The sequence below is a fragment of the Physella acuta genome, unplaced genomic scaffold, assembly GCF_028476545.2.
Source record: "Physella acuta isolate Inbredline_101_S28 unplaced genomic scaffold, ASM2847654v3 ptg000464l, whole genome shotgun sequence".
NCBI classification, from domain to species: domain Eukaryota; kingdom Metazoa; phylum Mollusca; class Gastropoda; family Physidae; genus Physella; species Physella acuta.
The window spans coordinates 968,557-1,087,298 of record NW_026731983.1 but is presented as its reverse complement, the minus strand read 5'-3'; the positions used below and the strand labels follow the sequence as shown (position 1 = coordinate 1,087,298).

General features: G+C 35.8%; 5 protein-coding genes across 6 annotated transcripts; 1 reads left to right on the top strand and 4 right to left on the bottom strand.

Annotated features, from left to right (window-relative positions):
• The first annotated feature begins 23,867 nt into the window (after window positions 1-23,867).
• On the top strand, window positions 23,868-31,432 carry LOC131943696 (uncharacterized). The gene is made up of 7 exons (XM_059303910.1): window positions 23,868-24,002; window positions 24,597-24,758; window positions 27,033-27,143; window positions 27,787-27,913; window positions 28,046-28,341; window positions 28,924-29,143; window positions 29,978-31,432. The coding sequence occupies exons 2-7, from the start codon at window positions 24,606-24,608 to the stop codon at window positions 31,354-31,356; spliced, it is 2,286 nt and encodes a 761-aa protein (XP_059159893.1). The 5' UTR covers window positions 23,868-24,002; window positions 24,597-24,605; the 3' UTR covers window positions 31,357-31,432.
• An 11,445-nt stretch (window positions 31,433-42,877) lies between these two features.
• LOC131943699 (uncharacterized) lies at window positions 42,878-57,138 on the bottom strand. The gene is made up of 5 exons (XM_059303912.1): window positions 56,923-57,138; window positions 55,437-55,641; window positions 52,723-52,869; window positions 44,170-44,369; window positions 42,878-44,039 (listed from the first exon to the last, which is right to left on the bottom strand). The coding sequence occupies exons 2-4, from the start codon at window positions 55,636-55,638 to the stop codon at window positions 44,200-44,202; spliced, it is 519 nt and encodes a 172-aa protein (XP_059159895.1). The 5' UTR covers window positions 55,639-55,641; window positions 56,923-57,138; the 3' UTR covers window positions 42,878-44,039; window positions 44,170-44,199.
• Window positions 57,139-74,899: 17,761 nt separating this feature from the next.
• Window positions 74,900-111,124, bottom strand: LOC131943667 (golgin subfamily A member 6-like protein 22). The gene is made up of 4 exons (XM_059303875.1): window positions 111,018-111,124; window positions 81,067-81,385; window positions 80,491-80,700; window positions 74,900-77,002 (listed from the first exon to the last, which is right to left on the bottom strand). Exons 2-4 carry the CDS (start codon window positions 81,370-81,372, stop codon window positions 75,005-75,007), a joined length of 2,514 nt encoding a protein of 837 aa, XP_059159858.1. The 5' UTR covers window positions 81,373-81,385; window positions 111,018-111,124; the 3' UTR covers window positions 74,900-75,004.
• On the bottom strand, window positions 89,487-92,611 carry LOC131943695 (uncharacterized). The gene is made up of 4 exons (XM_059303908.1): window positions 92,595-92,611; window positions 90,895-91,419; window positions 90,288-90,300; window positions 89,487-89,523 (listed from the first exon to the last, which is right to left on the bottom strand). Exons 1-4 carry the CDS (start codon window positions 92,608-92,610, stop codon window positions 89,487-89,489), a joined length of 591 nt encoding a protein of 196 aa, XP_059159891.1. The 5' UTR covers window position 92,611.
• Window positions 109,690-115,814, bottom strand: LOC131943668 (trichohyalin-like). 2 transcript variants are annotated; one of them, XM_059303876.1, is made up of 3 exons: window positions 115,669-115,814; window positions 115,098-115,416; window positions 109,690-113,017 (listed from the first exon to the last, which is right to left on the bottom strand). In XM_059303876.1, the coding sequence occupies exons 2-3, from the start codon at window positions 115,368-115,370 to the stop codon at window positions 111,023-111,025; spliced, it is 2,268 nt and encodes a 755-aa protein (XP_059159859.1). In that variant the 5' UTR covers window positions 115,371-115,416; window positions 115,669-115,814; the 3' UTR covers window positions 109,690-111,022. The 2 variants fall into 2 exon arrangements, with proteins under 2 accessions (XP_059159859.1, XP_059159860.1); XM_059303877.1 differs by having other exon boundaries at window positions 115,098-115,413.
• Window positions 115,815-118,742: the final 2,928 nt, after the last annotated feature.

The following is a 118,742-nucleotide window of genomic DNA, read 5'->3' as shown; positions in this document are numbered from 1 at the left end:
CTAGCGTATCACCTGTACATTGTGTTCTAGCGTATCACCTGTACATTGTGTTCTAGCGTATCACCTGTACATTGTGTTCTAGCGTATCACCTGTACATTGTGTTCTAGCGTATCACCTGTACATTGTGTTCTAGCGTATCACCTGTACATTGTGTTCTAGCGTATCACCTGTACGCAATTTGGACATTTTTCTCCTCTTGGCTGACAAATCTGATGTACCCCCTGGATGTCAGGTAACTGTCACAGTCGGAAACAGTTGTGGGGTAGCTCGACATAAGGGGCCTAGAGGATTTGGTCTGTTCCATGTACTGGGAATAGATGTTAAACTTTTATAGAGAAGATATTGAGTAAGAATTGTAAATACATTAAAATGTGGAAAATTTTAAAAAGTAAATTAGTATGAGAATAATCACATACGGAACGATTTTGAAAAAAAGATTTAATTTACCTCTAATGTGTACGATATTTCATTTTCGTCTCCGTTTATAATTGAATGACAGTTTGGTTGCCTTGGTGATATACTGAGACTCCTTCGATTGCTTACACTATGTTTCTTGTATCTGCAAAAGAATATGATATCAGAAATCATTTAAAGTTAAGTTATAGAGACGGCGTGTTCTTGCCATAACAAACTCTTCTTCACGTATACAAATTGTATTACAATTCACCTTCCTATCTAAAGGGCGTTGCTTGAGCGGCAATAACAGCACACTCGGTACAGAGGTAAGTTATAGGACAAAAATAGTTTAAACACTGGGCAGAGCTGGGATGTGTGGTTGTCGCAGACAGGCGAATAAGATCAACTAAAATAATGTGAAGTTTTTTTCTTTCAAAGAAGCTTCCAAACTGTATAAACATTTTTAACTAAGCCGTGTACTAAATAACAGTTTAGTTATTCTAAATGGTGTTCCAATTCCACACGTACAGTGACAGTGTCGGAGCAATGTATTCTTAACAGTTTTGTTAACCAACAGAAAATTGATAATCAATCTAAACAATCAACATAAAATGTAGACAGTTACGAGTGAAATGAACTTCGGAAAAGTCCTTTGTCCACACACAACATGCTTAAAAAGAGAAGAGAATACTCGAAACGCAATTTTAGATTTTGATCAAAAGTGTAAGTCTAGGCTGCAACGTATCCTACCTGATGGCAGCTACTTTCTGTAACTCAGGTGGCAGTTGCTCATTGACGTCATTTACCAGAACACTGGGGTATTTGTCTCCATGAGCAATATCCACAGAAAAGCCTAGATTAAGGACGTGGACGACTTCATAATCTTTCTTCAATTCGCAAAACGTGTACAGTAGAAAGAGGAAAGACAGTGTGACGAGTACAAGGTGCAACAGACCACGTCTTTTCATACACTGCATACAGTTTTTTTTAACAATCTGAAAGGGTTTCTTTAAGTATCTGAGGATGTAAAAATAGTTTTTTTTTAGATGCGTATGGGCGGATATTGAACGATCCATAAATAACTAGACACTGCATCACGTATGTAAGCATTTGTGAGTTCTTATTTACTTTCTTTCATTCTTAAAATTGCGACAAGTTGTGTAAACTGATTATCTTGAAACCTATAGAGTTTATGCAGTGTAAAAAATAAATAAACCGGGAGCGATCTCCCCTAAACTTTCTCGAATATTCTTTTATAAAAAACAGGGGATGGAAACTCGGGATATAGAAATAATTTTTAGTTCTGCGAAAGAACACAAATAAAACAATTCTCAACAATTGTGACCAAAAGGATATTAAAATATTTGTATTTGAAATACAATGTTGTTTAATTTTCTTTTTTCTTTTTGGTAAATTATAAATATTTAAACAGCACATGCATAACTACAAAAAAATGTGATTTGCGAAATATGCCATTGTGGCAAGGCCCCAGAGAATACGGAGCACGTCCTTAAAGAATGATCATGATATAGCCAGGCGCGATCCAAACACTGGCCTCTACACACCACACTCAAGGAAAACCTATATGGTGCACCCGCTGATCTGGAGACCACAGTCCAGTTAATACACGAAGTTGGGCTTGTTGTCTAAATCCTCTATCACATACTTAATTAAGAACGAAGAAGAAAAAGAAGAAGGAAGAAGAAGATATTTTAATTTAAACTTTGCGATTTTTCTCTATATACGGTAATTAAAAAAAATAAAAGTCTGATGTGGCTCGACACCATTCATCCAAGTGCCATGAAACTTTGGGGAGCTGATGAAAACACTCAATGAGAGGTTTCTGCAAAGAAATCTTTATTTAAATTTGCAGGGTGGCGCCCCCGGGAGAGTGCTTTTTACGGTATATCTATCTATATATATATATAAAGCAAAGTATGTGTGTTTGTTTGTCTGTCTGTCTTTTATGCATTACTACAACTTTTATCCGATGGCCTTGAACCTTCATAAAGGTGTTGAGAAAACTCCTGGGGCGGTTTATGTGAAAAATAAATTTTCAAATTCGCAGGGTTTCGTCCAGGTAGAGTGCGATTTGTTTTTTTTCTCTATAAACGGTATACAAAAATAAAAGTCTATTGTGGTTCGACAACGTTCATCAGATCGCCTTCAAACTAGGTTTAGTTGATATGCACGCTCTAGGGAAGGTTTCTACTTTGAAAAATCGATTTTAATTTCTCAAGGGCTTCGCCCCGGGAGGATGCGATTTTTCTCTATGTACGGTATATAAAATAAACCGGGAGTAATCTCCCTTAAACTTTCACAAATTTTCTGATATAACACTACGGGGGATGGCAGCTCGGGCTATAGACATGATTTTTAATTACTTACAATTTTTAAAATAGAATAGAATCTCGTAGAAAAAAGAATTGCACACTAAGTGAACACTAAATAATATGTTTATAATAGTGCCGAATATTATTAGTTCTTTGTAAATTCGCAAGCGTTTTTTGAGAAATCCGAAATAGCGTAAATTACTACTTAAACGGAATTTACTCAAACTTTGAAAGAAGGCAGAAAAGTAGATCCTTTACTCACATGTGAAATTTCGTGCATCTATCTGAAACAGAATTCAAGTAATACGCATTTGAAAAATTAAAAGTAGAATAAGTTCTACTTTCGGTTACTGGAAATCGCTGAAACGTTGATACAGAACCAAAAAAGTGATATACTTTTAAATGAAATTTCATCAACCTAGCTGTAACGGTACTCAAGTTATCGTGTTTACATACACACATACACTTATACACACATACATACATACATAGCTCTACACACACAGAGACATACGGACACAATTGCAAAATTATTTTTTTTCGACCCAGGGAGGTGTAAAACGTCGAGATTTGTAAACATATTTTTTCCATGGTTATAATACTTCCTCTGTACCTCGTATACGAGATAGTAAAAATAAAAGTGGACTGGGGTTTGACACCGTTCATCCGTTTAAGAATTTGTTGAGAACATACCTGTGGAGGTTTCTGCGAAAAAGAAATTTCCAATTCACAGGGGTGGCGTCCCGCGATTCTTCTCTATATACGGTATATTAAAAAATGAAAGTCGGATGCTGTTCGACGCTGTTTATCCAAGTGCCACAAAATTTCTGGGAGTTGATGAGAATACTCCCGAAAGGATTTCTTGGGAGTCATTCACTAAATTGAATCAGGCGCGTTTGCCAGCCCCCAGGCAGTGTGCAATTTTGGCGCCTTGATCTATCCCGTAAGCGCTTAGGCGCCTACGTTCGTTTTAAACATTGCGAAATACTATGCATAAGATTGAATTTTAGAGTTGTTAACGGTAGTGTAGGAAACCCGTGACCCAATACACATGATCCAAGTGCAGGCATTGTTTACATTTAAATACATTTAAAAACAAGTAATTAAAAGTCTAGAGACAATTTTAGCGCAATTTCCTTATGTTATCTAAAAATAGCTCTGTCGTAGCGTAAATCAAGAGCAGGGTTAGTAAAACCATTGGTTAGTTATTAAAACGTTTTTTATTAATTTTTTTTTCAGTATTTCACATGTTTTATTTACAATAGAGTAACATGACTGAAAACCATTGCGCGCCTAGCTACCGAACGTGATGTCGCAGCCATTGAACGTGATGGCGCATCTATTGAACGTGATGACGCGTGTGGTGTGGTTGGATAAAATGCCTACTAATTCGGTCCAAATTTTAATTAATGCAAAAAAATGTTTGTGACCGAACGAAAGGATATTTTTGAAAACTTTCTTCGGCAATATTGTTCTAAATTATGGCAGGAATCGATTGGTACATGTTTCAAGTCGCTAAATCGTCTGGTTGCCGAGATATGGGTCAACAACTGCTTTTTTTCGAGGTTTTTTGGCTTTTCCGGGATATCCATGAAAGAAACCCGGAATATTTTTGGCCTATGTTCATCCTGGTAACTTGCTTAACATATTTGCTTTTGAAACTAGTCCTCGATATTGCTTCGTTGAGGAGGAGATACGACTTAAACTGCGGACACACATCCATCCATCCATCCATTCCCAGAAAAGACGAGTTAATAAACGCAATTCTCCAGAATGGAAATTGCGCTAAAAAAAACAACAGGATCACGTGTTTAAGAATTTAGGATTGGTAAAGCATTGATTAAATCCTCCTAATTTATTTTGTCACATTTTTATTTTTGTCTTTTATGCGTTGCTACACCAACATTTAATCGTCATGAAACTTTAGAAAGTTGTTGAGAGTATTCCTGGGGTGGTTTCTGCGAAATAAAAATCGTAAACCGACATGGTGTGATTTGGCGCCCCGGTTTATTCCGTGAGCGCTATGGCACCTACTCTAGTTTTAAACACTGCGATAGACAATGAATAAGATTGGGCGTTTAGTCATTCACTAACATGAATCAGACATGTTCGCCGGCGCCCTACAGGTTGCACTTTGGCGCCCGGGTTATCCATGTAGCGCTAACACGCATACGTTTGCTTTAAAGATAGTGATAGAATATTGATAAATAGTAGTATTATATTCGTTCATTAAACCGAATCAGCACATCTGACCACGCCCCGGCAGGGTACGATTTGCCCCGGGCTATCCTGTGACTTTTTTTTAACACCGCGGCCAGTAAATAAAACATAATCCACAAAGAGAGTCTGTATTATTTGCGAATTATTTTCACCAACCACAAGAAAAAATAGGAAAAGAAAACTGACGAGTTATTCCACTGTGTTGAAATCACATCATAACACAGTAGTCCTATCAAAAAGTTGTTGTGACAATTTTTTTTATATATAATAAAGTATAAGCAGCTTTAATGTGATTGTTTCAAGTGTATAAATAGAATAACCTTAATATTTTTCAAAATGTTAAAAAAATTAAAACTGGTGTATGCTTTTTTTCCATGGCTACAGAAATTGCTTTTAAACAAAGTAATGCCAAATATGGCATTATTATTTAAAATGCTTTAGATTATAAATTGCAAAGAAATAGAAACAAAACTGAGCATATCCCCTTAAAATTGTGATATTTAGGCTACGCAACATGTCTGTTTTAAATTCGTAGCTTTAGTAATGTGTTGTTTTTTAAACTTTTTAAAAATTTCGGTTCTCAACCTTGCTTTAAATTTTGTTTATTTCCTAAAAAGGCGCTATTGTTCTAAAGATGGTCGTGTTGGAAGCGGTAGCTCACACTTAGTTCATAGTATATATGTATTATAGATAGATCTTTAAAAAGAAATAATAACTCAACATTATTTTTCAAAATTGTCTAATTGTCAACATAAAATATACTATACAAAACACATTGGATTTTTAAAATTCAAAAGCTACTCTAGTAAACACAGCTCAAACTGCAAAAACACAAACACAACGCTAGTTCAAATGTATTTTGGATTTATAGATCAATAGAACAATTTTCAAATTCTACGAAGTATATAGACGACAAGAGAAAAATATTACCTTAAATTGCATTGTGCCATGAGTAAGATATGATGATCGTTTACGATAACGAATACTTGAAAGGTAAATCAAGAGTTAATTTAGCAAAGTAAAGATTTTCCGTTACTGAAATACAATTTATTACTAAAAATATCATAGGAAAATGCTTCTTATTAATGCACAGAAAAATGTTTTTCGAAACTGTAAAATTAAAAAAAAATTATAATTGATTCTCGATACAAAATCCACAAAAGTCTCGATGCTGCTGAAAGTAGTGTTATTAAACTACTATCATAGCTTTGCTCTAATGCTAATAGATAATGACTGTTGGAATTTGTCAATTTGTTTTAATTGTATTCAGAAAGTGTACGAATAAGAGCTTCTTGTGAAAAGCAACTGTAATTGAAGTGGTCAAACTAGAACACAGCCTCGTTTTAGGAAAATCCATTGTTCCAAATAGAAATCAATTACTGGGCTAGTCGCTTTTTTCTTTGACCTACTGCTCTAGCAACGTTACATAGAAACCAGATGTATGTGTTTTAACTTGCGCGCTTTCCAAGAAATAAAAAAATAAAATGACGTGCCATTTACGCTGACAAGACATGTTGCAGTTTTGTTTTGTAAAAGCTCGCATAATTAAAATAGTATGTTCTAGTAATGAATAAGGTATAAATCTAGAAATGAAAAAAAAGAGGGAGGGGCGTATTAAACATAAACGTCTTCTTCCGTCCTATAACCAGGACTTGATGAGAACTTATCCAATAGTGTTTAGCCAGCCAGTGAAGCCGACACATACGGTAAAGAACAACCGATACTGAACAGGTCAATATAGTGTTGGGAGTGTGAGTCACGCCAATGCACCTTTTTTTATTACATAGGATGGGATTCGACGACTTCACAGCCAGAGTTTTTTTCCAGGCATCTCTTCGGGTGGAGGGGGGGGGGGGGGAAGAAAGTCTGCCGCCCCCCCCCCCCACCTGAACAAAATGGAATTTATATAGAAAATATATACTTTCGACAGTTTCCGCACCCTCCCCCCACCGGAAATTGTTGTCTATCCCCCCGAAAATTTTAAGTGCACCCCCGGAGAAAAAAGTCTGGAAGAAACACTGTACACAGCATTAATAGTTTATCCGTACTTTTACAAAGCTGTGCTAGTTTTGCATTAGAAACGAGAATTTGGTTAGATTAAAAGACAAGGTATCAGCGATTCGGTATTAAGTATTGAGTTCTTACATTTTTTCTTTCTCGTATACGAAGTATATATATATATATATATATATATATATATATATATATATATATATATATATATATATATATATATATATATATATATATATACCGTTCTGTAATTTTACAAAAAAATAAATTGAATGGCAAATTTTAACAAACCGTGAGTCGGAAATAGTTAGTTTTGTAATTGTGTATGTAGGTCTGAGTATCCTATGACCTATAGTTATTTAGTAGTGTATTATTATTTATTTAAAGAAAATCATTAATTTTCTCCTTTTTAGTTTATTATTACACAAAACCTTTCTATTAAAAAGTTTTTAAGCAATATGCTAGAAAAAAAAATGCTTCGAAATCGTTGCAAATGATATTTTTAACCAAAATTGAATTTTTTTTATAACTTTTGTAAAATTAGTACAAAATGACTTCAGGTTTTATTAAGGCTAGTAATAATCAAACATATAAATACTAGTAATATTTGTAATTTAGCAAACACTTTTATTTTTAATCTGGATCACTAGAGTCAGGATGTTGTCATGATAGGGCATGTTGTATTATTTATCTATATATTATCTATACACACACACATAAATATATATATATATATATATATATATATATATATATATATATATATATATATATATATATATATATATATATATATATATATATATATATATATATGTGTGTGTGTGTGTGTATGTATTTATGTATACATTAAAAAGCAATTTATATGTGTGTGTGTTTGTCTTTTATGCATTACTCCACCTTTTATCCGATCGTCATGAAACTTTTGGAAGTTGTTGCATAGTCATCTAATCTTTGACTGATAAATTGATAGGCTAGAAGTGCCCGAAATTTCGCTCGATTGTTGCGAACTACACAGCAGGAAGAAATGTGGAAGGTAGGAGCAGGACAGAGAAAGCAATTTAAATAAAAGCTTGTAAAAGCATTGCACAGGTTTGCATTACCACGTTATGTTCACATAACATCAAACAAAACAGTTGATACAATCCTAACATTTACTTTTAGCCCCGAGACGAACGAAAGTAACGCTCAACGTAAACACCCATTGAATAGATTTAATTGTCCCCATTAAATTGCTATTAAAGGCAAACTTGACGAATACACCGGAAGTTGTGAAATTTATTCACGGGACAACTGTATTTTCTTTTGCTCAATTGATCACATGTTGTGCATATGGTGCATGACGCGTGGCTTCCTTAAAGGTGCAGCCTTTGCCTTTCTTGTTTCCCGCCTTTTCAAACGACTTCCTTCTTCATTTTTATTTATATTCCATTTCCACTAGCAGTGTAGTATACGGTTATGCTAGAAAGTTTTTTTAAGGAGCTAACACTCGCTTTATTAAAATACAGTAGCATCTAGTTACACTTACAAACTAATCCTTCCGACCTAGTCCGTTTTGTCTCTTAGGACCTAATATGAATAAATCCGTTGCTCAAGACACAATGACAATGCGACATTAATTTGATGTATTTAGACGTTTAAATATGTTTTTAGAATTAACTAAATATTTATTATTATCGTACGAATTGCTGCGCCATTTAAGTCATATTTCTTTGTTCATTTAGTGCCCAATTGTTTTTGGTCAAGCAACTATATTGTACTAAACATTTGAATTCTGATGGAATATGTTTTTGGTAAAGCAACTATATTGTATTAAACATTTTAATAGGATGGAAAGTAAAGCGGAAGTGGTCTCCCCTAAACTTTCTCGAATACTACAAGAGATTGCAACTGACGATATATACATGATTTTAATCAATTTTTAAATACCTAAACTTTTAAAAATAGAATAGAATCTAGTAGAAAAAAAATGTGCACCAAGTGAATTGCCAACAATGTGTGTATAATAATGCGGGAGATTAGTATTTTATAAATTCGTATGCGTTTTTAAGAAATAGAAAATAATAGCGAAAAACAATTATTCCGGTTACCGGAAATTACTCAAAATTTGACAGAAAAAAGAGAATAGATCTTATAATATATGAAATGTTAACTATCTTTCAGAAACAATACTCAAGTTATAGGCTTTTCAAAATCAGAAAGTAGAATAAGTTCCACTTACCAAAAATTTACTGAAAAGTTTATACAGAACTAAAAATTTGATGAAATAGGCCTACTTACATATGCAACTTTATTTAACCTTGCCGTGACGGTAGAAATGATGTCAGGGGCGTAGCAAGGGGGGGAGGGGGCGGGGGGTGCGGACCGCACCGGGTGACACCATTTAGGGGGGTGACACCAAGGCAAAAAATAGCAAAATAAATAGAGAAAAACTTGAGGGGGGTGCAAATCGAAAGTTCGAGGGGGGGTGCAAATCGAAAACTTGAGGGGGGGGGGGGGGGTGCAAATCGAAAGTTTGAGGGGGGGGGGTGCAAATCGAAAATTTGAAAGTTTGTCCCCGTGAAGGGTCGCTACGCCTCTGGGGGGGTGACACCATTAAGTGCCGCACCGGGTGACACCCGACCTCGCTACGTCACTGAATGATGTTATGTTTTAATGTTTTTAATACTTAAAAAAGGAATTGCGCACCAAATGGATATATACAATATATGTATAATAACGCAAAAATTTAGAAGTCCTACTTTATAATGGAATCATTTATTAATTTTTTAAGTCGCATTTTATATAACAGCGATGTATCATGGAGCTCCAGTACATAAGCTATTTTTTGAGAAATCGGAAATACCGGTTTATGGATAGCACTAAAATTTGAATATTTCAAGAAAATAAGCTCTTGTGATCTATATATATAAAGCAATGTGTGTGTATGTGTATGTGTGTGTGTGTTTTTTTGTCTGACTTTTATGCATTGCTACACCTTTCATCCGATCGCCATGAATCTTTGGGAAGTTGCTGAGAATACTCCTGGTAATTTTCTATTAAAATTCGTAGGGGTGGCGCCCCGGTCCTAAGACCTTTGACCACAGGTGCTTTGACCATAGGGGGTTTGACCATAGGGGGTTTGACCACAGCGGAGCTTTGACCATAGGGGCTTTGACCATAGGGGGTTTGACCACAGCGGGGCTTTGACCATAGCGGTGCTTTGACCATAGGAGGTTTGATCATAGGGGGTTTGACCATAGGGGGTTTGACCACAGGTGTTTTCTCAGCAGAGGGTCTTTGATCACAGGTGGTCTATCAACTGGTGTTTGATCACAAGCGCTGTGTCCGAGGTCGTCGCATCCGTGGTCGTGGCGAAAAGTACAAGCTTGCTTTGTTTCCAGTTGAAACTTGGAATCAAATGCACACGATTGGCGATGGTGCAGCACGAACAAATAACATTTGTGAAGGATGGCATTACAGTATTCAGTCTCTCCTCCAATGAAGTCACCCAACAATGTGGCTTTCCTTGAAGGCAAAAGACAACTTTCTTGCAAGGTGTCGCAGGGGCAGGGGCGTAGCGAGGGGGGGGGCGGGGGTGCGGACCGCACCGGGTGACACCATTTAGGGGGGTGACACCAAGGCAAAAAAATAGCAAAATATATAGAGAAAAACTCGAGGGGGGGGGGGTGCAAATCTAAAGTTTGAGGGGGGGGGGTGTGCAAATCGAAAACTTGAAAGTTTGTCCCTGGGAAGGGTCTCTTTGCCTCTGGGGGGGGGGGGGTGACACCATTAAGTGCCGCACCGGGTGACACCCGACCTCGCTACGCCACTGCGCAGGGGCAAGCTACGCAGCTGAGAAGCGATACAAGATGCTGCACGAAAAAGTATAACGTGCTGTCCAGACATATGGTCAAACAGATGTACTGACATTTGCGTGCTATAGCACATCTGTCATTTAGTTAACCATTTTATGTATAACATCTTTGACTATATTGTTGGCAAGTTTTGTATCATTTTTTATCCTTTTATCCTTTATATATGCTATGTATTTTCAAGTACATCTACATTATTTATTTGTGAAACTTGATATATGTCGCATTATTTGTGTTTCATTTATATTTAAAATAAATCTATGAGGCCTAGCACCAGCCTTTATGTGGAGAATAAAATATAGTTCTTGGCTTTTTTTAAATACATGTTAATTTCTATTAACGTACTCTCAGGAAACATGTATAAAATCGTGTTAATTGTATCACACCTATGATCACAGCCGGACACAGCGCTTGTGATCAAACACCAGTTGATAGACCACCTGTGATCAAAGACGCTCTGCTGAGAAAACACATGTGGTGAAACCCCCTATGGTCAAACCCCCTATGATCAAACCCCCTATGGTCAAAGCACCACTATGGTCAAAGGCCCGCTGTGGTCAAACCCCCTATGGTCAAAGCCCCTATGGTCAAAGCTCCGCTGTGGTCAAACCCCCAATGGTCAAACCCCCTATGGTCAAAGCACCTGTGGTCAAAGGTCCGCGCACCGGCGCCCCGATTCATGTTTCTCTGTATACGGTATTTTAAAAAAGTTCGTTGTGGTTTGACACCGTTCATCCGAACGCCATCAAACTCTTTGGGAATTGATTAGAACAATCCAGGGGAGGTTTTTGTAAAATAAATGTTTTTTAATTTCACAAGGGTGGCGCCCCGGGAGAGTGCTATTATTCTCTATATGCAGTATATTTTAAAAATGAAAGTAGGATGCAGTTAGACTCCGTTCATCCGAGTGCTATAAAACTAGAAAGGAGTTGATAAGAATACTCCCGAGAAAGTTTCTGTGAAAAAAATAATTAAAATTTGATATGGGCGGCGCCTATGTTGGCATTTGGCATCCGTTAATCGTGCTGGTAAGGGCACAACTACATTCAGCGTTAAACCTTCAACAAGTGCAACCGCGAGCGCCCTGTAGATTGCACGACCCGTAGTTCCACTGCGAACACTGTGGCACCTACGTTCGTTTGAAAAAGACTATACAATAAAGATACGATGGGCAACAATAATCATTGGCTATGTTGAATCAGGCGCGTAACCCTCCCCCCCCCCCCCACCCCGGCGCCTTCTAGGGTTGATTTTGCGCTCTAGGCTTCCCGTGAGCGCAACGGCGCATTCATTCATTCTAAACGATGCAATAGACAATGGATAAGATGGGGCGTTACAGTCGCTCACTAAATTAAATCAGACGTGTCCGCCGGGGCCTTGGTAGGGTGCAATTCGGCTGCTGAGGGCTCTGTAAAATGTGTTTTTGAATAATCTGATAAATTAACCAAGGTTTTATTATTAACTGGGTAGTTTCCTTTTGTCCATAAAAAATCCAAACATATAATTCCAAAGCCTACAGTTCTCAAAATAATGGAAATATTTCCGTAAAAAAATTAAGTTTCGTAGGGCAACTCACGTCTAAAAATAAAAGTCACACTTCTAAAATTAACTTCGTATAGTTTTCTCACATTACAAATGATGCCATTAGCATTTATTATTAGATGATCCAATCAGAAATATTGTGATCGAGCGTCTAATAAGTAGTAACGCTAACAAATTGCATAACAATATTCATAACATGTCAAATATTTTTTTCTAAGTGTTAAAAAAATAAATCTGGATTAACCTCCCCTAAACTTTATCGATGATTTTTAATTAGTTTTTACATACTTAACCTTTTTAAAAATAGAATAGAATTTTGTAAAAAAAAAGAATTGCGTACCAAGTGAATGGCAAATAATATGTGTATAATAGTGCGGAATACTAGTAATTTATACATTCATATTCGTTTGTACTATTTTCTCTCAAAAGAAACCTCTAAAAAATGTAAGAAAGCAGAGAATTACACCTTTTCTCATCGAAAATCGCTACAGATCTACAAATTTGATATAATACTTATATAAGACATATCAGCCTGGCTGTAACGGTACTCTAGTTATGGTGTTCACAGACACACACACACACACACATACACACATACACACATACACACACATACATAAGGACAAGATTGCAAAACTATATTTTTCCGACTCAGAGAGGTGTAAAACGTGGAGAATGGCAAAAATCTCGATTTTTTTTTCGGGAACAAAGCAGCTAGAATAAAGACAGAGTAGATTCCAAATGAGTAATTCTTAAGATCTTAATGCATCAACAACCAAAAAACAAATTATTCCCCCTTTACTGGAAACCATGGTATGTGTTACATATATATATATATATATATATATATATATATATATATATATATATATATATATATATATATATATATATATATATATATATGTAACTTGTGTAGTTACTAGAGACTATTGCTAAGAACGCAATACAGTCTGACGCAACGATGTGGATTGATAACGAACACAAAGCCGCTGCGTAGTTCATAGTTCTGATGCAACGAATGGGAAGTATTACGAATACGTGGGATATAATGGGAAGGCGACTGGTAGAAAGGGCAGAACCGAGTTAGAGACTGAACTGTGTAGACCTGTTGTGATTTGTGAGAATAGGAACGATGGACACGTGCATTCTGATATGTGAGGACTAGTGAGGACAGTGGGGGTCAGTTGGTTCATTGTATTCTTGTGGAACATTGATGCATTGTTATGTGGAGCATTTCTATTGATTCATGTAATAAAGAGATCAATGTAAACCTGCACTTCCGAGTATCTGTATTGTGGTCGATGTTGTGTGCTGGTCAAAGATAGCACGAGTAAATACATTCGGTAACATTTGGCACTACAAGTAAATAGACTCGGTAACATATATATACCATAAATGTTCTCATTTATTTACACAAATCAAAAGCCAGTATGATTCCCCATAATGCCTGAAAATATATAGAAATCTGACGAATTATTATTGAGATATAAAAATCTCAGCAAAAAACGAATTACGCGTCTTCTCTCAGTATACTTTTAATCAGCAACGATTCAATCACATGATTTTAAATCACATCAGTCAAAGTATTTATGGGTAATGATATTAGATTAATTATTTTAATCTATTATATTTTATTATTTTAAAGAATAATATTTAAAAAAGAGTATATGTTTAATTTAGCCTATTTCAAGTTCTCTTTTCGAGAACCAAATTGATTTGTTTACACATACTTTGATACAACTTCTAAATGTTTAGAATCTAGTCTAGATCTAGAGACCAATTAGAAATGTTCGTGTCAAATTTCCACAAACTTGTGCAAAAAATTATTTATTTTTAATTCATTTCTAGCTTTAGAATGAGGGTTTATTTTCGTGTTAATAAATGTTTTATATGGTAGGTTACAAAATGTTTGGCCTACATGGTAAACGACAAAATTAGACGACTTTGAACTTAAATTCAAAGTAAAACGATAGCCTACATAATATATAGATGCCTTTTCGGTGTAATAAATATAAGCTTGCTTTAATGGTTAACATATTTAAACTTAGGCTTAGTGATTAGCATGCCAAAATGATTAGTATTACATGTTTAGATTTCAGAACAAATTTGAAATCTTTAATCACCTGATCTGAAGTTGTATTTACAGATTCTACCATACAGAATATGGAGAATGCAGTTTAAACTTAGCTAGCAATATTAAGCTGTCAAGCAACAAAATTATGTCATTTTAGTAGTCACTAAGCTATTCCAGTGTGACTTACCAACAAAAGATCAGTTATATCGTTCAAGATACTAGTCTCGCTCAACAGACCGGTCTCACCATACAAGGAACCAGCTTTACCATACAAGAGATAAGCTTCTCTCAACTGACCAGTCTTAATTTGCAACAGACCAGCCTCTTTCAACACAAAAGTCTTAACTTGATTTAGCCCCCCCCCCCTCCCCCCCCGAATTTTTTTTACCGCTCCCCCCCCCCCCCCCCCCCCCCCCGAACGAAATGAAATTTATATAATTTATATAGAAAATATATACTTTTAACAGTGTCCGCCCCCCCCCCCCCCCCGAAGAAAGTTAACCGCCCCTCCGAAAATTTCAAGTGCCCCCCCCCCCCGGAGAAAAAAGTCTGGAAGAAACACTGTTCTTAACAGACTAGTCTTACCTAGCAACAGACCAGCCTATCATAACAGACCAGTTTGGTCTTTCAAGAATTCAATGCGATAGACACTGCAGCACAACTTTGATGCTACTATCTACTTCGGAGTCAATAAGCAGATAATTGGCAATTTTTTAAAACTTGGGTCGTATCATTAAGATCCCATCTCTAGTCCCTGACCAGTTGTACAATAGCAGAAGAAAGATAAAAGCAGTCAAGTATGAGCACCTACAAGCACTTAAACCTTTATTTTCTGCAGGCTTGCATCATTTCTATGATGATCGGCCTCATTTTTTTTTTACTAAATTTAATGTTAGTTTTTCATGTGATTTTTGTATTTTAGAATAAATATAAAATAAATCGGAAGTTATCTCCCCTAAACTTTCTCGAATATTCTTACATAACACTACGGGGGATGGCAAATATATAGAGAAATTTAGAAAATGTGCAATGTGATAAATCGTGTAAAATGGTGGAGTTAATAAAGGGAGACAGTTCTGGCTTCCCGCCTGACTCTGCTCTACAATTACTTGATGGCTTCACCCTTTCGGGAACAAAGCAGCTAGAATAAAGACAGAGTAGATTCCATTCGTGTAATTCTTAAGATCTTAATGCATCAACAAATATAATCAAATTGTGTGAGTACGTGTTTTAAGTGCAGTTGGAGAACAAAAGAATGGGTTCGGACTTGGCTCCTTACCTGGCCCTGCATAACATTTTTTTTTTCAAGAAGGGGGAGTACTTGCGGTTGCATGACTACTTGGTATGGCTCTGAGATGTTTACTGTTGTAGTTCTTGTGGTATTGCGTCTATTGCTTGTAATTGCATGGGGCAACAAGCTGTGTTACTTGAAACAGTGTAAAGTGTGTACATTTTTTTTATTCTTTCCCTTTCAGTCTTGTCTTCGTCGCCTCGCGGTCCATAAGGTCACGTTCTCTATGTCGCTAAGTCGGTCGCAGGAGCTCATCATTCCACATGTTTTGCTAGACTGTTGATGTTATCTGTCACATTGTGTTTGCAGTTGTCCTTCATGAGTCCTTAACTACATAATGTCTTGGTCGTCGTTTGGCTTGGCGTATTGTGTGCTTGCTCCCTGCCTTGTCAGACAGTGTGGGAGGAGGGGGAATTGTAACTTGGGGTAAGGCTGCCAAATCTGCGCATGTAATGTCCTTGTACTTATTGAAGAGGGGGAATAATCGTGTGGTCTCCCTTTTTAGCCGCCGCTTACTGGCATAAACAACTGAGTCAGTGAGCGATTTGTCGTCTGGTGTGTACATGCAGTTTTTTTTTAATATACATGTCTCGATGCTGCCGCCTCGTGATCCCTAAGGTCGTGAACTCTGTGTGTGTAAGTGTAGTTGGGTCATCGTAGCTCAGACATTATCTGAGCTATCAGTTGAGTTTGTCACGTTCTAAGTTCTTATATCCTTCATTTACCCTTCGCAACAGAAGCGACTTTGTCGTCTATGTGTTATTATGTGTTATGAGGTCATTACATTTCAATGTCGTGTTCCTTTTTTTTTAGTCCGGATAGGTGTAGGGAGGGGAAGGGGGATCTTGTGAAGGTAGTTGTCAATATTTAATAGTCCTCCCAGAGCAGGGGAAGGGTGGGGGATCGGGTTATCTACTCTTTCCAAGCCGTCTTGGGGTTAATGGGTGAATTGAGTCTGGTTGTTGTATAGGGTTGAAGAGAGTGAAACATTTGGTGAATTGAGTCTGGTTGTTGTATAGGGTTTAAGAGAGTGAAACATTTGGTGAATTGAGCCTGGTTGTTGTATAGGGTTGAAGAGAGTGAAACATTTGGTGAATTGAGTCTGGTTGTTGTATAGGGTTGAAGAGAGTGAAACATTTGGTGATTTGAGTCTGGTTGTTGTATAGGGTTGAAGAGAGTGAAACATTTGGTGAATTGAGTCTGGTTGTTGTATAGGGTTTAAGAGAGTGAAACATTTGGTGAATTGAGTCTGGTTGTTGTATAGGGTTGAAGAGAGTGAAACATTTGGTGATTTGAGTCTGGTTGTTGTATAGGGTTGAAGAGAGTGAAACATTTGGTGATTTGAGTCTGGTTGTTGTATAGGGTTGAAGAGAGTAAAACATTTGGTAATGAAGGGTGTTGTCTAGTGGTCTCCCCTACTATTCTCTTTATTTGTTTATATGTTTGTATTCTTTTTTCCTACATTTGAAAGTTGCATCGATTTTGTCCATGTATTTAGCTAGGTGGTTTTATATTTATTTTCTAAATTATAGCCTTATTGACTAGTCTTCAACTAAGTAGTGCTTTAAAGATTGCGTTAATTTCGTTTTCAGTATAAATCCGTCCGTCATATTTTATATTATTGCGGGTCATCCATAAATGGCTGTTGCTGACAATATCATAATAAGTCTGTAGCCTACTTCTCTTTCTTTTTGTATGCTCTGTTATTATGTAGGTTTCTATAGGTATTGAAAGGGTGGATTATTTTGTATGACAATCCCCTGCTGGGGTAAAAAGTGATACTTTTTTTGGTGTGACTTTTCACTCCGGTCATTAAAAAAAGAAGACTACTTGGTACAAAACAGGCAAACTATTTTTTTTTATTTTTTTTATTTCTTGAACTTCTGAATGATTACATTCATTATATTTCCCTAGCATGTATACGGTGAATAAGATAACAATATGCAAGTCAAGTAGTAGTAGTAGTAATAAATATATATAATTTTACTCAGTAATAAAAACCTTTATAGTCCAATCATTACATATGCAATCACTGAATTTTTTGTGTACATTTTTAAATTTAGTCTTGGGCGTTCAACTTGCATTTTTTCTTCACAGAATCATGCCAAAACATTACCAGCGTTTGACAACACGAGGAACATTTACGAAACATGTCATTGAGATGGCAGTTGCAGCCCATTTTGAAGGAAAGTTGCTCGGTAAAGTTGCATCCGACTGTGAGATTAATTATTATACGCTTCAACGCTATGTAAAGCTACACAAAAAGGACTGCAACATTGAGAAGGCAACTTTTGGCTACAGTACGCAGATGAGCAAGAACAAGTTTTTTACGAAAACTAGCTTACGATGTTGCTATCGTCAACAAAATTTCCATGCCAGAATCCTAAGCCTAAGCGAAAACTGCAGGAGAAGAGTAGCTGAAGGTATTCAGGAAACGTCACAAGTACAAGCTATCTCTGCTAAGTCTGGAGGCAACATCACTCAATCGCGTACAGGCATTCAACAAAACAAACGTCAAATTGTTCTTCGATAATCTGGAGAAAGAGATGGGAAAACAAAAGTTTCGGCCAGAATGCATTTGACGAACAAAATGTGTCTGAACAAATGTATGACGATGAATTTACAGAGATCATTGAAGATGAAATCGACTATGACTTGGTAGCTCTCCATGTTTTGTTTGAGCGAGGCTGATGCTGGGACTATCTGTGTTGGGGATTTTATTTTCTTTAGGTGCAAGGGCAAAAAGTCGACTGCCTTCTATACTGGAATAGTAAAGAAACTGATGGACGAAGAAGGGGACTTGGAGGTTGAATACCTTAAAAGAAGTGAAAAGGTGAAACCACCCCCCCCCCCCCCCGAAGAGATGCCTGGAAGAAACTGCCGATGTTTGATATATTTTCTTGTGAAAAAAAATTGGAATGCTTTTTAATTAGAGCTCGTCAATTGCAACTCTATATGAGAGACGAGGGCTATTTTTTTCTCTTTTGTTTTAGTTAATGTTATACTATTTTTCCCTATTTATAGTCAATTTCGTTTTTTTAAAAATTATTACCAGAAATATATATTTACGAGAGTAAGTAATGATTTCGAAATCCGCCTCATCATATTAAACATCATACTAAACAAATATACGTTGGTGGGGGTACAGTTAGGCTTTAATGAATGAGGAATCACTTTAAATATCAACAGCCCGAAAATGTTTAACACACCTTTTGAAGTTACAAAAGACACAATTTTAGTCTGTCATTCAGACTCTAAAACCAGCGCAATCCATGTATAAACAGTTATTACTGCTATAAAATATCATCAAAGCAATCCGTAATGTATTGAACGTAGTGTAAACAGGATGTGCTTTCAAATGACAAGCGTCCATAACATAAGCCGCTGATCGTTTTATCCGATTGAATGATTGTGTGAAACGTTACTGAATAGCTACAGTCAAAATATTTTTCTAGAGGAACGCCACTTCAGCCATTTTTGTTCTAATAAATAAGCGCTATATTTTTTTTCCTTGAAGATAGAACCACATTTGCATACATCTATTAGAAAGCTTTCATTTAAAAAAGACTTCCTTATAGCGTCTCGATGAAATATTTCACAGTATTTTTAACCAATAAGTTAAACTTATTGTTCTAATTATTAACTATAAAGAGCATTTAAAATTTAACACTAGGTACATGTCGGGCTACTACGTTCAATGATTAAACATCATCATGGGTCGCATCCGTCGGAAGTGTAACTGGGGCAGAGGCGTAGCGACCCTTCCCGGCGCCCGGGGACAAACTTTTCGATTTGCACCCCACCTCAAGATTTCGATTTGCACCCCCCCCCCCCTCAAACTTTCGATTTACACCCCCTCGAGATTTCCATTTGCACCCTCCCCCCCCCTCAAACTTTCGATTTGCACCCCCACCTCGAGATTTCCATTTGCACCCCCCCCCCTCAAACTTTCGATTTGCACCCCCTCAACCTTTCAATTTATGTACGTTCCAAACGCCCTTAACAACCCAGCGGTCGCTGATGTCTGTTCTAACCAGTTTTTCCTTGAGAGTAAATAACGAACGCTCAAGTCCTTCACACAGAACACTCTGGGTCGCCATGACAGCAGTGTGGTCGACCCCATCTTCCACAAGGCGGATCCAATACATACAGCGTCTTTTTTTACATTTAAAAAACGTATTGAAAAAACAAAACAGGGTCATACGTCTTCTTCTTCTACATTCTTAATTTTTGTGTTGGAAGAGATTCCCTCAAACAAAGTTAAGGGCCTTACGTCTAAAAATTCGCAATTAGTAACAGGTCTAAGAAAACCTTATAAAAATTGTCTTATTCTAGTGTGTATGACTAGAACAAAAACACATAGTAAGTATTTAGCCTACATTTTACTTCAACAATACACCATAGTAAATGACCAACCTTATTCACTGTCTTAAAAACGGATAATTTTCTATTTTTATTTTTAACTAAATTTTTTGTTTGGCCCAATTTAAAAATAAGAAGCTAACGTATTCATAATATGAAAAAAGTTAAATCTATATTTGAATTGTGTTATATCCTTATTTAAATCCATTCAATTTTGAAATGACAAAGATACATATTATATTGACTGTTTTGTGAGATATGCAATACAAGTTCAACATTTCTCAAATTTATTTTACTAATTTTACCAAAATTATTGACATGTGAGGGGTCGGCTTGGTTGAGTTGCTAAACCGAAAAGTCTCGAGTTAGAACCCTCGGGCAGATGAGGCTCGTTAGCTGGGGACAGCCACTCTTCTAGGAGAGACAACTCCAACATCAAAACAACTGCTGCCTTGTAGTTTGTCCTTGGTTGAACAAAGGCTATGGAAGCAAATCCAAAAAGAAAAGCAGGCTGAAATCGGAGTCAATGGCCTCAATGGCGCATAACCAGTTGACACGTACCGCTTAATTGTGTTGGAGGCGTGATCGAGTCGGCAAAAAGCTCATGGTTGATAAATTCGAAAAAGTCTCGAGTTCAAACCCTCTGGCAGATAAGGCTCGATCCCTTTCAACACTAAAAATTAAGAACGAAGAAGAAGAAAAATGACATGTGATTCATAAACGCAAACCCTAACGCAAATACAAACACAAACACATATGCAAGCGTAAACTAAAACAAAAACATAACCGCAAACACAAATGTATACACAAACGCAAACAATAAAGCAAGGATAAATTAACATAATCATACAGGACATAAGTAACTGCTGATAAACCGTTATTGATAAAAATAATTAATAAACATTGCATTCATTGCATACAATAAATAAAAGGTAGTAGGTCTATTTGAGAAAAACCTGTGTTTTGCCTATCTCATTGCACTTTATCCAACCATGCTAATTAAATTTTGTTCAACATCAAATTACCCAAAAAAAAGTGTTTTTTCTGCCTTACAATTTTTTTTATTTAATCGTATGTCAAGAGAAGTATATGGTAAAAACGGACGTAATTTAAATCCTTTGTTTAACAAAATAAGAATTTTTTATTTTGATTTAAAATGATAAGTTAAAAAATTAAAATCTACTTTAAAAAATATGGTCAACATAGGTTTTTTAATCATTAATTTAGATTTTAGTACAAAACTTGATAGTCTAAAAGTTTTAAAGAAAGCTAACCAAGTCGAGATTTTTACTATGTGCCATTCTTTCATATACCTCCAGAGACAACGAGTCCATTTCATCAGTTAGATTCTTAGAAGGATAAGTCCTTTGTGAACTACTAAGGGTATTGACAATTAAAACGATTTCCAAATATATTTTTAAAAATTGCAAATAAGGCCTAATAGACAACCCAACGCTATTTGGAATATTTGGGCTTAGCATTAAATTAAATTAAAGCAAATTACAAATTTTAGAAATCTAATAAAAAATGCCTTGGATGATCTGTTAGTGTCTTATATTTCGACGCCTATAGAGCATATCATAGAAGGCAGTTTTAATACAAGATATTTAAAACTGTGATACTAAACATTGAATGTGTAGTGTTTGTCGGCCCGTTTAGTGTTTGCAAAACGCTGGGCATAAACATATTTAAGAGTGATCTTACTTTGACTAATGTAACTATCAAATACGAAAGATAAATCGAATTACTCACCATGCACATTTGTACAAGGCATTGATCGTATTTTTATAGAAAATTATATTTTTTTCTTGTATGTGAAATTTCATTTAAAATAATAGTCAAGTTATAGGCTTTTGAAAAATTTAAAGTAGAAAAAGTTCCACTTTCGGTTATCGGAAATCGCTGAAAAGTTGATACAGATCTACAAATTCAATATAATACTTATATATGAAATTTCATCAACCTAGCTGCAACGGTACTCAAGTTATCGTGCTTACAGACACACATACACACACACAGACATATGGGCAAGATTGCAAAATTATGTTTTTTTTTCGTCTCAGGGAGTGTAAAACGTCGAGATTGTTTTTTTTTTTGCACGATTATAATACTTTCTCTATACTATGTATATACGAGAAAGTAAAAACATACTATGCATTTCGCGCTTCGTAACATACAAATCATGAACGACATAAAACTGCAGAACTAAGAAATTGCCTTTATGACAGTCGTAAAATTAAAAGCAATTTGAATTTTCAAAGAAGTTAACAATACGGTGCACCTAAACCTTGCCACAGTTATTATTGACAAGTGTAAGGAAAATGCGTAATAATGGTTCCGGACAGATATCGCTTTCTTGTAAAGCAGCATGCAGTGTAAAGAATGTTTCGCTGAAAAGCATTCGTATTTGTCATAAAGAATTCTATAGCTCGATTCAACAGAAAGTGCCATACGAACCGCAACCTTTACACGAATAATAGGAACATGTGTAGGATCGGGACATTCCCCATTTACATAGAAATTCCGTAAAATTGTACACATTTATTATACAGATATGGTTATTAATTGTACACCACGGTGAAAATCCCAAAAAGAAATTGGCACTGTAACCGGCTTTGACGTAGCTTCATCCTGCAATAATTTCAATAGCTGGTGTGCTATAAAAATAAGGCGCTGAACCTTTTTCGAGAATGATTTAAAAACATCATTCAATCTACGATATTTAACTGAGGCTTACAGAATAACTTTTTGTTTTTATTTTTTTACTTTCTCGTATATATAACAACGAGGTATAGAGAAAGTCTTGTAATCGTGCAAAAAAAAAAAAAACATCGCGATTTTTACAAATCTCGACGTTTTACACCTCCTTGAGTCGGAAAAACATAGTTTTGCAATCTTGACCGTATGTCTGTGTATGTGTGTGTGTGTGTGTCTGTAAACACGATAACTTGAGTACCGTTACAGCTATTTAAAAAAATATGATGAGGGACATTATACAATAAGCAGAAAAACACGCAGTTAGCCATACTAAGTATAGACCAGCAAAAAGCCTTTGATAGAGTAGAGCATGGGTTCCCAAACTGAGGGTCGCGACCCCGTTTTCTGGGGGGGGGGGGTCTCCAACTGGTAGACTAAACCCTAGCAATGCTTTCAGACTAAAACATTTGGACAGAGTTAGAATAGAACCGCTATACCCCCCATTAGCACAGTACTATATAGGCCATAGAATAAACACCATTCTGATGACTAACTATATGACATCACATTACGGAGGTAGTTTCAACAGAGATTCCCTAAAATCTTCAAAACAGATAGAAACATTATAAGGCAGTTGGTCGGCAACCTTTTGAGCCGATAGTTACAGTTTACAAATGTACCCAGTTTTGAAAGAGCCACATCAATTTTCATTTCAATATTTGCTATTTGATTAGGATTAAGTATATAGAATCTATCCTCCCTCACTCCATAATATAAAGATACTTTATATAGGAAATATATACGTTTACCAGAGTTCATCGCCCCCTTCCTACCCCAAAAGTTTCAAGTACCTCAGATCCACCCCCCACACCCCTTGGAAGAACCACTGACAAACACAGACACACACGTACACCAAGGAGGTCACTCTACTAATGTGTCGAATTTTACCCGACCGTAGACTAGTTATACTATTGATTTAATTATTCAGTCTTTATAATCTTTTCAAATTAACACGTATTTAAAATCCATTCAAGCTCTGTGGTTCCAGATTTGACGTGTGCAGGAATCGTATCAAAAGAGACGCAAATCTATGCAGGCTTAGAGGGAATTAGTCTGCTAGGTCGCGTATTGATATCGCGCTGGATCTGCAGTTATAGATATGCTACATACATTCCGTAAATACTAAACTAATTAGTTTATACACGTTTTAGAGATCGTAAGTAAATGTTTTCAAACTTATTTTTTATTGCAATCGTTTTGATCGTTTAGTGAACAATTATAATTATTAAAATAATTGTTTATGTGTGTGTGTGCATGTGTGTGTGAGTGTGTTACATTATAGTAAAAATATTACTATTGTACAAAGTGGCCAACTGATACAAGTAGATCTAAAACACAATTTGCAGTTAACAGGAAATCGGATTTTAATACACAGACTCAATTTCTCACGTTTTGTATCCACTATAATTAGATCTGCATCTTTTTTTTTTAAAATTTTTGGTGTAAAGATGGAGTTGTCAAACATATTCGTGTGTTTTGTGATTCGATCTGATGAACAAAAAGTTAATTTTTTTTTAAAATCATAAAACGTTTTATTTCTAAACTTATGAATATTTAGTTTTAAAACGGAAGTTTTGAAAACGATTGGCTTAGTATAATATTTTTAAAGCCAAAAAGAAAATTGTCGCAATAATTACCAATCGCTCACAAAACTTCGGTTATAAAACTAAATATTTAAAACTGTCTTTCAAAGTTAAATTTATGATATAAAGTTGCATGAAAAAAAACAGGGTCTACTTTTACGTTTCAGGTCGAGGCCATGTACAAGAAAATGTTGTTCTGGCTGTTTTGGTTTCTGGTGTGGACATTGACGTCATTCACGTCACACTACTGTGGGAAAATGTTTATACAAAACAGTCAGTTGATGGAGGCCGCTGGGTGGACGTTTGCTGTGTGTCTGACAATTGTTCAGGTGAGTCTCGTTTTGGGTGGGGATGTAGTGGGGATTTATTTTTTACAAACATGTGTTTTCGCAGTTCCAATACATCTGTTTAGGATTTATTAAAATGTGTAACAAATTTTTTTCGTGTAAGCTTGACTCCAGTTAAAGAATATGAATTTGTTAATTTTTTTTTCATCTGTAACTATTGGTCACAATTGAAACATACTCCAACTAATTTGTACCCGTGAAACGACTTACGAAAAACCCGTTTATTTATCACATCAGTTCAATCAATATTTTACTCAAAAATTTTAGCACGCACATATGTTGCACTGTTGTCTTGTTTTTTGTTTGTTTTCCTTTTGTTTTGGAATTTAAGATCTAAGGCTTTTTGAACACTTTTTTCATGTTTGGCACATGAAAGTAAGAATTAAACAGCAAAAAAAGTGTTGAAAACAATTTTGGTAATCACGGAAACCCCAAAAAACCTCCGCCATTTTAAAGTTTTCGGTCTTTTTAAAAACGCTATGGCTTTTTATTTATGTACTTATAGCCATCAAATTAAACGGCATGAATTTCATTATATTTTAAAACTTTTGTCACGTAAACCTTTTGATATATTTACTGGTCAGAGTTTTACAAGGTCGGAAAAATCGTACCCTTTTTAGAATTCAAAAGTTTCAAAATTTGCATATTGTTTACCATAAACGTTTTTTCTATGAAAGCAATCACAATTCCCTCATAACAAAAGTTTCATTTTTGCATGAAGAAAAATTACTGAAAATGTAGTGGGCATTTTTTAATAAATAAAAAAGTGGTAGACTTTTTAGAGTTAAAAAATGCGAACTGAGAAAAACAGCAAAAAGTAAGAAAATTTAGGTCACGAAAATACCATATCTGTGTAATTTGTAAAGCCGATTGTAAGCTTTTGTTTCTGAGATGATAGATGATTGAAAATACGCTTATCAAATACATGCGAAATGAGGCTTTCCAATTGTGCCATATACAATATGATAACGGATATAAAAACTGTATAGAGAGCTTGAAAGATTAAGAAAAAATGATTTTTTTATTAATAGGGTCATAAAAATAAAAATTGTATTTTTAAAACAACATATTATTTTCATTTAGTCTATTATTTTCTTAATACAAAAAATGGACTAAGTATCCAAAAGTGCAATAAACCAATCATGACAAAAAACCAGGAATTTGGTGATTTTGAAAGGAGCATATCCTCATATTAAAATGAAGTAAGGATATAAAAACTACCAAAACTCACAATTTAATTAACTTTATAGCATACAGGTGAGTCTGTATTCTATTGACAATGCTATACTATTGAAATTAACTTATTCTTTTGTCTTTTAATAATCCATGTTGTCCGTTGGTCACGTGACACGATCTATAACACAACCCGGTTTATCCGTATATTTTTCTGACTTGCTGGGAAACTTTGAACATGTACGATTTATCAACTGTACACAACAAATGAGGAAGGGGTGGGGGGGGGGGAGGCCTCAAGACACTCGAAGGTAACCACCGAGCCGTGACAAGCGTCGATAATTTGGTGCTGCATGAATCTATGCCATTGAAACTGTAGCGCTAATATATCCGTTAACTTTCTACATGAGGGCGTTTTTACGTAGGGTAAAGACCCACTTAAGACCAGAGAGTGAATACTGGGCTATTGCACGTTTGTGTATTTGATGCTGTTGATTTAAAATGTGACGGTTGCTTTACAATTTGATTTGCTTGTACGGGATAGCTTTGGTTTAGAGTCGACTGCCATTGATGGGCATAGAGTCAATAGAAATTAACGAGACTGGGTATAGAATTATTCACCTGTTGAAGTCCATGCTGCATTAAGCCTTTACAAAAACATTGTTATAATTTTGAACCGTTGTCTTTTTACGGACACAACATTTAAAGAAATGGTTTTATTTCTAACTTGAAATAGAGCTAGAACTTGCGGTTATCAGCAAATTTACTTAATATACTTTAAAAGGAGAAAAAACTACTTTAAAACAAAATTTAGTTGATGCAAATTTACACTAAGAATCAAAACAAAATCCGTTCCGTAATAATCGCACAAGAACATCTAAAAGTGATACATTTTTTTTAGATATTAAAAAAAAAGGATAGGATTTGTGTACGTCTACGACAGAGCAAAGTCATACATTCTCGCAACATCTCCTAATTAGGTAAACCGTTTTAGCTTTTTTTTTCCAGTAAAATGCTGCTTATATTATTGTTGTGAATGTATGCCATTTCAACCCTACGTTCTAATGTTACTGTATCGTTTAGAGTTCTGCGTTTGTGGCGGCCATGAAAATTCAAGTTTCGGGTCATTGGTTGATCCTGGGGTCACATATTCTGTCCACCTTGATGACAAACTTATCAATGGCCGCTACACAGGTAAGTAGCATCATAAACTTGGGGGTTTTAATACATAGGACACGTCAAATAAGGAAAGTCAAGGCAAACGACATCTATGGGGGGGGGGGTGTTACTGGTCAGTTGTAGGTTAGACAGAAATAGGCTAGAATATTGTAGAACTAGGGGAGAGTGCGTGTGTGAGTTGAATTTACCCTAGAGTATAGTTAACACCGGTGTGTTTATGTATTGTTATCCCAAGATCGAATGCGGTATAAAAGCTGAAGGGAATGATTGCAGCAGTTAGGGCGAGGGCTACTGTGTAATGTGGAGAATTGAGACCATATAAAGTACTGAAGATTATTTTCTGAGTTGAACTAATCCCGGACGTAACAGGGGGGAGGATAAGCGCATGATCACTAACTATAGGTTGTTGCACTCTGTCTACGAGTAAAAGTGTGTGTCCATCCATTACTGAAGAGGATATTTATATAAAGACTGAAAGAAGCAACAGTAGTGTTTCTTATTTTTTTGTGAGTAGAGAATAGACCAAAGCAAGGTATCGACTGGTTAATTGCCTGTTTTAGAGCGATACAATTATATTTCAAGACTTTAATATTTGTATACATGTTTCTCATTCTGTCGAAACAAAAAATTTCTACTCTCCCCCCCCCCCCCCGGGCAGGCATCGTCGACGTTTACCATCAAGATGCTGGAACCAGTAGTGATGCTTGTTGTTAGTCGCTCACAGATATCTACACAAAAACTTATTAGCATACCTGTCATTTTTATAGGAGCTTTTCTTTTTACCGGTAGGGGAATATTAAAATAATGATAATCCTGAAATAGCAATGTATCAATATTAAAAAAAAAAATTATGTCTATAATAATACATGTGTCGAGACTTCAAGCATTAAAAAATAAATACATTACTTTTACCCCAGGTATTCTAATGGCAAGATCAGGAGACTTGACTGGAATTATTTTCGCTTTTTTGTCTAACATATTCCTGGCGGTTCGAAACACCCAGCTAAAGCGCCATAACACGAAGATTAAGCTAAAACACTCAAAATGCCCCCCACAAATCACCACACTAGCAAGTGTGGCTGGTGTTTGCCTGTTGGCAGGTTTATCTGTGTTCAACGTTTTCTCGAACCTTCGAGCAAATCTTATATTCCTAGTCCTTGGATCAGCTGCTTGCCATGTTACCTACACAAGCGTCTCAACAGAAATACTCAAGGTAGATACTGTCTGCAGTATTACATGTGCCCCTGTTATTTTAATAATTTTACACAAAACCTAATTTTTAAAGTAGTAGTTTGTTTTAATATCCGTATTTAGGAATGTTTGATCAATTATTCTTTTCGAAAAAAAACCCATTTATAATTCAAGTCATGGTTGAACCAAACATGTTTTAAGTCTGCAAGAGTTCTCACCAAATGTCGCCTCTTATTTTAACATTCGATTTATAGTTTTTTTATTACTAAAATATCAACATTTCATAAGAAACAATGTGACATGTAGTAACTGTAATGATACAAACTAATAGTTTCATGAAATGTAATAAATGTGATTATACCCATACATGGAATGTAATAACTGATACACACTGCTACTTAAATAAAATGTAATAACTGTGATGGTCCAAAATACTATTTTAATAAAATGTAATAACTGTGATCATACAAACTACTACATTATGAAATGTTATAACTGTGATGATAAACAATACTACTTTCAAAAAATATAATAACTGTGATGATATAAACTACTACTTGCATGAAATGTAATGACTGTGATGATACAAACAACTACTTGACAGAGAATGTCTGACACTGTGAGTCACTCAGTCGCCAACATCGCCAAGAGACTTCTGATCGTGCTCTTCATGTACGCCACAGGCCAGCGTCAGGCTGGTGCCATGAATGGACTGGGTCTGGTAGTCTGTACAGTTGGACTCCTGGCGTGTTTCCGTGAGGACAGTAAACACAGGGCTCCACCAGAACAAGATGCTGAGGGCCACACAACAGCAGATTCGTCAGGTACTTGACAATACAATCCTCTGTTTCTTGCATGATTGTTTTATTTGGTGGGGGGGGGGGGGAGGCAGTTATATTTCCAAGGGTCTTTCCTACACAGCCTCTGAAGAATGGCTGAAAAACTCGATAAAGTAATCAGAGTAAGCTTCAGGCATCTCTGTGGGGATGAGGGGGGGGGGGAGGGGAGAGAGAAAGCAGGTTTGCCGCACCCCCACCCTCCCAACAAAATATAATTTGTAGAGATAATATAAAATGTAATATACTTTTACCAGTGTGTCCTCCGGTAAATTTAGTCCGCCAACCCACCCCAACATTTTTAAGTACTCCCTCCGCGGAGAAAGAAAAACCTGAAAGAACACTAAATGAAAAATGGTGTTTAGTTTCTAGAATATCTTATTTTAACTGTAGTTTTAATACACTATATACTATGTAGTAGTAGATATCGAGATACATCCGCTCATATCTATAATAGTACATTTTATGAAACGTAATAACAAAGTATTTTCTATACATCATTGAATGGTTACACATGTTAAATAATAGATAATGTTTGATAAAGTAGACCTTTACAATTGTGTCGGGTAAGGTAGAAGACGGCTAGGCCCACCCAAGCCGTAAATCAAGTTAGGTAGGTTAAACTTAGCCTATTATATTTCATTGATCCAGATAAGTGTCAACTGTCATCAATATATTATTGGTTGTGCGCTAAAACTGAAGTAAGGAAAAATGGCTTTGTAAATTGTTTGCAATATTTTTTTTTATTTCATGTCTTATATAATTTAAGAATGAATACTAGTAAATGACAATTAATCAAAAACGCTGCCATTTTATTTCCAGAACCGAGAAAACTCGTATTGTTTTCTATGTGGTCAATCGCCATATTGATCATCGCAATAGTAAACAATGAAAAAACTGCTGGGACGCCAAGTGTCAAGAAAATTCCCGTCTGGCCGGATGTGACGACTCTAGAAACACCAAGTCGTCTTGTGGACTACAACGTTACCTCCCATGTTACCTCAGACCAGCATCAAAGGGAGATCACTCTACCAGAGTTCCTGTCGTGGAACCTGACCGAGCACCCGTACGAGACGAACCTACTGGCGAGTCGCCTAACGAAACACGAGGACATCGTGAGCGAGGCCCAGCGCGTGCTGATGAACATCCTGTCTGAGCTGACTAGAGGGGCTGATCACGTGATGTTGATGGAGATCGCAGTATACGAGAACAAGGGCGATCCGGCCATTTCTGCTGGCGAAGTTTTTTTGTTGAAAAAACTCAACAAAACAATAATTTATTACTGCTCAACTTTTGAATGTACCGACAACAATCTGGACAAAGCCGTAAACATAAGCAATATGTATCCGCCACATAAGTTAGTTATATTTATGCAAGGAGGAGGAAATATCGCAATGTATCCAGCTGTTGATTTAATTCGGCGTTCAGTTATCCAAAGGTTCTCAAAATTTAGGATGGTTGTGTTTTCACAATCTGTTTACTACCACTTTAAAGAAGACATACTACGCTGTCAGAAAATATACTCCAACGTTACAAATCTAACCATGCTCATAAGAGATAAACAATCGTACGGGCTAGCGAAATCTTATTTTAAAGGTGTTCAAATTATCCTAGCACCGGATATGGCATTTGGAATAGGAGTCGTTAAGAGAACATTCGCTCCTGCGTTTGATATCCTGTGGCTGCGAAGGCAAGACGATGAAGCGAAACATTATATCAAAAGTTTTCAGCGTAGCCTTGGTAACGTGACGATCCACGTAGCTGATTGGTGGAAGTGGTTGTCTAATAAGGGGGAGTCAGACATGGAGACAGCTTTCAACATCGCGCACAGCGGGCTGGTCTTTCTCCAGAGGGGTCGAGTGGTCATCACTGACCGCCTGCACGGCCACATCCTCAGCACGCTGTTGAGAATCCCCCACGTGATCGTGGACAACCCGCCAGCGAGAAAACTCTCCTCGTTCCACACCACATGGACAGCTGGTCTGAGTGATGTTACCATGGTTACAAACGAAACTGAGGCTTTGGATTCTGCCCTCCTGTTGCTATTGAGGTTTTCGGATAAAATACCGGAAGTGTTTATAAACAATGCGAAGATTCAGTTAGGCAATACTAGTGCGAAATCCGGAATGGAACAACAGATAAATACCGTGCTAAAATATTATAACGTATTTATATTCTGGTTTGTAGTATTTATAATCTAAAATGAATACATAGGGTACTGACTTTATTATTTTTATTGTAGAGTGCATTAATATTAAAACAAGTATTAAAATTATGTTCATTTATATCATAGTAAATCGTCGCGATGTTTTTAACAAATGTTTACAACGCCTTAATATATAAGAAATTAATTATTTTGATACATCGGAAGTATTGCACTACAACATATACGTTTTAGATATACTGCTCGCCAAACGTGGTATGGTGTAGCCTCCTGCTTTACGTCTGAGGCTGACAGCAATTAGATTAGGTCCTATATAAAAACAGTATTATTAGCAATTTTAATGTATGTGATCATTGTATATCGTTTGGCTATTCTAAAATGAGTTTGTTAGAAAAAAAAACATACGTTTTTAAAATTCAGCACTTTTTTCATATTTGTAAATATAGCTTTCACATATGCTGCAAAGATAGCAGACACTTGAGTGTACATCGGTAGGTGATGTTTGCATCGCTGCATAGCCACCCGGCGTACATAAATGTGTCAGGTATTCGTGCAGCCCCCCCCCCCCCCCCCACACCAACCTCCCCACCATACAAGACTAACACTCTGTTCTAACGAAACTGTTAACATGATGTTGTAATCTACATAGACGTCTTCCTACTGTTTACCATGGGCTAACATAGTTTATACAGCTCTATGTTCATAGAACATAACACTCAGACACGTTAATGAGTTAGTATTGTACTACCGTGATTAAATATCATCCAAACCGCGGGTACCAAATCAATAGCCCAAGTCTCCAATTGGGGTCGTGAATGGTTTTCGGGGGTCGCTTACTTGTTGACTAAACCAAACGAAACATTAAATATGCATAGGATTCACAGGTCACTTAACTTTTATAAAATGGGGTCACCACTCGAAAAAAATTGGGACCCTACGATCTAACGGATCTGATTGTTATCAACAATGGAACGAGTATAAAGTGTCTAGCGTAGAGCGAAGCGGCATGATTTAAAAAACGGGCTGTTATTGTATAACAAGTCGGGCCGCTTTAGCCGGTGAATGGTTCGATTCAAGCTTTCTGAATAGAGCCCGCAAAATATGTGAATTGGATTTACCACTTGATCCCCGTATGGTTTATCCAAAACCAACACAGCATAAAAATATAAGCTTAGTTGACGTGCCAATGTATGAAACTTGTATTACACTGACGCTGACGAAAGCTTCAACAACATAATATGTTATTGGTTGTTAGTTATATGGCTGACATTTTATTTTTATTGCAAATTAATGTGCTTATATGTTGGTTCTTTAAAAAAAATAAGTTAAGGTTATACAAAATATTGGTTACAAGAAATTGATGAGGTAAAAAAAAAGCTGCATTTTTATTGAGCGTTTGATGGGCTTAAGTATGCCTTAAATAAATTATAAACTTAGGTATTTAAATCTTATCCAATTAATCTAATAATTATCTGCAATAAGTGGTTAGAACGTTACAAAAGGTAACTTTCTCCCGATCGATTATGGAAGTTCGGCTTGGTCGGCCAGGTGAGTGTTATGTTTTCTAAATCCACAAGTCCCGAGGTTAGACCCCCCGGGCAGGTGAGCGTATGTTTTCTAAATCCACAATACCCGAGGTAAGATCCCCCGGGCAGGTGAGCGTATGTTTTCTAAATCCACAAGTCCCGAGGTTAGACCCCCCGGGCAGGTGAGCCTATGTTTTCTAAATCCACAATACCCGAGGTAAGACCCCCCGCGCAAATGAGCGGATGTTTTCTAAATCCACAATACCCGAGGTTAGACTTCCCGGGCAGGTGAGTATCATTAGCCTTGGACAGCTGCTCATCCAGGAGAAAAAGTTCTACAATCAAACAACCTGCTACCTTGCCAATAGTTCAAAGGTCAATCCAAGTAAGATGAAGTTGAACTCAACAGGCATATCTAGCATAACTTGTATTGAAGGAAAATTACTGTTTACGAAAGAAGAAATTCGGATGAAGGATAAAATATGTACATTGGGAACCACAAACACCAATTTTTAAACATAATTGTGAAAAATTATTCCTCTTGTTCAATTTGCCTGAACATATGTATGCTATTTTAGTCTGTTTTTCTGTTAACTTTTAATGGTGGGATATATATCCTGATAGCTTTGTGCTGCCTGCGTTAGCTTTGTGTTTGCTGTCTTTGTTTTGATATTGCTCAATTACGAGTTAAAGCCTAATTTTTTTTTTTTGCTTAAAGGGATATATTCATTAAAAAATCACCAAAATTCATATTTTTCGTGATAAGTATTATCAAATACATGAGAAACCCAACTTTCTAATGATGCCAAATACAATATGATGACGGGTATAAACGTTTTGGTAGAGAGGTTGTAAGATTGGGAAACAATTATTATATTTTTAATTAACAGGGTCATAAAAATAGTATTTTAAACACACACATTTTTTTTCTCAAAAAAGTTATTTTTTTCTTAACACAAAAATGAACAATGTATCCAAAAGCGCAATAAACCCATAATGACGAAAAGATATGGAATTTGGTGATTTTTTATGAGTACAACCCGTTAAATATATTTTTATATAGCAATGGTCGCTATTTGGGGTTTAAGAATAAACACGTTTGTTTAATTTTCAATGCGCTTAAAGTGTTTTTGTTGTAAACGTTTTTGTTAACTCTAGTGTAGGTCAAAGTTTTTAGAATAAAATTGTTCTGCCATAAATTACAATATATTAGCTACCCCAAATTATTTGCAGCACTGGACTTAGACCACCCCAACTCATGTTCTTTCGATCAGGCAGCCCCCCCCAGAGTTTCTTCCAGGCATCTCTTCGGGGGGGCAAAGCCCCCCCGAAAATTTTTTACCGCCCCCCCGAACGAAATGAAATTTATATAATTTATATAGAAAATATATACTTTTAACAGTGTCCGCCCCCCCGAAGAAAGTTTACCGCCCCCCCGAAGATTTCAAGTGCCCCCCCGGAGAAAAAAGTCTGGAAGAAACACTGAGCCCCCCTCCCCCCCCCCCCCACACACACCACTCAAGTGCAAGACGTAACGACCTTATTTTCGTGCTGGTATTGACACGCACAAATATAATAGTTAGATCGAACTCTTTCAGCCAATACACATTCGACATAGCCATGACACATCCCATGTACACATTCTGGCCACGCCCCTCTCCTGGCTATTAGGTGTGAACGTCAGTCGTGTCGGGTTCTAAGCTGTTGGGTAATCAGGCAATTCACTTCCTGCTTCCAGATTTTCACACATATTTAGTTTTTATTTATTTATTTATTTATTTTTTGTTTGTTTGTTGCAATTTTAGTTTTTGCATTTTTTAAAAATTCGCTTATTGGGAGAGGGGAGGGGGGCACTGCTAGAGTTGTTTTCAGACATGTCTCCTCGTGTTGCACTAAACTTTCGACGGTGTACTTAACAGAGTTTCTTCCAGGCATCTCTTTGGGGGGGGGGGGGGGGGGGCGAAGCCTCCCCCCCCCCCCCCCCCGAAAAATTTTTACCGCCCCTCCGAACGAAAAGAAATTTACATAATTTATATAGAAAATATATACTTTTAACAGTGTCCGCCCCCGAAGAAAGTTTACCGCCCCCCCGAAAATTTCAAGTGCCCCCCCCCCGGAAAAAAAAGTCTGGAAGAAACACTGGTACTTAAAATATCCTGATGTGAAGGAAACGCAAGTAAACTTATATTCTCTATACACATTATATTTAGTTTTCATTTTATTCTGAAGCGGTGATAGAAAACATAGTTTACTTTCTTATAAAAGATGTAACGTTTATTTTTCTTTTCACATATGTAATATAATGGATGTAACTCTATTTTATAACAGATTTAACACGTTTTTATAACAGATGTAATACTTTCTTCAAACAGATGTAACACTTTCTTTCTTATAACAGATGTAATACTTTCTTCAAACAGATGCAACACTTTCTTTCTTATAACAGATGTAACACTTTCTTATAACAGATTTAACCATTTTTTAATAACAGATGTAATACTTTCTTTAAACAGATGTAACACTTTCCTCTAACAGATGTAACACTTTTTTATAACAGATGTAACACTTTCTTTCTTATAACAGATGTAATACTTTCTTATAACAAATGTAACAGTTTATCTCTTAATGAAGCAATTTCACGATTCAATGAACGACTTGAAAGGTTCTGGTTCTTTGAATATTATTCTTAAGAATTAAAATACAGTTGTGTTAGCAACCCATTTAGAGGATGAGTAGGCCTATATACCTTGTACATTTGGTCAAATAATATTTGCTTTACGTTAAGTTTTTAGTAGCTGGTTACTTAAGCACCACATAATCTATCTATATACTACTAAAAGTCAAGTTTGTTTACATGTTTGAATATTTATTTGTTTTTTTGTTTGTTTGTTTGTTTGCCTGATTGACTATCTCGCATGGTTGCACTCATCATGGAAAGCTGTAAAATAGTATGTAGGTAGAGAAAAAACTTTGTTTTAAGACAGACTGTTAATCACACATTTATTTAAAGACGTTAATTAATTTATTGATTTATTCATACGCAGAGTAACCCATTTTTTTTTAAAAGTTTAGAACGACCACTACACTCGGCGGGACCGTGACGTCACAGTTTTTTGTTTACTCTTTAGTACAATAAAATGGCGGCGTCTATCGATGAAAATTGTGTTCCCATTCAAAAGTTTAACGCGTTCTAAATCTAATTTTCTGTCGGTCATAACTTTAACAATACGTCCGTTTGCTGTATTTATTACGTTCCAACACTTATATCAATTTTAAACTGTCTTTTTTCATTTAGTTTTACAATAAATTTCTCTAGATCTATATACTACTAAAAGTCAAGTTTGTTTACATGTTTGAATATTTATTTGTTTTTTTGTTTGTTTGTTTGTTTGCCTGATTGACTATCTCGCATGGTTGCACTCATCATGGAAAGCTGTAAAATAGTATGTAGGTAGAGAAAAAACTTTGTTTTAAGATAGACTGTTAATCACACATTTATTTAAAGACGTTAATTAATTTATTGATTTATTCATACGCAGAGTAACCCATTTTTTTTTAAAAGTTTAGAACGACCACTACACTCGGCGGGACCGTGACGTCACAGTTTTTGTTTACTCTTTAGTACAATAAAATGGCGGCGTCTATCGATGAAAATTGTGTTCCCATTCAAAAGTTTAACGCGTTCTAAATCTAATTTTCTGTCGGTCATAACTTTAACAATACGTCCGTTTGCTGTATTTATTACGTTCCAACACTTATATCAATTTTAAACTGTCTTTTTTCATTTAGTTTTACAATAAATTTCTCTAGATCTATATACTACTAAAAGTCAAGTTTGTTTACATGTTTGAATATTTATTTGTTTTTTTGTTTGTTTGTTTGTTTGCCTGATTGACTATCTCGCATGGTTGCACTCATCGTGGAAAGCTGTAAAATAGTATGTAGGTAGAGAAAAAACTTTGTTTTAAGACAGACTGTTAATCACACATTTATTTAAAGACGTTAATTAATTTATTGATTTATTCATACGCAGAGTAACCCATTTTTTTTTAAAAGTTTAGAACGACCACTACACTCGGCGGGACCGTGACGTCACAGTTTTTTTTTTACTCTTTAGTACAATAAAATGGCGGCGTCTATCGAAGAAAATTGTGTTCCCATTCAAAAGTTTAACGCGTTCTAAATCTAATTTTCTGTCGGTCATAACTTTAACAATACGTCCGTTTTCTGTATTTATTACGTTCCAACACTTATATCAATTTTAAACTGTCTTTTTTCATTTAGTTTTACAATAAATTTCTCTAGATCTAAAGATCAGCTGTCGAAGGAAAGTTATGAATCTAGCCTAGATCTAGATCTAGCCTAGATCTAGGTCACTAGACTCAATGTAAATTCTAGATCTAGACTTAATGTAAATTCTACATCTAGAATCTATTTCAGGCCTTAATACATCTAGAATCTATTTCAGGCCTTAATTATTTTATATAAATCTTTGTTTGGCTAATTTAAGATAAAATTTAATTTGAAAGTTACTAGATTCTACTACTAGACTTAGATCTAGATCTATGCGCGGAGACTCAAAAGTATAGTATAAAAATTCATTTGTGACGTCACGACTAAATAGCTAAGTTTGTAGCGTAGTCCGCTCTCATGCGGGTGCTACAGGTTCTAGACCAATATGTCAATGATATTTTTTTTCAATTTTTTTTTTTTAGATGTGAATGATAAAGTTGCCTATCTGAACTTGGCAGGATACAGGGCAGGTGAAGTAGAGTTCATCTGTTTCTTTGTCCTAAGCATATGAAAGGATAGTGTGGTCAGAGACATGCTCGGCTGGAATCGTTTTTTAAACGATAAAAACATGTTGTCTGAGACTTGGCGGGACACTGGGCAGGTGAAGTAGAGTTGAGTAGGTCACATGTGACGTCAGTATATGAAGGGATAGTCCGAAATCGGTGTTTTCGGTGTTTTTAAAAGATAAGAAACAAATTTTTGAATGTGGGGTCTGTTTTTGTGACGATAAGTGACACTGCAGTAGCGTAGCGGGGAGGCGGGGGGGGGGGGGGGGGGGGGGGGAAGGGGAGGCGGGGGGAGGTGGAGGGGGGGGCGGGGGGACATATGTTGGGGCGCCAAAATGGTTTGGAAAAATAAATTGAAAGGTTGAGGGGGGTTCTAATCGAAAGTTTGAGTGGGGGGGGGGGTGCACATCAAAAGTTTGAGGGGGGGGGGGGGGGGTTGAAAATCGAAATCTTGGGGGGGGGGGGTTAAAATCGAAAAGTTTGTCCCCGGGCGCCGGGAAGGCTCGCTATGCCTCTGAGTGACAGACGTGATGTTTTTTGATGGATGACCCCCGAAACCCACAGTTATCCAACGGATGACGGGTATTCTAGTTAGAACTAAAGGTTAATACAAACAATGTATAATATTGTTTAGTATTGCTTATGTTTAGCCTCGAGTTCGAATTAAGTGTTTACGTCCGTAGAACTTCCATGGGTCACCCAGCTCTGATGGTTACCTGACTCACATTAGGGAAACTAAAGGCGGTTGGGTATAGCACTGACCTAACTATCCCTTCATATGACAATAGTGAACTCTAATTCACGTGTCCCATGGACAAAAGCTTAGAAAAACATTTTTCTTCACTGTATATTGCTTAATTCCACAGTCTATTAAAATATTCGACGGTGAAGGTTAAGGACAAATGTTGACCTTGAGATCAACCAACGTTCTGATTTTTGGACCCTCTTTATGCATGAACGTGACCGACGTTGAATACATTTCCCTCGGTGTGTTTAGCATTACTTACAAAAGCAGACAAAAATTGAAAAGCCAATTCAAGTGGCTACACAACATGCGTTACGTGTTGTTTTCATAAAGGTAATTCTGTTTAAAAGAGCTGTGGACATTAAATTATTATCATTACGTCGTTAGTTAAATATAATTTTAGCTAAAAACATCGCTGTTGTAAATACAACAGTACATTAAAAGTAATAATGTAAAAAAATTTGATTAAAAATTTGATTAATCGATGTAACAAACACCAGATGGAAATAAATTTTGGTAAGTACAACTTTAGGGGGGTGCAGTAGATTTTAAACGACTCCTTTAAATTTTAAAGATTATGTATGAATATTATAATCATTTTTATACTGCTGTAAGAAAAAATAGCCTTCATATTTATTGGAAACTACTAAGGAACTTTAACCTAAGTAGACATCAATTGATTTACAAAACAATGATTCTTTCTACTAAAATATATGTTGTATTCACATTAATGAAAACATAAAACATAACACTATATAACAAATTGAATTAATACATATCCGATATTTAATGTGTACCTAAAGTTATCTAGCTAGAGTACCTAATAATAGTAACATAACAATGCATAATTCAGCAAACTTTCCACAACTGTAGAAATGTCTAATGTCAGAGTTGACGTCATGAGGAGAGCAATTTCCCGGAATGTTGAAAAAAAAGCATTAGTTTTCGGTTTCATAACTACATGAATATTTTTACATTCGAATAATTCTTTATTCTAATTTTTTTTTTTTTTTTTTTTTTTTTTTTTTTTTTTTTTTTTTTTATTCTAATTTATGTCTTCAAAAAGGATGTGTCATATGAATCATTTGTCGAGAACACTTTCCTGTAACGTTGAATATAGGAATTACTTTTGTGGTTGCATAACTATATGTGTGTTTGTACATTTGAATATTTCTTTATTTCAATTTGCATCTTTAAATTAAAAAAAATTATATGTTTAGTATAACTAGTATGTTTTTCTTGAAAAAGTAAGTCTCTTTAATTGCCACTATTTGCCTACAATACTGAGCTCATTGCTTCGGCAAAAGTTGACAGACAAAGAGGAGGTAATATAATTTATCTATTATCTCTTTCAATATTTTAATAGACTTGGCTTTGGCATGGTTAATTAAAAACGTCAAGTTTGAAGTGGGGGATGGCGTGGTGTACCTATTTAACTCTGTACCCACCGACTGCATAATCGACACACCAGCAAAAATAAGAGCTATTCAGGATGTTCATTGGATGAGATAATCTGTTCACAGTTGAATTGATATCTCTTCAGAACAAATTAAAATAGCAACCAGACGAGTGTTGTATGCGACTCTGTGATCGCCAAATAAAATTAATATTTCGGCCTCGTTGAATATTATTTTTTTTTTATTGCATGTTATTACAGCCTGTGCTATGCCCACGCCAAATCAAACTTTGCCACTTGAAACGTGCAGTTTATTTATTATTTTTATCGTGTCGTTAGTTACGTGTGACCCTAGCTACAATGAAAAATAGATAATAGCTAGCACTTATATACCTGTAAACATGTGTCGAGTTAAAGCTAATGCAGTTTTTTTTTTAAATTATGTTCTTTTATTGATTTATTTTTGCCATGAACCCCCTACTTTGCTTTATTTTGCTTTATTTTTTTGTTGTTTTTGTGTTGTCTTTTAAAATATTTTTGTTTTATTTTCTGCATTGTGTTTCTGTTTTGAGATGTTTGTTTTGATGCTTTTGTTTTTGCATTTGTTGTGTTCGCAAGGGTTTTACAGCAATGTTTGTTTTTAGCCTTTTGTAATAGTTATCGTCTTGCATTTTGATTGCTTTTTGTTACATTGTTATTAGGGGTATGTTGTTATATTTTTGTTGACTATATGTGATTTCTGTGATGTGTGTGTACTTGTTACGTTTTTATGTTGTTGCGTATTTGACTTGTGCTGATTACTTAGTGTTCTCTTCTGTTTATTTAAATGACTATATATTTTTAAGTTATGACTTTAATATTTTGATATTGTTGTATGTATTTGCGTTATTGTTATTTTGTGATTTGTGGCTTTGATAAATTGTGAGTATTGTTATTTTATTCTATTTGTGTTTGTGTAATATTATTTTTTATCGAAATATTTCGTTGCGTTCGTTTTCTAAAGTAATGACAACAACATAATATAAAATATATAAGCTCCCATCATAATAAAGCAAAGTCATTAGATATTGCTTTTAGGGTTTTTAGCACCTACATTTTAAATACATTTATATGTGGGAGTGCGTGCGGACTCCCACAGGGTGACACCATTTAAGAGTGTGACACCACGACAAAAAATAACAAAATACATTTAGAAAAAAATATGATCAGCACTATTTTAATTTAAAACGTCAGCCATTCTATAGTCTGTAATACCAGCGGCATCGAATTCGCAATAAACCAGTATAATTTTAAACCATATCAGATTAGCCAAAACGTGTCAGGATCCATGCATTATCATAAAGATTAGCTTACGTTTACAATAGCCCATTTCAACATGTTTTCCCCCTGAAGCCAAATGTTGATTAACCAAAAATTATATCGAATATATTTCTTAAATAGACTTGGCGCAACCAAATTGTTAATCGGATTTCATGATAGTGTATTGATTCATCACCCAGATATATTAGCCTTTAAACAAATAACCCAGAAATTCCCGAAGAGTTAAAAACATTTTGTATTAGATCCGTTGTTTGATATTTACCTGCAGCTTAGAATATTTTAGGTCAGGTCAATGTCATGACGCCCTCGTCATCTTCCCAGACTTAAACACCGTGTGAAATATATTGCTCAGGCCAATCTACAGGTATTGATTTATTAACTCAGCCACGTTAAACAGCCAACTGCTTAAAAACTGAAGATTAGGACCAACAATAGCAATCTCATTAAATGGGAGTTAATTACCCACGTTTATTCACTTATTTAAATGGGAGATTACTACCCTTGATCCCACACACTTGATAAAACTTTGAGCCTAACTCCCACAATACCACTGCTAGTTAATATATAGGCTCATGCCCAAAAATCTTTCACGAAGGTGTAGTGTAATCTGATGAACTCTGGAATATGTCATAAAACTTCATATTTGAAGGATTAAAAAAAAGCTTGATTACCTGAATATAATGTTCTTAGAATTGTATTTGTTCTGTTCTTGATACGATGAGATGGGATATGCGAAAGGTGCTGATAAGAGGGTGGGGAACAAAATGGTTGGAACAAATAATGAATTTACATTTTTAGTTGAAAAAAAGGTTATTGCGATCCTTCTAGTAATTAAAGAAATTAACACATTACATGGTCGATGGACTTTTATTATTGCACATGACAGCAATTTGTCTTTAACGTTAGCATACTAATTATACGTGGTTGCTTATTAAAATAGTCATCAACGACTTAACAAAGGGGAGACAATAGCGTAATGAACGACTTTGACGACATAATAATTGTATAATAATTATTTGGCTCCATACAAGAAATAGAGCCCGGATGAAACTTAGATAAAAATACCCGTGTTGGGAATTTTTTCTCCAATAAAGTTTCCAACAGCTGGATTCATGTTGACAATGATGTAGATGCCTAGCGAAATTATGTTTGCTACAATACTGAAGTTTGTATCGCTGGATTATATAACCGTCATAATCCGTTCAATGATAACTAGCTGAGGTATTTTTACGAGAGAAGTTTAGCCGTGTGTTTCAGGACATAGCTGGTACAGCCTGCATGTTCAGCGTACGTAACAACACTGTGGAAAACTAACACGTCACTTAGGTCTTTGATGTTAGTACCACCACACTTTGATGTTAACAACACCTCACTTTGATGTTATCAACACCTCACGTTGATACACTATACTTTGATGTTAGTACCACCACACTTTGATATCAACACCGCACTTCAAACTTTGACGTTACGAACACACACGTTGATGTAACCAACACCACACGTTAATGTTATCAACGCCATACTTTGATGTTAACAACACCACACTTTGATGTTAACACCACACTTCAAACTTTGACGTTACGAACCCACACGTTGATGTTACCAACACCACACGTTAATGTTATCAACACCATACTTTGATGTTAACAACACCACACTTTGATGTTAACACCACACTTCAAACTTTGACGTTACGAACCCACACGTTGATGTTACCAACACCACACGTTAATGTTATCAACGCCATACTTTGATGTTAACAACACCACACTTTGATGTTAACACCACACTTCAAACTTTGACGTTACGAACCCACACGTTGATGTTACCAACACCACACGTTAATGTTATCAACACCACACTTTGATGTTAACAACACCACACTTTGATGTTAACACCACACTTCAAACTTTGACGTTACGAACCCACACGTTGATGTTACCAACACCACACGTTAATGTTATCAACACCACACTTTGATGTTAACAACACCACACTTTGATGTTAACACCACACTTCAAACTTTGACGTTACGAACCCACACGTTGATGTTACCAACACCACACGTTAATGTTATCAACACCACACTTTGATGTTAACAACACCACACTTTGATGTTAACACCACACTTCAAACTTTGACGTTACGAACCCACACGTTGATGTTACCAACACCACACGTTAATGTTATCAACACCACACTTTGATGTTAACAACACCACACTTTGATGTTAACACCACACTTCAAACTTTGACGTTACGAACCCACACGTTGATGTTACCAACACCACACGTTAATGTTATCAACACCACACTTTGATGTTAACAACACCACACTTTGATGTTAACACCACACTTCAAACTTTGACGTTACGAACCCACACGTTGATGTTACCAACACCACACGTTAATGTTATCAACACCACACTTTGATGTTAACAACACCACACTTTGATGTTAACACCACACTTCAAACTTTGACGTTACGAACCCACACGTTGATGTTACCAACACCACACGTTAATGTTATCAACACCACACTTTGATGTTAACAACACCACACTTTGATGTTAACACCACACTTCAAACTTTGACGTTACGAACCCACACGTTGATGTTACCAACACCACACGTTAATGTTATCAACACCACACTTTGATGTTAACAACACCACACTTTGATGTTATCAACACCACACTTCAAACTTTGACGTTACGAACCCACACGTTGATGTTACCAACACCACACGTTAATGTTATCAACACCACACTTTGATGTTAACAACACCACACTTTGATGTTAACAACACCACACTTTGATGTTATCAACACCACACTTTGATCTTTGATGCTGCTACCACCACACCTCGACCGGCGCTGTAACCACAACCGACAACACAGGATCTGTCTTCTTGGAGGATGCCATTTTGTGTAAACTAGAAGATAGACAGGTTAAGTATATAACATTAACTAGCAATGGAGAGCAATTAAATAATTAGTATCAGTCATGTATCCCATGATGACACATAATGAGATTAAATAAAACTGTCTTATTAATGCCCTCACCTGAAAACAAAAGCAAGTGTGTGAGTAGCACTAGCGACTGAATTTGATGATCATCAACAATGACACTGCGCTGCTTGTAAGAATTACAATACATCCAATCAAGCTAAGGTAAAATGCGAACCCGCATTTAACCGTTGTGTCGCCAGATGATTCATCCAGGTATGTGACCCACGACACTGCACACACACCGATACTTACACCTGTTACAGGATCATAACACAAAATTGCTTTTCAGGTACTTCACATAAAACAAAATTGGCTTGTAAGGTAATTCACATAAAACAAAATCACACAGAAGACACTCAGAAAATTTTCTAATTACGTAATTATTTCTATTGCACTTATGACGAACTATTTTACACCCAAATTCTGAATATGATTTTAATTATTTAAATAGTTATTTATGCTAACATATCTTTCCCCTTTATCTTCATCGTTCTTCATTGTAAAGCTAAAGGGGCTTTCGAACTCAATTAACTCCTACATGTTAACACGTAATGCAAAATAAGGCCAGTTGACTCCGACTTCAGTCTTCCTTTACTAGACAGGGCCCCTTGTGTTTGTGTTTGTGTTTGAGAGCCACAACTTACTAGACAGGGCCCCTTGTGTTTGAGAGCCACAACTTACTAGACAGGACCCCTTGTGTTTGTGTTTGAGAGCCACAACTTACTAGACAGGGCCCCTTGTGTTTGAGAGCCACAACTTACTAGACAGGGCCCATTGTGTTTGAGAGCCACAACTTACTAGACAGGGCCCCTTGTGTTTGAGAGCAACAACTTACTAGACAGGGCCCCTTGTGTTTGTGTTTGAGAGCCACAACTTACTAGACAGGGCCCATTGTGTTTGAGAGCCACAACTTACTAGACAGGGCCCATTGTGTTTGAGAGCCACAACTTACTAGACAGGGCCCCTTGTGTTTGAGAGCCACAACTTACTAGACAGGGCCCCTTGTGTTTGAGAGCCACAACTTACTAGACAGGGCCCATTGTGTTTGAGAGCCACAACTTGCTAGACAGGGCCCCTTGTGTTTGAGAGCCACAACTTACTAGACAGGGCCCCTTATGTTTGAGAGCCACAACTTACTAGACAGGGCCCCTTGTGTTTGAGAGCCACAACTTGCTAGACAGGGCCCCTTATGTTTGAGAGCCACAACTTACTAGACAGGGCCCCTTGTGTTTGAGAGCCACAACTTGCTAGACAGGGCCCCTTGTGTTTGTGTTTGAGAGCCACAACTTGCTAGACAGGGCCCCTTGTGTTTGTGTTTGAGAGCCACAACTTACTAGACAGGGCCCATTGTGTTTGAGAGCCACAACTTACTAGACAGGGCCCCTTGTGTTTGAGAGCCACAACTTACTAGACAGGGCCCCTTGTGTTTGAGAGCCACAACTTACTAGACAGGGCCCATTGTGTTTGAGAGCTACAACTTGCTAGACAGGGCCCATTGTGTTTGAGAGCAACAACTTACTAGACAGGGCCCCTTGTGTTTGTGTTTGAGAGCCACAACTTACTAGACAGGGCCCCTTGTGTTTGTGTTTGAGAGCCACAACTTACTAGACAGGGCCCATTGTGTTTGAGAGCCACAACTTACTAGACAGGGCCCCTTGTGTTTGTGTTTGAGAGCCACAACTTACTAGACAGGGCCCCTTGTGTTAGTGTTTGAGAGCCACAACTTACTAGACAGGGCCCCTTGTGTTAGTGTTTGAGAGCCACAACTTACTAGACAGGGCCCCTTGTGTTTGAGAGCCACAACTTACTAGACAGGGCCCCTTGTGTTTGTGTTTGAGAGCCACAACTTACTAGACATGGCCCCTTGTGTTTGAGAGCCACAACTTACTAGACAGGGCCCCTTGTGTTTGAGAGCCACAACTTACTAGACAGGGCCCCTTGTGTTTGAGAGCCACAACTTGCTAGACAGGGCCCCTTGTGTTTGTGTTTGAGAGCCACAACTTACTAGACATGGCCCATTGTGTTTGAGAGCCACAACTTACTAGACAGGGCCCCTTGTGTTTGTGTTTGAGAGCCACAACTTACTAGACATGGCCCATTGTGTTTGTGTTTGAGAGCCACAACTTACTAGACAGGGCCCCTTGTGTTTGAGAGCCACAACTTGCTAGACAGGGCCCCTTGTGTTTGTGTTTGAGAGCCACAACTTACTAGACAGGGCCCCTTGTGTTTGAGAGCCACAACTTGCTAGACAGGGCCCCTTGTGTTTGTGTTTGAGAGCCACAACTTACTAGACATGGCCCATTGTGTTTGAGGAGCCACAACTTACTAGACAGGGCCCCTTGTGTTTGTGTTTGAGAGCCACAACTTACTAGACATGGCCCATTGTGTTTGAGAGCCACAACTTGCTAGACATGGCCCATTGTGTTTGAGAGCCACAACTTACTAGACATGGCCCATTGTGTTTGAGAGCCACAACTTACTAGACAGGGCCCATTGTGTTTGAGAGCCACAATTTACTAGACAGGGCCCATTGTGTTTGAGAGCCACAACTTGCTAGACAGGGCCCATTGTGTTTGAGAGCCAAAACTTACTAGACAGGGCCCATTGTGTTTTAGAGCCACAACTTGCTAGACAGGGCCCATTGTGTTTGAGAGCCAAAACTTACTAGACAGGGCCCATTGTGTTTGAGGAGCCACAACTTACTAGACAGGGCCCCTTGTGTTTGTGTTTGAGAGCCACAACTTACTAGACATGGCCCATTGTGTTTGAGAGCCACAACTTACTAGACAGGGCCCATTGTGTTTGAGAGCCACAACTTACTAGACAGGGCCTCTTGTGTTTGAGAGCCACAACTTACTAGACAGGGCCCCTTGTGTTTGAGAGCCACAATTTACTAGACAGGGCCCCTTGTGTTTGTGTTTGAGAGCCACAACTTACTAGACAGGGCCCCTTGTGTTTGAGAGCCACAACTTACTAGACAGGGCCTCTTGTGTTTGTGTTTGAGAGCCACAACTTACTAGACAGGGCCCCTTGTGTTTGAGAGCCACAACTTACTAGACAGGGCCCCTTGTGTTTGTGTTTGAGAGCCACAACTTACTAGACAGGGCCCCTTGTGTTTGAGAGCCACAACTTACTAGACAGGGCCCCTTGTGTTTGTGTTTGAGAGCCACAACTTACTAGACATGGCCCCTTGTGTTTGAGAGCCACAACTTACTAGACAGGGCCCCTTGTGTTTGAGAGCCACAACTTACTAGACAGGGCCCCTTGTGTTTGAGAGCCACAACTTACTAGACAGGGCCCCTTGTGTTTGAGAGCCACAACTTACTAGACAGGGCCCCTTGTGTTTGAGAGCCACAACTTACTAGACAGGGCCCCTTGTGTTTGAGAGCCACAACTTACTAGACAGGGCCTCTTGTGTTTGTGTTTCAGAGCCACAACTTACTAGACAGGGCCCCTTGTGTTTGAGAGCCACAACTTACTAGACAAGGGCCCCTTGTGTTTGAGAGCCACAACTTACTAGACAGGGCCCCTTGTGTTTGAGAGCCACAACTTACTAGACAGGGCCCCTTGTGTTTGTGTTTGAGAGCCACAACTTACTAGACAGGGCCCCTTGTGTTTGAGAGCCACAACTTACTAGACAGGGCCCCTTGTGTTTGTGTTTGAGAGCCACAACTTACTAGACAGGGCCCCTTGTGTTTGAGAGCCACAACTTACTAGACAGGGCCCCTTGTGTTTGAGAGCCACAACTAACTAGACAGGGCCCCTTGTGTTTGTGTTTGAGAGCCACAACTTACTAGACAGGGCCCCTTGTGTTAGTGTTTGAGAGCCACAACTTACTAGACAGGGCCCCTTGTGTTAGTGTTTGAGAGCCACAACTTACTAGACAGGGCCCCTTGTGTTAGTGTTTGAGAGCCACAACTTACTAGACAGGGCCCCTTGTGTTTGAGAGCCACAACTTACTAGACAGGGCCCCTTGTGTTTGAGAGCCACAACTTACTAGACAGGGCCCTTTGTGTTTGTGTTTGAGAGCCACAACTTACTAGACAGGGCCCCTTGTGTTTGAGAGCCACAACTTACTAGACAGGGCCCCTTGTGTTTGTGTTTGAGAGCCACAACTTACTAGACATGGCCCCTTGTGTTTGAGAGCCACAACTTACTAGACAGGGCCCCTTGTGTTTGAGAGCCACAACTTACTAGACAGGGCCCCTTGTGTTTGAGAGCCACAACTTACTAGACAGGGCCTCTTGTGTTTGTGTTTCAGAGCCACAACTTACTAGACAGGGCCCCTTGTGTTTGAGAGCCACAACTTACTAGACAGGGCCCCTTGTGTTTGAGAGCCACAACTTACTAGACAGGGCCCCTTGTGTTTGAGAGCCACAACTAACTAGACAGGGCCCCTTGTGTTTGTGTTTGAGAGCCACAACTTACTAGACAGGGCCCCTTGTGTTTGAGAGCCACAACTTACTAGACAGGGCCCCTTGTGTTTGTGTTTGAGAGCCACAACTTACTAGAAAGGGCCCCTTGTGTTTGAGAGCCACAACTTACTAGACAGGGCCCCTTGTGTTTGAGAGCCACAACTTACTAGACAGGGCCCCTTGTGTTAGTGTTTGAGAGCCACAACTTACTAGACAGGGCCCATTGTGTTTGAGAGCCACAACTTACTAGACAGGGCCCCTTGTGTTAGTGTTTGAGAGCCACAACTTACTAGACAGGGCCCCTTGTGTTTGAGAGCCACAACTTACTAGACAGGGCCCCTTGTGTTTGAGAGCCACAACTTACTAGACAGGGCCCCTTGTGTTCGAGAGCCACAACTTACTAGACAGGGCCCATTGTGTTTAAGAGCCACAACTTACTAGACAGGGCCCCTTGTGTTAGAGAGCCACAACTTACTAGACAGGGCCCCTTGTGTTTGAGAGCCACAACTTACTAGACAGGGCCCCTTGTGTTTGAGAGCCACAACTTACTAGACAGGGCCTCTTGTGTTTGTGTTTGAGAGCCACAACTTACTAGACAGGGCCCCTTGTGTTTGAGAGCCACAACTTACTAGACAGGGCCCCTTGTGTTTGAGAGCCACAACTTACTAGACAGGGCCCCTTGTGTTAGTGTTTGAGAGCCACAACTTACTAGACAGGGCCCCTTGTGTTAGTGTTTGAGAGCCACAACTTACTAGACAGGGCCCCTTGTGTTAGTGTTTGAGAGCCACAACTTACTAGACAGGGCCCCTTGTGTTTGAGAGCCACAACTTACTAGACAGGGCCCCTTGTGTTTGAGAGCCACAACTTACTAGACAGGGCCCCTTGTGTTTGAGAGCCACAACTTACTAGACAGGGCCCCTTGTGTTTGTGTTTGAGAGCCACAACTTACTAGACAGGGCCCCTTGTGTTTGAGAGCCACAACTTACTAGACAGGGCCCCTTGTGTTTGTGTTTGAGAGCCACAACTTACTAGACAGGGCCCCTTGTGTTTGAGAGCCACAACTTACTAGACAGGGCCCCTTGTGTTTGAGAGCCACAACTTACTAGACAGGGCCCCTTGTGTTAGTGTTTGAGAGCCACAACTTACTAGACAGGGCCCATTGTGTTTGAGAGCCACAACTTACTAGACAGGGCCCCTTGTGTTAGTGTTTGAGAGCCACAACTTACTAGACAGGGCCCCTTGTGTTTGAGAGCCACAACTTACTAGACAGGTCCCCTTGTGTTTGAGAGCCACAACTTACTAGACAGGGCCCCTTGTGTTCGAGAGCCACAACTTACTAGACAGGGCCCATTGTGTTTAAGAGCCACAACTTACTAGACAGGGCCCATTGTGTTAGAGAGCCACAACTTACTAGACAGGGCCCCTTGTGTTTGAGACCCACAACTTACTAGACAGGGCCCCTTGTGTTTGAGAGCCACAACTTACTAGACAGGGCCTCTTGTGTTTGTGTTTGAGAGCCACAACTTACTAGACAGGGCCCCTTGTGTTTGAGAGCCACAACTTACTAGACAGGGCCCCTTGTGTTTGAGAGCCACAACTTACTAGACAGGGCCCCTTGTGTTTGAGAGCCACAACTTACTAGACAGGGCCCCTTGTGTTTGAGAGCCACAACTTACTAGACAGGGCCCCTTGTGTTTGAGAGCCACAACTTACTAGACAGGGCCCCTTGTGTTTGAGAGCCACAACTTACTAGACAGGGCCCCTTGTGTTTGAGAGCCACAACTTACTAGACAGGGCCCCTTGTGTTTGTGTTTGAGAGCCACAACTTACTAGACAGGGCCCCTTGTGTTTGAGAGCCACAACTTACTAGACAGGGCCTCTTGTGTTTGTGTTTGAGAGCCACAACTTACTAGACAGGGCCCCTTGTGTTTGAGAGCAACAACTTACTAGACATGGCCCCTTGTGTTTGAGAGCCACAACTTACTAGACAGGGCCCCTTGTGTTTGAGAGCCACAACTTACTAGACAGGGCCCCTTGTGTTTGTGTTTGAGAGCCACAACTTACTAGACAGGGCCCATTGTGTTAGTGTTTGAGAGCCACAACTTACTAGACAGGGCTTTTGTGTTAGTGTTTGAGAGCCACAACTTACTAGACAGGGCCCCTTGTGTTTGTGTTTGAGAGCCACAACTTACTAGACAGGGCCCATTGTGTTTGAGAGCCACAACTTACTAGACAGGGCCCCTTGTGTTAGTGTTTGAGAGCCACAACTTACTAGACAGGGCCCCTTGTGTTAGTGTTTGAGAGCCACAACTTACTAGACAGGGCCCATTGTGTTTGAGAGCCACAACTTACTAGACATGGCCCATTGTGTTTGAGAGCCACAACTTACTAGACAGGGCCCCTTGTGTTTGAGAGCCACAACTTACTAGACAGGGCCCCTTGTGTTTGTACTTGAGAGCCACAACTTACTAGACAGGGCCCATTGTGTTTGAGAGCCACAACTTACTAGACAGGGCCCCTTGTGTTAGTGTTTGAGAGCCACAACTTACTAGACAGGGCCCCTTGTGTTTGAGAGCCACAACTTACTAGACAGGTCCCCTTGTGTTTGAGAGCCACAACTTACTAGACAGGGCCCCTTGTGTTCGAGAGCCACAACTTACTAGACAGGGCCCATTGTGTTTAAGAGCCACAACTTACTAGACAGGGCCCATTGTGTTAGAGAGCCACAACTTACTAGACAGGGCCCCTTGTGTTTGAGACCCACAACTTACTAGACAGGGCCCCTTGTGTTTGAGAGCCACAACTTACTAGACAGGGCCTCTTGTGTTTGTGTTTGAGAGCCACAACTTACTAGACAGGGCCCCTTGTGTTTGAGAGCCACAACTTACTAGACAGGGCCCCTTGTGTTTGAGAGCCACAACTTACTAGACAGGGCCCCTTGTGTTTGAGAGCCACAAATTACTAGACAGGGCCCCTTGTGTTTGAGAGCCACAACTTACTAGACAGGGCCCCTTGTGTTTGAGAGCCACAACTTACTAGACAGGGCCCCTTGTGTTTGAGAGCCACAACTTACTAGACAGGGCCCCTTGTGTTTGAGAGCCACAACTTACTAGACAGGGCCCCTTGTGTTTGTGTTTGAGAGCCACAACTTACTAGACAGGGCCCCTTGTGTTTGAGAGCCACAACTTACTAGACAGGGCCTCTTGTGTTTGTGTTTGAGAGCCACAACTTACTAGACAGGGCCCCTTGTGTTTGAGAGCAACAACTTACTAGACATGGCCCCTTGTGTTTGAGAGCCACAACTTACTAGACAGGGCCCCTTGTGTTTGAGAGCCACAACTTACTAGACAGGGCCCCTTGTGTTTGTGTTTGAGAGCCACAACTTACTAGACAGGGCCCATTGTGTTAGTGTTTGAGAGCCACAACTTACTAGACAGGGCTTTTGTGTTAGTGTTTGAGAGCCACAACTTACTAGACAGGGCCCCTTGTGTTTGTGTTTGAGAGCCACAACTTACTAGACAGGGCCCATTGTGTTTGAGAGCCACAACTTACTAGACAGGGCCCCTTGTGTTAGTGTTTGAGAGCCACAACTTACTAGACAGGGCCCCTTGTGTTAGTGTTTGAGAGCCACAACTTACTAGACAGGGCCCATTGTGTTTGAGAGCCACAACTTACTAGACATGGCCCATTGTGTTTGAGAGCCACAACTTACTAGACAGGGCCCCTTGTGTTTGAGAGCCACAACTTACTAGACAGGGCCCCTTGTGTTTGTACTTGAGAGCCACAACTTACTAGACAGGGCCCCTTGTGTTTGAGAGCCACAACTTACTAGACAGGGCCCCTTGTGTTTGTGTTTGAGAGCCACAACTTACTAGACAGGGCCCATTGTGTTTGAGAGCCACAACTTACTAGACAGGGCCCCTTGTGTTTGTGTTTGAGAGCCACAACTTACTAGACAGGGCCAATTGTGTTTGTGTTTAAGAGCCACAACTTACTAGACAGGGCCCATTGTGTTTGAGAGCCACAACTTACTAGACAGGGCCCCTTGTGTTTGTGTTTGAGAGCCACAACTTACTAGACAGGGCCCCTTGTGTTTGTGTTTGAGAGCCACAACTTACTAGACAGGGCCCCTTGTGTTTGAGAGCCGCAACTTACTAGACAGGGCCCATTGTGTTTGAGAGCCACAACTTACTAGACAGGGCCCCCAAAGCTGCCGAGAGGGTGACGTAGATGAGCTTAACTTGAAACACGTAGAGAAATATCGTGAGAACCGCTGCAGCTCCGGACAAAACTCCCATGATGGCGAAAGCTCGGCTGGCGTGGTAGCTGGGGGTCAAGGCTGTCAAAATGTAAAGGTTAAACGCTATACACCATGCTATCGATATGACCCAGTCGAATGATAAACATTATACAACATGTCAGTAGTATTACACAGTTAAATGTTAAACCTTACACAACAAGTCAGTGATATGACGCACTTGAATGTTAAACCTTATGCAACATATCAGTGATATGACAAAGTTGAATGTTAAACCTTATACAACAAGTCAGTGATATGACACAGTTGGACCCATAGTTGATGTTAAACCTAATAAACAATTTTTAGAACTATGCTTATAAGCTTTACATAAAATGTAATTCGTCTTTGAAGATAGATTTGAAAGAATAGGGCCTATATACAAATATATTTTTAACATTGTAACATAACAAAAGAAAGGGCGTATCTTTTTGAAAAAAAAAACATTTTTTTCTAAATCCTTAATCTTTAGAGTGTTGTTTTCCGTAGTTTTGTTCAAGGATCAATCTCTTAAAGTATACTACCCGATCATAAGGCCTTTTACTATCCACACACAAAAAATATAACTGAGACAAAATCTATAAAATAGTTAATTGCTATGTCTAGCTATTAAAAAACGTGACAACCATTATACCATCCTATTGAACATGAGCTTACTGATACTGTCGATTGAAGGTTAGCTTACTGATACTGTCGATTGAACGTGAGCTTACTGATACTGTCGATTGAACGTGAGCTTACTGACACTGTCGATTGAACATGAGCTTACTGATACTGTCGATAGAACGTTAGCTTACTGATGCTGTTGATTGAACGTGAGCTTACTGATACTGTCGGTTGAACGTGAGCTTACTGATGCTGTCGATAGAACGTGAGCTTACTGATACTGTCGATTGAACGTTAGCTTACTGATACTGTCGACTGAACGTGAGCTTACTGATACTGTCGATAGAACGTGAGCTTACTGATGCTGTTGATTGATGGTTAGCTTACTGATACTGTCGATAGAACGTGAGCTTACTGATACTGTCGATAGAACGTGAGCTTACTGATACTGTCGATAGAACGTTAGCTTACTGATGCTGTCGATTGAACGTGAGCTTACTGATACTGTCGATTGAACGTGAGCTTACTGACACTGTCGATTGAACATGAGCTTACTGATACTGTCGATAGAACGTTAGCTTACTGATGCTGTTGATTGAACGTGAGCTTACTGATACTGTCGGTTGAACGTGAGCTTACTGATGCTGTCGATAGAACGTGAGCTTACTGATACTGTCGATTGAACGTTAGCTTACTGATACTGTCGACTGAACGTGAGCTTACTGATACTGTCGATAGAACGTGAGCTTACTGATGCTGTTGATTGATGGTTAGCTTACTGATACTGTCGATAGAACGTGAGCTTACTGATACTGTCGATAGAACGTGAGCTTACTGATACTGTCGATAGAACGTTAGCTTACTGATGCTGTCGATTGAACGTGAGCTTACTGATACTGTCGATTGAACGTGAGCTTACTGACACTGTCGATTGAACATGAGCTTACTGATACTGTCGATAGAACGTTAGCTTACTGATGCTGTTGATTGAACGTGAGCTTACTGATACTGTCGGTTGAACGTGAGCTTACTGATGCTGTCGATAGAACGTGAGCTTACTGATACTGTCGATTGAACGTTAGCTTACTGATACTGTCGACTGAACGTGAGCTTACTGATACTGTCGATTGAACGTGAGCTTGCTGATGCTGTCGATCGAACGTGAGCTTACTGATACTGTCGATAGAACGTGAGCTTACTGATACTGTCGATTGAACGTGAGCTTACTGATACTGTCCATAGAACGTTAGTTTACTGATGCTGTCGATCGAACGTGAGCTTATTGATACTGTCGATAGAACGTGAGCTTACTGATACTGTCGATAGAACGTGAGCTTACTGATACTGTCGATTGAACGTTAGCTTACTGATACTGTCGATTGAACGTGAGCTTACTGATACTGTCGATAGAACGTGAGCTTACTGATACTGTCGATTGAACGTGAGCTTACTGATACTGTCGATAGAACGTGAGCTTACTGATACTGTCGATAGAACGTGAGCTTACTGATACTGTCGATTGAACGTTAGCTTACTGATACTGTCGACAGAACGTGAGCTTACTGATGCTGTCGATAGAACGTGAGCTTACTGATGCTGTCTATGAAACGTTAGCTTACTGATACTGTCGATTGAACGTTAGCTTACTGATACTGTCGATTGAAGGTTAGCTTATTGATACTGTCGATAGAACGTTAGCTTACTGATACTGTCGATAGAACGTGAGCTTACTGATACTGTCGATTGAACGTTAGCTTACTGATACTGTCGATTGAACGTTAGCTGTTACTGTCTATGAAACGTTAGCTTACTGATACTGTCGATTGAACGTGAGCTTACTGATGCTGTCGATAGAACGTGAGCTTACTGATACTGTCGATAGAACGTGAGCTTACTGATACTGTCGATTGAACGTTAGCTTACTGATACTGTCGATTGAACGTTAGCTGTTACTGTCTATGAAACGTTAGCTTACTGATACTGTCGATTGAACGTGAGCTTACTGATACTGTCGATTGCTGTCCTGTAACAGCCGAGCTCACCGCAGACCTCCCACAGTCCCGTGTACACAGATTTAGATGAGTTTTCGGGCGTGAAGCTGGCCCAGTAAGGCTGACCTTGACCCACGGTGTGAAGGACAAGGCCGACTACCATGCCTGACAGTCCCAGAAGCAGCCTCCAGTTCCTGGCTGGTTCCTGCTGCATGACCTGCCACATTAAAAACAAATGCACATGTGACTTCTGCATTATTTTCCTGACTGTTATATAAAAAAATGCACATGTGACTTCTGCATTATTTTCCTGACTGTTATATAAAAAAAATGCACATGTGACTTCTGCATTATTTTCCTGACTTTCATATAAAACAAATGCACATGTGACTTCTGCATTATTTTCCTGACTTTCATATAAAACAAATGCACATGTGACTTCTGCATTATTTTCCTGACTGTTATGTAAAACAAATACACATGTGACTTCTGCATTATTTACCTGACTGTCATAGAAAACAAATGCACATGTGACTTCAACTTTATTTTCCTGACTGTCATATAAAACAAATGCACATGTGACTTCTGCATTATTTTCCTGACTTTCATATAAAACAAATACACATGTGACTTCTGCATTATTTTTCTGACTGTCATATAAAACAAATGCACCGGAAACTTTAACTATGCGATTTCCGAGAGAAACCTTTTATAAGGTTTTATGTGTTATCTTACATATTGAAGCACGTGATGTAAATACAGGGAAAATGCTCACCTATCAAACTTTTATTAGTCCATGTTATTTTATTGTATAAACTTTTATTAACGAAGACGTATATTTTAGTTGATTACGATGATTCAGTATTTCGAATTTCTAATTAATACAAAAAAACTACAACTAAGGTTAGCCACACAGCTTACGGCGTGCATATGTATTATGTATTGTATAACACGTATACAATACACCCCGTGTAGTATACAACACGAGTATCATATAACTTATGTACACTTTAGCATATGTACCATTAACACATGCATTATATATAACATGAATTATATAACACATTTACCATATAACATTTATCATATAAGATAAACAATAAAAGAAATGTAGCTTACCATATAACAAAATAACTGAATAATACATGTAACATATACCACATGTGCCATTTAACATGTAGCATATAGTACATGTACTACATAATACAGTGCCCATATAGCACACGTACGTTAAAAACATGTAGCATACATATAGGAATATATATATAATTTATAACACACATACCATAAAACACATAGCATATAAAACTTTCACCATTAACACAAGTATCGCCTAAAACACAAAACATATCACACATGTCCCATATAGGGCCTACTAAATGTAGCATATAACACATGCATACAATAACACAAGTACACTATAACACATCAGTCGTATAGAATGTGATTACTCCGTGTTTATGATTTAGACAAGAGAAAGTAAAATATAAAAACCTACTGTTTATCGCATTAGAAATGGCCGTGACAACTATAACATTCTCCAACATGTGTAGTAGACAAACGTGTAAACCGGAAAGTCAAGCACACTCCCCTGTGTTCACTAACAGTGCCGTGTTGAATACACTTCCCTGAGTTCACTAACAGTGTCGGCTGATGTGTTGAGCACACTCCCCTGTGTTCACTAACAGTGCCGTGTTGAACACACTTCCCTGAGTTCACTAACAGTGCCGGCTGATGTGTGACTTACACGCCGTCGCTAAGCCTGTGTGTAACGTGTCCTTTATATTGAAAACCGTTCAGCCACTACACACTGTCTAATGTTTTATCGATTTTGTCACGAGGTGAAATCCATTCGAGTCGTGATTTATGAGAAATCTAAAATACCTGGTGTAATGTTAAACATGATCTAATGGTGTATTGCTTGTTGTAGACAAGATTGTCACATCATGGGTTAAAATATATATAGAGGGGTTATAGTTAAATCTGATCACTCCAATTTGCTTTGTTTGGCTAGGGGCTGGCATTGCCACTAAAGTATGTCTGGCTCTGTTGTTAATGCTAGTATATTTTATACATATGCGACGAATCCATCGCTATTTTATTTTGTGAATGTTTTCGTTTCGTTGTCTGTTTACACAGCTTTTATAGATTTGAAGAGTTGTATTTCCCTCTATATTTCCCTCTGTATTTTTGTATTTATTATTTTTCTTGTTTATTTTGACACCCTAGTTTCAAATCCCCAATAAAATACCACTTTCAAATATTAATAAAGGTTCTTATTTTAGTTTTGTTATAAATATGAAAATTGACAGGCTGATTTAAAATGAGCAAATACCTGTAAGGCTATGGTTACTAGGCGTTTAATGTCTTCGTCTAATCCTCCCTACACATTGATCACACAAGATGTATGAAGGATATCGGTAACCAACTAGTTAATTTTTAAATTTGTGGCATAACTGTGACAGATAAAATATCTGTTGTAAACTTTTTGAAAGTTTCGATTAATATTACCCGGACATTTTAATAATATATTGTTTAATTAGAACCAAGTGACAAATATCTATTTGTTTTAAAAAAAAGCATGCAGTATCTTAAGAAATGTAGTTATTAATTTTGAAAGGTGCAATCCAGTTTTATCAAAGTTTTATTAATTTTCATAAAAACGACTTTTAATTTGTGTTCAATATTGCACTAAGGATAGTTATATGCATGCATAAAAACTACATGTATTACCAAAATTATCGTATTTCTGAAATTGACAAGTTATATTTTTCACAAGATAAATTAACAATTTATATTACCTCAAAGACTTTCAACAAAAAACTCACCAAACAAGCCTTTATTACATAATACAATTAGGAAACACGTGTTGAAGAAAAATATCCTAGTATGTAAACTGAAAGATAACCAGATCAATAATCCAATTTTCAGTTTTGTTTTGTTTGCAATTGGATTTCGTTTAAAATTAAATTAGAAAGAAAGAGATAGAAAATTGTTATATTAAGGGCTATAACTGTCAAAATAAAAAAAAGTTGAAGAATACAGTGTTACCTCCCATGGATAAAAAAGTAGTTTTTACATGATCATAACAATTACATAACAATATATTTTCGGTCGTTTTCTGAAGACTAATAAAATCACAATTTACAAATTACAAGATTGGGCATACCTGGCTAAGAGCTCAGCACGGGTTAATCAGTTTACCATTACCTGCTACATACATGTACTTGCACGAGCATTCGTCAGATTGGGGGGGGGGGGAGGCAATCTCTAGAAGTTATTGGAAAACCCCAGTTCAATATTTAAAAACCTTAATTTCTGCAGAAAAACTATAATTAGCTTGTTTATTGTCCGACAAATCTAACCCTACCTCTGGGTTATATCTTAAGTCAAAAAATGTGGTCAGTGCCCAGACAGAAATCATCAACGCCGCTATCTCTAACGCCGTTCTTGTACTCCGTCCACTTTCAGCAGAATTCGATTCCACACTGTAGTACTGTTTAGCCGCTTCACCGTCAGCACGACCAGTTGTTGTTGTTGTTTACCTGAACTCTTCACGTCCGTACACGATATGTAGATGTTCTAACCTTGAGAAACACGAATCGCTTCGTTTCAGACATTGATCAACCTTGTAATAAAATTGTACATAAGATTAAAGTCGAGAAAATGAAATGTTCATATTAATATAAAAAAGTCTTTAGGGTTTCTGGGTAAAATATGATACTTTGTGTTTGTAGAGTATATACAATGATATATTTAAATGAAGAATTACATGGCAATACATACAACCAATTAGCTATTAAAGCTGCATGTATTGGGGGGGGGGGAGGAGATTTGACATAAAAAGTTAGACCAGTAGAAAGGGATAATTGTGTTGGGGGGGGGGGAGATAATTTTCAGTTTAAAGTCTTGAACCCTTTGTACTGTAGGTGAAATAATGAGTATAAATACAGTCCGTTCGGAGAATCGCTCACTATTATACTGACAATATATATTATATCGATCAATAGAGACCCTTATTTAAACTTACTAGAATTTATCCTGCCCTTACCTTCTGGAGTCACCAGCTCCGAATCATTGCAGTACATTCCCTTGCTGTAAAGTCTCGTGGTGTTGAGGGCAGACTCGGGGAGAAGCCAGTAACCCAAAGAAATATATTTTTTTTAAATTCAAGAGCACGATTAAAAACAATATATACTTTCATTTTGACTTACTTTTATACAGAGAATGGAGGAAGTGTTTTAATCGTGCACAAAAATCATATGAAATTTTGACAGTTTTCATCGTTTAACACCACAGTATTTCATCAAATGCGGAGTATAGGGGACTTATTTTAATCCGGCAAAAATTATAAAAGCAGATTTTTCAAATGTTTAGCGTTCTATGCGTAATCTAGTCGGAAAAACTGGGCTTTGCAACTCTGTCCGTATGTCTGTGTGTATGTGTGTCTGTAAACTCGATAACATGAGTACCATTACAGCTAGGTTGATGATTTTTTTTCAAAAATCTATAACTTGAGTACTGTTTCAGATAGATAAATGAAATTTCATAAGTTAGTAAAAAAAAAAACTAATTTTCTGCCTTCTGTTAAATTTTGAGTTATTTCCGTTGCCTTGAATTAATAGTTTACGCTATTTCTCAAGAAACGCATGTGAATTTATAAAGTACTATTCTATTATTCTGCACTATTATACACATATTGTAAGCCTCTTACAAAACCAGTTACATGCGTCCGGTTCGTTTTAAATTTAGCATTTACAATTTAACCTTATGTCATACTCTTTTCTTTTTTAACAATTTCCTAAATGTTACATTATAGAATTAATTTGATACAAAATCAATTTAATTATCTACACCATAAAATAACTATTATTATACTGCTTTTAAACCAATCCTAAGGGAAGCTAAGGTTTACTGGGGGCAAATTGATATGTTTTTAATATTTAATATAATGGACTTTATGAGTTTTAAAGAACGTATAATTGCATTGATATATAAGATATCTTTTCGTGAGGAGATGGATATTTCTTCATTACGAACATGTTCGTAGAACATACACATCTCAACACATAAGCCTACAGTAAATCAAACTTTTATCAACCAAAATTTATAAGCTTTATTTATTTTTCAAAACGTAAGTACGAATTTAAGAGTTCCTATTCATAAAGTTACAAGGTGTGTTTAATTTTAAGTGAGGAGATCAGAGTAATAACCCTAGCTAAACCGAATAAAAAGAAAACAAAAAGCAATTATTTCCCTTCGATGATTTACCTGGCAGTGTATTAAATCGAATATATGCACACATTTTAATTTTTTAAATAAAAAAAGCCTTTAATATAGAAATAAAAAATATTTTGATAAATATTAAATCATGTAGGTTAATTATAAACGCACGAATAAAGATATGTGAAACACTTTTTGGGGTTTGCTCACATATGAAATAAAGTAGAAAAACCAAAGAGAGAAGTGTCTCAGTATAGGCGTTTGATGAAATTTCTTGAATGTGAATATTTATTTAAATAAATTGTACGTTTTACATTTTGTTAAATCATTTCTACTTAACATAAATGTATCAGTGACGGAGTTTGAAAAAACAGGACCCCCCCCCTTCCCCTCCGACCTAGATGGACCTGCTCTACAATTGTAAACATTGATGTGAACCAAAGCTTACACAACTGTTGTGGTGATCGCGTCTAGCTCGCTATCTCCCCATCCGTTCTCTTCTTCTTCTTCGTTCTTAATTTTTAGTGTTGGAAGGGATCGAGATTTATCTGCCAGTGGGTTTGAACTCGAGACTTTTTCGAATTTATCAACCATGAGCTTTTTGCCGACTCGACCACGCCTCCAACACAATTAAGGATACGTGTCAACTGGTTATGCGCCATTGAGGCCATTGACTCCGATTTCAGCCTGCTTTTCTTTTTGGATTTGCTTCCATAGCCTTTGTCCAACCAAGAGCAAACTACAAGGCAGCAGTTGTTATTGAATATCGTATTCTGATTTAATTTTGTTATCTCGCCCTAGTTTCGAAACCGTTCAATACATTTTTAATGACTACTTAAACGTCTAATTACATTTTTTTAAATAAGATTTTTATTGTCATCGAAGTGGAATGTATCTGGAAATTTTGAACAAAATAGCTGCACTAGAATTGGGTCAAAACTGAGTTACAAGATAAGCAACAAACCCACAAACAAAGAAACAAAGAAAACAAACAGAAATGAACTAAAATCAAATACTATGCAATTAAGTTAATATTTTCTGACAAGTGTCTAAAACAATGTACGAATTATACGGATAGGTAGTTCAGAACCTATTTACTTATCTATTTGCCGCTTGTGCAGCTAAGAAGGGGGGGGGGGGGGGAGGGAGTGCGAAGTTTGTGATGTTTGCAAGTACTATTTCCAAAGACCATTATAACACTTACATTCAAAGTATTTAAGTTTCCTTCACATTTCTTGTAAAAGCAAAAACAAGTTAACGTACATAAAACCGATATTACTGATGCTAAGATATTATATTTGATTATTTGTAGGATGCAGGTTAGTACAGGATAGTATCTCTACCAATATAAAAAACATACAATTTATATTGAAAAATGTACAACTAATTTCGGGCACCTAAACAACGCTACAAAGAAGCAACGAAAGACATCTGCATACGGAGTGCTTTCGTGAAATATGTACTTTGTCCCCAAAGAATTTCCCAGGGATAACTGTCATAGCGGTGTATACTAGACTAGTAGATGGTACTGAGGACAGTGTCAACTTGACGGTAGATGATTTGGTGCGGGAGTATTGTGCGCGTGTTTAATAAAATAGTTGCGGCGGGAGTTTGACGTGAGCATGACGCGACAATGCTACCGATGATGTAGGACGCAGCAGTGAAGTTACTTGGGGGTTAGCTATTATTAAAAAGACGTATTTTGCTATTGTGTAATAGATCTACAAGTGTGTGATAATAAAGGTAAGCTATTTCATTAACGAAGTTGTTGACATCGTTAATAAGTGTCTGCGGAAAATAAGAGTGTTTCCCGTCCTCTTCACATGTGTATAGTTGCAGTATGAATAATAGAAGTCAGAATATATAGATTATAAAAATTCAAGTATAAGTAACTTTTTAAAATATATACATTTGGCAATAATTTGTCACACCCCTGCCCCCTCCCCACCACAGCACACTTTGAGGCCCTGTCGAACTGTTATAATGACTATGTATACATGTGTTACGTGCCCTTTTGTGGCTATCAAAGAGGAGCAACCAGTAACAGAAGTTATTAAGATTTTAAATTCTACCTATCTTTTACACTACAGATTGTGTAGTGGTATTTAATAGTTAAGAATAGCGTGATATATTGACAATTACATATAGTTAATCTAACCTCATCTATAGCGAGGGGGTTTTTTTAACAAAAGACACATCAAGGCAAGAATGCAAAGCACTTAAATTTTAAATAATTTTTAAAAAAAAAAGCATTAATGACGAATGTTGGTCCACTAAACGGCCAGCATCCCCCACCCCCGGTGTTGAGGGGTTGCTTGGTATGGTAGTTCCGTACCTGAAATGTATACGCATATTGCATAATTATACTACGTATTTACGAATATAAGTCAGCATCAAAGCTAATACTTGGCAACATATTTTTCCACCAGTACAAATGTTTCAAGATGAGGTTATTTTCATGTATCTGCACGTTTTTAGACGTCCTTTCGCAATCATTAAATATGTCCAGCGCATTGTTAAAATCGATAGTGCATTGATTTATTGATTTGAAGGTATTCAAGTTTCTGGCCAGTTCTAGAAAAAGCCAGTTTAACCGGATCGAAGCTAGTAGGGTCAAAATCAATTTTCAAAGAAACAGAACTGGCAATTGTTTTAGTGCTTTTTACAAGCTTTTATTTAACCTGCTTTCTCTGTCTGTCGTCAGTCGTCATGGATCGAAACGGGCGAGCGAAATTATGGGCATTTCTAACTGACAGATTCGTTTAAAAGATGGCGCCTGGTTCAAGACTTAAAGACAATGCAATATGACATTATATTTGGCTTAATAAGATGAACAATTATTTTTTTATGAATCAATCAATATTAAAAGTCTTATCCAACAATTCCGCAGTATTATCATGTTCATTTGGTGCGCAATAGTTTTTGGTAATGCAACTCTTTTGTGTTAGCAAGCATGTTTAAAGTACTGAACAAAAATTCCTAAAAAACGTTTCAATAATAATCTTTTATGTAATAGTGCATTAAAATGGAGAAAATGTTCTTTAAATATATTATAATATTCAACAATTTAAATAACTTTGAAGAAAATCTTCAATTAGTGTGGAACTGAAGGCGAAATGCTTTTACAATCTACATTTTGATGAGAATACGATATATAGAGGGTTCCAAATTGGGGCGAAGGTTAGCTTCTGGTTACCGTAAACCTCACAAAAGTTGACACAATATTCAAGTTCGCTTGTTATCTGGAAGTATTTAAAATCTTGCAGAACCCAGAGTATGCCAATCATAAGGCAACCAATGAAATTTGATCCAACTTATACGAACGCTACTATTTTCGTTTTTAGTCACATTTAATAACAGACAGACAAACAGACACGATTGCCAAAATTGTATTTTCATACGTCATTTTTTTTGTACCATTGTTTTTATTCTTTACTCCTGATCTGAAAAGGAAATAACAGTACAACAATTCTTGTATTCTGTATAGAGAAAAAAAAAAGTTGTTTAGTGCTATCAATACATTTTTTCTCACTCGTGAAAAAACACAAGCTAGTTTCATCGAAGATTTAATCGATATGCTTTTCTAGGAAAATGCACTACTCACGGCTCTGCTCGTCAAATCGATGAGCCATTAACACAGCTACTACTAAAAGGTATTACGAATGCCTGTTGTTTAATTAACTTTATTTAATTTACGGGCATGTCAAAATGACAGGACATATTTTTTAAATAAAAGTTAAGAAATACGCAGCAAAACAACGTGTTCATCTGAAACTGTAAGGGAAATGTCCACAATCATAACACGTATTATTTTTTTTTACTTAGTACTTTGATGCTTCAAGGTCTTGCAAAGACGCTGTAAGAGTAAATATGTGCATAAAATATAAAAATAAAATGAGTGTGTCAAATGGCGGTTGAAAGGTGACTGATGGGTGAGAGGATTAGCTTGGCGAAACAAAGCAGCGCCCAGAGTTTCTTCCAGTCATCTCTTCGGGAGGCGAAGCCCCCCCCCCCCCCCCCCCCCCCCCCCCGAAAAAAATTACCACCCCCCGAACGAATTGAAATTTATATAATTTATATAGAAAATATATACTTTTAACAGTGTCCGTCCCGTCCCCCATCCCCCCCGAAGAAAGTCTACCGCCCCCCCCCAACATCGTGCACGACGGGTACGCTAGTAGATTACAAAAGGATGATTTAGGTAATAAGCTTTAACTCGGTTCGTTATGGATAAGATCTCTTTATTCTTAAAAGTCGAGATTATCATTTTTTACATATTTGCCATCCCAAAAGCACTTTCATAAAACAATGGCATCAGATCTTCTTCCAAATATACCTTTGTCTACGCTTCTAAATCGACATTATGGAGTTTAGCTCCACAAAATATCCAATATATATAATACCCTTTTGTAAATCAGATTTGTTGAAATGTCGCTATAGTGTTGTACGCTTTTTAATGATATACTAAATGTTATATGTTTTATACGACCATCTTTGGTGTGTATGCTAAATATCCAAGCTCTATACTGCAGATGTCTATTTTTATATTTTAAAAAGCTTTAATTATGGACATTGTGTTTCGTGTCAAGGTTTACTGCATTGGTTGCCAATCAACAGACCAGACAAAATAATGTGTCTACAAAACAAAAAAATTTCAGGAAAATCTCTGAGCTATTGATTTATTTGATGACGCAAAGGATGTCGTAATAAACAGGCAGCGGTTCAATAATTTGGTTGCTCACTTCACTATTGTGATATCACCTTGAGATAACAACGTTGTTCTTAAATCAAGACGAATTTGTAATGGAGTGTAGTTTTGTGTTTAGCCTGGGTCGTGGTGTTGGGTTGCATGTTGGCTATGATCTGGGTTGGGATAACGTTTAAAGTTGTTGTTTAAGGATGCATGCATTTAAAAAAAAAACAAGACTGCGGTATTGGTTGCCAATCAACAAACCCAAACATTGTATCCTGACAACACAATTTTTCAGGAAAAACTCTGAGTTATTGATTGACTTCGATGACGCACAGACAACGGTTCAGTGAATATGTTTAAACCTTGTAGCAAGCTGAAGTTCGTCTAAGTTTTGAATGGAGTCACATAAAATATAAATTACAAACATGAAACTTTGCTTCAACATAGAAACGCTCCATTAATTTCACATTATCAGACTCCAGGAGATTGCCGATCGATGCAGCTCAAGTATCAAATCAATATGGTTACCATAGTAAAAAATGTTAACTGTTGTATTCAGGAGCGGAACTACAGTGCCGCCAGACCCCCGGGGGGGGGGGGGGGGCACGTCATTTAGGGGCCCACGACCGGCCATAATAATTTTTTTATAGTAAATTTTTTTTTGTTCTTGCATTTTCGAATTGATGGTTGTTTTGTAAAAATAAGATTGCCGTAGCTGCGGCTAGATTATCTTTATTCTATAGACACCAACCCACGCTCTTGAAAATTCTTTTTGCCTTTGTTTTTAAACCACTGTGCAAGCCGTCCTTTTTCTCCTACAATCAAACTTATTAAAGATAAGCAAACGCTCAAAACACTTTCGTAACCTATTTCCCTTTTTAAATTAAATAGTCTAATAGGGGTGCTCATAGGCTCCTTTAATAGATTTGTACTAAACAAATTAAAAAGCAATTACTTCTCTTAATTATTTTTTATTAAGTACTTACTAAAGAATGACATGTATAAAAAGGAAATATATTTAAAATTAATAATATAAATACAAAAAAAACCATAAAAATAAACATAATACGAGACACCATTACATATACAAAGCTTTCATTATTTATATTCTTTTGACCAACTAGTGATTAAGAGGAATTATAGCAGAGAAAAAATGAAACAGATTTTCACAAAACACACTAATGCACTTACACCAGGGGTCGGCAACCTGCGGCTCGCGAGCCGCATGCGGCTCTTTGGAGGTCAAGATGCGGCTCTCCAGTTCAATACACTAATCTTAATAATTAAATTATCTTATTTTCAAAACGCATTGAAAATATAAAGAAACAAAACATTTATCAGAGAACAGTGAGAATAGGTGAGGTAGAAAGTATATGGACAGCTGACAACCGCTTGGGAACTAGTTCCAGCCCCACAGTTGTGAGGTGACCAGCCCCGTGGCAACAATTCAATGCTTGCCACTGCCCTAGTGCCGACTTTTTTAATATGGTTAAATGGGGAATGTTATTTTATCGGAATGCATTTCCCTATCTGTCAGTATTCATTAATTTGACGCAGTTTTTTTTTTAGTTATGAACTTCTTACGGTTGAGAAGGGTACTGGACGGTGGGGTACGACTTAACCCTGCGTTCAGTGGGGTGGAAGAAAAGCCTGGTGAGAACCAAAGGACAGAAGCGACCGATACAGTAATCACACCAAGCCAGTTAGTCGGAGTTTGTCGTATTGAGGGCTGCCTGGCTAGGGAGCATGAGCCGGTGGTGTCCTTAAAGAAAGAAAAAAAAAGTTATTGGCTTGTAAAGTGGATTGGGGTAATCCTATAGTTATATTATTTGATTACTAATTTTATCGTAACAGAGCTAGCTTTAAAACTTTAATATTATTATTATTTCTAAACAAATGCCAAAATATTGAAACAAAAATGTTAGAGGCTCTTTAAAAACTGGGAACATTTGTAAATTGTAACTGTTGGATCTACCTTCTCAAAAGGTTGCCGACCCCTGGCTTACACACATGACATAATGTTGTAAGTTGTTTAAATTGAAAAAAAATATTTTTTTTTTCAAAACCCGAACAGGCCAGCAAAGAGTATCATATGTTCGTATTTTGTGTTTGTATATATATATATATATATATATATATATATATATATATATATAGGCCTATCTCTCTATCTCTCTCTCTCTCTCTCTCTCTATATATATATATATATATATATATATATATATATATATATATATATATATATTTAGGAGGGGAGGGGCTAAAAAAAATGTGTTGCGGGGTGGCCCTTTTTTTCTAGTTCCGCCACTGCTTGTGTTCTTAAATTATGCAACAACTTACCAAGCAAGTTATGGCAGGTTTATATGTACAAACAGTTTTTATGTGTGGAGAAACACAAGTTAGAAATAAAATGTACAAAAATGAGAAAACTATACACATCAAAAGTGGGTGTATAGAAGATGTAAGCTCAAACAATACTTGAACGTGAACATTACGTATCATGTTTTAAAGACAAATCTACAACAGACTAGTTAGCTGGCTGTACAGTGGCCTTTCGGACCTGACGTGACACGGGGCAGGTGAAATAGAGTTAACCTATTTTAGTGTGGTCAGACCCATGCTCTGCCGAAATCGGTGTTTTTAAAAGACAAACAAAAATTGTGGCTAACGTGTGACGAGTTTTTTTTTTATTTCGGGATCTGGCTTTAAGTGACGGACGATGTTTCTAATTGGGGGGGGGGGGGGGGGGTGGAAGATAAAATCTACTGCACACTTGCTTTAAAACATGAATAAACTAGCAAATGAGCTCAATTACGCTTAATTTGAAGTCATATACATTTTAAAGTATCAAAAATTAACACAATTCATTGTTTATTTTTTTCACGAACTCTTAAAGTGCTTTATTAATTAATAAAAACAACAACCAGTCACTGTTAAGATATCCAGTAAACAATGTACGTTATTGGTAGACATTTTTTTTAATTTGTTTTAAAAACTATTGTAACACCGAGTGAAACTTATACTAAAGCATGTAGAATACATTTAAAACACCGAATGTTATGTTAGTAACAAGAAAATGAATATGCGTAATTCAAAAAAATATAATGTAAACGTATAGATCAGCATATTAAACTCAAGGATGTTGTTGAGAATGCTTTTTTGAAATGTGCCTGCGAAAAAAAAAATTATCAGGGGTGGCAGCCCTGAAGGGCGCGAGTCGATTCTTTTCTCTTTGCGGTATATGAAAAATAAAAGTCGATTGCGGTTTGACACCGTTCATCCAATCACCATGAAGTATTGGGGAGTTTATTAGAATACTCCAGGGAAGGTTTCTGCTAAAAACTCTTTTTTTTTTATTTCGCAAGAACGGCGCTCCGGGAGGGTGCGATTTCTCTCTATATACGGTATATATAATAAAAATGGTGGGATGCGGTTCGACACCGTTCCTCCGAGTGCCATGAAGCTTTGGGAACGTGATGAAAATACTCCCGAGAAGGTTTGTGTTAACAAAATAATAAAAAATTGTTATTTGCGATGCCCGGGAGGGTACAATTATCGTCAAGCGCAAACGCCGGCGCCCAGTGAATTACCCGACCCGAAGCGCCACGAGCTCCCCTGCGAGCAGTATGACGCCTACATTTGTTTAAAAAAACCTATACACTAAAGACAAAATGGGCAACAATAACCAATGACTATATTGAACCAGGCGCTCCTGTCGGTTTCGATTAGGCGCCATGGTCTTTCCCGTGAGAGCAATGGCGCTTACGGTCGTTCTATACAGTTCGTTAGACAATGGATAAAATGGGGCGTTATAGTCTCTCTTGCCCCGTTAAATGTGATCCAAGCGCAGACATTGTTTACATACAAATAACTCTGTTTTAGAAAACAAGTTCACACATCTAAGAATATAGGATTAGTAACGCAATAATAAAACCCTCTTAAAATATTACGCCATACTTTCTTCTAGCCCATCGGCAATGCGCGGGGACGGGTACTCTAGTTTATTTATATTTATAGTAGATCTCTCGTTGAATGCAGCCATTTTTCTAAAACAAATGTGATGTTTAATTGTCATATTTTATTAAAAGATTGCATAAGGCAGCAATAAATACAAAAGTTTTCACTGTATTAGATAAGGTTTTGGTTTTGATTAATGTAAAGCAAGGTTTATTTAAATATCAGTTTTTATATACATTTTTAAAAAATATTATGTGCAATGTAAACAGTTGTAGATAGTTGTGGTAAACGCCGTGAAACATTTATTGTGTTATTATTTTAAAATATACAATATATATAGTGCTAATAAAAAACACATTTTCTATCAAATTTTTACTCTTGTTACGTTCTTTAACATTTCCATAGACTAAGACGCCCAACCATTTTAAAAGTAAACGTTAAATAAAAGTTTAAAAAACGCAAAGCCAGTGAGATTGGTAGTTTAAATAGATGATAACAGTGAGTAAATATAATTAAATAGGCCGCTATTACACTTGCATTTTCAGATCAACATTAAAGACAATGAAGTAATTTAATTATGATATTACTGTTTTAATTTCCTTTCGTTATAAAAAAAAGTTGATTATATACTAATAATTTTCCACGTAACAGTTGTCTTTCATAGCAGATGCACGTTGAAAAACTCAAATTCACATTATTTACAATTATGCCATTTAGTTTCATGAAAAGAAACCAATATCTCATAAAACATTTTTCAAAAAAAAAACTTTTTAATAACAAGCTTTTATGTAATAATGCACTAAAAAGGAGAAAATAAGTTATAGACTACTATTTAAATAACTATTAAGAAAAGTATGGGCCACTTTAGTATCTATTGGATACTCGCTTTACTAAAATTTAGGAGGAAGAGACCCACGCTTTTCTTTCTAGTTATTTAAATAGTAGTCTATAACATATTTTTTTTTCTCCTTTTTAGTGCATTATTACATAAAATGTGAGGACGCGCTATTGATCGTGATGGCGTTTGTGGAGTAGTTGGATAGAACTACCTACTAATTTGATCAAAATTTTAATTTATTCATAAACAATTAATTAGGCATCCAATTAAGTCAAATTGAATGTCATGATACATTGTCTTCATGTCTTGACCCACGTACCAACTACGAACCGTATCTGTTAGTTAGAAGTGTCTGAAATTTCGCTCGGACGATTCGATCTAGACGGACGACTGACGACAGACAGAGGAAGTGAGTTAAATAAAAGCTTGTAAAAAAAAGTTCAATAATTTTGTTTAATAACAATCTTTTATGTAATAATGCACAAAAATGTAGAAAATAAATTATACACTACTATTTAAATTAGTATAAAGAAAAGCGTGGGTTACTTTAGCACCTATTTGATACTTTTAGTAATATTTGAGAAGAGACCAACGCCCGCAATTTCGCTCGGTCATTTCGATCAAGACAGACTGACGAAAGACTGACGAGGAAGTGAGTTAGATAAAAGCTTGTAAAAACATGATTTTTTTTTTCAAAATATTTTACCTTTTCGTATACCGAGTATAGTGGGAGTTTTTTAATCGTGTAAAAATTGAAATGTTTTTAACAAAAATTATTTTTATTTTAACTTTCATTATTTAATAATAATAATAATAATAATAATAATAATAATAATAATAATAATAATAATAATAATAATAATAATAACAACAACAACAACAATAATAATAAAAATAATAATAATAATAATCATAGTAATAATAATAATAATAATAATAAAAACAAATTTATTTTAAACAATTACAATAGTATGCACAATGGCCTTTTACATAATGGCCGTTATTAAAGAAAACATATCTAGTACTTTCTTGAACCAGATTAATCAAAATTTCGGCATTTTACATGTGATCGATTCGGAAAAACTGGGACTTTGCAATTTTGTCCGTATGTCTGTTTGTGTGTATGTATGTATGTGTGTGTGTATGTTTGTGAACACAATAACTTGAGAACTAGGTTGATGAAATTTCATATATAAGTATTAAATCAAATTTGTAGTTCTGTCTCAACTTATCAGCAGTGTCCGATAAACGGAATAGGGACTTATTCTACTTTTTTTTCCTCAAAACTATTATTTAAAATATAAACAAGTACATTAACCTTTTTTTAAGTAGAGCTGAAATAATTTTGGGATTACAGAGAATTAAAATGATACAAATTTTAAGCAATCGGAAAAGTTATGTTATTACAATAAGACACATCAAAGCAAACATTCTTCCCTTTCAAACATCTATATCTATACAGTCCTCAAACAGTTTTTTTAATTAATTCAATTGTTTTAAACATTTAAATTACTAATAATAATTTATTTGATGGTTTTACACAGCATCAAAGACATGAACATCAATAGCATATCGATGGTCTCGGTCGCAAACCATTTAACTCCGAAAATGTTTATTTTACAGGAGAGACAAAAAACTAATAATTTCATTCTTGATCGCTCTAATACCGACTATAATATAGCGTTTTAAAATGAGTTTTGTTCATATTTACAAAATTATAGTATTATAGCAGGTTTTAAAAGATAGCCGGTTTGCTCGGTCTAAAACTCTCGGTGCAAACATTCTATCTGTGCGCGCGCAGACTTAGCTGTTTTGAACCGAGAATTTCGGTCTCAGCCGCGATCGTTCGTTTTGTCCAATGAACGTGATTTAGTTATGTTTATGTCTTTAAGTTATAATTAACACTTCTAATATTTAGATTATAGTTTTGGGCTCTTATTTTAATTATTTGAGTTTATTCTACTTTATTGGGTCAGTTGAATTTTAATAGATATGTTTTAGTAGTGCTTTATCGCTTTCGACTGTTTATTCATTATGGCTGTATTAAGCACTAGACTTGTTAACTGTTGATGGTTATGCTTTATGTATTTCATCTTTCTATTCTCACAGTTTACATTACTAAATCCGGAGGGAGCTAGGTTTGTAGAATGATAATAGTTAAAATATAAACCTTATTGTCAGATATATCATGAATGAGACATAACACATTAATCGCATTAATAATGACTTAATGTTTACTTATTTTACAAAAATGTAACCAAAAAATCTGTTTATTTTTAACATTATTCTTTGAATAAACGTCACATGAAGAAACATTAAAATGGCAACATATTTTTAAAATCAGGCAAATCATCATAAAAATGTGTGTTTATGAATTGCTTGTAAGTGCTCATATATGACAGCTTTTATCTTTTTTCTGCTCTTGTACAACTTTTCAGAGGCTACAGATGAGATCATAATCTTACGACCCTAGCTTAGAAATTGCCAGCTATCTACTAATGCACTTTGAAGTAGACAGTACCATCAGGGTTGTACTGCAGTGTACGAATATCTGTCGCATTGAATTCTTGATATGTCTGACGTCTTTTAAGAGCGGCTGATGTCTATTGTCTGGTATGTGAGGCTGGTCTATTGTATGTTACGACTGGTCTGTTGAGAAAGGCTGGTGTCTTGTAAGGTGAGACTGGTCTTTTTGAGAGAGTCTAGTGTCTATTGTCTGTTATGTGAAACTGGTCTATTGTATGTTACGACTGGTCTGTTGAGAAAGGCTGGTCTCTTGTATGGTAAGAATGGTCTGTTGAAAGAGGCTGGTGTCTTAGAGGATTAGACTAGTTTGTTGAGATATGCAGGTGTCTTGTATGGTAAGATTGGCCATTTAAGAGAGTTTGGTCTATTGTTTGTTAGGACTTGTCATTTGTGAAAGGCTGGTCTGTTGAGAGATGCTGATGTTTTTTATGGTAAGACTGGTCTGTTGAGAGAAGCACGTCTGTTGTGTGAGAGGACTGGTGTCTTGAGAGAGGCTGGTCTGTTGAGAGATTCTGATGTCTTGTAAGAGTGGTCTGTAGAGAGAGGCTGGTCTCTTGAGAGTGGATGGTCTGTTGAGAGATGCTGGTGTCTTGTATAGTAAGACTGGAGCGAGGCAGGTCAGTTGAGAGAAGCTGATATGTTGAGAGGCTGGTCTGTTGAGCGAGGCTGGCCTGTTGAGAGAGGCTTGTCTATTGAGAAAGGCTGATATGTTGAGAGGCTGGTCTGTTGAGAGAGGCTGGTCTGTTGAGAGAGGCTGGTCTGTTGAGAGAGGCTGGTCTGTTGAGAGAGGCTGGTCTGTTGAGAGAGGCTGGTCTGTTGAGAGAGGCTGGTCTGTTGAGAGAGGTTGATATGTTGAGAGGCTGGTCTGTTGAGAGAGGCTGGTCTGTTGAGAGATGCTGGTGTCTTGTATGGTAAGCAGGGGCGTAGCGAGGGGGGGGGGGGCGGGGGTGCCGAAGGCACCGGGTGACACCATTTAAGGGGGTGACACCAAGGCAAAATAGCAAAATATATAGAGAAAAAGTTGAGGGGGGGATGCAAATCGAACGTTTGAGGGGGGGGGTGCAAATCGACAGTTTGATGGCAAGGGGTGCAAATCGAAAACTTGAAAGTTTGTCCCCGGGAAGTGTCGCTACGCTTCTGGGGGGTGACACCATTAAGTGCCGCACCGGGTGACACCCGACCTCACTACGCCACTGATGGTAAGACTGGTCTGTTGAGAGAATCTGGTGTGTTGAGAGAGGCTTGTCTTTTGAAAAATTAATGATAAAAGCATTTACTAAAGACAACTAACCATGTCGTTGATCATTTTCGCCAAACATTTTGTAACCTACCATAAAAAACATTTCTTGACAGGTAGATAAACCCTCAAGGTAAAGCTAGTAGTGAATTAAAAATTTAATTTATTGCACATCTTGTGGAAATATAATTTGAATAATATTTTATGATTGATATTTAATTTCTAGAATAAAGATCTAGTTTAAAAGCATTGTGTTAGCCTAAAAAATTGTAAACAAATCAGTTTGGTTATTAAAAATCTGGAAATAGGCTATATTAAACAAATACTAGTTGTTTATTATTCTTTAAAATGATAAAATGTAATAGAGTAGCTGAAAATAATTACTCAAATATCCTTACATATAAATACTGAGACTGCTGTGGTGTAAAATTGTGTGACTGCGTTTCCGATAAAAGTGTACTGACAAATATAACAATATTCGTTTTGCGCCGAGATTTTTAGCGCTTGAAATAATAGGCGATTTGTTCAAATGTATCTCGATAATCATTCTACAAATTTCTATAATATTTTCAGGCATTATGGAGAATCATACTAGCTTTTGATTTATGTAAAAAAAGAAAACGATTTTTTTTAGTTAGACGGTTTGCGACCGAGACCATCGATATATAATAATCAAAGGGAGAAAATAAAATGGTATAAGAACTAGACTAAAATAAGGTGTGCGAACTCGGTTTCTATTGTTATAATTAAGCTTCTTTTTTCCCGCCTAATACATGTAATTTATAGCGTCAGTTGTGTGTTCGCTTTAGTATTACAGTTTTCATCATCGGCTTGTGAGGACTGATACAGATTTACAATAGTAATATTTCTTTCTTACTAGTAGCCTACTTCCCCAAATTTCACATATAAGTAAAATATCTAATTCTCTGCAACTGTCAAATTTGGAGTAATTTCTGTTTAAAGGAAGTAGTACTTTACGCTTTTTCTGATTTTTCAAAAAAAAAAAAAGTATTTATAAAGTACTAAGATTCCGCACTATTGTACACATATTGTTATCGTACCGTACCGTACCACACCGTACAATACCGTTCCTTACCGTACAATATTTACTGAATATTACAGCTATTTTCGTTTTTAGTTCTCTCCCTTTCAGTTTGCAAAGCTTCTATAAACTGTATTTGCTGAGTTTGACGCTCTAGGTTTAATCGTTCATTTCTTAACTCCTCCATCTGTCTACGCAACTCATATTCCTGTTTTCTTTCTTCTGTTTCTTTAATGTGTCTCCGTTCAGCAGCTTCCTTCATTAATTCATTTAACATTCTAATCTCCGCCCTCGTTTTCGCCTCTCTTTCTTCACTTAGCCGTATTTCGTTTGCCCTCATCTCTTGCTCTTTAAGTTTCATTTCTTGAATTCGTAGGTCATTTTCCATTTGATCTTTTCGTTGTTGACATTTTATTTTTTCAATAAGTATTTCGTTTTGTTTTTTCATTTCATCTTTAATTTTTTCAATTTCTAAAAGTTGTTTTTTTTCTGCAGCTTCGATTTCTCTTTGTTTTAGCAGTAATTCTTTAATATGAGCCTCGTGATCTCTTTTAGCCTTTTCTTCCATCATTTGAAATTTTCTTTCTTCTTCCCTTTGCAGCTTCAAATATTCATTTTTTTGCGCTTCCCTTTCAATTCTGTGTCGTTCTTCGGCTGCATTCATTTCCTTTTGTTTGAGTTCCAGCTCCAACTTTTTTTCTTCCTGCTCCTTTTTTGCAGCATCTTTCAATAACTGAAGTTTTTGTTGGTCAAAATCTTTTTGCCTTAATAGGTCCTGTTTTTCAAGCTCTATCTTTGCCAAAAACTTCTGTCTTTCTGACTCTATCGCGTTTTTCTGCAGTTCTATTTCTTTTATAATACTTTCTTGTTTTTGCTCTGATTCAAGCTGTAATTGTTTGAATTTTAATTCATCAATTTCTTTTTGTCGTTTTAAGTCTTTTTCATATTTTTCCTTATCATCCTTGCGAAGTTTTTCAAATTCTTCCATCGACTTTTTATTTAATTCAATCTGCAGAAGAAGTTGGTGGTGTTCTCTCTTCGACTTCTCCTCTTGCATTTCCATAAACTCCTTATCTTTTTGCATCTGTTGTTCCAAGCGATTTTGTTCTTTTTTACTTTTTTCTCGTTCCTGGATCAACAGTTTACAGGTATTGATTTGCTCTTCTAATGTTCTGCTTACATTACGAACAGTTTCTAATAAATTTCTAAGAGCTCCACTTTCTTTATCTTCCTCTTCTAATTCAGTCAACAGAGCTATAGATTGTGCTTGCAGTTTTTCGAGTTCTTCAATTTTGTTTTCCGGATCCTGGAAATTCATTTGATTGTAACTGGACATAATAACTCCAGTTTCTCTAAATATTTTATCTTTCAATGCAGGTATCTTACATTCTATCAGCAGTTTATCACGAGTTTCCTTTGCAACATCAAAATATTTGTTGGTATATCTCTTACCACTTGACTGTAGTCTGTCTATCAGGTTGATTAAGTCACTTTTTTGTTTGTGTATTTTCTCTACTTCTTCTGCAAAATTATCAAACAATACCACTCTACCCTCACATTCCTCTAAGAGTTTTTGAAATGCACCCTGTTGTTGAGTGCACCATTTTTCAAAAGTCAAACCTGTCTTTTTTGTCACCTGCTTTTCAAAGTTATCACCGCATGTTAACACAAGGATAACAAATTTATTCACAAAGTCATTTCCAAATATTTGTTTTAGAATTTGAATTGCAGTCACATCTTCTTCCGTAAATCTTTCTCCAAATTTTAGTACGTAAATTAATGTATGATAGCCCACTGGGTTGAGATTAACGGCGTCCTGCATTTTTTCTGAAACCATTTTTAACGCATCTTCTTCGCTCATCCTTGTGTCACACACACCTGGTGTATCTACAACTTTCAATATACGACCTTCAAACACACCATATCCATCTTTAATTACATCTGTTACAGATTCGAAATTCGCTGATGACAGAAAAGCTTCGCTAGACAGAAGACTGTTTCCTAAAGCACTTTTGCCTTTGCCAGTTTTGCCGATCAACAGGATGTCGATGTCGTTTGAAATCTAAGAAAATTATAACAGTGATATCAACAACATTTTAATGCCGCACAGCAAACACATACGGAAACATACTGGCAGACAGACAAAAAGACGAATAGATAACCATAATTTAAAAAGCCAGGTAAACAGACAGAAAAGGAGACATAAAAAGATAGATAATCAGGAAAGCAGGAAGAAATATGGACATTCAGACAGACGTATCCTCTGACAAAAACACATAACGTGGATCATAAACATAAACATAATTTTGCCACAATTAAAATATGTGTTAAATGAAAATGTTTAACAAAAATTATGTGAAATCGCTAATAAATAACTATGTTTTTTTTTAATCTGGCTCTCGCTGTTTTTGCTCTATTGAACTAGTGACAAAACATACATATTGAAGGTTAATTTATATGAAAATATATACTTTGGGAATTTTTGCTTTTGAAACTACAGATTAATAATTTATTTTACTATTGATTTTTTATTATTTACTTTACACAGTGTTAAAATATACTTTGCTTTAGTATGATCATAATAAGTGTAATAAACATACGCTTGTATAAGGTTAGTAATGTAGGAGTGATTATTCTTTCTTGAACAAATTGTTAAACACAGTTTGTAAGTCCTCTCTACTTATGTTTAATACTTTTTCCCTGTAAGCTAATCTGTTTTTTTTCTTTTGTTTCAAGCCTGCACTTTTATTTTTTCATTTTTATTACAAGTTTTTATTTAACTCACTTTCTCTGTCGTCAGTCGTCAGTCTGTCGTCTGTCTGTCTGTATCGAAACGGCCTAGCGACTTTGCAGGCACTTCTAACTGACAGATACGGTTCGTAATTGGTACGAGGGTCAAGACATGAAGACAATGCATCATGACATTCAATTTGACTTAATTTGATGCCTGATTATTTTTTTATAAATTAATTAAAATTTTGACCAAATTAGTAGGCAGTCCTATCCAACTACCCCACACGCGTCATCACGTTCAATAGCGCGTCATCACGTTTCTTTATAGTTATTTAAATAGTAGTCTATAATTTATTTTCTCCTTTTTAGTGCATTATTACATAAACTCTTGTTATTAAAATGTTTTTTATGAAAAACAATTTCTCTTTTTCTAATGCTTTTGTCTTCAATTTCCTATTGTAATAATTCCTCTGTCTTTGTAATGCTAGCTCTTTCTGATGCGTTTATCTTTTAATGCTTGTTATTGTTTAGCCCGAATTTTAAATTCGTTTTGTTTGTCTTTTCTTTGTGTTCTTTTAAACGTAATTCGTTTACTTCTGTTTGTCTGTTTAGTTCTTCTCTCTGCCCTTCTCTTTCAATTTCCTTTTGTTTCTCAGCTTTTTTCCATTTTCCTTAACCTTAGCTCCTCCATTTTTTGCTCATGTTCAAGTTTTTTGTTTCTCCTCGAAGGTTTTGAAATGTAGTTCATCATTCTCTTTCTGCCTCAAAAACTAATGTTTTTATTTTTATTTTTGACTCTCTTGATACAATTCAAGTACTTTGTGTTTAATACGAACTGTTTTGTATTTGCTTCTAGTTCAATTATTGCACTCTTGTAAAATCTTAATTTTTCTTTATCAAAGTCCTTTTCTTTAACATCTTTTGTCTTTGTCATTTAAATCAAGCTCTGAAGTTTTCTTTCTACAATTTCTTGACTTCGTAACTCAAACTCAATGCTTCTTGCTTCTGTTTAGTTTCCATCTCCAAGAGCTTGAGGTTTGATCTTAAACTTCTTTTTGTCGTAAAAGTTCGCTTTGTAGTTCTTCCAACTGTGCAAAAGAATCGTTGTTTTTTTTTCAGTTTCTTCTATTTTTATTCAACTTAGTTCAATCTCTTTCAAATGAGCTTTAATCTCTCTTTTTTCCCTCCTCCAAGGTTTTAACTGCAGTTCGTTATGTTCTAATTGTTGTATTATATGTGCTCTATCCTTTTCTTGCTTTGCTTTTTCTTTTACAAGAAGCTCACACGTATTTAGTTCTGCACTAACTGTTTTGATAATATTTGTAATTGTCGTAATTAAGTTAGCAATGGAACCGCTTCCTTTATCTTCGCAGGTTATATTACTTATCAACTGTTCTGATTTTTTCTTCATTTCTTGTAGAATAGGTATTTTAGCTATAGTTACTCGAAATTCATTTGGTTATAATAAGACACTATGATTCCTATTTCTTTCAACATCTCCTTTAAAACTTGGATCTTTAATTAATCCTACCAACATCTTTTCACGAGAAGACTTTGCCATATCAAAATGTTTATCCGTGTAGCGCTTTCCGCTAAACTGTAGCTGATCGATCATCGTAAAGAGCTAATTGTTTTGTTTTCTATTTTAATTTTGTTTTTTGTCCTGTTATCAAATAAAACAGTTCTTCCATTACATTCTTCTAACATCTCATGAAAAACTCCATCTTGTTGCTTGCATGATTCTCTAGAACCTATCTCTTGCTCTTCTGTTATCTGCTTGTCAAAGTTGTCACCACAAGTCATAACAAGAATGCATAACATTTTGATAAATTCTTCTCCAAACATTTGTTTAAGTATTCTTATAACATTACTTTCCTCATCAGTAAATCTGTCTCCATAGTTAAGTACAACAGTTGCAGCATGGTAACCGTCAGGGTTCTTCTTCCACCCATCGTGCTATCTGTATTAAACTGTATGCTGCATCAGATCGTGTGTCGCAAACACGAGGAGCAGCTACGACCTTTATTTTACGACCATAAGCTGATTTAATTCCGCTAGTGACTGATGACGTAGCCTGTGATGCTAAGAATGCTTTTCATGACAAACATGTTTGCAAGAGTGCTTTTCTTTTTACTGGTCTTTCCTACTAGTAGAATGTCAATGTCTTTTGAAACCTACTTGTACATATTTTAAACATTTTTACACCACTGAATTAAATTTTAATTATAACCACTCCATGTAAGTGTACGCAATAAAGAGTAAACACAACTTAATTACGTTGTATAAGGCCCTAATCTATATATATAATTCTCTTCTTGGAGACGTTAGAAAACACCAAGCTGTAAGCGCGCCTAATAGTCCCCTCTCTTCCTCTCAAGGCATATCGCAACCACCCCCACCCCCACATGGTCTGGTGAGCTGTGGTTCACGATAAATCGTAGAGTCGGGTTTAGTGACGCCTATTAGGGGCAGATAATTTACTTTGAAACTATTTTAAACTTAGGGGAGGTAACTAAGAGGAGGCTGCTTTCACGGGGGGGGGGGGGAAGGAGGGTTTTAGTGTTTTAAAGCAAATATTTTCAGTGACAGCATTGGCACTGTCGAATTCACAAATTATGAATTACTGAAAAGTAGAAAATAAAACTAAATAGCGGCGTGTGATACGCCGCAGGTCGGCTCGTTATACATTTTGTTTTTAGTTTTTTGCTTTTAATTACATTTTTAAAAAAATATTTTAATTTTTAACAAGAATCATTTACTCATGTATAATAATCAGTGTTAATGTATATGTAATGTAATGTATATACATTTACTAACCTCTTTAGTGATATTTAACGTTTTGATCATGTCTTGATCTTTTAAATCATCGGGCCCCAATAATTCAGTTGTTTTTTTTATTGAGCTTTCTGAGCATGCTACATCACCACCAACTGATGGTTTATATTTATATAAACCTTTATCCTTTCCTGTTTCCTCGATTATATCAGTCATTTTTGTTTCTTCAGAACTTGTGTCTGCGTCAAGTTTCTGGAGTAGAACATTGGTTAATTATTTAGTAATATGCATGTACAATTTCAATGTTAAAATAAGACAATTCAGTGTGTAACAATGTGTAATATTTCTAATGATCATTTATTACATAAATAGTAGTAAATACATTAAAACAGAAGTTGAAGCTTAATTTAAAGACTCGTTACATTTTTGAAAAATGCTAGATATTAATGTTGCTGTTGGCTATGATTTTTTGTCTAAAAGTGTTATTTTGATATCTAAATAACAGTTGTTTTACGAGGTATTAATATTTTTGAAAAACACAAAGATGCCTAATATGTGCGTTGCTAAGAATTCACATTGATTAACACATGTATTGTTTGCTTCAGCAAAGTAACTAACTCTTAGAGATAATAAATTTCCTTCAGATTTATCTGCTAAGACATTTTGAAAACTCTGATTTTCTCCCTTTCCTCTTTGTGGTAGTAATTCTAGCATGGAGTCTGTTTCACACTCAATCAAATCTTGAATTGCAGCATTAGAAATACTTTCATCTTCACATTTCGCTTTTCCTTTCTCCGTCTGTTCTTTTAAATTTTTTAATTTTTCTGAACAAATGTTATCATATGTGTGTTCTTTTGAATCATCTTCCATCGAAGTAGGAAGTTCTTTATTAATACCACTTTCTAGTTTACCACCGTCCGCCATTTCACATGTGTATCTGTTAAAAGAAAGAATATATATATATATATATATATATATATATATATATATATATATATATATATATATATATATATATATATATATATATTGGCCTATGTAATGTGTCTATACTTTTACTAAACTGTTACTAAACATAGTGATCATTTTTATTTTGATAACTTTATCTGCACCATCCTTACAATGAACATTATTGAACTACAAAATTTATTTAATCAGTAATTAAATTATTAAAATTAATGTTTGGAAGCTGAAGATAGTCAAGCGCTTTAAAACCGGTTATATCTAAGACTGTATATTGTGTTTTTTTGCTGTTTGATGTCTCATGATATTCTTTGTGATAAATACGGTTTAATAACTAAATTAGGAAATAGTTAAAAACCTATCAGTAAAGGACCATGACTTGTATGTTTAGTAAGCAGCATACGCCCAGCATTGCCCGGGTTCAGGAAACATATTACTTTTGGCATTAACCCTAACCACAACGAACCAAATCCAAAGTACAGACACAAAAGGAAACGCAAACATAAAACAAAATGCAAACATAAAACCCAACGAAAACACAAAAACAAACTCAAACTCAAACTCAAACGAAACACACAAACGAACACTAACACAAACCCAAACCCAAACGCAAACACAAATGCAAAAACAAATGTAAACACAACAAAAATATAAACACCAACGCAATTACAAAAGCAAACAGAAACGCAAACACTTACACAGAAACAAAAGCAAAAACTAAACGTAAACCTAAACGCAAAATAATAATGCAGAGCAGAAACGCAATCTTAAATTCAAATTTAAGCGCATACATCTCACATTCTAGCCCGGGGCTCAAAAATCGCACCCTGCTGGGTGCCGGCGGAACGGACAGATTCAACTTCAACCTTACTTATCCATAGTATATTACACTCATTTAAAAGAACGTAGGCGCCAAAGCGCTTACATTAAAGGCCCGGGCGCCAGACAGCAATCTGTATGGGCGCAAGTGGACGCCTTGGGTTAGGGTTAGGGTTAGGGTTAGGGTTATAAATTAAACGCAAACACAAAAGCTAACACACATGCAAACACAAATGCAGACACAACCATAAACACAAAAGAAAATAAAAACACAATGGCAAACACAAATACAAACACAAATATGCAAACGAAAACGAAAATACAAACCTATACGCAAACCTATATTATAGTAAACGAGTATAATACCCCATCTTATCTATAGTCCATTGCACTGTTTAAAACTAACGCATATGCCATAGTTTCATGGGATGACCCGCGGCGGCTAATATCACCCCGTTGGAACGTCGGAGGGCGCCCTGGACTAGATTTTAGTGAACGACTATTATACATGATATTTTCCAAAAACGGAAAGATGGAAGTAAACATAGAGCACGTTTAGTAAAGGCTTCTAAACTGTTATTTTTAGAAAATAATAATTGGTTAATTCAGTGTAGAAATTAAAAAAGGCAGTATTTAAAGTACCACTGTTTTACATATTACAGTGCACTTTATCAATCCATGCTAATTATGTACTTGTTTTTTTACCATGAAAACAAAGTAATAAAGAGTATTGTTTCCCAGTGTAATGTTGTTTTTTTTAATCAACCAAAAAAAGTAATTGATATTAAAGGAGTTAGGGAAGTAATTTGAACAATTTTTTCAAACAAAATTAGAATTTATTATACATTTATTTAGATGCTATTCTTTGCACGTTACGTCAATTAAAATGAGAAGTTTGGAAAATTAAACTTTTTTACAAAACTTTCATTACACCAAGGCGATTAAGTCGAGTTTTTTTTTTACAAGCTTTTATTTAACTTACTGTCTATGTCTGTCTGTCTGTCTAAATCGAAACGTCCGAGCAAATTTCGGGCACTTCTAAATGAAACATTTGTTTTAATGTTGGCACGTGGAACAAGACATGACGACAATGCAATGTGACATTAAATTTGAGTTAATGGGATTTTAATTAATTTTTTTTAATTAATTAAAATCGTGTTCAAACTAGTAGGCTATCTTATCCAACTATTGCGCACTATTATACGGAATGATGTTCATTAGGTAGGCCTACATGTAACAGACTGTACTTGGGTATAGTTTATCTATATTATATTTAGCTTGAACTTGTATAAAAATAGAATAGCTGGCCAACTGAAGGACTCTGTGAGCGACTAATCGTTTTTTCCCATGCTTTTTGTTATATCTCTCACTGATGTTAGGGGACAGATTGAAGTATATAAAAGGGGAGTGTAAGGTGGGCAGTGAGCGTGCCTGTATAGAAGAATGTAACCGTCACCATGACACTCTGTTCGTGGATTGTTCTTGGATTATTATTATTATTATTATTATTATTATTATTATCCCATATTATCCCAAAGGTCTCAAATTTTTATAATTTTTTGATATGGTTTAGCTTTTGGGCACTGAATGAAGGAATGACTATGGATTTTTTTTTTAAATCAATACTTTTTTAAATATCTTTTTTTTTTAAAAACGTCCATAAATGGGACGCTAGCAACGAACGGCCCCATGTACATTTATTGAAAAATAAAATACTTAAAAAAAACTTTTTAAAAAACCACGTTTTTCTTGTGGACTAAAAAGTAGAAAATAAATTTTTCTTCCGACCCTAGGGGATCTACGAATGACTGCTCGTAGATTGTGTGCTTCCTCGAGCTGTGCAGGTTCTTGTGATGACTGTTCATACAATATTTGATAACAAAAAACGTGGGCACGTTCACCATCAAATTTCCAAAATTCGTGTGTTGTGTGCTTTTCGCTTTAATCATAAATCTGCCCGACCTACCTTTTTTTGTCATCTAATGTATGAACAGTCATCACAAGAACCTGCACAGCTCGAGGAAGCACAAAGTCTACGAGCAGTCATTGGTAGATCCCCTTTTTAGTCCACAAGAAAAACGTGTTTTTTTTAAAAGTGTAATTAGATATCGATAATATAGATATATAATAAAGTAATACGTTCATCAAAAAGAGTACTGTTTAGTGAATATTATGAATTCACAATAACAATGATATGAACAACATATACGTATTGTTACAGTGAGCAACTGTTTTTAGTGATGCACCTCTATTTAATTAAAAAAGGTAAAGTTATTTAAGTTGTTTACATTAAAGTTATTTAAAGTTATTTAAATAGTAGTGCATGATTTATTGTCTAATTTTTAGTGCATTATTACATAAAAGCTTGTTATTAAAACATTTTAAATTATTTTTTTTTTACTTTGTGCGTGTTTCCACTATCACATAGAAAGAAACAAAGTCCATTTCACCGTGCAATTAGCAAGACAAACATAGGGCAATAACATATAGACTCATTTATAATACAACACTAATACAATTAAATTAGAAACTCCTGTCCACTATGCAGACAAAATACAAAACACACATCTTTCTTCAATGCCCTACCATCCAGACTATAAAAAAGACCCTCAAGTGACGAATACGCCATAAATAGTACACCACAATAGTTAGGATACGCTTTGCTGAGTACGATGCCAATATGTTCATTCCAAACCCCACAATAATCTGCAAATGCCTAACCTGAATACAACCTTAAGATTACTATCTTTGCAATGTTTGCAATGTCTTGTGTTGTAATACTATCTTATACTAGCCGTCGGTACCCGTTACACGTGAATTAAGGGTCTTAGGTGCTTTGACCGCAGGTGCCTTGACCATAGGGGGTTTGACCATAGGGGCTTTGCCCACAGCGGGGCTTTGACCACAGATGGGCTTTGACCACAAAAGGGGGTTAACCATAATATATATATTTTAAAATAGAAATCAAAAACTGTTATTTGATTTAAATTTATGATACAATTCATAAGATTGTATACATTTTTCCCGAGAGTCCATTAATTGAAATCAACATATAGGCTACTCAAAGAATCAATAACGATATTTTAGTCTCCACATAAAGGTTGGTGCTAGGCCTCATAGATTTAGTGTAAATATAAATTGAACACGAATAATGAGACATGAAATGTTTCACAAATAATTTAGATGTACCTGAAAATACATAGCATACATTAAGGATAAAAAGCATGCCAACAGCATAGTCAAAGAAGTAATACGTGTATGGTTAACTAAATGACAGATGTGCTGTAACACGCAAATATGTTACTACATCTGTTTGACCATATGTCAATACATCTGTTTGACTTTATGTCAGAACACCTGTTTGACTATATGTCAGTATATCTGTTTGACCATATGTCAGAACCAGTGTTTCTTCCAGACTTTTTTCTCCGGGGGGGGGGGGGCACTTGAAATTTTCGGGGGGGGGGGGGCGGTAAACTTTCTTCGGGGGGGGGGCGGACACTGTTAAAAGTATATATTTTCTATATAAATTATATAAATTTCATTTCGTTCGGGGGGGCGGTAAAATGTTTTCGGGGGGGCGAAGCCCCCCCCCCCCGAAGAGATGCCTGGAAGAAACTCTGGTCAGAACATCTGTTTGACCATATGTCTGAACAGCACGTTGTAATTTTTCGTGCAGCATTCTATATAGCTTCTCAGCTGGGTAGTATTATTAAACGCACACACTGATTTAGAGACTTAAATAATTCCATTAAAAACCCTGCAGTTCATTGATATTTATGTTGTTTTTTTTTAATAAATTGTGTTACTTTTAGCCGAGAAAATTGTATACATTTCATAGCGTACAGAACTTAAGTAGATCTATAGTTCTAAATCAAATTTGAAAACAATAGTTCGTTTCTTTTATATTTAAAAGTTGGAAGATACGCCATTAGTTTAAAAATGTGGCTTGTGACGTATTTGTTTATTGCAATATTGTCACGACAATAAACACTTTTCCGGCTGCATAGGTATAAATGTGTTTTTACATTCAAATATTTCTTTTTAAAATTATTATTTTCCTTCTTTAAATAAAATTTAGTTAACACATTTAAAACATCCAACATATTATTTTCAGCAGTTGTCCGTATCTTTAAGTTCTCCATATATCACTGAACATACTGATCACAGAGCCTAATAAACCGGGAGTGATCTCCCCTAGACTTTCTCGAATATTCTTATATAACTTGGAATATGGACATGATTTTTAATTACTTAAACTTTTTAAAATAGAATAGAATCTCTTAGAAAAAATAATTGCGCACCAAGCGAACGCCAAATCAAAATGTGCATAATAGTGCGCAATAGTATTAGTACTATATGAATTTACATGCGTTTTTTGAGAAATCGGAAATAGCTTAAATTAGTACTTTCGGTCAACGGAAATTACTCACAATTTGACAGAAGGTAGAGAATTAGATTTTTTACTTACATGTGAAATTTCATTTATCTATCCTAAATAGTACTCAAGTTATAGGCTTTTGAAAAATTCAAAGTAAAAAAAAAGTACCACTTCCGGTTATCGGAAATCGCTCAAAAGTTGATACGGATCTACAATTTTGATAAAATACTTATATATGAAATTTCATCAACCTAGCTGTAACAGTACTCAAGTTATCGTGTTTACACATAGACAGACAGACACACATCCACACACAGACAGACACACAGACATACGGACAAGATTGCAAATTATGTTTTTCCGTATCAGTGCACGATTACAAGACTTTCTCTATACTTCGTATAAACGAGAAAGTAAAAATGCTACGGGCTGAGAGAGAGAGAGAGAGAGAGAGAGAGAGAGAGAGAAGTGCGAACATGGGCTTTTATATATTAGGATTCTTATGATAATGTATTACCGATAAAAATAAAGATGATTGTTTATAGGAAAAAAACCATAACCCTCTCCTACCCCCTCCACTTAAATGTTTTTGCCCCCATGACCCCTCCTCTCGCTCGTTTTTGAAGTTTTTCAATAGCACGTGCTTACCTCCCTACCTCCTTGAAAACATATTGTATATAAAATGTTAAAAATGGTCTAAACAGCACATTTTTTATATGTATACTAGCCGTCTGGCCATGCCCTACACTGGCCTGTGTGAAAAATCTTTCTATAAAGGACCATAACTTCAGTGTTTAGTAATCAGCACATACACGGCATTGCCCTGGTTTAGGAGATGTATAACTTTCGAATTAACCCTAACCAAAACCAACCAAACACAAAACACAAATAAACGCAAACATAACACAAACACAAACGCAACCACAAACTCAAACACAAACTCAAACAAGAAAAATGAAAACAAACACAAATCCAAACGCAAATACAAAGAAAATCCAAACGTAAACAAAAAAAAAATACAAATAGAAACAATAACGCAAACTTAAACGAAAACAGTAGCTAATGCAAAAAAACGCAAACATAAACATAAACTTAAATGCAAAAAAATCATAAAAAAACGTTTTAATAACAAGCTTTTATGTAATAATGCACTAAAAATAAATTATAGACTACTATTTAAATAACTATAAAGAAAAGCGTGGGTCACTTTAGTATCTATTGGATACCTTTACTAATGTTAAGGAAGACACCCACGCTTTTCTTTATAGTTATTTAAATAGTAGTCTATAATTTATTTTCTACTTTTTAGTGCATTATTACATAAAAGCTTGTTATTAAAACGTTTTTTTTATGAATTTTTTTTTCAGTACTTTACATGTTTTATTTACAATAGAATGACTAAAAACCATTGCGCGCCTACTGAACGTGATGGCGCAGCCATTGAACGTGATGGCGCAGCTATTGAACGTGATGACGCGTGTGGTGTGGTTGGATAAACATGCCTACTAATTCGATCCAAATTTTAATTAATTCATTAAAAAAATAATTAGGCATCCAATTAAGACAAATTTAATTTCAGATTGCATTGTCTTCATGTCTTGACCCAAGTGTCTAATGTGAATCGTATCGGTCAAGTAGAACTGTCCGAATTTTCACTCCAGCGTTTCGATCTAGACAGACAGAGGAAGTGAGTTAAATAAAAGCTTGTAATAATCGCAAAGTGCTCACTGTCTAGCCCGGGATCCAAATATTACCATACTGGGGGTCCGGCGGAACCGCCTTATTCAACTTAGTAAATGACTATATTACCCAAACTTATGCACAGTCTTTTGTACTTACTTAAATTAACGTAGGCGCCATAGCTATCACGAGAAGACCCGTGGCGCCTAATAACACCCTGTCGGCCGCCAAAGTCGCCCGAATTCGATTCAGTTGAAGACTATAGTAACCTTTCTAAATGAACGATTATAATACACCAAGCTTATCCGCAAACGGAAAGATAGAATTAAACATAGAGGACATATTGGAGCTGGCTTCTAAACTGTTTGACGCAATAAATAAAATAGTCACCCTCACCATTATAGCACAATTTAAAAAAGATAGAACAGAAGATGACAACAGACCGACAGCCACATCTATCTTCACACTATTTAGACTACATGAAATAAGATCAAGTTTGACCGTAATAAATTTTACCGTCATAGACATTGACACCAACCACCAACCCATGCTATGAAAAGACTAGTGACAGACGGCACCATCTGACAGTAAACATAAGATTATAGCCTCATTGCTATAATCAAAAGACGCTGACTGGAATAAAACAGAGGCCTACAAGGAGTAAATTGAACATTAAAACAGGCTAGTATTAAATATAGCGACATGTGACAGTAGCATTGTAGTGACCATTGACAACTTCCCCACTAACCGAGAGCTTACACTACGATCTCTCATTTATAGTAAAATACCCCTCCCCCTTCATATTTTAAAAATAGTTTTAAAGAAGGCAGATTACAAGAAGTCTAATTGGTCAACGGATCACTACTACTACTGCACGTTTCAAACACGATAAAGCTAATGATTGCATGACTAGTGAAGGGGAACCGCTCTATTGGCGACAAATCTATCAAACATTGCGAAAATTTGTAAACATGTCAATAAAGGAAACGATTTCTAATCAATTGAAAGCTAACTGCTACGCACCTTACCTTTATACCCAACTTTTTCTTTTCCCCATAAAAAAGCTAAGAAACACAGTAGGGCGACAAACCAACACACCAGACCAGGAGAAAACCGAACTAATGCTTGGGCAAAGACAATTAGAGGACATTGCCATACGGACCTAACGGTGAGTGACAATGAATGACTTGCATCATTAACCTACAGATGGCCCGACGTTGTAGACTAGAAGACTGGTTTAAGGGAACAACAACAAAAACATTTTCAAAATACTAGAGTAGGTAACTTCCGCTTTTCCTCGGGAAACATATAACACAGTATACGCATGAATACACTAGGCATTATAGTTTAATAAGCGACACAGCCTCTTTCCCTTGTATTTCAAAAAAATCTCTTTTCTACACCTAATTACAAGATATAGGTCCTACTGGAAAACATCCTCTTTAATTGCCCTATTATGATCAATACTCGATACACCCTGATAGTAAAAAACAAAAATATAGAAATTGACTTTATTTTGTTAACAATGTGCAAACATTTTTGTATATTCTTTACATAAAAATATTAGACTCTAGTATAGATTGAAAACATCTAGCATTGAAATACCTCGTTCTATAGATAAAGCAAAAAACATTTTTATGACTATTGATTAATACTTGTGGGAGTAGTTCTAGTTTATCGTAATAATCTTAAGTTTTAAAATTGTAACAAATTCACAAAAAGCAGTATGTTTTGGTATTTCTTTCTTTATAATTACTTTTATTTGAATGCTTTGATGGACCAATTATTTTTTTCCATTTGGTTCTTGTAATGAAAATTGTGTAAATATTTGAATTATGTAACAGCCTAACGCACACACACACATATATCTTGATGTACTTGTTTATATTTGAAAAAAAATTATTTTTAAAAAATAATCTTCATATATTAGAGAGAAAGATAATATTAAATATTTTGTCTCTTAAATTTTAATTTGAGATGAAAAGGATTGTCTTACCTGACATCGTAACCTGTATAAAGTTAAAAGTACCATTCAATGTCACAAAGGTGATTTAAAGCTTTTAACATTCAATTTTTCTATAAAATTATTCAGTTACAGTGTTATTTCAATAAATAGTTACAAACTTACACCAGTAAAAATACTTTATATTGAGAAAGAAATTTCTTATTTCCGTTGGGTTTTTTTTTTCAGGAAAAAATGTATTTTATTTTACGGCTAAAATTCAAACTACCTTCTACATTGCCAGCTTAATGGACAATTGACAGTTGACATGTTAAGTTATAAAACTCTCTAAGTAATTAACAAAGCATGCAGTTTAAAAAGGAACTACAAAAACACACGTGTCCTATTAAGATTTTATGGAAGTTTAAAAAGCTATAAATTTTTTTTTAACGCTTTAAGGGAAGTCACTCGTAGAGTAGAAGTATATGTTAAATTTAATTCGGTACTTTATTAGAACATAGATAACACGAATATCTTGTTTAATAATATCTTTTAACCCAAATTATAGTTAACAACAACCTTGATAAGACTTCTTTAAAATATTTTCTGTTTACGCGCTAATTATATTTACTTAGAGTAGCATTTAAAGTATTTAGCTTACCTGATAGCCACCAATTATGATGTTGAGGTACTCCATCAGGTAGATTGAGGTCTTCTGTTGAATGTGTGATGTTGTAGAACCCACTATAGTCACTGTTTTGTTTCCACTTCTCCAAACCTTCATCAAACAACTGAATGGACTCGTGTAAATATGAATCTACTCTTTCACACTCCGCCTTAAAAGATGAATCTGCATCTATCAAAAACTGGAGCCCCGACCGGAGAACTAAATACTTTGGGACATAGTCTACATCAAATGCGTTGCCATGATAGTAAATGGTGTTATCTATAGCATCACTACATAATTCCAAGGACCTTTCAAGATGGCTTATTTTGTTAAAATCTGCTTTTGCTTTTCCAATTTTAAATGCTGAGTTGAGGACACAGTGCACAAGATGATGTAAGCTAAGAGAATTAATTTGTCCACTTTGTTTTTGTGACGCTTTCTGTATACTTTCTATTAAGTTCGCTGTACTTTCCCGAAAGCTTTCAAACATGTTCTTGGTGGTCAAGCCATCCCTGTTTTCTAAGCAATCATAAATAGGTTTATATATGTAAAAATGCTATTTAATTAGTCATTACAGATTAATTAAACTGTTTCAGAACAATGGCAGTTAACAAATATAAAAACTAGCGATCACTCGTTAGATTACAATATTCCATAACAGAAGGGGAGATAAGTACTTGGAAGTGATCACCCTAAGAGCATGCTGAGCTGTGGTACACGTCGAATAGTTACTACGAGCTGACCCGCGACGTAACATACGCCGCCTTCTAGTTGTTTTATTTTCTGCTTATCAGTAATGTATCAATAGTAAATTCAACACTACCCCCTCCCGCGCTCCCTCCCCCACCCCACCGCCCAGTGAAAGCAGCCGTTTACAGACAATGAACATATCAATCAAAAATTGTTACCTCCCCTTCATTTCAAATCGTTTAATACTAAATTATCTGCCCCTAGTAGGGTCGCTAACCCGGCTCTACGATTGTAAACATTCGGGTGAACCACAGCTCACCTGACAGGTGGGGATGAGAGTGGTGGCTAAGCTGCGTGGTGTTTTCTATGGTACCCATGAAGAGAATTATATATAAAGATCCCAGAGACGGGTAGAGTAAAATGTTGTACACGATTTGAAACTAACGGGAGGTAAAAAGATCTACGTGATCTGGTTGTCATTGTCTGTAAACTATCGTTACGGACGGCTGATTTCACGGGGGAAAAAGTGTTTGAAAGCAAATATTTTAGTTACAGCATAGGTAGTTGAGAATTTAAAAAAATATGAAGACTAAACACTAGAAAATAAAACAAATAAAAAACTTTTCTAAAAGCAAGCTTTTAAATGCACTGAAAACAAGATAATAAAACTAATTTGCTTTCTATCTTAACAGCTTTGGTAACTAAAATATGTAAAATATCTCATGAGCAACAAAAGCTTTTATGAAAGACACACATTAGTTTTATTTTTTATTTTAGTGCATTTAATAGCTTGCTACTAGAACGGTTTTTCATATTTGTTTTATTTATTATGTAAGTACATCAGATGACTTCCATATCACGCGGAGTTATTTACATAAAAATTAAGATCAAATATATATTTACTCTTTAAAAGTGTAAGCACTCCAGTATTGTCATATCCGTAGCAGATTACTGTGTCTAGGTGAAAAACGAAATATAAAAATAGTAATGACTACATAAATTACCTTGAGTGTTACTCATCCTGAATTACTTGAGCAAGGCGTAGTAATTAATAATTTGCGGAGAACTTTTAACGAAAAAGTAAGTCCACTTTATGAAACTCGTTCTCTATAGTAAAAAATAATTGGACTGCTTACTCAGTCATAAAACATTATATTTATATTTAAACAAATTATTAGTAGAATGAAAAAAAATAAACCATCAATAATTGTTATGATTTAAAATATCTCAGACACAAAATGTATGCGGATACTCACCAACTGGGAAATAAAAATATTCTATTCCACTCAATAAATACGAAACAGTTATATTTAAATTACTGACGTACTTTGTGTTGTGTAGATTTAAACTAACCTGCAAGTACAGCCAAGTTTAGAAAAATAAAACTTTTAGCATCTATGAGTTTCGTGTAATCGATAATAAAATCAATAAACGGGTCTTCAGTCATCCATAAAGAGTAAAGGAGTTCTTAATGTCGCCATAATTATGTGCACTGTGTTTTGAATGACATACAATTTATGTTTATGCAGAATTAGTTTAAGATATTTTACTTACGCTTACATCGAATCAAACGTAAAAGAAAAACACAAGTTTAATTCAGTTTTCTTTGTTTTTCAAAAAGACTCATAGTTTTCCGTTATAGTGTAATTAAGGAACACGGTTGTAACAATATGAATTTCTTGAATCTGTTGTTCATTTGTAATATTAATGTCTAAAATATCAGCCAAGGCATAAAGTTAAAAAAAGAAAATAAGCCTATGCTGTAGTGGATTTAAAATAAAGGTAAAAATTGTATGATTATAAAACGAATCTTCTAAGCTATTGTAATATGATAAAGTTAACAGCCTGAAGAACTTAGCTATATTTCATATACTGACAATTATTATAACTTCAATAATAGTATATTATTAATAAATGGCGCGCTGAGGGAGAGATACAACGGGCGCTATATTGATCGTGGTTTTTTTTCTAAACCCAAACCATAACCTTAATCACCGTCTCAACTTCAAATTTAACCGGAAACGAAAAATGTAATTGAACATCGGTTTCGACCCAGAATCGGAATTTTAACCGGATTTAAGCTTGATCGACATTTACTAAATATAGTCATTTTCATACCCCTAAACCTTGCACCTAAGCTCAAACATGACATAAGTCGCATTAGAAGTTTCTTTCAGGAGACTCTACTTGGGAGGGGGCAGCCCAACCCCCCCCCCCTTACCCTAAAGCACGTCTTCTTTCCCATTCAACGAAATAAACAAATTATAGAAAATTGTTTTTACCATTGTCTTCCCCCTTCCAAAAATTTTAGTCCACCCCACCAGCGCAAATTTCATGTACCCCAGCCACCTCCGTGGGGGAAAAAGTCTGAAAGGAACGCTGGTCGCATTTGTCGCTACTTCTATAAAATAGACCCGTTTTCTACTTTTGGCTTATATATCTCACTCACGCAGACAGTGTTACTTTCAGACCTTTTCCGGGGGTGGGGCACTTGAATATTTTGAACGGGCGAATAAAATTCTCCGGGCGGGGAGAGGACGACACTGGTAAAAGTATGTATTCTCTATACAAATTCTATTTCGTTTTGGGGGGCTGGTGGATTAGACTTCTACCAGTGGGGGGGGGGGGGGGGGCTTCGCTCTTACCAGAAGAGATGCATAAAAGAAGCTCTGCACGCAAACAACTTTAAAGATTAGACAAATACCAGAGTTTTTATTATAGAGTATCGATGACGTCATTACTATTGTATATTTTTTTCGGTATTGGCTTTTGAATTCATAGTTTAGTCGAGAATCAATGACGTCATATTATTGTGTGCACTTTTCCGGGTTTAAACTATTTCTTAATATATGTTCCATGTGACGTCACGATTCGTTTTCCCTATTATTGTGAATGTTTTAACTTTGCTTGTGTTTTCTCTATAGTGAGTTTTCAAACAATTATTTAAAACAGTAAAACATTGAGACTAACTCTTTTTTTAGTGGCATTATCTTCATTATTTATTTTTCTTTAAAACTAGCATATTTATTTTCGGTTTATAATTTCAGCAGACTATGCAAAATGTCTCACAAACTAGGTATCGATACCGCATTTCTATGTTCCTTCGTTTTAAGGAATTAGGTTACCAAATTGAACACAATTTTTTGTCACAGAATTTTAATTATTTCGAATATAATATGTAAAATTAAACTATTAAAAGAGTAGTATCAAAGATAATAAATGAACCTTTTCAAAGTAGCAAAAATTGGGCAAATTGAGGCACGTGCCTGTGCTACGTGCTATTAATAACTGAATTAAGCATACGATAACTCAACAAATTATATATATATATATATATATATATATATATATATATATATATATATATATATATATATATATATATATATATATATATATATATATATATACGTGTGTGTGTATACATACATATAAGTACCGCATCTATGGTGTTGTTTAACAAAAGAAACATCAAGACAAGAATGCAAAACACTTCAATTTTAAATAATAATTAAAATCATTTCTGTCGGCTGTGGGTCGCATCGTCCACCCCCCCCCCCCCCTCCGCCACCGGTGATGCAGGGTTGCGAAGTATGGTAGTTCCGCCCCTAAAATGCATAGGCATATTGCACAATGTTTAATTTTACTACATATTTACGAATATAAGTCAGCCACTTATTACCCCCCCCCCCCAGCAGCACAAATGTTTAAAGATGGTGGTTGTTTTCATGTATTGGCACGTTTTAAAATCGTCCTTTCTCGTTCATTAAATATGTATAATCTTAAAATCGATAGTGTATTGATTTATTGATTTGAAGGTATTCAAGTTTATTTCCTGGCCGTTCTAGAAAAAGCCCTTTAAACCGGGTCGTTGCTAGTAGGGTCAAAATCACCTTTCATAAAAACAGAATTGGCAATAATTGACTTTTTTTTTTTTGCTTTTTACAAGCTTCTATTTAACTTGCTTCCTCTGTTTGTCGTCAGTCGTCATAGATGGAAACGGGCGAGCGAAATTTTGGGCATTTCGAACTGAGAGATTAAAAGTTAGCACATAGTTCAAGACTTAAAGACAATGCAATATGACATTAAATTTGACTTAATTAATAAGATGACGTTATCATGTTCGTTTGGTGCGCAATAATTTTAGTCATGCAACTCTTTTGTGTTAAACAAGTTTAAAGTTCTGAAACAAAATCCATAAAAAAACGTTTTAAAAACAAACTTTGTGTAATAGTGCACTAAAGAGGAGAAAATGAATGATTTTCTTAAAATCTTTTATAATAATAAAAGTATAAACATAAAATGACTTTGTCAACTGGTGGTTGAAATGTGACTGATGAGTGAGCGCATTAGCTGGGTGAAACCGAGCAGCACCCTGGATCACTTTGGCTCGCACAAGAGCACTGCAGCACTCCTCCTACCTGGGACCTCGCCCTTGATGAGTTTTATAAACGTACGCTAAACGCTTCCTACATTGTGCATCTGTTATTGTAAAAAAGATATATTGAAAGGTATACAAATAAAATTTGGTCAGGCTTCTAAAAAAAATAGGTAACAACTGAATATCATCATAACGAGTCTCCGAATTTCTTTAGCAATGAGATCACACCATCTTGTACGACGGATACGCTAGTAGATAACAAAAGCATGATTTTGGTAATAAGCTTTAACTCTGTTCGTTGGGGATAAGATCTGTTTTTTTTCTTAAATGTGAGATTGTTATACTTTACACATTAGCCATTCCCAAAGAGCCCTTTTATTAAAAAAAAATGTCATTAAATCTTCTTCCCGGTATAGCCTACCTTTGGCTACGCTTCTAAATCGACATTATAGAGTGTAGCTCCACAAATCAGATGTGTTGAAATGTTATTTTTAGTGTAGTAAGCTTTTTAATGATGTACTAAACATTATATACTTCATGCAGCGATCGGTGGTGCTTATGCGAAATATCCAAGCTCTATACTGCAGATGTTTATTTTTATATTTTAAAAAGCGTTAACTGAGTACATTGTGTTTCGTGTCACGTTCTTTTGCATTGGTTGCGTCATCGAGGTCAATCAATAACTCAGAGATTTTCCTGAAAAATTGTGTTGTGTGGACACAATGTTTTGGCTTGTTGATTGGCAACCAACACAGCAGTCTTTGAGAGTTGTTTTTTTTTTAATGCATGCATCCTTAAACAACAACTTTAAACTTTTTCCCAACCTAGATCAAAGCCAACACGCAACCCAACACCACGACCCAGACGAAACACATAAAATCTACACACCATTACCCATTTTATTTTATTTAAAAACGAAGTTTTTATCTCAAGGTGATATCACAATAGTGAAGTGAGCAACCAAGTTATTGAACCGTTGCCTGTTTATTACGACATCTTTGCGTCATCAAATAAATTAATAGCTCAGAGATTTTCCTGAAAATTTTTGTATCGAAGACACATTTTGGTCTTGTTTTTTTATCTGTTTATTTGTCCTAAGCATATGAAGGAATAGTGTGACCAGAGACATGTTCGGCCGGAATCTATTTTATAAACGATAAAAACATGCTGTCTGAGACTTGGCAGGACACTGGGGGTCGGCGTGGTCGAGTCGGTAAAGCTCATGGTTGCTAAACCGAAAAGTCTCGGGTTCGAACTCTCGGGCAGATGAGGTTCGTTAGCTGGGGAGAGACAACTCCAAAATCCAACAACTGCTGCCTTGTAGTTTGTTCTTGGTTGGACAAAGGCTATGGAAGCAAATCCAAAAAGAAAAGCAGGCTGAAATCGGAGTCAATGGCCTCAATGGCGCATAACCAGTTGACATGTAATCCTTAATTGTGATGGAAGCATGTTCGAGTCTGCAAAGCTCATGGTTGATAAATTCGAAAAAAGTCTCGAGTTCAAACCCTCTTTCAGATAAGGCTCGATCCCTCCCAACCATAAAAATTAAGAACGAAGTAGAAGAAGACTGGGCAGGTGAAGTAGAGTTGAGTAGGTCACCTGTGACGTCAGTATATGAAGGGATAGTGTGGTCAGAACTATGCACAACCGAAATCGTTTTTTTTTTTTAAAGATAAAAAAAACGTGTTTTTGAATGTGAAGTCTGGTTATTTTTTTATGATAAGTGACATTATATGTTATAATAAACATAATGGATTTTAATCCAAAATATTGTATTAATTATTGTCTTTTCTTAAATTCTAATAAATCTGTGAGTTGTACAACATAGAGGGTATTATATTTGAATGATAATTGAAACACATATTGTTATAGAGCTCAAAACTATGTACTTATCTAATGTCATTAATATACTGAAACAGTTTTATTGAAGCATATTTTATATTTTACCTCACAGAGACTGATGTGTAAGCTTAAAGTAAAGACACCAAATCAAAGTATCAGCTATCAAGAGGGTAAATATTGATAGCCTACTTCATTAATCTTTAATATGAATGAACAAAATTTTAAATCTATAATTATCTTTGCTGATCATGTTTGTTTCTTGTTATTCATCATGTTCAGTGCTTTATCTTTTCAAAGTAATTAGTTATAGTGAAGAAATAGTAGAGGTAGTAATAAAAATTTGTAATTTATTTCTCTTGCTAGTTCCACAAAAGAAAGTATCAAAATATTTTTTTCTTTTCTTTCATTTACAGAAAAACATTCAAAATCATATTGTGATACACAAGTCAAGCAAGTCTATGACCAGCATTATGATACAGGCCAAGAAAAAGCTGGATATTTGATTGGAAGGGTGGAACAAAAAAGATGGGTTATCAATAAGGAAACAAGCTCGGGATAAAGTTCACTGTTGGGACATCAAGCCAAATACTTCTAAACTTATTTGAATCATTTTTGCTGTTTATTATAATTCAACAAATTTTCTTATTAAAAATATAAATTTATATAATATATATATATATATATATATATATATATATATATATATATATATATATATATATATATATATATATATATATATATACACACAATTCCTAATATAGAATTTCTTAAAATGTTTTATTATGAAATTTTAAAATGAAACAAGAATTTTCATTTTAATTTGCAAAAGCTACATTCTGTACTTTATTATTTTCAAACCACATCATATATTTTTCTCTTCTCTGATAAAAAATATTCCTCTCATTGTTTGTGCTAAGTATTTTATTTTTATCTATGAAACACTATATTCCTATTTTATAATAATTACTTTTATACAAATTCTTTTGAAAACTGATCTTTATTGATTTGTACAATTTTCTTTGTTTCTGAAAAATAAAACTTTGTTTGGGAATCCTTTTTTTTGTTTCTTTACAAATAAATAAACATAAATACCTACCAGGCTTAATATCCAGCTTCTTTCTTCTTCTTCTTCTTCTTCTTCGTTCATTATTAGTGTTGAAGGGGATCGAGATTTATCTGCCAGTGGGTTTGAACTCGAGACTTTGTTCGAATATATCAACCATGAGCTTTTTGCCGACTCGACCACGCCTCCAACACAATTAAGCGTTACGTGTCAACTGGTTATGCGCCATTGAGGCCATTGACTCCGATTTCAGCCTGCTTTTCTGTTTGGATTTGCTTCCATAGCCTTTGTCCAACCAAGAACAAACTACAAGGCAGCAGTTGTTTAATTTTGTAGTTGTCTCTCCTAGAAGAGTGGCTGTCCCCAGCTAACGAGCCTCATCTGCCCGAGGGTTCGAACTCGAGACTTTTCGGTTTAGCAACCATGAGTTTTACCGACTCGACCACGCCGACCCCTTAATATCCAGCAACATTAAACAATTAAGTAGGGCCTATTGTTAGTAATGGTACATTTTATACTAATTAATGCAATTTCTCCTGGCCACATTGTTCTGAATATCTTCAACTGTTTCCATGTTGCTACCAACTCCAATAATTAAAACTGAAGCCATTTACTATGAAGTAAAACTTGGGTGTAATCCAAATCCACCCAGATGCCGGAGACAAGGTACCAAACATGATGTCCAGTAGAGGGTTAAGAAAGTATCATTATTAAATCACTATTAAACCCCTCCTTGTCTACGCCACTGCTTGTTTGTATATTTACTGTATTGCTTATAAGTCGAAAATGTGAAAAAGACATCTTTAACACTACTAGTTTGAAGAATAACATTCATGTTTGCCGAAACAGGTGCATTCTAAAGTTGTTTAAATTTTATTGCTCCTTACGATGATGTTATTGTAAAATCTAGGCCAATTTTTAAAAAGCATAACTAAAAAGTGTTTTAACGCATTTTCTTCTTACAAAAGCCTCACAAGCATGATATCAGTAACATTAAGCAAATCAAACAACTGAAGAAGCCCCATCAACCAACAGTTGCGTAGTTTAATGATTACGATGATTACAAAAAAAAAAAAAAAAACGCCCGCATCAAGGTACAGGCCTAATGCTATCGACATTAGCTCAACCCCGACAACTAACGTGTCCCAAAACCAAGAATTGAAATCTTGACACATTATTCTGATTAATTAGTGGTTAAACATATTTAGGCATCTGAAGACATTAGTTTTTAATCTAGTGTACTCAATACTATACGGAACAATAGAAAGCTTTATGCCGCCTTAAAAACCCAATCCCATAATGCGCGAGGCTTCAATAGAGAAAGAAAAGACTTTGAGTCAGAACACGCAAGGGCTTAGATAACTGCCAAAATACCTAATCTGTAGACTTCACAAGTCTAGAAGATATATTTGTGCTCTGTTTTTTAGAATTTCAGACGAAATACATGTTATGTGGTCAGTAGGCGCATAAAAGAGAAAAGTAGTTTTAATCTAGAGACTTCAAACATTTATGAAGGACCAAATTTCAACTTGTATGCCGTTGGTGTCGATGGCAAATTTTAGCGTCGTCCACAAAAATAAGCTAATATTATATTATCTATATGCCCGTATTGTGACAGATATTTACAAATGTGTCTAATATAGGACAGAATACATAGCTACTCAACAGAGATAAGCGCAATCACTTGTCCACGACTTAAGAAACCCTGCAAAACCCACCTAAATGGAAAATGTCTTAGATGTGTGTTTTAATAAAAATGTCTACCTCGTCGCGAGTTGGGACCTGTCGGTAGTCTGTTACTACTCTATATCTAAAAACAATAAAAAGATAACGATCATTTTACTTGTTCAGTTTCTTGGTTAAATATATTTGTTGCATCTTGTTCAAAGGGTTCAAATGTAACAAACAAAGAAAATTGTGACTAAATTTCCGGGTGCGGGTATGCGGACGCTAGTTAAAGTATATATCTATTTATATTTATAGAAATGAAAGAATGTTTGTCTGTTTGTCCTATATGAATTACTACATCTTTCATCGGACCGCCATAAAACTTTGTGAACAGAGTTTTTTCCAGGAATTTATATAGAAAATAATATATATTTTTAACAGTATCTGCACGCCTCCGCCCCCCCCCCCCCGGAAATTTTCTTAAATTTGACTGAAGAGAGAGGATTTAAAAAAATAATTCTACCTCTTTTGGTGGCTACCCTCCCCCCCCCCTTTGGTCGGTGCCTGGGGTCTCTGGCAGGAAGCGATGCGATTTTCTCCATAAAAGTAAAAGTCGGATGCAATTTGACACTGTCCTTACGAGTGCTATAACAATTTTGGGGAGTTGGTGAAAAGGGTTTCGAGAAAAAAAAAACTTTCTTAAAGGTGGCGCCCTGGGAGGGTTGGATTTTTCTCATTATACGATTATGAGCCCACAATCCAGAGCGGCTATCTCATCAATTGCTGTCATAGGTACTACTAGTGTCAGCAGAGGCGTAGCGAGGGGGTTGGGGAGGTACATATGTCACCGGGCGCCAACCCTATGGGGCGCCAAAATGGGTTGGAAAAAATTAAAAGCTCATTTTAGCTACAGTTTTGCATTATAAATATAAAAAAATACAGGAGGGGGCAAATTGAAAGTTTGTCCCCGGGCGCAGGGAGGGGACGCTTCGCCTTTACGATTCAGTGGTAAAACTTCACCAGGTCCATCCGTCATCACCCCGGCGATTGAGTGCCCCGGAGTGGCCAAGAGCTTCCCCGGGAGACACTACCGTTTAGATGGGCTACTATAGTTGTTCACTAAGTAGAATAATGAACGCCCGCCGGCACCCTGGCAGTTGGCGACAGCGAGAACCACGGGCTCTACCGGGAGCGCCTACTTTCTTTTTAAAGAGAAACCTACAATAAGGACACAATGGCATACGATATTAGATAATTAAACCGAATTATTAGCGACCCTGCGGTAGTGTAACCATTGGCTCCCTGGAATGCTAAGGGACGCGTCTTTAATACGTGAGCAGTTGCGAGGTGTGTTCTACCTCACTATTACAGAGGTGAATTAACGCACACTCAAGGCTTTCATATAGTACGCCTTAGTGCGTCTAGGCGGCAGTGTGGACAAACCCGCGCCCCAAAAACAAATATGTGGATTTGTTTGTTTAAGCATTACCAAACATTTCAATCGTTTGTCATTCAAATTTGAGAAGCTATTGCTAATACCCCTTTGGTGGTTTCTGCGGAAATTTTTTTCGATTTTGGTGGCGCCCCGGCAGGGTTCGATTTAGCTCCCCTGGCTTTCCCTTGAGTACTATGGTACGTTCGTTCGTTTTAATAATTGCGAAACGCTATGAATATGATGGGCTACTATAATCGCTTACAATACCGAGTGAGGCACCTTCCTACCTAGGCCCACCTACCTACATACCTAACTCCCTCCCTGCCTACTTACCTACCTATCTACGAACCTGCCTGCGCTGCTGCCTGCCTACGTACTTTCCTACCTGCCGTTATTCCTGCCAAACTGCTTTCCTTCCACCCCGCCTGTCTGCCCACCTCACATCTTACTTACACACACACAAATGTTCGTATGTATTTATGTATGTGCTAGTGTGCTCTAGAACTATGTATTTTTACATTTTTGTTTCCTTTTATTTTGTTGTTTTGACGTTTTACCTGCGGCTAGAATATTCTTTTTTTTTGTTTGTGCATAAAATAGTGTAGGTCTATTAATAAAAGTAAATTTTACTATGTATTTAGGTGTATATAATCATTTTCGTCAAGCCAATGTGTTCATAATCTTAAATTTAAAAACCCATGAAACTCGATAGCCAAAGATTTAGAATGAGAAATAAAATATAAAATTGAAATAATATTTTTTTAAATAAATACACACAGAGATAGATTGTTCTCTTATATAATTAATTTAAAAAGTCAACTGTATTTCACAACAAAAATCAAAACAAAATACATTCGAATAGAAACTGTCAAGGGAGATTACTCTAATATTTGTAGGATTAATAGTTTTTATTCAGATTTTTTTATTATTAGAAGAAAAGTTAATTATGTAGGTTCTATAAAAAATGACCTTGCATTAAAAAAAAAGATATTCAATAGGCGATAGGTTTAGAATGAGAAATGATTAATTTTTTTTATTATATGCATTAGTTATTATTTTTGTTTCAAATAATATAGTAAAAAGGCCTGTTGTATTTATTTTTAAAAATCTTATTTTAATTGATAAATTATAAACGAAGATAGAGGTTCTATATTTGTAAAATTAAGTTTAATTGTCACTAAACAATTGTATCAATCACTGAGAAATTAAGAATAAATAATTACGTTTAACGCTCTATTAATTAAACAAATTGAATTATTTCCGTTTTGATAAACTCTCTTTATAACTATTAACGCTTTATCATTGAGTTTCTCAAGAGAAATATCCAAGAGAGCGGTAGTTATCATCGACTCTGTCATGGATAATTTCATTGAGTCTTAAATAGAAAATAGTTTTTGATCGGCTGGAAAGAGAGAGAGAGAGAGAGAGATAGAGAGAGAGAGAGAGAGAGAGAGCGAGAGAGAGAGAGAGAGGGTTACATGACAAATGTACTCAGACAAAATATCTCTGACAGAATATCTGACAGCGAAATATTTATTTTATTGTTTTTGGTCTTATTTTGGGGACCTAAACGGTCTGACGCCTCACCTCTGGCAATATGGTTGTTCCGCCCAAGGATAGCCACATGGCTAAAGGCTGAAGTAGGAACCATTTCGAGTAATCGATAATTTCTTTGGTTTTCCGTGGAAACTACAACACACGTGAATTGTTATAGTTTATTATTATGATTCTGTCTTTAACTTTAATAATTTATTTATGTGTCTTTCATATGAGGTTTATGGGACGGAGTGGTCTAGCGGTAGAGAGCTGGGCTGCTAACCCGTAAGTCTCGAGTTCGAATCCGGGTTCAAGCCAGTAGACCGTCCCTGAGTCCACCCAACTCTGATGGGTACCTAACTCACGTTAGGGAGAGTAAAGGCGGCTGGGCATAGTGCTGACCACACTATCTCTTCATATGCCGAGGTCACAGAAACAAGTGAACTCTACTTCTCTTGCCCCATAGACCGTCAGGTATGAAAGGGAAACTTTACTTTTTTTTTACATATGAGGTTTGAGCTTAGTAAATATTATAAAAGAAATTATTGTTTTAAAAAGACAAAATCGTGCTTAATTTGTAATCATATACATTTTTGAGTATAAAAAAAGAAACACATTTCATTGTTTTTTTTAAAAACTTTTAAAGTGCTTTATTAATTTAAAAAAAAACAACAACAAGGAGTCACTGTTAAGATATTCAGCAAACAATGAACATTATTAGCAATAACTAAAATTTTATTTTTAAAACTTGGTTTTAAAACTATTGTAACACCGAGTGAAACTAATACTAAAGCATGTAGAATACATTTAAAACCGTGCGGCGTCAAAACGGCCCCGTCAAAACGACCCCGACAAATCGGCCCCGACTTAAGAGCCCCGTCAAACTGACCCCGTCAAAAGGGCCAGCGACATATGGACCCCGTCATAAAGGCTCCCGATAAATAGGCTCCCGTCATTTAGGCTCCCGACAAATAGGCTCCCGTTATATAGGCTCCCGACAAAAGGGCTCCAGTCAATAACCCTCCTGATAAATAGGCTCCCGTGATTTTGGCTCCCGACATATAGGCTCCCGTCATTTAGTTTTTCCACAAAACGGTCCCCGTTATTACGACTCCCGACAAATAGGCCCCCGTCATTTTGGCTCCCGACAAAAGGACCACTAACAATACCGTTTCTGTAGAAACTAAGTCTCCCGGCAAAGCGATCTCATTGCATATTACACCTGCCATTGGGGACCCTTTATCAATATTCTTTAGTTAGCTTATCCAACACTTGTAAGTAATACAACGTTTGCATCTCTTGTTCGGCAGGCCTTATTTTTATATTAGTTTATCTATTATTAGAAAAAGTATGTTTTAATTTAAGGGTCATCTATTTATGACTTCCATAATTGAGTCGGTTATATGCTGTTCCAACTCAGTGTGTGAGGGGAGGGGTCCACGCTGTACCTGCCTACCTGCAGTATGTTTGTAGGTTATCAAAACAAAATGCTTTTTTTCAGTAAAAATCATGTATATCGTGATTAGAACACTCCAGGGAGGGTTTCTGCCGAAAAAAAGATTTTTTTAATTTCGTAAGGGGGGCGCCCCGGAAGGGTGCGATTTTTCTCTATTATACTGTATATATAATTTTAAAAAGTTGGATGCGGTTTGACACCGTTCCTCCGAGTGATATGAAGCTTTCGGAAGGTAAAGAAAATACTCCCGTGAAGGTTTCTTTGAAAATAATAATTAAAATTTGTTATTGGCGATGCCAAGGAGCCTGAGATTATCGTCAGTTTAAAATTTGGCGCCCAGAGCTCTAGAGCAGGGGTCTCCAAACTACGGGCCGCGAGCCGGATGCGGTCCGCGAAGTCCTCTCATCCGGCCCACTGAGATCTTTTTGTCCAAGGAAAAATCGTTTATTGGTGATGGCTGAGGAACTTTGCCCAGAAAAATCAAAGACATGCCTGGAAGAAACTGGCCCCCGAACTAAAATTTGAAAGTTAATGCAACCCTAGGACTGAAACGTTTGGAGACCACTGCTCTAGAGCGACTATGTTAGCACTTGGCATCCGTTAATTAGGCCTTCTGCAACGCGGGTAAGAGATACTACTAGATTCAGCGGTAAATTTGCAACAAGTGCAACCGCCGACGCCCATCGATTGCTCGACCCGAAGCGCAACGGGCTCCCCTGTGATCACTATTGCGCCTACGTTTGTTTAAAAAAAAGCTATACACTAAAGACACAATGGGCAACAATAACCAATGACTATATTGAATCAGGCGCCCCTGCCGGTTTCGATTTGGCGCCCAGGTCTTTCCTTGAGAGCATTAGCGCAACGTTCGTTCCATACAGTGCGATAGACAATGGATAAAATGGGGCGTTATAGTCGCTCACTAAATTGAATAAGGCACGTTCGCCTGAACCCTAGCATGGAGCAATAGCGCCCCGTCCTATCCTGTGAGCGATTTGGCGCTTACTTTAGTTTTATGGAGCCAGGGGCAGTACGCGGCGCCGCTGCAGTATTGTAATCGGAGGCTCCCGAGAGCTCCCCTCAACGTCCGTGACACCTGCGCGGTCACCGAAGTGTGTTCTATTTCATTATAAGGCTTTTATGTGGTAGTGTATGTAAACTCGTGCCACGATAAATATGATTCAAGCGCATACATTGTTTATATATAAATAACTGTTTAAAAAAAAGTTCACACATCTAAGAATATAGGATTAGTAACGCAATAATGATACCCTCTTAAAATATTACGCCATACTTTCCTATCCCCTCGGCAACGCACGGTGACGAGCACGCTAGTTTATTTATAATTATAATAGCTTTCTCGTTGAACGCAACCATTTTTCTAAAACAAATTTGATATTTAATCGTCCTATTTTATTAAAAGATTGCATAAGAAAGCAATAAATACAAAACTTTACACTGTATTAGGTAAGGTTTTGCTCTTGATTAATGTAAAGCAAAGTTTATTACAAGCTTTTATTTAACTCACTTCCTCTGTCGTCAGTCGTCAGTCTGCCTGTCTGTCTGTCTGATCGAAACGCCCGTGTGAGATTGCAGGCACTTTTAACTGACAGAGACGTATAACATTTCCATGGACTAAGACACCCGACCATTTTATAAGCAACAGTTATATAAAAGTTTAAAAACGCAAAGCAAGTAAAATTTGTAGTTTAAATAGATTATAACAGTGAGTAAAGTTAATTAACTAGGACGCTAATACATTTGCATTTTCATATCAACATTTAAGGACATTAAAGTAATTTTAAAAATAATATAAATACTTTATTATATTTTTAAAATTATTTTATATTTAATACAAATTTTATTGTTTTCTTCTTTTTATTGCAATTATAAAAGCTTGTAATTATACAAGTTTTTTTAAATATCAATTTTTATATGCATTTTAAAAATAATATTTGCAATGTTAACAGTTTTAGTTAGTTACGGTAAACGCTGTGAAACATTTCTTGTCATCTTATTCTTTTAAAATATACATTATATATAATGCTAATAAAAATAACATACATTTTCTATCAAAATTTTACACCTATTATGTTGTATAACATTTCCATAGACTAAGCACCAGACCATTTTAAAAGCAACAGTTGTTTAAAAGTTTAAAAACGCAAAGCCAGTAAAATTTGTAGTTTAAATAGATTATAACAGTGAGTAAAGTTAATTAACTAGGACGCTAATACACTTGCATTTTCATATCAACATTTAAGGACATTAAAGTAATTTAATCATGATATTACTGTTTTAATTTTCTTTCGTTAAAAAAAGATGATTAAAAACTAACATTTTTCAACTAAACAGTTGTCTCTGATAGCAGATGTACACTCAATACTCAATTTAATATTATTTAAAATGACGTCATTTAGTTTCCTGAAAAGAAGCCAATATCTCATAAATTTTTCCATAAAGAACATTTTAATAACAAGCTTTTAAGTAATAATGCACTAAACAGTAGAAAATAAATTATACGCAACTATTTAAATTACTATAAAGAAAAGTGTGGGTCACTTTAGTATCTATTGGATACCTTTACTAATATTTAGGAAGAGACCCACGCTTTTCTTTATAGTAATTTATTTAGTAGAGTATAATTTATCTTCTACTTTGTAGTTCATTACTACATAAAAGCTTGTTATTAAAACGTTTTTTTTTAAAAATGTTAGTGCTTTACAAGTTTTTATATTTACAATAGAGTTACTTGACTTAAAACCACTGCGCACCTATTGAACATGATGACGCGCTATTGAACTTGATGACGCGTGTGGAGTGGTTGGATTAGACTGCCTACTAATTTGGTAAAAATTTAAATTTATTCATAATAAATCCATTAGGCATCCAAGTAAGTCAAATTTAATGTCATGTTGCATTGTCTTCATGTCTTGACCCACGTACCAACTACGAACCGTGTCTGTCAGATAAAGTGTCTGCAATTTCGCTCGGCGTATCGATTCAGACAGACAGACTGCCTGACGACTACCGAGGAAGTGAGTTTAAAAAATGTAATAAAACATGTTTTAATAACTAGCTTTTATGTGCTAATGCACTAAAAAGTAGAAAATAAATTATACACTATTATTTAAATAACTATAAAGAAAAGCGTGGGTCACTTTAGTATCTATTGGATACCTTTACTAATGATTTGGAAGAGACACACGCGTTTCATTATAGCTATTTAAATATTAGTGTATAATTTATTTTCTATTTTTTAGTGCATTAGTACATAAAAGCTTGTTATTAAAACGTTTTTTATGGAATTTTTTTTTAGTACTTTATGTGTTTTTATTTACAATAGAGTTTCATGACTAACAATCATTGCGCGCCTATTAATCATGATGAAGCTTTTGAACGTGATAACGCGTGTGGTGTGGTTGAATTGAAATGCCTACTAATTTGCTCAAAATTTTAATTATTTCTTAAAAAAATAATTAAACATCCCATTACGTAAAATTTAATGTCACGATGCACTGTCTTCATGTCTTGACCCACGTACAAATTACGAACCGTATGTGTCAGTTAGAAGTGTCTGCAATTTCGCTCCGGCGTTTCGATTTAGACTGACGACAGAGGAAGTGAGTTAAATAAAAGCTTGTAAAACAAAAACAAAAAATTCATAAAGAACGTTTTAATAACAAGCTTTTATGTACTAATGCACTAAAAAGTAGAAAATAAATTATAGACTACTATTTAAATAACTATAAAGAAAAGCTTGGGTCACTTTAGTATGTATTGGATACCTTTAGTAATGTTTAGGAAGAGACCCACGCTTTTCTTTATAGTTATTTAAATACTAGTCTATAATTTATTTTCTACTTTTTAGTGCATTAGTACATAAAAGCTTGTTATTAAAAAGTTCGTTATAATTTTTTTTAGTACTTTACATGTTTTTATTTACAATAGAATTTTATGACTAAAAACCATTGCACACCTATTGAACGTGATGACTCGCTATTGAACGTGATGACGCGTGTGGTTTGGTTGGATAGATATGCCTACTAATTCGATCCAAATTTTAATTAATTCATAAAAAATTAATTAGGCATCCAATTAAAACAAATTTAATTTCAGATCGCATTGTCTTCTAGTCTTGACCCACGTGCCAACTGCGAACCGTATCGTTCAAGTAGAAGTGTCCGAATTTTCGCTCTGGCGATTCGATCTAGAACGACGACAGACGGACGACAGAAGAACTGAGTTAAATAAAAGCTTGTAAAAAAGCTTGTAAAGACATGATCTTTTTTTCGAACTTTTAAACTTTTCGTATACACTGTCTAGAGGAAGTTTCGAAAATTGCAAAAATTGAAATCGTATTTTTACAAAAATTATTTTATTTTAACCTTGATTGTTTAATGAAAATAATAATAATAATAATAATAATAATAATAATAATAATAATAATAATAATAATAATAATAATAATAATAATAATAATAATAATAATAATGATAACAATAATAATAATAGTAATAATAATAATAATAGTTATAATAATAACAATAATAACAATCATAACAATAATAATAATAATCATAATAATAATAATAGTAATAATAATAATAATAATAATAATAATAATAATAATAATAACAATAATAGCAATTACAAATATAAAAAAAAAAAAATTATTTTTAAACGATTACAATAGTAAGCATAGTGGCCTTTTTACACAATGTCCGTTATTGAAGTACTTTCTTATAAAATATTAAAGTTGTAGCTTATGCAATAAAGAAATAATATTTACATATTTATATCACATCTCAGAATCGAATGAGAATAGAATAATGTTTGTAGAATTTTTTTTTCATAAAAACGTTTAATAAAAACACGTATTTCAATGTAGACAGACTGACGACAGGCTGACGAGAAAGTGAGTTAAATTAAAACTTGTAAAAATGCGGAAATGACTATGTTTATGAGATCGTTAAATGTTGTTTTTTTTTTGCTACTTAGTTTTAATATATCTTTTCAATTGTAGATAGTTATTTACTTTCTCGTATTTACGAAGTATAGAGAAAGTCTTGTAATGAAGTCTATAACTTGAGTACTATTTCAGATAAATGAAATTTCACATGTAAGTAAAAGATCTAATTTTCTGCTGTCTGTCACATTTGGAGTACTTCTGTTGAAAAGAAGTAGTAATTTTCGCTATTTCCGATTTCTCAAAAAACGTATGTGCATTTAATAATTACTTTTACTATTCAACACTATTATGCATATTTTATTTGGCGTTCATTTGGTGTGCAATTTTTTTTTACGAGATTTTATTCTAGTTTTAAAAGTTTTAGTATTAACAAAGGATTAAAAATCATGTCTATATCCCGAGTTGCCACCCCTATTGTTTCATATTCGAGAAAGTTTAATGGAGATCACTCCCGGTTTATTTCTATAGGAATATTTTTATAAAATAATTGATAGCAGAGTAGAAGAACGTATTTGGAATTTTTTTTATGTGGGATGGTTAAACTAAGACGACGATAGAATTTTGTTTTGCAAAATGATAGATGTTATAAGCTAGAAGGGATTGATTCATAACATATTTTTCAAATCATAATTGCTTATGATGATTACCAATAAGCGCAACAGCAAACATTTTTTCTGGATTTTTTCTTTGATCTAAATAATGTAAATACCATAGATGATGCAGTTATTACAGTGTAGTTATCGCAATATTAGCCTCAGTTAAGAAAATGATACGCCTACACGAATGAGCTTATTGAGTTTAATCTATATTCATCTGGTAAAGAAATAGTAGACCACACGATTCACCAATCTAATCTAACACCTCGATTTGTTTACTATAGTAAAATGCCTATAATTTTAATTTCCTTGCTTAGTGTTTCTGAGTGAATTTTTAAAAAAATACATTGCTTCTGCGCAGCGAATTATGCTCATTCCGACATTATGTCGACTGAGCACCAGTACCGTACCATACCGTACCGTACCGTACCGTACCGTACCGTACCGTACCGTACCGTACCGTACCGTACCGTACCGTATTTACTGAATATTACAGCTCTGTTCGTTTTTTATTCTCTCCCTTTCAGTTCGCAACTCTTCTATAAACTTTATTTGCTGAGTTTCTCGCTCTAGGTTTAATCGTTCAGTTCTAGTCTCCTCCGTCTGTCTACGCAACTCATATTCCTGTTTTCTTTCTTCCATTTCTTCAATGTGTCTCCGTTCAGCAGCTTCCTTCATTTCTTTTAACATTCTAATCTCTGCCCTCGTTTTCGCCTCTCTTTCTTCACTAAGCCGTATTTCGTTTGCCCTCATCTCTTGCTCTTTAAGTTTCATTTCTTGAATTCGTAGGTCATTTTCCATTTTATCTTTTCGTTGTTGACACTTTATTTTTTCAATATGTAATTCGTTTTGTTTTTTCATTTCTTCTTTAATTTTATCAAGTTCTAAAAGCTGTTTTTTTTCTGCAGCTTCAATTTCTCTTTCTTTTAGCAGTAATTCTTTAATATGAGCCTCGTGATCTCTTTTAGCCTTTTCTTCCATCATTTGAAATTTTCTTTCTTCTTCCTTTTGCAGCTTCAAATATTCATTTTTTTGCGCTTCCCTTTCAATTCTGTGTCGTTCTTCGGCTGCATTCATTTCCTTTTGTTTAAGTTCCAGCTCTAATCTTTTTTCTTCCTGCTCTTTTTTGGCAGCATCTTTCAATAACTGAAGTTTTTGTTGGTCAAAATCTTTTTGCCTTAATAGATCCTGTTTTTCAAGATCTATCTTTGCCAAAAATTTCTGTCTTTCTGACTCTATCGCGTTTTTCTGCATTTCTATTTCTTTTATAATACTTTCTTGTTTTTGCTCTGATTCAAGCTGTATTTGTTTGAATTTTAATTCTTCAATTTCTTTTTGTCTTTTTAAGTCATTTTCATATTTTTCCTTATCATCCTGGCGCTGTTTTTCAAATTCTTCCATCGACTTTTTATTTAATTCAATCTGCAGAAGAAGTTGGTGGTGTTCTCTCTTCGACTTCTCCTCTTGCATTTCCATAAACTCCTTATCTTTTTGCATCTGTTGTTCCAAGCGATGTTGTTCGTTTTTACTTTTTTCTCGTTCCTGGATCAACAGTTTGCAGGTATTGATTTGCTCTTCTAATGTTCTGCTCACATTACGAACAGTTTCTAATAAATTGCTTAGAGCTCCACTTTCTTTATCTTCCTCTTCTATTTCAATCAACAGAGCTATAGATTGTGCTTGCATTTTTTCGAGTTCTTCGATTTTGTTTTCCGGATCCTGGAAATTCATTTGATTGTAACTGGACATAATAACTCCCGTTTCTCTAAATATTTTATCTTTCAAAGCAGGTATCTTACATTCTATCAGCAGTTTATCACGAGTTTCCTTTGCATCATCAAAATATTTGTTGGTGTATCTCTTACCACTTGACTGTAGTCTGTCTATCACGTTTATTAGATCGCTTTTTTGTTTGTGTATTTTCTCTACTCCTTCTGCAAAATTATCAAATAATACCACTCTACCCTCACATTCCTCTAAAAGTTTTTGAAACACACCCTGCTGTTGAGTGCACCATTTTTCAAAAGTCAGACCCGTCTTTTTTGTGACCTGCTTTTCAAAGTTATCACCGCATGTTAACACAAGGATACCAAATTTATTTACAAAGTCATTTCCGAATATTTTTTTTAGAATTTGAATTGCAGTGACATCTTCTTCTGTGAATCGTTCTCCAAATTTTAGTACGTAAATTAATGTATGATAGCCCACTGGGTTGAGATTAACGGCGTCCTGCATTTTTTCTGAAACCATTTTTAACGCATCTTCTTCGCTCATCCTTGTATCACACACACCTGGTGTATCTACAACTTTTAGTGTACGACCTTCAAACACACCATATCCATCTTTAATTACATCTGTTACAGATTCGAAATTCGCTGAAGACAGAAAAGCTTCGCTAGACAGAAGACTGTTTCCTAAAGCACTTTTGCCTTTGCCAGTTTTGCCAATCAACAGGATGTCGATGTCGTTTGAAATCTAAGAAAATTATAACATTAATATCAACAAATTTTTGTTGTCACACAGCAACACAGATAGAAACATACTGTCAGACAGAGAAAAAGACGAATAGATAACCATACTTTAGAAAGCCAGGTAAATAGACAGAAAAGAAGACATATAAACAGATAGATAATAATGAAAGCAGGAAGAAATTTGGACAGGTAGACAGACGTATCCTCTGGCAAAAACACATAACATGGATCATAAACACAAACTATTGTAAAGAGAAACAGCCACATTAGCAGACGGAAAGTCAATCTTACAGAAATACATGCAATTAACCATACATTAGCCAGGCACACGGAGAGAAAAAAAGGCAGATAAACTGAAACGCAGAGATAAAGACAGACAGATTGGCAAACAGTAACAATATCTAGTAAACACTGGATTCGTTCTTCGGCAACATTTATTTCCCTTTGTTTTAGTTCCAGCTCCAATCTTTTTTCTTCCTGCTCCTTTTTTGCAGCATCTTTCAATAACTGAAGTTTTTGTTGGACAAAATCTTTTTGCCTTAATAGATCCTGTTTTTCACGCTCTATTTCTGCCAAAAAATTCTGTCTTTCTGACGTTATCGCGTTTTTTTGCATTTCTATTCCTTTTATAATACTTTCTAGTTTTCGTTTTGATTCAAGATGTAATTGTTTTAATTTTAGTTCTTCAATTTCTTTTTGTCTTTTTAAGTCATTTTCATATTTTTCCTTATCATCCTGGCGCTGTTTTTCAAATTCTTCCATCGACTTTTTATTTAATTCCATCTGCAGAAGAAGTTGGTGGTGTTCTCTTTTTAATTTATTTTCTTGCATTTCGATAAACTCCTTATCTTTTTGCATCTGTTGTTCCAAGCGATGTTGTTCGTTTTTACTTTTTTCTCGTTCCTGGATCAACAGTTTGCAGGTATTGATTTGCTCTTCTAATGTTCTGCTCACATTACGAACAGTTTCTAATAAATTGCTTAGAGCTCCACTTTCTTTATCTTCCTCTTCTATTTCAATCAACAGAGCTATAGATTGTGCTTGCATTTTTTCGAGTTCTTCGATTTTGTTTTCCGGATCCTGAAAATTCATTTGATTGTAACTGGACATAATAACTCCAGTTTCTCTAAATATTTTATCTTTCAAAGCAGGTATCTTACATTCTATCAGCAGTTTATCACGAGTTTCCTTTGCATCATCAAAATATTTGTTGGTGTATCTCTTACCACTTGACTGTAGTCTGTCTATCACGTTTATTAGATCGCTTTTTTGTTTGTGTATTTTCTCTACTCCCTCTGCAAAATTATCAAATAATACCACTCTACCCTCACATTCCTCTAAAAGTTTTTGAAACACACCCTGCTGTTGAGTGCACCATTTTTCAAAAGTCAGACCCGTCTTTTTTGTCACCTGCTTTTCAAAGTTATCACCGCATGTTAATACAAGGATAACAAACTTATTTACAAAGTTACTTCCAAATATTTTTTTAAGAATTTGTATTGCAGTCACATCTTCTTGAGTAAATCTTTCTCCAAATTTTAGTACGTAAATAAACACATGATAACCCATTGTGTTGATGTTAACGGCATTCTGCATGTTTTCTGAGAACTTTTTAAATCCATCTTCATTAGTCATCCTTGTATCACAAACACCTGGTGTATCTACCACTTTCAATACGCGTCCTTCGTACACACCATATTCCTCCTTGATTTCGTCCGTAACACTTTCTATATTAGCAGATGATACAAAAGCTTCTCTAGTCAGAAGACTATTGCCTAAGGCGCTTTTACCTGCACCAGTTTTACCAATCAAGAGGATGTCAATGTCATTTGAAATCTAAGACAAAACCACATAACATAGTTGTAAAATATGTGTATGTTTGTGTTAGAAACAAAAGGAAATAAGTTGACAGAAAATACAGACAGCATACATACAAATAGTTAATCAATTGACGAAAACACAAATTGACAGGTTTGACAAATAACTTGATTATGTGGCAATCGAAAAAACTCAATCAGATATAGATAAGTAAAAGAAGGCAATGTGAATGAGCTAACGAAACAATAAAACTTTAATTTACAAACCTCCAGAGTAATCGTCTTTTTTTGCGATTTTTTCATATTTGTATCATCAGGAATCTTATTATCTTCCGCTGTCTTTGTAATTTGTTCTTGCCTTGTTATTTCGTTTTCGACAGATTGATTTGCTAACGTTTCTAGAGAATGTATTGCACCTGTATCTGTTCTATGATTGTAATTTGAATCTTCTGTACCTTGTTGATTAACATTAGAATTTTTGATAGTTTCATTTTCATTTTGGGAACTGCCAGCCACTGCACTACGACATGCATCTTCCATTGTGTTTTAAGTAATATTGTCCGGTTAGTGAAAAATGTTCGTTCTGCTTTATAAAAAGGGAAAATTATATACAGGAGAGTTATAAGTTGATTTACTAATATTAAATGATATGAACTCAAATTAGTAAAACATTCGTACATTTTTTTACAAATTACTTCAACATGATTATTAATACGTTAAGACATATAAACTATTATTACTTGCTGAATACTTATCGACCGCATAAAAGATAACTAAGCCAGATGTATATTTGTTTAGCTATGTCAAAATTTTAATATATAAATTGATAATAACTCACCTATAGTATTATTAACTTTTGACTAATCTTTCGCTAACGATACTTGCTGAAATACGTTTTAATAAGGCTTACGAAATTCAAGAATAACAGTTATTCTAACAGAGTCGCCAAGCGTGCGCACGAAGACAGAGCAAGTGTTTGCAATGAAAGTCCAACGCGTAGCTCGTGTAGCTCGCGTCTCCCCGCCAGTCTGACCAATGATGCTTTCCGCCGGGAGATACGTCAAAACATGTTATGCAACATACGGTAAACAAAAATTCTAATCGAACCATTTAGCTGATTCTCTTTTAAATTTGGTTTGTTTAATAACATTCATGAATGCTGCAGGATTTTTGAAATTTAAATTTTGAAAATGAAATATTACAAAATTAGTTTTTACAAGTTCTTTTGATGACCATTAATAATAAAAACTAAAAAAAAACAACTAAAGTCAGCAACTCTGGTCGCCATGTAAGCCAGGAAACGTATCTTTTTTTTAAAAAAAAGAACAAAAAACAAGTATACATTTTAGTATCTCTAATATTACTTATAAAATATATATCTTTTATGAATACGTAACAATTTGAACAACATACAAGTCTCGAGCACGTTTGATGGACTTTTTATTGTAAGACATATTTGTGTTCAATAAGTTAGGATAACTAAAATTAGCTAAGCATATAATTGACCATATCATCTTTTTAGACTATAAGTATAGGCACAGATGATCTTAACTTGAACTCTTAAGTTCGGACAGACTTGCTCGAAAGTGTTAATTACTTTACGTGCTAGTCAATGGTGTATAGCGGCGGGGGCAGCGAAAGGTGTCAATAAATACACCCCCCCACCAGGAACGAATTAGAAAATATACTTTTACCAGTGTCCACATCTACCATACCTTTGAGAATTTAGTCAACCCCAGCGAAAATTTCAAATGCCATCCCCTCACGCAAAAAAGTCCGAAAGAAACACTGTCTGCATGATTGGAATGTACCGGTCAAAAGTAGGAAATGGGTCTAGATTAAAGATGTCGGGTCTACCTTTAGTCTGTATGATCAACAACTGCGACCAGTGTTTCTTTCAGACGGACACGGGTAAAATTATCTGTTTTCTAGTTAAAATTCTATTTCGCTAGTTGGGGCAGTAGACGTTCTTTGGGGGCTCCTCCTTCACACCCATTGTCTTCACCATAGAGATAAATGAATGCGACTTTTCTGAGCTCAGGTGCAAGGTTTATAGGGATGACTCAGTTGAACTGAGACGTCCTACAGACACTACACTAATCAACTATCATGCCTCATATATACATATTAGACAAATTCTAATAACAAACTTGTATATTTTTTAAACTTAATATTACACCGCATTTCCATAAGATATATAATTCTAATATAAAAAAATATTAAAAAACGTTTTAATAACAAGCTTTTATGTAATAATGCACTAAAAAGTAGTAAATAAATTATACACTACTCTTTAAATAAGTATAAAGAAAAGCGTGGGTCTCTTGCTAATATTAGTTAAGTTATCCAATAGATACTAAAGCGACCCACGCTTTTCTTTATAGTTATTGAAATAGTAGTGTATAATCTATTTTCTTCTTTTTAGTGCATTATTACATAAAAGCTTGTTATTAAAACGTTTTTTTATGAATTTTCAGTATTTCGAGTTTTTAAAGTTTACAATATATTTGCATGACTAAAAACGAATGCGCACCTAATGAACATGATGACGCGTGTATAATAGTGCGGAATAGTTGGATGAGACAGCCTACTAATTTGGATAAAACTTTAATTAATTTATTTAAAAAATAATTAGGCATCCAATTAGGTCAAATTTAATGTCAGATTGCATTGTTTGACCCTCTTACCAACGTTGAAACAAATCTGTCAGTTAGAGGTGTCCGAAATTTTGTTCGGGCGTTTTGATCTAGACAGCTTGACGACAGACTGAGAAAGTGAGTTAAATAAAAAAAAACGCATTAGTAACAAGTTTGTATGTAATAATGCACTAAAAAGTAGAAAATAAACTATAGACTACTATTTAAATAAGTATAAAGATAAGCGTGGGTTACCTAAGTATCTATTGGATACCTTTACTAATACTTAGGAAAAGACCCACGCTTTTCTTTATACTTATTTAAATAGTAGTCTTTAGTTTATTTTCTACTTTTTAGTGCATTATTACATACAATCTTGTTATTTAAGCGTTTTATATAATTTTTTTAGTACTTTACATGTTTTATTTACACTAGATTTCCATTACTAAAACCCATTGCGCGCCTATTGAACGTGTTGACGCGTGTCTAATAGCACGGAATAGTTTGATGACAGCCTACTAATTTTGACAACATTTTTAATTAATTCATAAAAAATTAATCAGGCAACCAATTTCGTCACATTTAATGCCATGTTGCATTGTCTTCATGTCTTAACCCAAGTACCAAATGCGAACCGTATCTGTCAGTTAAAAGTGCCTGCAATATTGCTCGGGTGTTTAGATATAGAGAGACTGACGACAGACTGACAAATAAAATTTTAAAAAGTTTGTAAAAAGCCCATGTGCGCACTTCTCTCCCCCCCCTCTCTCTCTCTCTTTCTCTCTCTCTCTCTCTCTCTCTCTGCAAAATATTTTCCGAGGCTGTGAGATCAATATATTCAGCAATAAATGGTGAACGTAATGATACGGACTTTTGTTGAAAATAATATGTTTCATGTATTAAATGTATAAACTACATTTTATTTAAAGAAGTGAATAAACAAAGGCATATTCGAATGTGGAAACACATTTTTAATTATGCAAAAGTATGAAAAGTGTTTAAGATTGTGACAAGAACATGTCACGTGTTTACAAAACGGAAAGTACACAGCACTAGTGGCGTTTTATTACAATTTTAGAATAAAGAAATGAACTTTTTTTCAAATTTGATTTAGATCTATAAAACATCTTATCAAGACTTACGCTATGAAGGTATACACTTTTCTTGGCCAAAACTAATAAAATTAACTTTAAAAAATAACATAAATACACTTAAACAGCCGGGTTTTTAACGAAATCATTTAAGTTTCTTTATCTAATAGGTATTGGTAGCCTAT

What these genes read in the sequence shown, in the direction of transcription:
- LOC131943696 (XM_059303910.1), top strand. Translation starts at nt 24,606, where the DNA reads ATGTACAAGAAAATGTTGTTCTGGCTGTTTTGGTTTCTGGTGTGGACA. An exon ending in TGTGTCTGACAATTGTTCAG is followed by an intron (nt 24,759 to 27,032) that starts GTGAGTCTCGTT and finishes TGTATCGTTTAG; the next exon opens with AGTTCTGCGTTTGTGGCGGC. An exon ending in TCTCAACAGAAATACTCAAG is followed by an intron (nt 28,342 to 28,923) that starts GTAGATACTGTC and finishes ACTACTTGACAG; the next exon opens with AGAATGTCTGACACTGTGAG.
- LOC131943699 (XM_059303912.1), bottom strand. Translation starts at nt 55,638, where the DNA reads ATGCAGCAGGAACCAGCCAGGAACTGGAGGCTGCTTCTGGGACTGTCA. An exon ending in GACAGCAATCGACAGTATCA is followed by an intron (nt 52,870 to 55,436) that starts GTAAGCTCACGT and finishes ACATTTTGACAG; the next exon opens with CCTTGACCCCCAGCTACCAC. An exon ending in AGCTTTGGGGGCCCTGTCTA is followed by an intron (nt 44,370 to 52,722) that starts GTAAGTTGTGGC and finishes ATCCTGTAACAG; the next exon opens with GTGTAAGTATCGGTGTGTGT.
- LOC131943667 (XM_059303875.1), bottom strand. Translation starts at nt 81,372, where the DNA reads ATGGCGGACGGTGGTAAACTAGAAAGTGGTATTAATAAAGAACTTCCT. An exon ending in GAAATTTATTATCTCTAAGA is followed by an intron (nt 80,701 to 81,066) that starts GTTAGTTACTTT and finishes GTTCTACTCCAG; the next exon opens with AAACTTGACGCAGACACAAG. An exon ending in CGTTAAATATCACTAAAGAG is followed by an intron (nt 77,003 to 80,490) that starts GTTAGTAAATGT and finishes TAATTTTCTTAG; the next exon opens with ATTTCAAACGACATCGACAT.
- LOC131943668 (XM_059303876.1), bottom strand. Translation starts at nt 115,370, where the DNA reads ATGGAAGATGCATGTCGTAGTGCAGTGGCTGGCAGTTCCCAAAATGAA. An exon ending in AAAAGACGATTACTCTGGAG is followed by an intron (nt 113,018 to 115,097) that starts GTTTGTAAATTA and finishes TAATTTTCTTAG; the next exon opens with ATTTCAAACGACATCGACAT.